Here is a 142,990-nt window from a genome sequence, read left to right as displayed (position 1 = left end):
TTTACCTTAGGATGCTTGAAGATTGAAAATCTCCAAAAATGTAGACCAAATCCTATGATTTTCCTTTGAAGTTTAGTGAAGAAAATTGAGAAAAAAATGGGGTAGAGTGGCGTGAACAAGGGCTGGATATGGGTTAGGGTTTCTTCAAATAAAGCCTTATATCAATTAATATAAGCATGTGTTCCCATTTTGCCCTTGCACTTTCTCTAAAATTTCATATATGTCCCTTAGTCAATTACCATAATGCCCTCATTTAATTGCATTCTCCATGAAATTCTATCTCTTTTCACTCCCCAGAATTTCAACTAATTTTGAGTGAAAAGACCATTTTACCCTTTAATGCAAGTTTAAAGCATTTTCTTCACATTTTCTCAAAATAACTTTAGCAAAAATCAACTAAAGGTATAAAAGCATAAATTAAATTACATACCTCCATGTGGGCGTTACATAAATGCAATAACTTTAAGAAGTGGAATAGTCTTGGAAGAGGTTGAACAAAAAGGGAAGGATGAGAACCCACCAAAAGAAAAGGAAGAATCCGATGAAGAAATTGAGGAAGAAATCATTGTTGAGGAGAAGCCAACAAGTCCCAGAAAAGAAGAACCAAAGAGGGAAAAGATGCCAAAGCAAAAGAAGGAAAATTTTCCATTTCCTGAGATACCGCCGGAGTTGGCACATCATACTCCTTCTGTTCCTTTTCCTCAAAGGCTCAAAAAGCAAAATCAGGATAATCAATTCATGAAATTCCTTGATGTATTTAAAAAACTGCACATTAACATTCCTTTTGCAAATGCCTTGCAGAAAATGCCAAGCTACACTAGGTTCCTCAAGGAAATACTGTCAAACAAAAGAAAGTTGGAAGAGGAAGAAACAATGAAGCTTACAGAGGAGTACAGTGCCATTTTGCAGAAGAAGCTACCACCGAAACTCAAAGATCCGGGGAGTTTCACTATCTCTTGTGTCATAGGAGATATTACATTTGATAGAGTTTTATGTGATTTGGGTGCTAGTATTAACCTAATGCCTTTTTCTGTTTTCAGGAAACTAGGGATTTGTGAAGTGAAGCCTACAACCGTATCCTTGCAGCTTGCAGATCGATCCATCAAGCATCCAAGGGGCATTATTGAAGATTTACTGGTTAAAGTGGATAAATTCATATTTCCTACATATTTTGTTGTGTTGGATATGGAAGAAGACAAAGAGATACCTCTCATCTTAGGACGACCATTTCTTGCTACCAGAAGAGCCTTAATTGATGTACAAGAGGGGAAGTTGATCATGAGGGCACAAGATGAAGAAGTGACATTTAATGTCCTCGAGACTCTAAAATTTCCATCAAAGCAAGATTCATGTTTCAAAATTGAATTGGTGGATTAGTCGGCAATTAAAACTTCCAAGATTGGTGATCCTAAATTGCCATTTAAGGAATGCATGGTCAAGTCAAAGCAAATCGAAGATGAAGATCATAAACCAAAAGTTTGTACAATATACCTAGACGAGCCACAATCGAGCAAATTTCTTCACAAGGGACGAAGTTGTAAAGATTTAGGTATAAGATCATGCAAGTCGAAAGTAGGGCCGCAAAAGAATGTTAACCGGGAGATCACTTCAACACCTTCTCATTTCAAGAATGCTGATGGAAAGTTAAAATATCAAAAAGATGTCATGAGAATGCTCAAATCCTAAAAGGAATGACCAAGGGATGGAAATGGGTGGTTAAGCTTTCAACAAAGACCCTATGTGCCAAGAATCATCAACAATTGAAGCCTCATTCCAAGTAAAATGTTCGGGACATGATGTATGTGGATAGTCTAGATTGACAAAGGACTTGAGAAAGTCGAGCTTCCGACTATAAACAAGCACTTCTTGGGAGGCAACCCAAGTGTTTTTCATTTTGACTATTTTTGTGATGTTTTTATGTTGAATGTGTTTTTGTTGTTTCAAGTGAAAGTCTAAAGATTTGAAGAAGAAGAGTTTTCCCAGTTTTCGCCACGGCAAATTTTGGTTTCACCGCAGCATGAAATCTACTGGATGCTGGCGAGAAAAAAATTATTTTTTCATTGTTAGCCCTGGCAAAATAAATTTTCGCCACAGCATGAAATTCACTAAAATGTTGGAAAAAAAAATTGCAGATTTCGTTGCGACAAATTTTGGTTTCGCCGTGGCATCGAGAACTGAAGATTGAATGTCTTAATTGAAACCCAGTTTTCGCCTCAGCAAAAACTCTCTTAACCGCGGCGAATATGGAACTTATATATAAACGCAAAATTTTCTTCACTTCATCAAACCCTAGCCTCCTTAGCACATCCCTTTCTTCTAAATTCTTTTGCCCTTCCCAAGCATTTCCACTACAAATCACACATCTCTCAATCTCCTAAACACCTTTCACCACTAGTTTCGCAAGATTCATTAGGAGATTTTCAAATCTTTGGCAAAAACCCAAAGTTTCTCACAAAAATTTGGGGCTTTTATGATTTTGGGGCAACGTGGTGTGATTGAAAGCTAAAGCTTGGTTGATTTGGTAAGAAGTCTTTCCTTAAGCTTTTGATTTATTGATTTTGAATGTTAATCTATGGATTTGCAAAGTTGATTGAAAGTTGAATTTTGGGGGTTTTTGGAGTTGCGAATTCGTGGTATTGTTGTGTGATTTTTGGTGTTGAATTGTTTGTTGTGGAGAGTTTTTGATTGTTGATTTGTGTTGGGGTGATTTAGATAAGATTGGGTTTGTGAAATTTTGAGTTGATTGAGTGGAGAAGCATGAAATTTGAAGTTGTTTGTGGTAAATTTTGTGAAATATTTTGTAGATTGTGTTGTGGTAGAGTAATCTTGAAATTGTGGGTTGAAATTGTTATGGGATTTGCTGAATAAAAAGACAATGCCTTTGAAGAGAACGACGAAAGGAAAGCAAGTGGACAATCGGTTTGCAAATGATAGGGCCAGAGAACGGTATGAGGCCAAGGCCAAGAGGAAGGATGGAACAATCATTCCTGATAGGGGATTAAATGCTCTTTATGCTTTCGATTGGGCTAAAGAATTAGATTGGCTCACTTTCGTGAAGGAACCACTACAACTAGCCTTAGAACCACTTGTTAGAGAATTTTATGCAAACCTCCTGGAGAGTCAACATGGTTGTGTGTATGTTAGGGGTTTGCAAGTGCCGTTTAATGCACATATTATCAACGATTTTTATGGGCTGAGCCCCATTGAGCATGATGAGTACAAAATGTACAAGAACAATCTAGATTGGGATGAGATACTTAGGGTCATTGCCAAACCAGAAGCTTCCTGGAATGTTAGTCCAAAAGGAACAAAAAAATTAAATGGGAGCGATCTGACAGTTGTGGCACAGATTTGGCAATATTTCATCTGTGCAAGGTTAATGCCCGAGACACATTTTTGTTCATTAAATTCTGAGAAGGCAGTCCTACTCTACTACATCACTACAAAGAAGAAGATGAACGTAGGAGATATCATTTTCGATTACATCAAGCATGCAGCAAAGCTCAGTCGATCGAATTATGCCTTCCCAAACCTTATCACAGATATCTGTAAGAAGGAAGGGGTGCCATCCTATGCTAATGAGATAACCATTCATCCAACGCCAATTCTTGACATGGCATTCTACTATAAGCTAGCTGAAAGACAGAGTAGCGGGGCATCAAGTACAGGTACAAGTGTTCAAAGACTGAGAGCAGCTACAACCACATCAAAACCTACCGTGAATTATCAATTGCAGCAACTCCAAGCTAAGATGAAGACAATGAAGTTGCAACAAACATGGATGAGTGATCAAATGAAGAAGATGTTCAAGATGCAGCAACATGTCTACAACCTCCAAGGCTATGATGTGACACAATTCCAATGGCAGGATTGGAATGAATACAATGAACAACACCCTGAAGATGCCATGGAAGAAGATAAGGAGGAGGAAGAAGAAACAGAAGAAGATTGAAGCCTGAAACACTTTTCTTTTTAGTTTTTGTTTTTATTTCTTTATGTTTTGTAAATTGGAACTGATGTTGATTTCCTGTTTTTAGCTCTTTATTTGTTTTTGTTTCGGTTTTAGATTTAGTTCGATAAGGTTGAGATTAGGATGTAATTCGTTCATATTAATCGGTGACGATATCTAACACATTTGGCACCCTAGATTTTCATTTGTTTGACGGATGATGATGATGATGATGAGGAGGAGGAGGAAGCCAAGGAATGAATGTCAAGATTTTGCACAAGAATCGGCCTTTACGGATTAATCAGAGGAGTATCTCTTAACCTCCATTTTTGTTTTTCTACTCCTTGGATGTGCATGATGTGACATTGGGGACAATGTCATTTTAAGTTTGGGGGTAGGAAAATTTTGAAAAAAAATTGTGTTTAGCTTATTTGTGTGTTTTAGCTTGAAATTGTGTTTCTTTTGTTTTAAGTTATTTGATTGTTACTTTGTTTAGTGTGTTTTTGTATGTGTTGCGTTGTTCCCTGGATGAATTGCACAAGTCTATGATGAGATGTTGATTGTTGGGATACTATTATTGGAAAATGCGAAGCATTGTTTCAAGTTAGGTTGGTTGACTAGATTGATCTAGAAGTTTGTTGAGTGGTTCAACCATCATTTTCACTCTTTCGGCATGCTTAGATTCATTTTATGTGGTTAGGTGAAGTCTTGATAATATTGGTAGACTTTAGAACCTAGTTGAGAGGTGCTTGAGGCGAAATTCTAGGATTAGACATTGTTGAGGAAATGATTAAGACATTTTTCGGAACGTTTGAGCCTTTTTAGCCGACCCTTGAATTAATCTTTCCCTAGTCACCCATTTGAGCCTTTTAAGATTGCCTCATTTTTCTTGCAAACCAAAAATTGTCCAATCCCTATACCCTAAACACTTTATCATACCCTTTAGGAGAATTATGGACCTAATGTATGACACAAAAGAGCTTTGAGATGTGTGTCAATAAGTGATGGACCAAAATGTTAAGTTTGGGGGTTGCAAAAAGGGCAGGAAGAAGGGGCAATAGACCTTAATGGTGTTGAAAATCTTTATTAAGTTAAAAAAAAAAAAAAAATCAAAAATAAGAAATGCATAAGTTTGGGGGTTGTAAAATAGTTGACACTTTGATTGGTGGGTGAGAAAGAAAGCGGAGATTGATGTAGCTCTTAGTGTTTGCATGAGAAAAACTGAGTTCTCTTACTTTGCTTATCCTATCCTCTTCCTTAGAGCCCACTCACCCGAGCCTAACGTTACAAGCCAACAAAGACCTTTTGACCCTTAGTGATGTCTAGTCCACATTAGTGGAGAGTAGTTCGATACTTAGGCTTATGGGGTCTACCACCATTTGATAAACTTCACATTGCTGCATAAAATAATCCGAGAAGTCGGAAAGTGAATAGAAGTGTGGATTACTTACTTAAGGGACCGATAGAGAAAGATAGTCAATTCAATTATGACTTCTTAGAGTGTTAAGTATTTTCCCCTAATATTGTTTCAACAATTTTTAAGACTTGCATTTTCAATCAATTCCAGGTAACTTGTCTGTTTTTAATAGTTTTCCTCTTTTGTCATTTTGGTTTAAGTTATTTTTCCTTACGTTTGTTTTGTTGTTTTTGTTTTTGATGCTCGAGGACGAGCATATCTTAAGTTTAGGGGTATTTGATAATCTGTGGATTATACTGTTTTTCTTGTCTATTTGGTAGGATTTTCGGATACTTTCCTTTGAATTTAGGCCTCAATTTCCACTTAATTCATTCATTTCATATTTCAATTCTAAAACACATTTTCGAATAGAAACGAAGCAAAAACGAGGTCAATCAATTCAAACTCGAGAGTTTTCAAAGGCAGAGATGTTCGGAGGTTGATTGGAAGCACCCTTGAAGCTCAGATGAATGAAAAGGAAAGAGAAAATCGAAGATTCAAGTGTTGGAGCATGCAAAGGTAGTTTTGTAATTTCAAATTTTGAAGACAAGGTTTTGCCGCAGCGAACTTGATTTTCGCCGCGGCATGAAACTCACGGGTTCAATGTAGCTTTTTATGTTTCATCGCGATGCCGCGGTGAAAATCAAGTTCGGCGTAGCGAATTTTGGAATTCTTTGTTTTGTAAAAACAGTGCATTTTCCAGCTTTAGTCTTGAATCCTAGGGTTTTGGCCGACTATTTAAGAGAGGCTAGTAGCGTGCCGAATGCTCCAAATTAATAACCTTACTAACCTAAATACTAAATTGCATATAGGGTGAGCAAGGGTCGATCCCACAGGGAATAATTCGATTAAATCCTATATTCTAACCAATAACCACAACGAAAACAACAGAAAAATAAAATAATAAAATCCTAAACAGTAAACATGACAACAAAATAATGAAAGAGGTTGTAGACAATGCAATCTAAAGTGAAACGAATAAATCTCCAATGGTAGAAAATATCAGATTAAAAACAACCAGTTCTTGGTTCAAGATCCACCTAAACATGCATTGGACATGAACTAACCGTAGCATTATTCTATCGTTATTATGGAATTATTGACCCTCGGAAACAACAAGCTCTGTTACCCGAATTTTCTTTTAATTATCGCTACTGAAATAAGCTCTTCAATTAGATCCTAACCCTTGAACAACCTAGAATAAGCTCTCTAAGTTTAATTCAATGGCAGCCTTAAGAATTAGGAAAATAGATCAATCCAAGCAACAATCACGCAAGATCGGATAATTTAACTTAGGTTATGTTATTCAAGGTGACAGATTGAGAACTTGTCCATAATCATCTATCATCATGTGTTACTCATTGAATAGAAATAGGACAATTACGTATCACAATTCCTAATTCTAACAGATAAAATTCCGATTAAACAATTTAGCAGGCCATTACTAAATCACCCAAACAAAGATCATTAACAATTAAAACAGAATAACATAAACAATTCCAATAAGAACGAGATTAAAAACAATGTTACTGAAGTTAAGTTACACCAATGACATGAATTCAGGCTTCAAAATCCCCTTGAACTGAAGAAGAAAGACCAGCCACACATATTGACGTAGAAAGTAAAAAACTAAACAAAAACATCCACTGCCGTTCTCCTCTACTTGTTTAACCTAACAACTCTTAAATAAATAACGTGTTTTTCCTCAATTCTGCCCCAAGAAAAATGGAAATTACTTTCCTAGACCTTTCCTAAACGATAGACTTCCAAAACTGTCAATTCCTTATCAGATATGGAAAACAGAATTCGTAATCCAGCTTGCACCAGGATTCTCACAATGTAAAATAACTTTTCTGGGCTTTGTCACTTCATAAAAGTTGTAGTCCTGGATGTGTAGATGAATTTGGGATTTTGAATCACCTGCTTTCGATATCTGAAGCTCTAGTTAGGCCCATTCGAAGACTCAATACTCAGTCAGGAAATCCTTTCGCGAATAGGATTCTAGGTCCGGTTTTACAACAACTAATGAGGGCCCAAACAAACTCGGATTCTCGCCCATAATAACCTTCCTGGAAGGCTTGATTCGTCTACTTTACTTTTTCTGAAGTACACTTTTGCAATCGAGAAATATGACTCCATGAAAAACCTGAAAAACGCAGCACTGGTAAGAATAACAAAAAAATTTGGAATTTCCTAATCTTCTCAACTATTTCATAAAGTCTATCCAAATATGCCAGACTTACAAAATAAACTCTAATCAACTCAACTAGGCATAAAACATAACAAAAAACAGAATATGGAAGGAATAAAATTATATAAATTACACTCTTATCAGAGGCTTAGCTCATTGATAAAAGTGTAATTTATATATTTTTTTTATTCCTTCCATATTATGTTTTATGCCTAGTTGAGTTGATTAGAGTTTATTTTGTAAGTTTGGCATATTTGGATAGACTTTATGAAATAATTGAGAAAAAATTAGGAAATTCCAGATTTTTGTTATTCTGACCAGTGCTACGTTTTTCAGGTTTTTCATGGAGTCAGATTTCTCGATTGCAAAAGTGTTCTTCAGAAAAAGTAAAGCAAACGAATCAAGCCTTCCAAAAAGGTATTATGGGCGAGAATCCAAGTTCGTTTGGGCCCTCATTAGTTGTTGCAAAACCGGACCTGGAATCCTATTTGCGGAAGGATTTCCTAGCTGAGTATTGAATCTTCGAATGGGCTTAACTAGAGCTTCAGTTATTGAAAGCAGGTGATTCAAAATCCCAAATTCATCTACACATCCAGGACTACAACTTTTATGAAGTGACCAAGCCCAAAAAAGTTCTTTTACATTGTGAGAATCCTGGTGCAAGCTGGATTACGAATTCTATTTTCCATATCTGATACGATTTTGACAGTTTTGGAAGTCTATCGTTTAGGAAAGATCTAGGAAAGTAATTTTCGTGATTCCTGGGGCAGAATTGAGGAAAAACACGTTATTTATTTATGAGTTGTTAGGTTAAACAGGTAGAGGAGAACGGCAGTGGATGTTTTTGTTTAGTTTTTTACTTTCTACGTCAATATGTGCAGCTGATCTTTCTTCTTCAGTTCAAGGGGATTTTGAAGCCTGAATTCATGTCATTGGTGTAACTTAACTTTAGTAACATTGTTCTTAATCTCGTTCTTATTGGAATTGTTTATGTTATTCTGTTTTAATTGTTAATGATTTTTGTTTGGGTGATTTAGTAATGGCCTGCTAAATTGTTTAATTGGAATTTTATCTATTAGAATTAGGAATTGTGATACGTAATTGTCCTCTTTCTATTCAATGAGTAACACATGATGATAGATGATTACGAACAAGTTCTCAATCTGTCACTTTGAATAACATAACATAAGTTAAATAATCCAATCTTGCGTGATTGTTGCTTGGATTGATCTATTTTCCTAATTCTTAAGGCTGCCATTGAATTAAACTTAGAGAGCTTATTCCAGGTTTCTCAAGGGTTAGGATCCAATTGAAGAGCTTATTTCAGTATTGACTATTAAGGGAAAATTCGGGTAACAGAGCTTGTTGTTTCCTAGGGTCAGTAATTCCATAATAACGAGATAGAATAATGTTACGGTTAGTTCATGTCCAATGCATGTTTAGGTGGATCTTGAACCAAGAACTGGTTGTTTTAATCTGATATTTTCTACCATTGGAGATTTATTCATTTCACTTTAGATTGCATTGTCTACAACCCCTTTTCATTATTCTGTTGTCATGTTTACTGTTTAGGATTTTATTTTATTTAATTTTTTTGTTGTTTTCGTCGTGGTTATTAGATAGAATATAGGATTTAATCGAATCATTCCATGTGGGATCGACCCTTGCTCACTCTATATGCAATTTAGTAGTTAGGTTAGTAAGGTTATTAATTTGGAGCATTCGGCATGCTACCACTCATTTTGTTGGGAGGTCGACATTTTTGGGAAAGGAAAAGGGGAGATTGGAGATTTGAAGCAATTGGGTCTTCAATTAGGTAAGATTTCATTCCTTTTTCATTTTCCAGCATGTTGAACTCTTTATTTACACTTTATATTACGATTTTCTTTACTTTGAGTATGAACTAACTCAATTTTGGGTTAGGGTTTTGATGTAACTCGGATTACAATGGTTTAGTCTTTAAATTGATGTTGTTTTTAACTTCTATTGCTTGGATTATGTGTTTATTATTGTTCTTAATGCAATTGGATGTTGAGTTTTTGGTTCAATTGAATGCATGTTGAGCATGATGAGACTTAGAAGTGATTCATGTGTTAGCCTCTTAGAGTAAACACCATAGATTGAGTGAACGCTAGAGATAGTTTCGGAGATCTATGAAATCGATTTAGGATTCCACTTAGCTTAATGGACTTGGAACTGTTAATCTTTATTTTGTTGGGTGCGGAAGGTTAATGGGAATAAGTAGGAGAATATAGCCTGAAAAGGTATATTCTACAGATTAGGGTGTCCGATTTATAATCCTTGCATGAGAATTTGAAAGCAACAGAAACTCTAGATTAAATTAGAGTATCCCAGTGAAGTCGAAACTGTAACCTCTTTACCTTGAATTGATACTGTCTTAATTAGTTAGATTTTAATTAAGTTATTAAATTTTGTGTTTAATTCCTGCTTCATTTTTCTCCCGCACATCCAAGCAATCTTCGTGTTCTTCAATTAGTTACAAAGCTAGGAAAATTAGTACTTAACACGCAATCCTCGTGGGAACAATACTATATTCATCATTCTATTACTTTTTGCGATTGGTGTACTTGCTACACATGCATGTTTGTCAAATCACTCATTAGAACACTTAAGCTAACTCGTTCCATGTCATGATGCTACCAGATGGCAGAGACATCAACCAAGCTTTAGCTTTATCCCAAAGAGAGAATGGGAAAAGCATTAGCCTAATTGCGTCATCGGATACTCCATTATGCCTGAATGTGTCGCATAACTCCAAAACATTGGCGATATGCAAGTTGGGATCATCATTAGGCAACCCAGCGAATTGGACCGACTGCTGAATCATTTGAATAATTGATGGCTTGATCTCAAAATTATTTGCTTGAACTGGTGGTCTCCTGATGCTAGAATAGCACCTATCAACAGTAGGACTAGAATAGTCCTTTAATGCTCTTTGAACCACTACCGCTCCACCAATTGCATTGCCTCCTATGATATCCGCATTCTCATTCTCTTGATTTTCCACATTGGGATTTATAATTCCCGTGTTAGCCATTGATTTTTCTAAGTTAGCTTGCCTCTTTACTTTCCTCAACTGTTTAGTCGTTCTTTCGATCTCAGAATCTAAGGGATTAAGATCGCCACCACCTTTTGAACGTAAGCTCTCCAGGTTCTAACTAAAAGAAACAAACAAAACAAAACAAAATAAAAATTAATTTCTAAGCAAAAATAAAACAAATCAAATTAGCAACTAAATATTTCATATTGATATTGGTAACAAAAAAATTAGTTCCCCAACAACGGGGCCAAAAACTTGACAGACTATTCGCAAGTGTACGAAATCACACAAGTAGTAAAGTTCGAGTAAACGAGTGTCGAATCGCAAGAGAACTATCTACCAAGTACCAAACTTAGTCTATTTTATTGCTATTTGATGAAACAAAATTTGAAGAATGAATTTAATGAAAAATAAAACAAACTAAAAACTAAACAAAAGTATAATTGTATTAATACTCTGGTAAAAAGATCAATATGACTAAACCTAGGGCATAGATTTCATACCAATTTAATCCTATGACAATTATTGCTAATCTAATTAAACTTATTCTAAAGGCCAAACTCTCAAATATTCCACTAACTTTCTCTCGAACAATTAGCGAATTAACCCTTAAGCAACAACCCAAAATATCTCTAAGTTGGATTTAGGAGCTAAGAGATCATTAAGTTTTATAGATTTTACTAGAGCCTCACAGATTACGGTAACCTATCTCTAGCGTTCGCTCAATCTATGGTTTTATTACCTTAGATAATCAAGTTTCATCTCTCGATCTCAACCCAACCCATGATATCAACCAACTCTCGGATCCAAAAGAATTGAAAGCATTACACACAATAATAAAACTTAGAATTAATGCTCAATTAAAAATCAACAACAGTAACATCAACACATATTCATAAATTGGGCTACATCTTTAGCCCTAGAAAAGGGATTTATTTCATAATTGCAGTAATAAAAACAACCATTGTGTTAAAGAAACATGAGTGCAACAAAGAAAAATAGAAAAACTTCTCTAATTGGCGAACGAGAACTGCAGGATTTTTGATCTCCAAAATAGTAGCCGCTCTTTCTCCTTCTCTAATCTCCCTAAAAACTAATTAAAGATCCTTATTTATAGTGCTAGGGTTTGGAGGTTAATTAGGAAAGAATTAAATGTCTTAAACTATTCAGATTAGGACTAGAAGAATACAATAACCCGAACAAGCTCGTGATCCATCGTTGCGGCAATAAAAAATGATCGATGCGATTATTGTTCTTTCTATCCTACAAGTCTGTAATCTTTAGAATTTGACAAAGTTATCAACACAAACTTTGTATCTCAATGAATAATCTTTCCAACGCCACAAGAATTATCAAATTATGATTTCTACAACTTAAGTTATGATCGAAACATCGAAGCATGCTCATCTTGAAGGATTTTCAGGTTTTACGTCGTATCTTCAACGCGTCACAACTTTCTCATTTCAACTCCAATTCTGGCACCGTTTGTTCCTACTCGTCATGAATTCCATCGAAATCATTCTTCTTCATTCAAATATCATTTTTAACCTGAAAATACTCAAAATACACCCGTGATCCCATAAAAGGTATTTATGAAATAATTAACTCAAATTTCACATTAAAAGCACATTTTTCCACAAATAATCCAATTAAATCACTAACAAAATATGTATTTTCAAGCTCTTATCATCCTAGTAGAATTGAGTGATTATATTCGATAACTTCACTATACTAATTGAATGGATATTAATATCTTTCTCAATCATCCAAATGAACAAGTCGTCATATATGCTTTATTTAAAGAAGAAATCATTGCTACAATTAGACAATAATAGAAAGAAAATAATCATGAGTATGATAGTATGGAGATACAAAAAATTTCGTGCCAAGAAGCTCTAAACATACTTGAATGCTAAAAATATTTTGGCTTCAACAAGAAGATGTACATGCTAGTGAGTAATGTACCCGTAAGTTAAAAGATGTGGTATCAACTCTAAAGCATAAATCATTGTCCCAAATAACTTTAGATAAATATTTTATTTCATCTTAAACCTTTAATGTAACATAGCATTTTTTTTTTTTTTATAATATACAGATAGTTCTTACTATGTGGAGGCAACTTTCCTCAAGACATAAATTAAAAAAATTATAACTTATTACAATGTGGAGTTTATTCTTATTTATAATTATCCCAAAATGGGAATATAGTTTTTTATGACTATGTAGAGTTTATTTCTATATAGAGTATCACTGTAGAGAGGTTATACTGTATAATGAACGACTCAAAATAAGTATTTGGATATTAATTAAATATCATATATTTTATTTTAAATTTAAATTTATGGTAAATATCGCTTAGGTCCATAAGAATCATTAAAGTTATTACTAAACGAAACATTAGGGGTTTATTAGATATTCACCACAAGACATGTCGTTTAAAAGATGGCTGACATGTTGTTTCCTGCTACAAAACGACACATCATTTTCTTCACTAGATGTAAACGAAATGTCTTTTTTGTTTATTAAACGACACATCAATTGATCATAATACATGTAAACGACACATCTTTTTTATTTTTCAAATGACATCTCATTTAATAGGTCATTCGAAATAATTGGTTACATTAAGACAACATCAATACGTTTGATAACTTTAGAAGGAGGCACATTACAACCCATTAACGCAAGTGAATCAAACCAACACCACCAGCAAATAACATCTAATAAACACAAATACTTTGGAAAGTGCAAATAACTGCACCAACCAAATGGCAACCAAATAGCAAATAACAACACCAATAAGCAACACAAATTCCAAACAACAACACAAATTTCAAAACAGCCTTGCAAGTTTCTAATCCTACAAACATGGCCCCAAATAAAACTCTGCATGTTTGGAAACTTACAAACAGGCCCCTGTGATCTGAATTGATTTGAGAAAATCAACAAGATTGACAACGGATCTAAGGAGATCGGCAACAGAAGGTGACCGAAACTGGGGATCTAATCGCACAAGAGGAACCTCTGATACAAAGTTATTTTTTTTGTAAAAAGAGTTTACTTTATTATTTTTGAAATAGTACACATATATATTGTTCAGGAATGATAATCCCACTAATTTAATGATATGAGACACAAAAACAACTAGGAAACCCTAAACTATACAGCAGGTTTAAGCTCAAATATAATAGGGAGAACGACATTTTTCCCACCCAAGGTTTGGCGAAACAACACTATCCCACCCTTTCGTTGGGTTTTGTTATATTTTTTGTTAATATTTTATGAAAAAAACGAAAATACCCTTAAATATTTTACTTTATAAGTTTTTTATTATTTTTTAATTAGCCAAAAAGTCAAATATTAAAAAGTCACAAAAGAAAAAATAGTTAGCCCACCTAAAAAGTTAAGAGTAATGCTATGAAATTGTTTAAAATTAAATAAATTTAATATTTATTTATTTATAATGTCATCAATATCTCATCACTATTATTTAATAATCTATTAAATTTATAGTGTTTTTCATTTTTACTAATTAATATAGAAAATCAATATTCCTAATTAATTAAATAAACAAAGAAAAAAAGATATATTTACACTTGAACTAATAAATAATCGCGCGAGTAAAGATTTTGACTTAACTAAATTTTAATTTATAATAAACTATTTAAAAGTATTTTCGTCTTTTCAATCAAATATTAACAAAAAATATTAACAGAACCTGACGAAAGGTGAGAAAGTGTTATTTTGAAACTTGACGGATGGGAAAGTCGTACTCCCAAATATAATAATATAATTAATATGACTTTAAGCCCCAAATATAATAATACAATTAACAACTTGTAAATTGATATACAAATTAAAATTAATAAAAATTGAACTGGTAGCAAAACGATTTCAAGTTTTCAGCCTATGAGCAATGAGATTGATGGGCCAGATTTGGTATTAAATCTTCAGTAATGATCATTTGTAAATTGTACTGTCAAGATCGCCTTAACGGCGATGTTGTTACCACCATTTCACCCTTACCATCTATCTGCAGTTACATACTTGATTTTACGGCCAAAAGATGGTTAAAATTATATTGAACATAATTAAACAGAATGAAGTCTTTTAAGTGTTTGCAAATTTCGGGTTGGCTTTGTTGCTTTAATCTTGAATTGATGGGTAAGCAAATTAGATATATGAACCAATATAACATCAGTCAATTTCTTCTCATCAAACGTTGATAAACTTGTAATTCTACAGTTGATCATGGGCACTACAAAACTCACACCAAAGTTAAGAAGTAAAAACAAAGTAATTAAAGTCAGGGTTGATTGACGTCCTGGGTGTAGATATAGTCGGTGTGGTCAACCATGGACCTCCTCATCATACACTCTTCACTTCCTGGCCCTGTGCAGTCAACATCATCGATGCTTGATTCCTCCTACAAAAAAAAACCAATAAATAAATAGAACAAATGAGCATCGATCTGATTGCAAGACAATCAACAAAAACATTAAGAAAAACAATGTTAACTTCTTACAGATGATGATTTCCCAATAGTGGATGAAATAAGTCTGCCTTCACTACTTGTTAACAGAAGAAAAGCCAAGATGAAGAAAGTGAGACTGTGAGACATTTTTACCAATTCTCAACTCAAGATAGTGGCCTCGACTCTTGAGGTTATATTTATGGAGGAAGACAATAAGGGTAAGTAGCGTTGGTATCGATGAGAAATAATGGGGGCGCGGGGAGAGAGATTCCATGACTGAAGATTGAAATTATGGAAACTAAAAAGTCAAAAGATTGGCAAATGGCAATAATCACTTGGGTCAATTGCCTGATTTTTTTCCTAGGAAACATCATCAATTAGAGACAGCATCGAGAAGCGTTTTTTTCTTAGCCTCTTTTTAATGCAGTAAATGGTTCCATGATGACGACGATGGATGCATGGTTTCTGTAATTGTGTGATGAGGAGCTAGCTGTACGTGTCAAAGTTCCAAGTCTAACACATGCACATGCATGTTATGGACATCCGTTCATCATCTTCACAAACTCTCAGTTTTTGGATATTTATTTAAAATATTAAAATTAACATATACTCCAAAAACTCTCGCATTTAGCATTATGAATATAAATAAAACTAAGCAATTACCACCAGCTCTATTTTGTTATAAAAAAACTATTACGAACACCAATAATTTTGATGATAGTCTAATAAAATAAAGAGTAAATGACTTTTTCCCACCCAAGGTTTGCCTTAATGACACATTCTCATCTAAAAAGTTTCAAAATACATTTTTTTCACTCAAAGATAATATTCTGTTACTATCCAAAGCTAATTCTGATGGCGAAAATTCTCACCATCACCACCATTTAAACCTCCAGTCTCCTGTCTACAAAACCCTTTTTACTCCGACACTTGATTTATCACCGATTTTCAGCCACCATAAAGTTAGAGTTTCCTGTTCTTAAATGATTTTTGACTGATTCTAGTGGCGAACATTCAATCGGTCACCACCATTCAATCCATCGACCTTCACTCAACAAAAAACCTCCTACCTTGACTCCTGATAACTCTTGAACGCCGGTTAAGAAAGTGAAATGTATTTTGAGTATTAACAGAATATAAACGTTGGATGGGAAAATAGAATTTTAAAACTTTTTGGGTAGGAAAGTGTCGTTAAAGCAAACCTTGGGTGAGAAAAAGCGTTTACTCTAAAATAGAAGTACTAAAAATATGCTGAAATGCCAAAAATCATCATTCTACACATTATAAAACTGAAAAAAAAAAAAAAAAAAAACTCTCATTTTAGCATTAAAAGGAAAAAAGAAGGGGTATCAATGATAGTTTCTGAAACTATGGGATTGACTGTTAAATCAAAATCTTGGGGATGTACATGCATAAGTTTGGCATGAAATAAGATTTAAGGTCATGAGGCACCAAGAACCGACAGATATAAAAAGGTTAAATGTAAAAAAATAAGCCAAATGTCAACAACTCTTGGCATTGCGGAATGCTACAATAATTAAGAATTCAATGGCATTAAAAGATCATAAACATAAGAGCTTAAGAGGTAAACGCCGAAGCTTCTTTTAATTAATAAACAAAACATTGTTTAATGATCGTGCGTCACTTTGCTTGATTTATCGAGGCCTTTTGACTATGATGTTGGTGTTGACCACCTTACATAAATCAATTAAATTCTCCTTGGATTCTCTACAATATTATTGCTACTTGGAAATAATATAATATCTCTTTAATCAATGAAATCACTTAAGACTTCTATTCACATGCGACCCCCTCGCAATTGGGTTGGCTCCGCATTGTAAATTAAAGCCCATAAACGAATTAATTTAGAGATAATATTATACATATAATATTTTTATGTAATATTATATGATAAAATATGATCAATTAATTTTAAATTAAAATTAAACTTCCACCTAATCTTCGTTTGCTACTTATATGAAAAATGTTATATAAGAATATTTTGTGTAATATTATTCTTAACAAATTTGTTGAGTTAGTAAGTGATGGAAGGGTAAAATGGATACCATAACATATCACTTACAACAAGGGTGTTTTTAATACTTACAAAACAAAGTGGATGAGTGTGACATTAATTGATTTCATAGAGGATAAAAGAAGTAGACCAAACATAAGAAATTTATCAATTAAAGCCAATGAGGGGAGCTATCAGATAATTCTTCAAATGTGAAGGGAAGTTAGAGATCGTTTTTCACACCTTTAGGGTGTGAGGGACTTAAGATTAAACGTAAGGGGAGGTGTGGGATAGTAATCTTTTAAGATACATAGTTGAATCCTGGACAACCGTAAAACTTTGGGATCTTTTATGGAAATATTATTCAAGAAATTTGGCAATATACATAGCCGTAGGTCCCAGCACATCAAACAAAATTATATTACTCCCGAAATGAAATTTGAGATGAATTAATCCTTTGCGTGAGTTTTGGTTTCTCCTTGTATTTGTACCATGACGCCCAATAAAGGTAATTTGCTAATTGATTGCACTGACAATTGCGAGGAACCAGTAGAAAAGATTCAAATTATTGTCATTCAAGATATCCCCATGTAACCATCCTTTCTTGCTCGGAGTTATCTTCTCGGTGACAGAGTTTATAATGTCCACAAAGGCGCTGCTCAGAAGTAACCAAATAGTGATAGCCACGCAAGAAGTCGAGAGTGTTCATGCTCGATGGCGCTTCTTTGTAGAAGAATTCCATTAATCCACATTGTAAACGTGTCTGCGAGTCCTAAAATCGAATATTGGAATGAACAGAAGAGACTGATTGGCTTAAAAGGATTCTTGATTGACTGATCTCTTCTTTTTACTTCAACAAACCTGCTACTGTCATGGAAATAATAGAGAGAACAAGACCCCTGCCACACGTTGAAGCTGTGTGATCCCTGATGGATTGCCAGTAATCTTTCGAGCAATTGGGATGACCAGAAACTCGTAGACGGGTATCAAGACAGCCATAAAAACTAAGGAATCACCCGAATTGAAATTGAAGCTGAAGGGAACTTCTTTCCGAAAATACAAGGATCATGAAATATCCTTGGTGCACTGAGAATGTTTGCAATTGTGCCAAACATGTGTTCATTATAGTTGTACTAGCTAAAATGGGCATCATGTTGAGAGGATTTAGGATTTAATTGAATACTAGTAAATCCTAAATCCTTGAAAGCAAAAAATAATGTGAACAAAACGACACAAATAACCACTACACAAACACAAGATTTATAGTGGTTCACTCTCCGTATGAGAGCTACGTCTACCTTATTGCTGCGCGAATTTCATTATGAGAAAAAAAAAAATTACAAGAATCTCTCAAGCCCATAAATTGGCTTACTCACCAAACCCTATTGGGTGACTCTCACTCTGATTGTGGCTTAGCCTTCTATTCAATTTGTGTTTTCTAACTCTAGGACTTAACCCTTTTTTATAGGTAATACATGGGACACAATTCCTAATATGACTCAAATCTCATATCCTAATAGGAATTATATTTAATTCCTAATACAATTATAATCATATTTCCAATTGTATTCCTAAAAGAAATAATTCTACTTAACATAAATTAGAAAAACCCATGTCCTAATCCAACTCTAATTTGGATTGAATTTGGCTCCATAATCTCAACATCTCCCACTTGGAGACTAATTCAACATGTCTTCAATTCTTCACTTCCATCAATCGCGCATCAACTCTCTTTCTTCTTCAAGCGAGAAGTCCAACTGAAATTGTACCACACTTCAGTTTCTCAAGTGTAACTACCTTCGTAAACATATCAGTTGGATTTTTACTCCTTTGAATCTTCTCAAGAGCTATAACTCCTTCTTCCAAACTGATCGTATGAATGGTACGAAATTCTATGTTGTTTTGTCCTAGCATGGTAAACTGGGTTCTTGTGCCAAGTGAATTACACTTTGACTATCAACTACAAACTTCTCATAATTTTGACCCAATTCTTCTAGGAACCGTTTGTAACTATATTAGCTCTTTACTAGCTTCTGTCACATAACATACTCTGTCTCTGTAGTAGAAGAGCAACAATCTTCTATAACTTTGAAACCTTACTGACCGCTATAACCACTAATGTAAAGACATAACCTATGGACTCTTCAGGTTATCAATGTCACCAGTCTATCACACCATATAACCTTGTAGCTCTAAATCTGACTTCCTAAAGCATAATGCTGAATTTGTAGTATCTTTCAAATAACTGAGAATCCACTTCACTATCCCAATGTTGCTTTCTTGGATTGCTCATATCCTACTCACACTCACTCCTACTGCATGTGCTATGTCTAGCCTTGTACACACATGGCATACATAAGTCTGCCAATCACTGATGCATAAGGTACCTTGGCCATGTAGTCACGCTCATGTTCTGTTGTAGGTGACTGATCTTTGGATAGTTTAAAATGACAGCCAAAGGGGTACTTACTGGCTTTGCTCCACCCATGTTGAACCTATTAAGTACTTTCTTCACATACTCTCTTGTGACAACTTCAAGAAACCTTTGGCATTACTCTCTGGTATCCTCATATAAAGGACTTGTTTTGCACTCTCAACATCCTTCATAGCAAACTCCTTTGCCAATTGCTTTTTAGCTTTTCTATTTCTGTTTACAAGCCTCTACAATCAACATGTCATCTACATATAAAATACGTGATATAGGAGTTACCAAGTTTCTTGAAATAACAGCAATAGTCTGTTTGGCATCTGGAAACCGTTACTACACATAAACCCATCAAACTTCTTGTACCACTGTCTAAGCGCCTGTTTTAGCCCATATAGCTCTTTTGCACTTTGCAAACCATTCTCTCATTTCCTGTACTTAAAACCCTAGGTTGTTGCATATAAATTTCTTCATCTAGTTCTCCATGAAGAAACGTTGTCTTTACATCTAACTGCTCAAGACGAAGTGCTTCTTTTGCCACTAACCCAAGTATTGTTCTTATTATAGTCACTTGACAACTGGAGAGAAAATTTCAGTGTAGTCAGCTTTTTTTTCTACTGAAATCCTTTCAAGATCAATCTTGCTTTATATCGTTTACTGCCATCATGTTCATCTTTCACCCGATAAACCCACTTGTTTATCAATGCCTCTTCCCTTGTGGTAGCTCTATCAACTGCTAGGTTTGATTTGTTAATAATGAGTTCATCTCATCTTTCATAGCTAGCTCCATTTGATTGAGTCATCAATTGCATTGCTTCCTCGTAACACTCTAGTTCACCACCATTAGTTAGTAAATATAGTGCAAAGAAGGAGTACCTCTGTGGTGGTCTTATAGTCCTGGAGAGATCTTCTAGGTTCAAACATGGACGTTTGGGTTCAACTTCTTGAGCTATATTATCTTGATCTTCCTGGTCATTGTCCTGCATGCCATACATTGGGAAATCTTTCAAATGAACTACCTCTTGCTTCTTCACTTCAGTGTTTGGACTTTCTAACTTCATGTTGGTCTATCCTTGTATATCATTTCTCATTGAAAGACGCTATGCTCCTTATAATCTTTCGGTTTTAGTCATCCCAGAAACGTAACCAAACTCGGCATCACCATACAAATGAAAAAACATTTGTTAGATTTACATCAAGCTTACTTCTAAGAGTAGATTCAATGTGAACATATGCTAACACATCAACACTCTTAAGAAAGATAATTTACCTCTTTGCCGCTCCAAACTTCTCTAGGATCTTGCAATTTAGCAGTGTAGAGGATCCTCTATTAAGCAAGTAGTTGTAGTATTGATTGCTCAGCCCAATGTCTGTGGTAGTCCAGCATGCAATGTCATGCTTCTTGCATGCTCATTTAAGGTTATGTTCATCCTTTCGGTGACACCATTTTGTTGAGGAGTTGTAGAATGGTCTTCTCCATCTTGATCTCATTATGGCACAATATTCTTTGAACCCTTGATCAATACGTACTCTCCCCTATTATTGGATCGCAAGCACTCACCCTTTAGGTTTGTCTCATTTTCAACCATGGCTCTCCACTTTTTAAAAGATCAAAAACATCAGATTTATTTTTCAAAAAATAAACCCATACTTTCTCTGCTCGTGTCATCAATGAACGTCACATAAACTTTGAGCCTCCAAGAGATGATAGAGGAGCGGGTCCCCACACTTTGTATGAACCAACTCCAACTTCTTTACCTTTGGTTCCCTTGCTACTTTGGAAAACTTACTCTTCTTTGTTTGCCAAAGATGCAACCTTCACACAACTGTGATCAATCGACTTCAACTCTGGTAGTTTTCCCTTTGATTGAGATCCTTCATTCCTTTCACGCTCAATGCCAAGTCTACAATGCAACAACTTCAGGTAACACTAGCATTTACGACTATAACATAAATCTCTACAACTAGAAGTCATGTAGAGTTCGAGTTTTATTTCACGAGCAACCACCATGGCTTCTTTAGTAACTTTCCATACACCACCTAGAAAGGACCACCTATGCCTCTTCATCGTCAAGTTGCCCAACTGATATTAGATTGTGCATCAATTTTGGTACATGCCTTAATTTCTGGATTTTTCACACAGATCCGTTTGTCATCTTCAACCTGACATCCATATACCTAAATTTTCTAAAGGTTCTCCATCTGCTAGGTATATCTTTCCATGATTTCCAGCCACATAATTTTCTAGAATTTCACGGGGTGCAGTGTATGGAAGAAGCTCCTGAATCTAAAACCCAGAGTCAATAGAATTATCAACAAATAAAAGTAAAGCATCTTGTACCTCTTCATTTATGCATTGGTGGCGGCATCATTGTTTTCACCTCTTTCTTTGGTGCTTTGCAATTCCTTTGTATGTGGCCTTTATTGCCACAATTCCAGCACTCTTTTTTTTTCCCCAAACTTGGACTTGCTTCTTCCATTCCTGATTTTGATCTTCCTCTGCCTCGTTTGAATTCCCATCGTAGCCCCTGCCTCTTGTTTCAACATTCAAAGCATTCAACGTTATCTCACTCATAATCTTTCCTGCGAACCTCCTCAACGAGAATTTTATCTTTTACATCTGTGAGTTTTAATTTCGCACCACCTGTTGAATTACTAATTGCTGCTCTAGGCTCCCAATTATTTGGTAGGGAGGCCATAAGAATCAGGGCATAACTTCTTCATCAAAATCAATTTTTATAGACGACAATTAATTAATGATTGTTAAAATCATTCATATGCTCTGTCATAGAAGCACCTTCTGTCATCTTAAGAAAATTATAATTTTTTTCATAAAATGTACCTTGTTATTTGCAGAAGGCTTCTCATACAATCAGACAAGATCTTCATCAACCCTGTTGTGGTTTCTCCTTCGCCACATTACTTGCCACGTTCTTGGTCAATGTCAATCGAATGACTCCTAATACTATCTATCAAGGAGTGCCCAATCTTCATCTGACATCTTTTCGGGTTTTTCCTCCTAAGAGAGGTAGATGTAATTTTTGCCGCATATAGATGATCTTCAATTTGCATCTTCTAGAATGAGTAATCTGTTCCATCAAACTTGTTGATCCCAACTGCAGATCCTCCTTCTTCTCCAACCATCACTTTCTTCCTTAAACCTTGCTCTAATACCAGTTGTTGGGAGGATTTAATTGAATACTAGTAAATCCTAAATCCCTGAAAGTGAAAATAATGCAAACAAATGACACAAATAACCACACACACAAACACAAGATTTATAGTGTTTCACTCTCCGTATGAGAGCTACATCTACTTTGCCGCTGCGGAATTTCACTATGAAGAAAAGAAAATTACAAGAATATCTCAAGCCTCGCAAATGTTAAATGATGAATTGTTTTCAAATTCAAAACTAACTAGAGTTGGTTTTGTAACTGCAGTAGTTAGTCATAGTTTAAAGGAATCTGTATAAAAGGCAACATGCTTTCTGTTTTCATTAAGTGAAAGATTAATAATCTTCTCTTCACAACAAAGCTTTATTTCTTTATGTGTACAAAGCTATGGAAATTTTCCATCTCATTTTCCCGCAGATTCTTGGCACCCAATGTAACGCCCCACTTGAGGTACGTAGCTAAGTTATGGTGTATGCTTGATGTTTATTGTTTTGCTTTTATTTGGGTTGATATATTGTTAATATTGGTTGGTTGCCCTTAGTTGAATTTTTGTTAAAGTTATTTTGGAAAAATATGAAGAAAATCCCTTAAATTTCATTATGGGTAAAATGGTCTTTTCACTCAAAATTATTGAAATTGTGGGGAGTGGAAAGGATAGAATTCATAGAGAATGTAATAAAAAGGAGGGCATTATTGTAATTGACTAAGGGACATAGATAGAATTTCCAAGAAAGAGCAAGGGCAAAATGGGAAGACATATGTTAATTGTGAGTTATAAGGGTTTGGTCTAGAAACCCTTCATTCTTCTTCTCCACCGCCAACTTCTTCTCACCACTTCCTCTCAACTCTTTTTTTCAATATTTCAAGATATTTCAAGAATTTTAGAGAGCTTTTTGAGTAGTTTGGGATAGAAACTTAATCTAAAACACCTAAGGTAAGGATTTTTGCTTTAGATGTAAGTTTTGCTTATATATATATATATATATATTGAAGTCTTAGGGTTTTATTTTTTAAAGTGTAAAGAAGAGACAAGCTATCAAAGGAAAGGAAAAGTGTTACTGAAATCTCTCCATTACAAGGTAAGTAAATCCAACCAAGTTGAGTTTTGAAAAGCTTTGAGTAGAGATTTAGAGATTGAGTAGAGATTATGCATGTATAAATATGTATTATGCTTGTTGAGGAATTATTTGAGATGATTAGCGTAATTCTAACTTGGTGTTGTTGGATACACTTCATGTATGAGAAGTGTTTTAATGTGTATTGAGAAATGGAAATTGAGATGAAGTTTGAGAGATGTTGTGTAAACCTATTTGGAAGTGCTTTTCTTGACAGGGATTATGATTATATGAGGGAGTTTTCTCCCATTTTGGATGTCTAGAGAATGAAGTAGAGTAGTAATTATAGTAGAGTGTTTATATGCACATGAGTTGCTTGATAAAATGCCTAAGTGAAAACATGTTACTAAACTGCCCTGTCACAGCCATGAATTTCTGAGTGATTTTTTGGCATCTTACAGAATGAACTGGGATTAGACCAAAACATAAAAGTTATAGCCCTGTCTCTAAGCTTTAAAGCAAGATAAAACTCGTAGCAATCCGATGTGTATAACTCAAGTTATGCCTTCTTGAGTGTGACCTGCACAGAATGACTGTCTTTGATGCAACATTGCATTTGTGCTTTTCATGAATGCATTAATGAGCATGAATCATCCATATGCATTAATTATGCATTAGAGAAAGAGTAGAAAAAGAGTAGAGAACTTTGAGTGTGAGCTTTATTAAGAGAAAAGAGAGAAAAAGAGAATAGAGTAGGTTGTGCGATGGGGAACCCGTGAGTAATGGGTAGAGTATTCCCGCACGTACGCCGCATTGAGAGAGCGGCATGAGTATGAGAGAGAGAAGTGGTGTAGCCCGTGAGAGTGCATGCGGATGAGGGCTATACTCGAGAGTACCCGAGAGAGAGTTTATACGCTCACATGGCCAAGGGTTCCGAATCCATGCATAACCGAGTCCGATTGGATAGAATGAGTAGAAGTCACGGAGAACAGGAGCGAGTCCCGACCGTGCCTCTGGTAAGATGAGGCCGTGACTTACAAAAGAGAGTTAGTAAAAAGAGTTAAGAGAAAGAGTAAATAGAGAGAAGTATAAAAGAGAGAGTAAATGAGAATTGTAAGGAAAGAATTAGAGAGAGAGTTATGGGGATAGATGAGTAGAGGATTTACTTACTGAGCATTAGTTGTGCTCACCCCGTTGTTTCCTATGTTTTCGCAGGATCTAGGTGAGGATACAGTCAGATGGGCGTCGACAAGCGAAGGGAAATGGCTACACTGTCTACCTTGTTTTTGATGCTTTTGTACATGATACAACTTTTTGTATAAAGAATGTATATGTTTAATAAAAGAAAATTTTGGGCCCAACTTTTTATGCTATCTTACATGTATTTTTACTATGTATATTTTAAACGAATATGAGTATAATGGAGTTGTTACAACCAAATAATACTTTTGTTCCAGAAAACCTCACACACCTTCTAAGCACGAAGATGAGACCAATGCGCCTCCTCCTGAGTTCACCTCTGGTTCCACTTCCACTGTCGTTACTGCTGCAGCCACGTCTTTGTCTCCAACAACCTTACCACCGATTATGATCAAGCTTCATCAAAAGAACTATGTGTACTGGTGATCGCAAGTATTGTCTGTTGTTCGAGCGTTTGATTTGGAACATTTTCTGACCAGATCTAGATCTCTACCACCGGAAGTTATAACCTCTGGAACTGCGTTCAAGGCCTTCAGCTGTGTAAATCCTGCTTGTGCTGTCTGGTGTCATCTTGATCAGTTGATTGTTAATTGGCTTCTTGCTTCTATTTCTGAAAATATGATGCGGCATGTGGTGAAGTGTGTTAATGGATCTGAGATCTAGTCCAGCTTAGAGAAACTGAACTAGACTTAAGCCAAATCTCATATCATGCATCAGCGTCATTTGCTTCAGACTACTACAAAAGGCTTAATGTCTGTTCGTGACTATATCTAGAAAATGAAAGATGCTGCTGATATACTTTTTGCTTCAAGAACAGAGCCCTCTGATTCTGAACTTATTCTCTACATTCTCAATAGTCTGGGCCCTGAGTTTGATGTTGTTGTGGTAAATTTAACCTCTCTCACTTCTCGGTGTGAATCCTTTACCTTAGAAGAAGCTCAATTTGAACTTCAAGCCTATGAGAACAGGCTTGCTCGTCAAACTTCAGCCTACTCTATTGATCTTCAAAGCTCAAATGTGCCTTCGTCAGCTTTTTATGCAGCAACAAATCAGTCTTCTTCTAATGGTTTTTCGCAACAGTTTGCTCCTCAAAATCCTAGTCATCAAGCTGTAGCTAATAATGGTAAAGGTCAGGGCAAAAATGGCTCTGGTCGTGGCAAACCTATTTGCCAACTATGTGGTAAAACTGGCCATGTTGTAATGCAGTGTTATCATCGGTTCGACATAAGTTTCCAAGGTCCCCAACCTGTTCGAACTAATTTGCCACCACCGTCATTTCAATCATCTTTCTCTGCTGCTCCACGAAATGGTCCTCAGGCTTTTGTTCTCCCTCAATGGCTACTCCCTTTTTCTGTATCACCACCAGTTTATCCAACTTCTCAACTGTATCAACAACCTTATCAGCACAATTCTTTATAGTACTCTCACACTTATCAGCCAGCACCACAACCTTATCAACCACCCTCTTCATCATGTCACCAAGTGCCTAATCCCTCCATTGCTTTTCATGCTACACCAGCTACTGTTGCTGATAATTCCTGGTACTTAGACAGTGGTGCGTTTGATCATATTACTTCTGATATGCAACAACTTTCAACTCATGGCACTTACACAGGATCTGAAAAGTTGGCTGTAGGTAATGGTAATTTACTTGATATTGTTGGTATTGGTTCAGGTTCTTTATCTTGCACATACTCCGGTTCTGTCTTAGCCTTACGAAGAGTATTAATTGTTCCCAAGATTACTAAGAATCTCATCAGTATTTCTCGTCTTGTTCAAGATAATCCTATTATGGTTGAATTCTCATCTGGTTCTTGTCTTATTAAACACAAGAAAACTCAAGCAATTCTTTTTCAAGGATATCTTAAAGATGGATTGTATTTCCTGGATCATCCTGGAATCCTGTCTCATAAAGCTCTTCTCTCAGCTCCGTTGTTCACATCACAGACTTCATCTCCACCGTTGTTGACACAGGCTTCCACCTCGCTATTTCATCCTAAAATTCATCTTGTATATCAGCCTTATTCTTCTCATAATACATGGAGTTCGTCTGCTTCTAATCATGATGATACTATTGTTGCTGCTTGTGTATCTCTCTCGCATTTACATGGTAATAAGATTGGTGATTTGTGGCATCAAAGATTGGGCCATCCTCATTTGGCTGTTCTTCATAAAGTTGTATCTCAGTTTGATAAACCAGTTACTGTATCTACTTCATTTTGTGCCTCTTGTCGTTTTGGTAAACCGTGTCAAATTAATTTTCCTAGCTCAATTCGCAAGAGTATGCACCCTTTAGAACTTGTACATTCGGATGTTTGGGGACCAGCCCATTTTGCTTCTGTTGAAGGTTATAAATACTATGTTCATTTTGTGGATGATTACAGTAATTTTACTTGGATCTATCCTTTAAAGGCTAAGTCTAAGACAAAATTGGCTTTTATGGAATTCCATGTTATGGTTGAACGTCAATTTGGTACATCTTTGAAGTGTTTGCAAACAGATTCTAATGGCGAGTATCAAGCTCTTTTTTCTTACTTAAAACAACATGGTATTCTTTTTCGGTTGTCCTGTCCATATACACATCAATAGAACGGTAAGGCAGAGAGAAAGCATCGGCATTTAGTTGAAATTGGCTTAACATTACTGGCTCAAGCTTCTATGCCGCTCAAATACTGGTGGAATGCTTTTCAGACTTCAGTTTTTTTGATCAACCCTCTGCCTACTGTTACCTTACATCACATGTCTCCTTTTGAAGTTTTGTTTCACCAAAAACCAAACTATTCCTTTTTGAAAGTTTTTGGATGTGCTTGCTACCCCTATCTTCGTCCATACAATCGTCATAAGTTTGATTTTCATACTTCCTGCTGTGTTTTTATTGGCTACAGCCTCTTTCATAAGGGATATAAGTGTCTTCACTCCTTTGGCAGGGTCTGTATTGTCAAGAGTGTTTCCTTTAATGAACACTATTTTCCTTTTTCTGACTCTTTTCCTAATCTCAGTCTTACATTAAATACAGTTTCCTCTTCTGCTGAATCGTGTTTTGCACCTGTCTCTTTTTGGCCTATTGTCACTTCTTTTCCATATACAAAGGCCTCTACACCTACTATTTCTACTCCTTACCATACGTCAACTACAAAAAGTCTTGTGTCTTCACCTTTATCCATTACACCTACTCCCTCACATGCATCACTGAATGAGTCTCATTCTGTCTCATCTACTTTATCACCATCAAATAATCTGCCCCCACGTACTTCTCCTCCTTTAGAAGTTCATTTTTACATTGAATTAAATATTCCTCCTCTTGCTGTCCAAAGACTTCATGCCATGAAAACACGATCACAAACAGCTCGTTGTCCCTCCTCTACGGCAACTCTATTTGCTTCCACTTGTATAAATCCTCATGAGCCATCTTCAGTTGCTGAAGCTCTTGCTTCTCCTCACTGGTTTGCTGCTATGACAACTGAATTTGACGCACTTCAAAGTAATCAGACTTGGACTTTAGTTCCACGTTCTCCTGATATGCATATTGTTTCAAATAAATGGGTGTTCAAAGTTAAATACAACGCAAATGGTTCAGTTCAAAGGTGCAAGGCTCATCTTGTTGCAAAAGGATTTCAACAACAACTTGGTCTTGATTTTACTGAAACTTTCAGCCATATTGTGAAACCTGTTACTGTGCGTGTGATTCTCACATTGGCTGTAACTCATCAATAGGATATCAAGCAACTTGACATCAATAACGCCTTTCTTAATGGTGATTTGCAGGAAGTCGTTTATATGCATCAGCCAGATGGTTTTGTTGATCCACATCATCCTGGTTATGTTTGCAAATTATCCAAGGCCTTATATGGCTTGAAACAGGCCCCTCGTGCCTGGTTTGATAAACTCAAATTTGACTTACTCGAATAGGGTTTTCGGAAAGCAGTCTATGACAACAGTCTATTCTATTTCTCAAATTATGCTCATGTTATCTATTTGTTGATCTACGTGGATGATATCTTGGTCACTGGTGATGATCCTCAGCTTACTTCGCAGCTTATCTCATATTTGAATGGTAAGTTTTCCCTCAAAACTCTTGGTTCTTTGAGTTATTTTTTGGGTATTGAGGCTTACCATGATGAGTCAGGTCTTTACCTGACTCAAGCCAAATACATTAAGGATTTAGTTTGCAAAACTAACCTTTCTGAAGCTCATGATTGCCCTACGCCTATGGTTTCTCATTGTAAGATGGCTTTGAATGATAGTGAATTATTTAGTGAGCCTTCTTTGTATCATAGTACCATTGGTTCTCTTAAGTACCTCACCATTACTAGGCCTGATATTGCCTTCACTGTCAACAAGTTGAGCCAATATTTACGGGCCCCTATGGTTCAGCACTGGCAAGCTTGTAAACGTCTCCTTCGTTACCTTAAAGATTCTCTTCACTTTGACTTACATCTCCAGGTTACTATTCCTCTTATGATTGAAAGGTATTCTGATGCCGATTGAGCTAGTAACCTTGATGATGGTAGCTCCACTAGCAATTATTGTATTTACCTTGGTGGCAATCTCGTTCAATGGAACTCTAAAAAGCAACATGTTGTTGCTCGTTCCTCTGCTAAATCTGAATATCGCTCTCTTGCTCAAGCGGCCACTAAAGTTATTTGGCTGCAGCAGTTGTTTCAAGAGCTTGGTGTTACATTAATGCATTCCACACCAGTTCTCTGGTGTGATAATATGAGCGTTGCCTCACTTGCTTCTAATCCTGTTCAACATGCTCGCACCAAACATATTGAGATTGACCTTCACTTTATTCGCTAAAAGATTGCCTCAAAAGCCTTAGCTATTCAGTATATTTCTTCCGATCATCAACTTGCTGATATTTTTACTAAGTCGCTGCCTATTACTCAGTTTAATATTTTTCGAGCCAAACTCATCAAAGCTTCTCCTTTGTTTCGCTTGAGGGAGGATGCTGACTAGTTGAAGTTGTATTATTTTTTTTTTTCAATAATGTTGAGTAAATTCTGCCGCATTTTTCTGGACTGCTACTGTAGTATCCTTCTGGAAGATGTTTGCTGGTTTGCACTACTGCATGTTTCTGGGTGTTTGTTGTTTGCACTACTGCAATTTTTCTGGACTACTACTGCAATCTCCTTCTGGAAGATGTTTGCTGTGTTGCACTGCTGTTCTTTTTTCTGGACTGATACAGCTGTATTCTTCTGGAAGATGTGTGCAGTTTTGCGTTGTTGTTTGCTGTTGCACTTTCAGGATTTCTTTCTGCCGTTGCATCTGCTCTCTTGAAGCTGTGTTCTGTATGAAGCTGCTGCTCTACTGGGTTCTACTGCATCAGTTCTGTTTTACTCTATTAAGCAAGCTAAGACAAGGTTTTGCCTAGCTTGAGGGAGGATGTTAAATGATGAATTGTTTTCAAATTCAAAAACTAACTAGAGTTGGTTTTGTAACTGCAGTTAGTTAGTCATAGTTAAAGGAATCTGTATAAAAGGCAACATGCTTTCTGTTTTCATTAAGTGAAAAGATTAATAAAATCTTTCTCTTCACAACAAAGCTTTATTTCTTTAACAAATTGGTTCACTCACTAAACTCTATTTGATGGCTCTCACTCTGATTATGGTTTTGTCTTCTATTCAATTTGTGTTTTCTAACTCTAGGACTTAACCCATTTTTATAGATAATACATGGGACACAATTCCTAATAGGACTCAAATCTCATATCCTAATAGGAATTATATTTTAATTCCTAATACAATTATAATCCTATTTCCAATTGTATTCCTAAAAGAAAACAATTCTACTTAAACACAAATTAGGAAAACCCATGTCCTAATCCAACTCTAATTTAAATTGAATTTGGCTCTATAATCTCAACATATCATCCTTATTAGTATCTTAACTTCTTCAACTTGAGTAACTGTGCAAACTTTCCACGGCTGTGAACTAGTGCCTTGATGAAGAATAGCAGCTTTGTCCAGTCCCCTAGTAAGAATGAAAAATGATTAATTTGTCACATAACTAGTTTGTTCAATTGAGTATCACAAAATCTTACCTGGATCTCTATCTTTATCGCTGATCTCAAATAGCTCATCAGGATTTTCTGGTACTGTCAAGCTTCCGTTTCGGATTGCAACTACTATAACCTGTAACACCGACAAAAATGCTTAACATTACCAGAAATTTGTGCGCGGCGTTACTGAGACTGTGAGGGAGAGATGGAAAAGGACCTGTGCTATCTTCACAAGAGGGCTGTTTCCGAGCGGTTGGAAGCGATAGTAAGGCTTCCCGAGGACAACAGCGATGAACCCAATAATGGCAGTGATTGTGCCCATGAAAAAACCCCAATACCAAGCTTTATTCATGCTGACCCATACGATCACAGTGACACCAAACATGCCTCCAAATGTTGTACTTAGTAAATACCAGTTAAAAATAACTGGCAAGCATTCCATCTTTCTTCCCATACTTGTTATCAAATTGGTCAGCACCGAGTGCTGGAAGAGCTCCCTTAACTCCTCCTGCACCTATTGCTAATAGACAAAGTGAGCCGTAAAACATAAAAGATATTCCTCCTTTGACACAACTTGACTTGCCACAAGGATCAGGATGCAGATCTTTTGAATAAGCTTGGATTGTGCCAGCGATAGTCCCTAAGTGCATTTATAATCAAAGTAATTATAAGAGAGAAAAATATATAATTAATCTGTTATAAATAGATGAGGGGACAAATTGATTAACTTACGATTACTTCCAAGGACCCAAATAATAAAATTGTAAACAGTCGGTTAATGTATGTATCTGAAATGAAGCCTCCAAAGAGAGAGAGCAGGCATAATGAACCCATGAAGTTGGTAAGAGTATTTGAAGAGGTGGATATGTCAAATTGCATACAAACTTGAAATACAGAACCATGCTGACCATGTTAGCTACGAACCCCATATTCTCGAAGGCCCCCAAAGCTACAAATTAATTATATAATCAAGTTCAAATTTAGTTACATCTTTAATTACATATATAATTTGCAAACCTTGAGAATAATCTTACCAAAAACGAAACTGCAAGCTCTGTATCCACCCTTTTTCTTGCTCTTATAGTCGTATGAAATTTCAGAAATCTTGCCATCCTAATTGGAGAAGAAACAGATTAAAAGTCAGTATATATATGAAAATTAAGATTAATGATTTTCTATGGTATCAAAATATACATGCAGCTTAGGACTTACCATCTTTGTAGGAAGGTCCAAGGGTTAATATGCAATTAAGTATAAAATATTTCCTTGCTTATTAATTCATGATATGGCTATTTATAACTAATAACATGGTGAATGGCCTGGATGGGCACAATTAATGAAACTAGATTTTTTCTAACTTGTCTACTTCAGAAGAGATTGTAGGAAGCTTTTATTCCAGATTTTGGTATCCAAGCCGTCCTTGGAGCAGCCCCACCCCATCCCCACCACCGCCCCCCAAACAAAAATCAATTGTTACGTTACGGTTGTAAAAGAAAGTTTGTGAGATAATTCGTTTGTCGGTCTATCTTTATTATTAGAAGAGTGATCATAATCTTTTCCCGCCTTCTGACATTGCTTAGGGGCGTGGTGGGAGTGTCACATTAGATTTATGAAAGAAATGTTATGAGATTCGTTTGTCAGCGTAATATTGCTCCTCATCCAAATATTTTGTATATAATCATACAAAAGTTATGAAAATTAAATAGAAGGTTGGTTTGCCAAATATTACAAAAAAAAAAACAAAAAACCACAGACAAAAGACACTGCTCGGCCGGCTTTGATGCAAGGTTCTAAAACTCGGATCGGACCGAGCGGTCGAACCGCCACCTGCTTGTATTTCCGGTTTAAAGAGAGCAAATAACCGGAATTTACAGTCAAACAGTTTCAAACCGCGGTTGGACCGTTTCACTGTAGCAAACCGACGGTTCAACCGGTATTTAACAAATTTTCGGTCCACACCCCCATCCGGTTTAACACATGAAATGAGAAAAAAAAATTTTAAAAATTAAAAACTACAGTTGCTCAATGCTCAGTTGCTCACAGCCGCACACACAAACTCACAAAGTCAAAGTGTCAGGCTTTAACAAATTTAATTTTCATTTTTCAATTTGCTATTTTGCTTTTGAGTTTTGAGCTACAGATCAGATACAGAGTCATCTTGCACTCTTGCGGTCTTGCACCTTCTTTAGTTTTTCNTTCATAATGCAGTTGTTCTCTATGCATTTCCATCTCCGAAATTATAACTCCTAACCTTTTATCTTATCTCTACCTATTTCTTTTATGTTCATATATAGACACATCAAGGCAAATGTGGTATGAGATTTGAAGGAGCATGTGCATTTTTTCAGTATCTTAAGAGCATTATTTAGAATATTTTTATTAATTTATATGTATATCATTGTCAACAAGCTTTGGGTAGATTTATTTATATTATACATGTAGTTTATCAGATATTTAAGGAATATTGGTCCTTTTATTTGTTTTATATATCGAATTATCGATCAGGAATATTACTAAGTCCCATATTAGAAGCATTATGATTAAATGCACAAACCAACAAATCGAGCAAGCAACAAGGTACATCTTAGTAGCACTTACAAGATAATTTTGATTAATCAAAGCCAATTTTGCTTACTTTATTCGCTTAGAAAGCAAGAAGGAAAGAGATCTCACACAATGAGCTCAGTAAGAGAATTATATAGTGATTAGTGAATAGGAGGACGACCAAAGATGCTAATAAACAAATTCAGCTGCATTTTTCACGTATCTTGCAGGTTTGGGTAATAAAATGGATTATAACTGTAAACCTCGTACCAACACGGGAAATTTTAAAACGAGTTTAATTTAATTATGATCACTCTTCTAATAATAAAGATAGACCGACAAACGAATTATTTCACAAACTTTCTCTTACAACCGTAACGTAGTAATTGATTTTTGTTTTCTGCAGATTATTTTTCCCATCTTCTGACATTGTTTAGGGGCATGATGAGAGTGTCACATTAGATTTATGAAAGAAAGGTTATGAGATTCGTTTGTAAGCGTAATATTGCTCTTCATCCAAATATTTTGTATATAATCATACAAAAGTTATGAAAATTACTCATCCAAATATTTTGTATATAATCATACAAAAGTTATGAAAATTAAATAGAAGGTTGGTTTGCCAAATATTACAAAAAAAACAAAAAACCATAGACAAAAGGCACTGCTCGGCCGGCTTTGATGAATGGGGAATTACGCCGATGAACCTTTTCATCGGTCTTAACACAAAATAATCAATATTCAATACTTTTAATCTCTTTTTATATCAACTATGAAACATTTCTAATTACAACACTACCCCCTTTTGTCCATTTATAGCTTGGAACTCGTAGGCTTAGTTTTTTCATAGACTTAGAAAATTTCTAGAAAATTTGAGTCCTTGGAAAAAAAATTGTATCAATATTTGAAATTATCTGATATTGGAATTTTTTTAAATACTCAGAAAAAAAAAATTCCAGTATACTGAGAGTTTTTTTCTCAACACCGTAAAATAATTTCCCAAAGTAATTCGATTCCAACTAGAAATTAGAGTGCATTAATGCACCTGTTTTTTAGAAGGGAAGATACATTAACATGCTCTGTGAAAATCATTAAAATCTAAACAAGATATCATACTTTAAGTTTTGAAAACCTAATTTATGGTAGATACATATCCCTCATCTCTCCATTAAATTTGGCATATGCTTTCTAATGTTATTTTCATTCAAACTTCCTATGATAAACATATATAATTAAGAACCCATTTCGACGAACAATTGTACACAACAGCTTATCACTACTTTATTTAAATCCATAAACCACCTCAAAATTTACTGAAAATCGATCATAACTACTTACATATTTTCATTTAATTATTAAAGCAAATGAAATAAACAAACATGATCTATCTTACCATATTTTCGTAAACATAATACTACACATACAATTTTTTTCATATAATATAATGTAACAAAATATCATTGGCTGATTTTAAATTAAAAATAAATTTTCACCCAATCATCTTAATTTTATCACATTATATTGTGTGAGAAATGTTATATAAAAATATTGTATGTATAATATTACTCTTTTCCTAAACAAAATTATAAAATGATATAAGGACATGAGGAGAGGGAGAGAAAGAAATGAGTGAAAGCAAATAAAAGTGATCTTTCCATTTGACACTACACAAAGCATCGATCATTGAATTTTATAATGGTTTGCAGATCAGCTTGGCCCATACAATTGTCTTTCCTGTGGTGAAAAGAAGATGTTCTTCTGTAAAGCATATTTTGTCTTTCAAAACATCTCATCCCAAAGGGCATCTTTCCCATCTTTACATTTTTCAATTACATTAAAAAGCTTCATAAACAAAGATAACCTTATTGCTTCTTCCAATGACTCTTGGTATTCTCAAGCATCTTCGAACACACACTCTCAGAAGGTAAATATAAAAGTACACTTGAATATTACCAGAAATTTAATTTGGTAGACCAAAACACTGTCACTGACAAAGAACAATGTCTTCATGATTAGAATTTCAATCAATATTATATATCAACCTCTCCTTTAGTCATACTGTAAAACACAGACAGGTGCATGAGATGCAATGATGCTAAAAACCAAGATGCAAATCCTTTCTTTTTTCTTTTTTAAGTATTACAAATTCATTATTAGTTAAAAGTTTGGCCTAGATCCTTTGCATGTGATATTTCATGATTTCTCCAAATCCAGAATTATCCATTATTACATTTCCTCTATTCATAGTATCCTTTATTGAAATGTCTTTTACTGGGTTGAGTTGTATTATTACAAAATCCTCAGTGATTATGGTTAATGACTGTATAGATTTCAACTCTTGAAAGCAATAAACTTTGTATATGTTTAAACATGTATCCAATTTTGGTCTTATACATTTTTTTTTTTTTTTCTCTGTAATAGTAAAAAAATATAGTTGCTTTAACTTAAAATATTGTTCCTGAATGTTTGTTGCCCATATTCACATGTTATGCATTTAGATTTGTGCTAATATGAGACAAATCTATCTGTCTCTGTTGAAAAATAAAAAGCAAGTAGTGGGTCACATGGAGATTAAAGATAGAAATGGTGTTAATTAGATGGGTCATCTTTGGAATAGAATCTTCCTCATACAGTAAAGAATCTTTCTCATACAGTAAAACCTTTCTATAGTGATATTCTATATAGGAATAAACTTTACATAATCATAAAAAATTCTAGTCCCAATTTGGGATAGTTATAAATAAGAATAAACTCCATATTGTAATAAGTTATAATTTTTCTAATTCCCGTCTTAAGGAAAGTTGTCTCCACATAGTAATAATTATTTGTATATTGCAAAAAAAAATATGCTACTTTACATTAAAGGTTTAAAATGAAATAAAATATTTATTTAAAGTTATTTGGGACAGTGATTTATGTTTTAGAGTTGTTACGGCACTTTTTAACTTGCGGGTATGTAATAATTCGCTAGCATGGACATCTTCTTGTTGAAACCAAAATATTTCTAGCTTTTCAAGCATGTTTAGAGCTTCATAGCACATAACTTTTTTGTATTTTTATACTATCATCCTCAGGATTATTGTCTTTCTCTTCTTATCTAATTGCAGCAATGATTTCTTCTTCAGTTAAAGCATATACGACTTGTTGCTCATTTGGATGATCGAGGAAGACATTAATATGCATCCAATTAGTGTATTGAAGTTGTTGAATCTGATCACTCAATTCTGCAATGAGTCTTTTATTCTTCACATCCACTTCATTTGTAACTTGCAATTCATCGACACCGGAGATCCTAATTTTGCAGTGCTTAAAACAAATTGACAATTGTCTGTGTCTTAACATCAATTAACCATGCAGCAACTACATTTACAGTTTTATTAAGGATACTTTTCTTTTCTGATTCCAATACATAATCTTCTATCCGTTTCAAAAATAGGCGATTAAAACGTTGACTATAATAACGTTAGAAATTCTAATGATGTCTGCATCACACAGCTGGATTTTGAAAGTGCTAGCTGGTGGTAGGAACAGAACAGTTGTGTGATACTAATACTAATACCAATAGTACTAAAACAATTAATTGAAATCCTAATGCACACTATTAAAACATGAATTATAAAATAAGAAATCAAAATATTAATTTTTGTAACTATACCTCTATTAAGTTATAACGTCTTTATAGTAATAAATTAGTTTGATCACACTATTATAACTATAGAGAGATTTTACTATATATTATTCCATTAATTATTCCAAATTTGAACCTCTGGATTCTATGACGCTACTATTGCCATAGATTTAGTTCAATTTTATGGATGGAGAACATCTTATATTTATTATGTATAAGAATTAGCTCATTGGATCTAAACTTTTTAAATTATTAAGATTCAATGTAATTTAAATATATTTTTTAAACGTTTAAAATTAATTACAAAGGCTTCTTAAATTTTGTTGATGCTTGATTTTGACACCAACGACTCGCACATGCAAAGTGTTAAGCTGTTCTCAGAAATTACACGTGAATGATTCATGAGAAGTGTTTATGGTGGAAAGATTATATATGTTTGCAGAAACATAAATAATAGATTGACAAGATAGATTTTTATAGTGGTTTGAATGCTTAAAGCGAATCCTATATCCACTATTATTTTATTATTCTCTGACTATTTTTCTAATATTACCTATAAGGCATACAAAGAATGGAGAAATGCTTTGTTTACAGAGAAAAAATAATAAAGCTCAAATGTTTGTCTAGCTCTCATATGCCTAGTCAACCTATTTTTCACGAAGAGAGGTGTCCATTTATACATTTGAGGTCATTGTAATGAGTGTTTTTGCAAGTTGTCTTGACACGTGGGGATCACTCCTTAATCATTATCTTAAAATGGGATATGATTGATATAAAATATCTCTTGGAGGCAATTTGGGTTTTTGATAGCTAATACCACTTTATCTTTATGTTCTTGTTGAACTATGATTGGTGGTGCTGACACTAGTGTGCATTTTTGGCACAACAGAACCCCCCCAGTTTTTGTAGTGTGTAATTGCACTTCAAAAACTCATGTCTTAGATCTAAATGGTTGCCGCACTATAGGTTGCAGTCTCGAACTAAAGAGCTCGAACTATGCCTCGCGTAATTGGGTGTTGAGAGCTAGGACTGCAATCTGAGAGCTTAGAGCGATCCGAAGTTGAGCGTAATCTGATAACTGACATAAAATGTCTAATAGATGAATTTCTAAAGAGAGCTGACGTTAGAAGCCCAAACGCACGGCTTAGAGGCCTTAAACAGATAAGCCAACTTAAAACAGTCATAACTTTTTATCCGAGAGGAGTTTTAGAGCCCTAAGCTATCCATGGAATGCTCATTCCGAGATCTACGTCATGACAATTGGGGAACTTGATAAGTGCCATTTTTTGGGGCCAAAATCCACCGTTTTGACATGTTTCAGGGTTGTTTTGAGTTTTCTACTCATTTTTTCTAACATTGGCAGCTGCTTGTGACCTGAGATCTGAGAACTAATCATGATCTTATAGTTAAGAACATGACCTGAGGCTATTCGCAATCTCAGAGCTAAGAGCTGATCGCGATTTGAGAGCTAAGAGCGGATCATGATTTGAGAGCTAGGAGTTGATCACGATTAGAGAGCTAGGAGTTGATCGCAATTTGATAAGGGCTCAACCTAAGAGCTTGAGGTGTGCAATCTGAACGATCCACAACGTGCGATCTCAAGCAAATGAGCGAGCTTATTTGAAGTGCAAGGAGCTCGATATGAAGTGCAAGGAGCTTTGATTTGAGAACTCGAGAGCTCTTTACGATCTAAGAGCACAAGGAGTTCGATCAGAAAACATATAGCACAAAGAGTTTGATCAGAAAGTGCGAAGCTTGATCTGAGAACACAAGGAGTTAGATCAGAAAGCGTCGAAGCTTGATTTAAGAACTTGAGATCAGCGATCTAAGCGCTCGGAAGCGCAATCTAGGTGCTCGGAAGCATGATCTGGTCGCTCGGAAACGCTATCTAAATGATCTAAACGTGTGATCTCAACGATCTTGAACATGCAATCTGAGTGCTCGGAAGCACGATCAGAGAGCTCTGATGCGTGTGATATGCGATCTAAGAGCTCTGATGCGTGCGATCTACGATCTGACCATGCGATCTGAGAGCTCTGATGCGTATGAGCTGACCACGCAATTTGAGAGCTCTAATACGTGCGATCTGCAATCTGGCCACGCGATCTAAGAGCTCTGATGGGAAATAGGCTTCAGTATTTTTGATGATAACTTAAGCTGTAGACCTCGGATTTGGATGATTCTTAGACCATCGGAACGCTAACTCAAAGGGTTACAACTCTTGTGTTTATCACATTGCCAGATTCAGACTTTATCAGGCTCAAATTTTCACATGTGATAACATGAAGATTTTGAGGCTTGTTGGAAAAACATGGAGAGCTTATGTGAATCATGCCCTCCTTCTAGCGCCAAATTATTGATGCTTGATTTTGACACCAATGACTCGCACGTGCAAAGTGTTAAGCTGTTCTTACAAATTACACGTGAATGATTCATGAGAAGTGTTTATGGTGTAGAGATTATATATGTTTGCAAAGACATAAATAATAGATTGACAAGCGAGATTTTTATAATGGCTCAGATGCTTAAAGCGAATTTTACATCCACTGTTATTTTATTATTCTCTTGCTATTTTTCTGATATTGCCTGTAAGGTATACAAAGAATGGAGAAAATGCTTTGTTTATAGAGAAAAAATAATAAAGCTCAAATGTTTGTCTAGCTCTCATATGCTAAGCAAGCTTCTTTTTCATGAAGAGAGGTGTTAATTTATACCTTTGAAGTCAATGTAATGAGTGTTTTTGTAAATTGTCTTCACACGTAGAGATCACTCTTTAATCTTTATCTTAAAATAGGATATGATTGATATAAAATATCTCTTGAAAGCGGTTTGAGTTTTTGATAACTAATACCACATTATCTTTAAGTACATGTTAAACTCTGATTAATGGTACCGACACTAGTATGTATTTTTGGCACAACAAATTTGGTGGAGTTTTATTAAAATTCTTCATTAGAAAGAGGAGTTCTATCGTTGATCATGAGCACAAATTTCACATTGTTTGACCGAAATTTAGCCGTGGATTATGATATTATTTATTTTAGTCGGAAGTAGCTAGGAACATTCTTGTCCTTTTGTTGATTTATTGATTTGTAAATTCCAAGGCACACCCGTGACTTAAAACGTTATATATAAATAGTAGAAACTGATTACCGGAGTGGAACGAATAATTGATTACTTAATAATCATATTCTAATTCCAAAATTTTCTTCTATTCAACATCTTAGGAACAGGATGCATTCAATTTTTAAAATCTGCAGCTTAAGTTTAGGAGATAAATGTCAGAATCATGCACGCCCTTTCAGATCCCCTTCCATAAAAAAAACAAGAAACCATATGTTTTTATATGTCTCTGCATGTTTCTCTCTTTTTCTTTCAGTGACCAGGTCTCCAGTATTATATCAATTTATTGCATAATTTTATCCATTGACAATTATGCTTTACGTTACTCCTCTTGTGGATAAACAACATTGGAATGTGAAATGGGGATGTAATTGTGCTATTCGACTTAATTAATTAACTAAAAACATATTCTTATAGTAATGCTCTCCCAAGAAGGTCATTAATTATAGAAGAATAAGTTCATGCTCCAGTTAATAGAATGCATAAAATTAAAAACGAATGAAAAAGTTGTCATTCATCAATGTGATTTATTTAATTTTTTTATTTCTTAAGAACCTATTGTATGGTGACTCTAATGATCACTGCAGCTATATGTGTGGAGTTTTTTCAATTACCAAAGTTAATATTTTTTTTCTTGAGTTAGGGCTTTTCGTCATTTATGACTGTCAAAGTAAGCTTTGAATGAGCAAATTATGTTATCACAAGCTTCCGGCTTTCAGTTCTTTCTAGATTAGAAAATCTTGGAAACTATCACAACAATATATTTAGCAAAACCCCAAATTAAGATCTTAATTTGTTTAAAGGCTTGTTAGCCGCTTATAATTTTGGCACTCAAAACTCGAAAGCTTTTCCAAAATTTTGTTTTCTCTATGAACAGTAGAAGCATCAGCTGCTTCTCATTTGAGTACACTGAACTGAAAACTGGCACAACCCTTTAGCATAAAAGGACAGAACTGTGATCACCACAAAATACCAAAGGATTGGAGCACCCTGATCATCAAGGAAAAAGTTGATTAAATGTATGATTTTATCAATTAAGCTGCATCAACCCACTACTACTACTAGTAGTTGCCAAAGGAACAATCAACAGATAATTAATATCTCATTGGATCTTAATTATTAACATCATTAAAGTAATTCAACACATTATTCATTATTAATTTATTTACTGACATAGTCATATGCTTCTTAGGGTTAGAAAACAGTGAAAAGAAGAGCTTTTATTTAATTTAGTGACATGGTCATATGTTTCTGTTTCATAAAGTTAGAAAATTATAATGAGATAGTGAGAGGTGGAAAGAGAGAGAGAGAGAGAGAGAGAGAGAGAGAGAAGGTTTAATTCAACTATTTGGAGTTAAATATATTTTAGTTTCAGAATAAGTACTTGAAGAAGCATATATCGTTTCCTTCTTTAAATTATCAAATTAATAGTAATGGCTTTCACAGCTGAAAGTACTGGTAGGTGTGAAGAAATGGTGTTCTCAGTGGAGTCTCAGAAGACAGTTCCTGCTCCGTTTCTTACAAAAACATACCAACTTGTTGATGATCCTCTCACTGACCACATTGTGTCTTGGGGTGCAGATGAAACCACTTTTGTTGTTTGGAGACCTCCTGAATTTGCTAGAGATCTTCTTCCCAACTACTTCAAGCACAACAATTTCTCAAGCTTCGTTAGGCAGCTTAACACCTATGTAAGAATTATTAGTCTTTTATACATCTATCTTTATATATTCTCCACTATATCTCTACTTTTGCATTCATTCATTTGAAATTAACATGAGTTTCTTTTTTTCTTTTTTAAACTCAATATGGCAACTTCCATTCTTGCTATATTTTCTTAATTAATGGTTAATTACTATATATATTTTCAGGGTTTCAGAAAGATAGTTGCAGATAGATGGGAGTTTGCAAACGAATATTTCAGAAAAGGAGCGAAGCATTTGCTATCAGAGATTCACAGAAGAAAAACTTCCCAGAATCATAATTATCACCAACAAGTAAACTACCATGAAAATCCAACTCATTTTCTCCAATTACCCGATCAGGAAAATTTTTGTTGGGTAGACTCTCCATTGCCATCACCAAATTATAAACCTCCGACCGATATTCTGACAGCACTCACTGAAGATAATCAACGTTTGCGCAGAAGGAACTACGTGCTTTTATCTGAACTCACTCACATGAAGAAACTCTACAATGACATTATCTTCTTCATTCAGAATCATGTAAAACCAGTTGTTCCGTATGACTATGCTCATAGATCAACGGTTCACAATTATGCAGAACCTAGGCTCAGAGAACTGGTTACTGTAAATCAAGGAGTGGTTAAGTCATCTTCAGTGACTGTAACTGAGGAACCCAAGAGTACTTTGAAGCTCTTTGGGGTTGCTCTCAGTGGGAAGAAGAGATTACATCCAGGAAAAGTAGAAGAGGAAGAAGTTGAATAGTGATTATGAGGTTCCTTATTTGATTAGTTTTTTTGTTGCTAAAGTTAGTTGGTATTGTAGTTGTAATTTTGGCAAGCTTAATTTTGATAGAGAAGGTAGCAGTTTGTACATAAGGTTGAATTAATTTCTAAAGTAAAGCAGCAAATCTGGGATATTGTTGAACTTAAGAGGTAGAATTGAATGATTATGTTTCCAAAATTTATATTACAAATGATAACATCACACATGGATTCTATTTTCATTATCCTGCTATCATGAGTGAAGAATCACATATGAGATTCACAACTTTTGAGATTGGATTTTGATCAAAACACTTTTGTATCGTGAGGAAGATTTGATATACTTTTATTGCCTTTATTACACAAAATTAAAATGCGTTTATGTATATAGTTCAATTATGGGAATCATTTGTTGGGTTCTTCCTCTCAGTTAATTTTTGACAGTGCATTTGATAGTTTAAATAGCATATATTATCCTATAGTTACACAGTGTATTGAGTTTGAAGTGTTCATCAAAATCAAAATCTTTATTTTCTGCTCAGCTTATTTTTTTCCCCACAAAAAAAGAAGAAAAAGAAACACAGAAAAAGGGATAAAAATTAGACCATTATACATGCAATAAAGACAGCAAAAAGGAGATTTTGATTTTTGATAAAGATTGTTTGGGGATTGTGATATAATGCGCTTCTTTGTCATGCCTCGATTTTGTTTCCAATCTTCTCCTGCACTACACATTCTACACTTCTTTCTTATAATTTAGACTGCGTGTTTCATCAGTTACAGTAACGTTTCTTTCCACCACTTATTGTATAATAATATCTCTATATATAATAACTTTTTTCTTTTTGGAAATTAAATTGCATGCTTAAATGAGAGAGCAAACAGCTTTTTCCCACCCAAGCTTTGCCTTAATGAAACTTTTTCAAAAATACCACTTTTTCATCCAAAGTTTATATTTCGTTAATACCCAAAATACACTTCACTTCCTCTACTGACATTCGACGAGTTATCAGGAGCCAAGATAAGAGCGGTTTTATAAAGTGAAGGCGGGTTGATTGAATAGTGATAATTGATTGAATATTTTCCTTCGGAATTAGTCGAAAATCAATAAAAAAAACCCTAACTTTATGGTGGCTGACAATTGACGAGAAATCAGGTGTCCGAAAGAAGAGACCGGAGTTTCAAATGGTGGTGACGGAGAGAATATTCATCGTCGGTATCGGCCAGAATCGGCTTTGAGTAATAACGGAATATTAACTTTGGATGGGAAAATGGTATTTTGAAACTTTTTTGGTGTGAAAGTGTCATTAAGGCAAACCTTGAGTGGGAAAAAGTCGTTTACTCTAAAGGAAATTATAACTTTAGTATTTATTAATATGGTTTGAAAATGGATAAAAATGATAGAACTAAAAGTGAAAACATCATCAATTCTATAATAATTAAAGATTAATGCTTCAAAATGATTAACTTGAATTTTCATTAGCTTTTCCAGAATACCTTTAATCCCATGCTAAAAAACAAGTAAAGGAATTAAATTTGTGTTAATATAACTATTGTTAGTATATTATAAAAGATTCATGGTATTAAAGTTGAATTAGGGGTGTTCAAAAGTGGTTAACCGAACCGGTTAACCGCTTTTCTGAACCGAACCGGTTCTTCGGTTCGAGAATTTTCCCGAACCAGTTTTGAACCGGTTTTCCCTTTTTTTTATAAATTTTTTTTTTTAATTTTTTCCTAAATTAAATTGTAAATATAAACAATACATATCCAAATAAAAATTAAACATTTATACATATCCATTGACCACTACTAACAATACATTAAAAATTGATACAATTAAAAGTCCAAAATGTAATTAACTAATTATTTTTTATTTAATATATAATATATATTTTTATTTTTATTTAATATATGTGTGTGTGTGTGTGTGTGTTTGTAAAACCGGTTTCGGTTAACCATCTTTTATTTTTTCCCGAACCGAAAATCCGGTTTTTTGAATTTTTTGAACCGTAATCGAACCCTTTTTTGGGTTAACCGGTTTTTTGGTTCGGTTATTGGTTCAGTTATCGGTTCGGTTCGGTTCAGTTTTTACATTTTTTTGAACACCCCTAAGTTGAATAGCCTATAAATAAAAAACGTTGTGTTGGGTTGGGGTAAGTCATCTCATAAGGGCCAATCCTATTAACATAAATTTGTATTCTAATTAATCGTCATTAATTTATTAGTTGAAAGAAATTTCCAAGTTGACGCAAGATGTAATAACCTTCAACTTCCCTCTCCAGTTTCTTGATTGATATATTATACGGTTAATAATTAATGTCTGAATTTAAGTAAAAAAGTTGTTATAGATAATTTGTCTTAAAAAATGTAAGAAAACTCATCCAATAACTATCAAAGAATTTGGATAACCCAAAGGCAGATGTACAGATAGAGGCCCAAAACAGTCTACAAAGACTTGAAATACAGTTTACTGGCGGAATAGCGCCAAAACAACTTCCCAGATTTTTTTTTTTTTTTTTTAATTTTCCTGCTAAATATCTCTCTTTCTTTCTCTTATCCAAAACATATGAATATGAAATCAACTGTCTTTGAAACCAATCTCCAAAAAAACTAAGCAGATATTTCGTTGGAACAACCATGGCATGTTCATGTTCACCAACTCCAATTTCTGCAATATCTTTCACCAATACAACACTGCCCAAAGAGACTTCTTATTCTTCTTCTTCACCTTCCATTTTAACCCCAAGAGCCATGGCCAAAGAGGTTTACTTTAACCGTGATGGTTCTGCTACTAAGAAACTCCAGGTTACATTTCACATTTGACAATGCTTCTTTTTAATTTTTGTTGGGTTGTGTTGTGTTGTGTTAATGTGTTATTGATTGGTGCAGACAGGAGTGGACTTGGTGGCAGAGCTTGTAGGGGTGACTTTGGGTCCAAAGGGAAGGAATGTAGTGTTGCAGAACAAGTATGGACCTCCCAAGATTGTTAATGATGGAGAAACTGTTCTCAAACAGGTGTTGTAGTCTAATATTTCAGTACATTGCACTTTAATTTCTTTGGTTTCCGCCATTTTATGTTGTGTACTTGGTTATGCATCTTAATTGGAATTAGGATTTTGGTTACTAGGATGATGAATTCACACGCTCGAACTTCGAATAGAACTGAAAAATTAAAGTGTTTTTTTGCATCTTAGGAGCCTGCTATTAACGATGCCAAAAGCTATTCAAAGTTTCTAAAGAATTTGGATGAAAATTATTACTGACCATCAGCAAACAGTTCTCTGCTTATTTATCTACTTGGTCTATTTTTGTGCAAATATATGATAAACCCTAGTATCATCGAAGCAACCTATCACAGGGCATGTAAATTTCTTTGATTTGGCGGTGTCTTACTGCTTGTGTGGTCTTTTACAAATTTTTGCCTCCTTCAGTACAAAGTGATGCAAAATTCTTCCATGTCTTAATATGAATCAAAAACACCAATTTTTATTCAAGTTAGGCTAAATTTTATACCTAAAATTTGATTATAAGTTTCAACTTTCAAGAATTCTCCATGATATATCATGGTTGGCCATTGTGGAGCAAAGAGCACTCAAAACTACTCCTAAATTTATCCAAAACCACCCTTCCTCACTTTGTTTCCTTCTTTTTTGTTTTTTGTTTTTTACTTTTTCTTTATTAATTGTAACCTTTCTATTAGAACTTGTGTCAAAACAGGTAATAAGTTTTGGTTCTTCATCTTAAGAGCCATGGAAAAACTATTTCTTCTAGACGATTAAAAGATTATAACAATTTTCAACCTTATTTGAACGTTCAGGTTGGCATATAGATCTGCCTTGAAACAGTGGTAGGAATAAGGTGATTAATGAGGGGAAATTTCTCCTTTATGATTTTGACATTTTTAATTAATTACTTCTCATCTAACTTGTTAAATTTAGATTGAATTGGAAGACCCTTTGGAGAATGTTGGAGTTAAATTGGTTAGACAAGCTGGTGCCAGAACAAATGACCTTGCTGGTGATGGTTGCACTACATCTATAATTCTTTCTCAGGGTTTAATCACTGAAGGTGTAAAGGTATGAACTGTCTGCTGTAAGTCACAAGTAGACACTCACTTCGAACAAAATAAATCCTCATTTTGATGGTCAAAGACCAATATATCATATATGCTGTATACTGCTATTTGCCGTATACCGCTATTTGCCTGCTGTAAGTTTATCTCCAATTTTATTCAGGAAAAAGAAGTCTGTTGTTTACCTTCTTTAGGAGCTTCTAATTTGGGATTTAGTATCTTTTAGGATGATAATATTTTTTATTAGACTTTCTGTTTTCCTATTTGATAAGTGAGAAGTTCTTCGTGTCAATCTTTGCCAATTATTTTAATAAAATTTGTTGCTTTGCTTTAGGTGATTGCAGCTGGCATGAATCCTGTTCAAATTGCTCGTGGGATTGAGAAGACTTCAAAGGCCCTTGTTTCTGAACTCAAATTGATGTCAAGAGAGGTACATAAGTTGATTACTTCTCTCAATTGGCTTAGAAAATTTAAGGTCCAAAACAGATTGAAAAAATTTAGAAAGCATTGGGAACAAACAAGAAGTATATTCAACAAACTGCAAGGAGTAAGATAGCTGTAATTTTATTTTATTTTTTTGAAATCAACTGTTTGAGGAATCAAATTTTGGCAGGTTGAGGATCATGAGCTTGCAGATGTTGCTGCAGTTAGTGCAGGGAATGATTATACAGTAGGTAACATGATTTTTGATGCTCTTCAACAAGTGGGAAGAAAGGGTGTAGTCACAATTGAAAAAGGGAAGTGTGCTGAAAACAGTCTACAAATTGTAGAAGGAATGCACTTTGATCGTGGATATTTGTCACCTTATTTTGTAACAGATCGACAAAAGATGACAGTGGAGTTCCACAATTGCAAGGTATGAACTTGTAATTTTATATAGTGCAGCATTTTTTTCTTTAGGGTAATTAGAGGATGTGAAATTCATTGGTTGCAGTTACTTTTGGTTGACAAAAAAATCACAAATCCAAAGGACATGTTTAAGATACTGGACAGTGCAGTGAAAGAGAAGTATCCTGTTGTGATAGTTGCAGAGGGCATTGAGCAGCCAGCCCTGGCTCTATTAATTAGGAACAAACTCAAAGGTGTGCTGAAAGCAGCAGCTATCAAAGCTCCTGCCTTTGGTGAACGGAAGAGCCACTGCTTAGATGACATTGCTGTCTTGACTGGAGGTAGTAGATTAGATTCCCAAATTTAGATGTGTCTTTTTCATTGGCATTTTTAGATATATTGAATTATCGGTCACAACAGCAAGCAAATATGTATTACCATTTTATTGAAGGGAGTTTTAACTTTTCAGTCTCCCAAATTATGCACCTGACCTGCATACTTTGCATTTATTCAGACATCTAATGTCAAATGTATGAACCTCATTTTGATTTTGATAAAAAATGGAACAGTACCCAAAACTAAACGTAACTAAGACTTGTTATGTTACCTTGTGATGTTTTGATGATTAAATCATGGGAATTTGGTTATAAGAATGAATTTGGAGAATCATTTTTTAATTTATTTATATTCTTCAAACAGCAGTATTTTCTGATGGATTTCTTCAATCCCCTTACTGTTTTTGATTTATTATAGCACTACGCTCTTTTACATTTTTATTTATATTTTTTGCAGGAACTGTGATCAGGGATGAGATGGGGCTGACACTAGATAAAGCTAGGAAGGAGGTCCTGGGTACTGCTGTTAAGGTGGTGATTACCCAGGATTCTACATTAATAGTTACAGATGGGAGCACTCGAGCAGCTCTTGAGAACAGGGTATCTGAAATCCGAGGCCTAGTTGAGGTGCTTCTAATATCTTTAATCTATACTTTACTTGGCCAATTTGCTTTCAGAAGTTCTAATGCAGCATCAGTTGCAAACTTGCAATCTTCAACAGAAGCACACAAATGGAGTCATTCATTAACTTAAGCACAGTGGCATGCAATTTTGCTCTGTTAAAACCTGATTCAACTAAGCAAGTAAAGTTGTCATGTCTTCATTCCCTATTTCATTTTCCCAAACAATAATAATAATAGCTAGGAACCTACCTACGGTTCGCCATTTCTCCACATCCACCTGAAAAAATATCTCACTTCTGGAACAAGAAAACTTCCCTTCAAAAAACTTTGAATCATGTTGCTGGAAGGGAGGGGAGCACAATGTAACCATTATGCTTTAATCTTAAATGACAATTTCTTACCACCATAAACATATAAATTTTATGTATGACTTAAAGCTGTATGTGATCCATTTACTGGTTAGGAAGACAACACTGGAGGAATTAAATTGATTGTTGCTTTCTATCAGATACCAATATTACAATTTCTTTTTGCAGAATACTGAAGAAAATTTCCAGAAAAAGATACTGAAAGAAAGAATAGCAAGGTTATCAGGCGGGATTGCTATTCTTCAGGTGACTAGTATATATAACAGTTATCATCTTGATACGGTGGAAATCTTGAGACCATACTTCCTTTTAAGTTGATGTGTTTCACATCATTCCATTGAAACAATAGGTAGGAGCACAAACAGCAGTTGAGTTGAAGGATAAGCAACTCAGAATTGAAGATGCTCTAAATGCAACCAAGGTAGCTACTTACTAGGTTTTCTTGTTAAGTGTTTGATTTCCAAATTAGTAATAGCAACTAGTAAGCTTCTAAGTTCTAACTTCACATACTACAGGCGGCAATTGAGGAAGGTGTTGTAGTAGGTGGTGGCTGTAGCCTCTTGAGGCTATCGACAAAGGTGGAAAGTATAAAAGAACTTTTGGAAAATGAAGAACAAAAGGTAACACGCTTCCCAGTTTCTTTTACTCATTCTAAATCTAGATATTCCCGTCATTATTCTAAAATATACAAGTTAATTAGCTTTAGGCCTAAGAAAATTGTTGATTTATCATCTTTTGAGTTACTTAGAGTAACGAAAATTTTCAAAATCTGTGGTAATTAATTAATTCACTATTTTGTTTCAAAATTCTAAGTCTATTACTTGTATAATCTTGAATTGATTGATCTTTTAAAATTATTCTGATTACTTTCTTTGGATTCCATGCAGATTGGAGCTGAGATCTTCAAGAGAGCATTGTGCTATCCCACGAGATTAATAGCCAAAAATGCTGGTGTCAATGGCAATGTTGTTGTTGAGAAGGTCGGCACATCCATGCACCATATGACTTCATTTCTTTTGACCAATCAAATGAGATACGAAAATATTTCTGGTTTTTTTCCCCCTCCTTTCAGTGGAATCTGATAGCAACAAAATGCTCTGTTGTGTCTTGTTACATTATGCAGGTCCTATCTAATGATGATCCTAGGTACGGTTACAATGCTGCAAAAAACTGTTATGAAGACTTGATGGCAGCAGGAATTATTGATCCGTCTAAGGTAATCAGAAATGAGATTATTTATGCAAAAAATGCACAGATAGCTAGCCCTATGACATAGTAATACAAGGGTTGGACAAGTAATGTTAGGTCCCCTTATGGTTGCACCTTTAAAAGACTTTGAAGTGCTCTAACATCAAAATCTGTATACCTTCCAATATGTAGATTGTATGCGAGAATCGCAAATTATTGCAGCAGTGAATAGCTTAAGCTTTATGAAATTACATTAAGAATTCAATTGAGGCAAATAAAGCCTTCCCCAAGTATTATGCAAAGACTTTGGCTGCATGTTGAATGTACATATCTGCACTTTTTTTAATTTATAAATTAACTTGAATACTTATTTCATTTGATGTTGGAGCAGGTGGTTAGATGTTGTCTGGAGCATGCAGCATCTGTGGCGAAGACTTTTCTGACATCTGATGCTGTTGTAGTCGACATTAAGGAATCAGAGACCATTCAAAAGAGAAAACCCTTTCCAACCTCTGCTAACTCTCTCCTTTCCCAGCAAATGCTGCCCACAGTTGAACAAAGGAGAAAATCTATGCCAACCTCACCTAACCCAGCTCTTTTTGCCAAGCAAATGCTGTCCACTAATGAACAAATTCGTGGGAGGAAACCGATGCCCAACCTCATCTAATTCTCTCTCCGCCAAATAAATTATGCGTACTTACCAACAAAGGATGCACACTCAATCAACTCTTGATTCGGCCACAAAGTTACCACATCAACATCAAGAAAAGTTACAATGAATTTCGATTTTCACTCATTCAGTGTCAGACGATTGGATTTGCAGGCAGGATATAACAACTCTGTGTCATCCCTTCATAATGAGGAGGAATCATCAGATGATAAAAGGGTTATGCTGCTTTTCTTCATAAAAAAGAATGGTGTGGATGATCAATGCCAAACTAGCTTTAGGGCGTCTAGACTTCAGTTTCTTTGCTACAAGAGGACAGTTACCATTACATAAACTAACTAGTGGGAAGATTCCCTGTGAGAAAGGAAGTCTGGTCTGAGAAGGTAAATGCTCCAAGATCAGTTGGTTCTCTTCTTAACTCAGTTCTGAAAGTGTAATGTTTATGCATGTATAGATAATAAAAATAATTGCCTCATGATTTCCTTAACTATAATTCTCATCGTCAAACTGGTGCTGACATTGATATGATGCTAGCTATATGAGATGGGATGAACGTAACATGTCCTGAAAGCTGAGAGCAAAAGAAAGATAGATTGGGTAGGATAATTTATTTTGGTCTATACAGGGGACAGGGAAAGTCATCAACTTCAATTGCATCAATCTAAAATTTTGGCCGCTTATAGGGAGATCCAGGGAGTAAAACAGTGGGAAGATAAGTTACTGGAACTAGAAAATTGTGCAACCTTTCCCACTCTACAAAAACAAAAATCACAGCAAATTCATTCCTTCATCCTTTCAATTACTATCTGAGACGATGAGAACATCCAAGGCAGCTGGAAAATTTTGAGTACCTAAATATCTTAATATATGATGTAAAGACTGTCTTAAAACAAACTGCGAATATAAGGGAAAAAAACATTAATCCTAAATTCCTTTTCCAGGCAAATAAATCTCAGTTCACACTCACACATACATTTTTATCTGAAAGATGACCCACATTCAGCACAAACACATGATAAAGGAATATAGCCACACTAACTAAATTTTCTTTTTCTTAAAAATTAAATAAATAAATTCCCAAATAAGCTTTTCTTCAAATCCATAAATAGTGATATCAGTCACTCATAATGATAAACCTCAAACTCTCCCCCTTATCAGAACCTCGAATTTAGTTTCAGGATGACACCATGCAAATCTTAAAGAGCTGATAGGTATTAATCTTTGGAAAATTAGGAATAAAGTAAAATATTTGCAAAGATAAATGCAGGGAAAGTAAAAAGACAACCAACTCTGAATTTTCGGTTGGCCATGTAACATGGTTTTAGCCAATCTTTTAAGGTAATTCATATGCATTTAAACAGGGGCGGAGCCAGAAAATCTTTCTGGGACGCCGAAAGTAATGTTCAATGAATAAAAGGGTTACAGATAAAAAGTTACAATATAAGTTACATATATTGGGACCACAGTGTAATATTAAAAAACTGGGGTGGCCAAAGAAAAGCTGAGTTTATAGGGACAAAATTGATAATTGATTATATAAAAATATAAAATTTAGAAAAAAGCACAACGACATGCACTCACCCATAGTTTGCTATAAAGATAATGTGGTACCCAAGTTTGAAAACGTCAATTACCTACCTCCAAATCTGTTAGTAAAGTTAGTTTTAAAAAGGATAATATGATAATTTTATATCCAACAAAAAAATATAATATTCTGCCCAATTTCTCTCTTTAATATTAATTTTATAAAAATATTTCTTCTCAATTTTAATTATTTTATTTTTATAATTAATTTTAATTAAAATCTTGTCTTCATCTTCTTCATCTCTCGCCAGAACCACAGGACAACCAGCAGCAAAAACGACCAAAGCCCCAAAAAAACCTCACTCAAATCACCAAAAGATTCAATGCAAAAAATCCCAAACAATCACTCTCAAACACTCAAAAGAACCAAAACACGCAAGGCATAGAAGGTTTGGGGCAAAACCTCAAATAAGTGGTGTGCCAAAACTTGGAAAATCAATCATCAATGCCAAAACCGATCAGAAATCCCCAAAAATCAAACAAAAACACAAAAAAAAACACTCCCAATTAATCTCCAACCATCAATTTCTCATCAAAAAATCCAAAAAACACCAATCAATCTCAATTCAACAAACAACAAAAACCCTAGGAATTCAATGGGCGGTGAAATGTGAGCAAACAACGACGGGGAAAATGGGGGTTTTGGAGAGGGCACACCGAAAAGACGATTGGCGGGGAGAGGAAAGGTTTTCGGTGACGAGGCTTCCGAAAAATGGGTGGGGAAGTGCGACAGCTTTGCAAAAGACCCCTTTTTTTTGCCCTTTTATGAGAGAGATGAAGAAGATGAAGACGGGAAGAGAGAGAGGAGAGAGGCTTTCGATGAAGGGAGATAATAAGAGAAAGAGAAAGGGGAGAAGAAGACGAATGATAAGAGATTTGGGCGGATTTTTTTAATATTTTATTAATGCAATTTTTTTTAACTCTTTTTTTTATGCACAAACCTTAAAACACAAAAAGTCAAAATTACCCCCATAAAAATGATAGAATGTCGATAATACCATTTTAGTTAACAGATTTTCTAACTGATTTAGACAAAAAGTGAGTATTTATCATTTTAAAACCTTTTGGGTACCAATTTGTCTTTAAAGCAAACTCTGAGTAAGTGTAAGTCCTTCCCCTTTAGAAAAATTTGTGAAGCCTGGGCACAAAATTGAATTTTGCAAGCCCGCATGTAGCTCCGTCACTACATTTAAATGGTAGTTAGCATAACAAGCATCCATAATAATTTTATGAAAAACACAATATTGAATTTACCATTTACTAGAACCACTATATGACTTCATTTCTTTCAATCCATTAATTGAGATCTTGCTGAAGAAGTGTAAGACCCTTTGTAAAGTTTAACAAAAACTTAATTTTCAAGAATTAAATTAAGCAAAATGTTCACCACATTGCCTTCAAGAATAAAGAGAATTGTACGTTAATCTTAAAAAATGCATTACATAATTAACCAAGTGTTGAAGTCAGGCATCCTTGTGGAAATTGAGCATCAATAAAATACATGTAATATCTCTCTATGGATAATAAAATAAAATAATAAATAGAAATTTGAAAGTATATCTATCTAAAGCTTTTCGTTCTTTACAATATCCAGAATGTGGTCTTAACGAGGCCCAAGCCCACTACGAGGACAGTAACGGTAATTTTAATCGGTCTCCTTTGCCTTTCGCCTCTTGATCCTATTTCTCTCCACCGTCTCTATGTACCAGAGACTACTCCTCAATCCCTATCCCAACTTTCTACTCAACTAACCGCTTGCAACTGCAACACAATACTTGAGCTAAAAAACTCACTTCAAATTTTCCTTTCCTTTCTTTCTCTAAGTCTTTTAGTCACATTTTTCGGGACCATAAAAGAGAAAACATAATGCTATTCATGGGGTTAAGTGTGCAGTCTGTGTTGGATTTGGTAGTGGCAGGGATTTCTTTGATGATTGGTTTTGGCATTTTTGCTTTCATTGCTTCCATTCTATGCTCGATCGCTTTCTTGCACAACGCCAAGGCCATTTCTTGATCCATATGTGGAGGTATTGCTTCTTCTCTCTCCAAATTCACCTCCATCAACATGATATGAATGATCATTTGCTTTTTCTTTGTTAATAAGCAACTGGGTTGTTCAATAATGTTCTTATGATAGTGTTTTAGACTCTTAATTTTTTCGGTGCTGATTGTCGATTCGTTTAGGTCCATATTCTTCGCCAACGATTGTCACTTTATTTGTGGAAACAATGGTGGGTATTAATCCCAATTTTGTTACAGGACTAAAAAAATTGCTGTGATCATGTCTTGAACTCAATTGGTTGTCTCAATTAGAATTTTCTATGACCAATGTAATATGACTTATTGAATCTAGTACATGTATTCTCCGTTAGTTTTAGTGAAATCTTTTGTCATCTTTGCTCAAGCATGTAATCAATTTTTGCTTGGGTTCTCTGACATTACTGTTATGTTGATTTTTCATCTGTCCGATCTGAATTTGAATAAGAGGTAATCATGAATACAATGTTAGTTAAGACTATGTTTTGCAAATTTTTTGAGTCTATAAGCATTTTTCAGTTCTCAGTCTCACCCTCCTCCATACTTTTTTGTAGTGATCATGCATATTCACCACAGTACCCGTCTGTTTAAATTTCTCAATGAAGCTTATTATGGATTATCAGCCGTTTGATTTTCATATGCAGTGTATACTTTACATGCATTTCCTAACAACTATTTTTGTTTTCACAATATACAACATTGATTATTTAGAGAAACTAGTGACCTCAGTTTCTGATTAATGGTTTTGGGCAGGAGAACAGAAACATGGAACCGGGAGCACTTTCTTTTTTGGCAGTTTGCGATGAGTAATAGTTGGAGAATTAAAATCTCCTCAATGTGATCAGCAGTGGTTTGTATTAGAAGTTGTATCAGAATGTAGAATGTAGAAAACCCTCACAGTGTTCAATAATAAAAGTGTCTAAAGTTCAACTGTTTCAATCTGTCAATACAATTTTCTTTAGGCATGTTTTGGTATTTCTGGAATTTTAGCCCCTGCATCTGCTCCAGGAACCGAAAATCCTAGGCTAGAAAATGTGCAATAGTTTAGAAAGATAATCAATCAGTTGAAACATCTCCCTTCTGTCGTAATGTACTTTTACAGATTTCAATCACACTCATTCCCACTGGTTCGACTTTGGTGTAATTTGAGCTGATGCACCAATCAACCAGTTTGAGTCACTGTTATAAACATGACCACCAAACTAACACACTTCACAAAACAAAAAGAGGTCAATCATGAGCCTGTCTTATTTGATTAAGATTATTGAATCACCAAAAACCAATGTTTTGAAAAATAAAAAAGAGAGAGATCATGATTTCTTGTATATGTTTTTTCTAGAATAAACCATGCCTCGAATCCCATCAGGATCCGCTACAAATCCTAACGGCCTATAAAACCCCAACACTCTGGGCTCAGAATACAGCGCTATATTATATATCCCTTTGGCTAACAGCTCTTCTATCAATCTCTCCATCACGGCCTTCCCTAACCCAATCCCTTGAAACGACGGGTCCACCACCACGTCCCAAACTATTGCGTTGAACACATCGTCACCTGTCGCTCTAGCGAACGCCACCGGTTTCTGAGTCTTCTTGTACTCGATCCATAACAGAGAGCTCGTGTGTTCTAATGCCAGTCTTATTTTCTCTGGGTCCCGCCTGGGGAATCCAACGGCAACGAACACCGAGTTTAGGTGGTCGAGGTTGAGGTCGGAGATGGTGCGGCGCAGAATGAAGCCACGGGATTCGAGTTCTTGGTCGGAGATGGAGAATTTGTTGATGCTAGTGGTTTGAGCTGAGACGCAGACGTTTCGATTTGTTTTTTTGAGGTGGAGAGATGGGAGGGGAGTGGAGATGATGCCACGTAGGAGCATTGTTAGATTCTGTATGCTGTGTCGAGGTGAAATGAGAAAAGGGATGAATATTCCTGAAATATTAGGAGGAATACATAGAAATCTGTGGTGGTTATGGACAGTTATGAGATAAGATTAGTTGGTTGCTTAGTTTGGTGGGAGGGACAGTGCCAGTGCCTACGTGTACGTTTGCGATGGCCTTAGGGAAATCAGACGGCTACAAACTGCAATATAAAAGTGTTGCATTCAAAACGCTTCAACATATTGGTCATTTTACTAAGTCTTTGACAAATTAACAGTTGAAAAGGGAACCTAGAAAGTAAAAACAAAGTCGTAAGTCGTCTCAACTTTTCGGCGGCGTGAGAGTAAGCGGTAACTTTTTATATGATTGAAAACAACATTTCAGGAGAAGACTTCGTTTTCTATATTGTCTTTCATTTTGTTTTCTTGAAACTAAATTAGCCCTCAAATGGGCAATCCACTTCAATGTTCCTGGAAATTTTGGCTCTCAAACTTGTTCCTTGGATTTTGCCATCTCTCTAGTTTAGTTTCTAGCCAGCACTGCCTTGAGGACCAACGAATATTGGATCATTGTCTAGCTGCCGAAATCTGGAAGTACTAAAAGTCGGGAAAAATGTTCATTCCCATTTTGGCAGGAATACTCATCCTGCAATCCAACAACTTTGGTGGTTCGATCAAGTATTCACAAACTGGAAATGCCTTTTAAAGGAAATGTTGGCCTCTGTGGCTTTCAATTGCCCAAGGCTTGCCCTGATGATGCACCAACTTCCTGGGAGTAGAGCCAACTACTCCCAGGATAGGGGACTCACCATCAGGTTTGTTTATTGATTGAGATTTTTGCTGGATTGGTTTTGGCGGGGGAGGAATGGGTACATGTATCGTGAATATAATAGGACTCGCTATTAACATTTGTTACCGTATACAATTTAGGAATTTATATAATTTAGGACTTCTCTATTAATATTAACTGTATAGATATATTACCATGTATATAGGTTAAATAATTTGGATCAGTTAGGGGCTCTCCGGGTATAGCATTTGACTCATTTTTCCATGTACAGGACTTTTACGTTGATAAAAGAAAGGAGGTTGAAAGTCAGAGGACACTTTTTCCAAAACCTCTCTTCATATATTTATTCTCTCTAGTTTTTGACATGGTATCAAGAGCAGGTTTGATTACTTGCCTGTTTTGCAATTTTTTTTCTCTCTTAGGGTGTTTAGGTGTTGATTTCGACACTGTTTGTGGCTATTTTTTGGTTCTTGGGTTTCTGTCGGCATCAAAAGTGGGTGTTTTGGTTCGGTTTTTGCTGTTGGCACCATCAGTTGCATTTTCCAATTCTGGGCTCTTGTTTTCGGCGTCGTCTGTGGTGTTTTCTGGTATGTTCTCTTGTTTTCGGCGCCTCTAGTGTTGATTTCTTGTTAGTTGTGGCTTTCGGAGATCTCTGTTGTCGTCCATGGTTGTGCTTCTTTTCAGTGCAATAGATTTTCTGGTGCGTGTTTCTTTGTGGTTTTTTTTTTTTCACGGTGCAAGTTACAATTTTCTGGTGGGATATTCTCTCTGTCTCTTGGTTGCATCATGTCATCGGATAAGTTGGAATCGGTCCATATTAGGTTTTCTGGCAAAAATTATTCTACTTGGGAGTTTCAATTTAAATTATTTGTTAAAAGAAAAGAATTGTGTGGTCATATTGATGGGAGTGCTCTCGCACCTCAAGGTGTCGAGGCTTTGTCTAAATGGGAAATTAAGGATGCTTGGGTTATGACTTGGATCCTTAGCTCGGTTGAGCCTCATCTTGTTCTCAATTTGAAGCCTTATAAAACCACCACTGCTATATGGAATTATCTCAACACAGTTTATAATCAAGACAACTTCGCTAGGCGATTTCAATTGGAGTATGAGATGGCTAATTTCACACAAGGAAGTCTCTCAATTGAGGAATATTTTTCTGGTTTTCAAACTCTTTGGGCTGATTATTCCGATATTGTTTATGCTAATGTTCCCGTTGCAGCTCTCTCTGCTGTCCAAGCAGTGCATGCAACCAGCAAGCGCGATCAATTCTTGATGAAGCTACGACGTGACTTGGAAATTGCACGGTCTAATCTGATGAATTGTCATCCTGTACCATCTCTGGATGCCTGTTTGAGTGAACTTCTTTGTGAGGAGTAACATATTGTAACTCAGGCTGCCATGGAACATCGGGCTAATGTTAGTGCACCTATTTCTGTGGCTTATGCAGCACAGGGGAGGAATAAGGGTAGAGATATGTGTGTTGTCCAGTGCTTTAGTTGTAAAGCTTTTGGTCATATTGCTCGGGATTGTCCCAAGAAGTTCTGTAACTACTGCAAGAAATAGGTCATATCATCTCTACTTGTCCTATTCGACCTGAAGGAAGCAGGGTACTACTTATCATGCCTCAACTGGTGCCTCTAGTTCTACGGCATTGCCTGTTGCCTCGCCGATTGTTCTTATTCCTCCTTCTACAGCCTTAGCAAACCCGAACACCCTCACTCCTAAAATGGTGCAACAGATGATCATTTATGCTTTTTCTGTTTTTTCTGCTTTTGGGCTCTCAGGTAATCATAGAGTTTCTTTTAAGCCATGGTGTTTTGACTCTAGAGCCTCTAACCATATGACCAATATTGTTGTTCCTCTTTCCAATGTCAGAAATTATGATGGAAATCTAAAAATTAACACCGCTGATGGCAGTTCTCTGCTTATCAGTGCTGTTGGTGATCTTTCCTCTTCCTTAACTGATGTTTATGTGTCTCCTAACCTCTTCATAAATCTTATTTCTGTTGGCCAATTGGTTGATAATAATTGTAATGTCCATTTCTCCCGTTCTGGTTGTGTTGTTCAGGATCAAGTGTCAGGGAAGATGATCGCGAAGGGGCCTAAAGTGGGATGACTCTTTCCTCTTCATGTTTCTCCTTCCATTATTATTCCTAGTTTTCCTTTACTTTCATTTGCATGTAATGTTGTTGGTTCTGAAAATAAGATGTGGCATAGACGTCTAGGCCACCCAAACTCTAATGTACTTCGTACTTTGTTTAATTCTGGATTATTGGGAAATAAAGCATGTTCTTCTCTTGATCTTTCTTTTGATTGTACATCATGCAAACTTGGCAAAAGTAAAGTTCTACCATTTCCTCATCATGCATCTCATGCCTCATAATGTTTTAATATTATTCATAGTGATGTTTGGGGATTGCACCTATTGTTTCTCATGCGCATTATAAGTACTTTGTTACTTTCATTGATGACTTTAGTCGCTTTACTTGGGTTTACTTCCTCCAGGCTAAGGCCAAAGTTTTTTCAGTCTTTAAGCACTTTCTTGCACTTCTTGAGACTCAATTCTCTGCCAGCATCAAGGTTTTGCGCTCTGATTCTAGCGGCGAATACATGTCTAATGAGTTTTAGAACTTTCTTCAAAGCAAAGGGATATTCTCTTAACGTTTTTGTCCTTCGACACCAAAGCAAAATGGTGTTGCTGAGAGGAAAAATCGTCACATTCTTGATGTGGTAAGAACCCTTTTACTTGAATCATCCATTCCTTCTCGTTTTTGGTGTGAAGCATTTTCTACTGCCATTCATTTGATCAATCACTTACCCTCTCCTACATTAAATCATGTTTATCTTTTCTTTAAGTTGCTTGGTCATTCTCCTTTATATTATGATCTTCGTACATTTGGTTGTGTTTGTTTTGTGCATCTCCCTACTCATCAACGTCATAAACTTACTACTCGGTCTATTAAGTGTGTTTTTCTTGGTTATGCTATCCCTCAAAAGGGTTATGTTTGTTATGATCCTCATACTCGTCGTATACGGGTTTCTAGGAATGTGATTTTCTTGAAAAATCAATATTTCTTTCCATCTCATGTTGAGCTGCCTTCTACATCTTTATCTCTTTTGCCTAATTTTCTGATTCCCCAACCATTGTAGAAATGTTTAAACCTGGTTTTGTGTATGAAAGACGTAGTCGACATGAGTCTGGTTCCACTTCCTCTGTGACCCCTTCCAATCTTGACCCAACGCTTGATCCTACTCCTGCTTCCACCACTCTTCGTCGGTCTACTCGTCTTTCTCGACCCCCTAATTGGTACGTTTTCTTCTCTCTTGTCTCTCTTGTTGCTACTTTATCCACTATTTTCATTCCCTCTTGCTACAAACAGGCCAGGGAACATGCGCGTTGGCAAAATGCAATGCAAGCAAAACTTCAAGCACTTGAGGAGAATCACACTTGGGATATTGTTCCTTGTCCTCCTACAGTCAAACCTATTGGGAGTAAATGAGTTTGCTCTGTAAAACTTCATTCTGATGGCTTTTTGGACCGGTACAAAGCTCGCCTCGTAGCTTTAGGTAACAAATAGGAATATGGGGTTGATTATGAGGAGACATTTGGTCATGTTGCCAAAATGACCACAGTTTGAACCATCTTAGCTATTGCCGCTTCACAGTCGTGGCAACTGCATCCGATGGATGCGAAGAATGTCTTTCTTCATGGTGATCTCCAAGAAGAGATTTACATGAAGCTTCCCTCTAGTATGACTACTTCTTCTCCTCATGATGTCTGTAAGCTAAGGCGTTCTCTGTATGGGCTCAAGCAGGCACCCCGGGCTTGGTTTGAGAAGTTTCGCAGTACACTTATTTCCTCCAGTTTTACACAAAGTTAGTATGATTCTTTTCTCTTCTTCCACACGTCTGCATCGGGTATAGTCCTTCTCTTGGTTTATGTGGATGATATTATCATTACTGGCACTGACTGTAGTTTGATTACTAAGATTCAGCAGTTGTTACATGCAACTTTCCATGTGAAAGATCTTGGCCAACTCACATACTTCTTAGGATTAGAAGTTCATCATCGAGCCAATGGTATTTTCATGAACCAGCATAAGTATATCCAAAATCTTATCACTTTGGCTGGTTTGGAGGACACTTCTTCTGTTGATACTCCTATGGAGGTAAATGTCAAATACAGGAAAGATGAAAGGGACCTTCTGGATGATCCTACTCTCTATCGGCGCCTAGTTGAGAGTCTTATCTACTTGACCACTACGCGACCTGATATCTCCTATGTTGTTCATCAGGTCAGTCAGTTTATGTCTTCTCCTCGGCATCTCCATCTTGCTGCAGTTCGACGTATCATCCGCTATCTTCGAGGTTCACCTACTCGTGGGTTGTTCTTTCCTACCATCTCATCTCTTCAACTTGTTGCCTATAGTGATGCTGATTGGGTTGGGTGTCCGAATACACGTTGATCTACTACGGGTTGGTGTATGTTTTTAGGTGATACCTTAATTTCTTGGAGGTGTAAGAAACAAGATCATGTTTCTAAATCCTCTACTGAAGCCGAGTATCGTGTCATGTCTACTGCTTGTTCTGAAATTGTATGGCTACACGGTCTTCTTAAGGAGCTTGGGTTTCCTCAGACTACTTCTACCCCTTTTCATGCTGATAACACTAGTGCTATTCAAATTGCCACCAATCATGTTTTCCATGAACGCACCAAGCACATTGAGGTTGATTGTCATTCTATTCGAGACACCTTGGAAAGTCGGGTGATATCTCTTTCTCACATCTCTTCTGATCTCCAAGTGGTTGATGTCTTCACCAAAGCTATGACTTGACAGTAGCATCAATTTCTTGTTGGCAAATTGTTGCTGGTTGACTTACCAGCATCAATTTGAGGGGGGATGTTACTATATACAATTTAGGAATTTATATAATTTAGGACTTCTCTATTAATATTAGCTGTATAGATATATTACCATGTATATAGGCTAAATAATAGGGATCAGTTAGGGGCTCTCCGGGTATAGCATTTGACCCATTTAAAATTCATGTATAGGACTTTTAAGTTGATAAGAGAAGGGAGCTGAAAGTGAGAGGGCACTTTTTCCAAAACCTCTCTTCATATATTTCTTCTCTCTAGTTCCTGACAGCAGTGTCATCGTTAAGAAAATAAGAGTTCTTAAAAATAGCCTTCCATGGAGAAGAAATTAGTTCAGATATTTAGTAGTTATTGTGAGCTTCAGAAGGTGATATACTTGGCCTTGCTTATTTTATTTTGACTTGAAAACATTGAAGTTTTGAAATTCTCCTTAGATATTTTGAATTATTTGTTATCAAATAGTTACCTTAATTTGAAAAAATTCTATTAGCATACATGTTGAAAAATACTCTTGAGAACAATAGCAAAATAGACTTCCGATTGATACATTAAAATTCATATCAATGTATCTTTTCTTTTAGGACACATTTTGAAAGTATGTTAACAAGATAATAGGTTAAACTTTAAAGTTAGGGTAAACATATAATTTTTGGACTTACAGTTCTACAATCACTTTGAAATGAGGTTGTTTTTTTTTCTTGAGTACTATTGCACTTCAATGAGTTAATACTAACTAATGATAGCTTTCATCAACTTCAAATTACACTCACATATCAAAACTTTTTTTTTTTTTTTTTGTGATCGGGGTATCTGGACCAGTTTGCGCGTACCTCAACTAATCCAACAGGACCTTAAAGTTGACGACCAGGTAAATCCCTCAGTGGCCACTCCTATTAGGGCCTGTGGGGGCTCGAACTCAGAAGTTCATGAAACCTCATTTTGCTCTTTTACCATTGGTTACATATCAAAACTTTGCTGCAAGTCAAACAAAGAGCGTTAGAAATACAAACTCCTTTTATCTTTTTTTTTTTTTTAATAACCGGGGTGTTTGGACCAGTTTGTGTATACCTTAACTAATCTTTAAGGGTCTTAAGGTGATTCAAACCTAAGAAGTCAATGAAGTAAGTAAACATTCTTGACAGCCAAGATTCTTGGGTGCGTTTGGTTCATTATTTTGGATATGATTTTGGGAATAATATTGGGTAGTTGAATAGGAGAGTATTACGAGGTAAAATTTAAAAATTTATAAAAAAAAAAACCCCTAGGTTTGCTAATTTAATTAAACACCCTAATATATAAAATGACAAAAACACCCCCACTACTTGCAGTGCCAGATTTCGGCCACCACCATTGGAATCTGGCCGGAAAATTGCGTTATGACACAGACTGGTCGAATCTGTGTCATAACGCGTCGATATGGTCTTTTTTGGCCAGATCCACCACGGATCTGGCCAGAAAAAGCTAAATCTACAGCCGAATGTGGCCGTCGATGGCCGCAAAGGTCCATCCTTGGCCGTCAACGATAGCCAAAGATATGGCCATCGTTTTAGGTCAACAATGGCCAAGATTAGGCCGTCGTTGATGGATTTCTTTGGCTGTCGCTGTGGATCTGGCCGGAAAAGGCCAGATCGGTGAATAACCGGCCAGCTCCGGTTCTGGTGTAAGCATTGTGACAGATTTCGGCTGCCATCGACGGTGGTTGCCGGAATTTGACAAGTATGGGTGGGTAGGGGTGTTTTTGCTAATTTTTAAACTTTTTCTGGGGGTATTTAATGAAATTAATAAACTTAAAGGATCTAAAAGTAATTAAAAGAAATACACTAATATTTTTAGAATAATGTGCCAAACAATATTTAGGAAATAAGATTGGAATATGGGTAGAAATAATAAACCAAACGCACAAGAATTTTTTATTTTCAATTTCATTGAATCATAATTTGAAGTTTTTGGGAAACTACCGCATCCTTTTCTTAACAACCAACTCAACCACCAACTAATGGTGGTAGCTTGGTGCTTGAATATGTCTCACTTACCCTCCCACCTACTCTTAATGACAAATAATAATATTAAAATCTTATAATTATATTAATAAACTAACATTAGATCTTGTATTTGGGAGAGAATCTGCATATTCCTTCACACTATGACAGACATCTACTTTATTTTTCCTCAATTTGCAATCCTCGTCCTGTATTTTACATTATTATTTTTTGGACACATGTTTCTTATATCATCATCACATTCAGTTGATTATGAAATATGTTGACAAACTTAAATGGTAGTTGGTACCATTATAATTTTATTAAAATTCCTTATATTGTAATTTTTAGGTATATAATATATTTTACTACTTTTAAGCTTTTCTTTGTGTGTTATATATGTAATATGAATATGGCAAGGTGACTCTATAACATTCTATTTTCTAGAGGTATTACATGTTAAAATAACAAAGTTATAGAGACATGAAGAAAATAAACAAACTTATGATGGTAGAAAATTTAAATAAGTAAAGTAAAGGGGCAAAAAGTTAAACAAGTAGTTGATAGTTGTTTCATGCGTCATGATGTGCGTCCTATTAATTTCACCGTTTGGTCGCGTGTAACCAACAAGCAACTACCCACCCAAACACACATACGCACAGATAGCCAAACCAAACGCTAAAACTCGATTCGATCAAATTCTTTGCAATCTTTGGAAACACAGATCTTTAAACTTTCTGGTCCTATTTATTGTCAAGCACTTCACGTTTTTGCAATTTTTTCAGGTTGTTCTTCCATCTTTCAATTTGTTATCAATGTATCTTCTTAGTTAATTTTGCGTTACTCGTTCAAGCTTTCTGTAATTACTGATCTGGTTGGTTTATTTAACGGTTGCTGATGTGTTGCTTGCTATGTCATTTCATTGGATTTTGTTTGTTATGCTTTTGAACGATGAAAAGGTTATGATTTTGTCTTTTTTTTGAAAAACAATGAATCACTTGTTCTTATCAGTATTCTATCTTTGATAATAGTTCAATTAGATGTGTTGCTCTATTTGATTTTTATCTTGCATCGGGTTTTCTCTGAGCCGCTTATGCATTTGGGTGGTTGATTTACACTTGGGTTATAACCTCTCCCGGGACCTCAAAGTTGGTTTCTCTGTCTTTCATTATGGTGAGTTTTGTGTGAATTACAGTTTTATGCATTAGGAATCTAATGATGCTATATTTTTTTAAATATCTTAAGTGAAATAGAGTGTAATAATTCAAGTAAACTAAAGCAATTTAAGTAGAAAAAATATACAAGTGAGAGACGATAGATGTACTAGAGTAAGAGAGTATGAGAATGCTGACAATACGAAAATAAAGACTGGAAGAACAAAGCAAACGAGTAGTTCAGTGGTTAAGACAAGAAAACTTACAGTCACAGAATATTTCATATAGAAGTTAAACTAATTTTGTTTATGAAAAATGGTTCTTCCTACTTAGAACTTGGCGGATGAGCTGGGAGAAGTAAAAATTCAAGAAGAGGACAACACGAATTAAAAAAGGATATTAGCAATTTTTTTTTTTGTGGGTATTGCCTCTCGTTTTCCCATCTGACTCTGTCTATGACTATGGATCTCTGCAGCTTACAGCAACAAAATACTGTAATGAAATGCTCTCATGAATAGACTGTTCAAGTTTCTCCCCATAAATCTTGAGCTTAAACAGCTGTTTTCCCTTTTAGGGTATGCTGTTGTTGCTTTTAGCTCATTATTTTGCATTGGTTCTTAAGGAATTATATGTCGGAGTTAAATATTTTTCATGGGAATTGAGAACTGGATCTTTTCTTTTCTTCTTATTTATGTTTGTTAGAAGATTCAATTGTCTTTTTAAAGCATGATGGCACGGTGAATCTATTTTTCAATTTTATTATTGAAATATAATGTCTTTGTCACTAGATCTGGCAGATACAGTCAATATTTACGTGTTTTTTTACCTCTATAATTAGTTATTTCAAGGTCTAATTGTGTAGTAGGCTGCTTTCATTTGCGCTTGACTTTTGATGATGCTATTGTTTACAGTTAAGATTCTAGATGTTCTCTTAAAATTTCTTCGACTATTTTCTATTCTTCTTGAATATTTTGTTTGTTTGTTTGTTGTTTGTCTTGTCATGTTTTTAATTAAATTATATCTTAAAAAACTTATTCCATTAGAGGTGTTCTGTTGTCCAATCCTGTACAATGACACTCAAATTCCTCGTGCAGGAATTAGAAATGGTAGCACCAACAAGATTGGCCTTGCCGGCCTTGCTGTCATGGGCCAGAATCTTGCTCTCAACATTGCTGAGAAAGGATTCCCTATTTCTGTTTACAATAGGACTACATCAAAAGTTGATGAGACGGTTGAACGCCAACAAGAAGGGAACCTTCCCTTGTATGGCTTCCATGATCCTGATCCTTTTTTAATTCATCCAAAAACCTCGTGTTATCATTATGCTTGTTAAGGCTGGTGCTCCAGTTGATCAAACCATTAAAACCTATCATTTTACATGGAGAAAGGAGATTGTATCATTGAGGTGGGTAATGTGGTATGAGAACACTGAAAGGAGAGAGAAAGCCATGGCTGAATTGGTCTGCTTTATCTTGGAATGGTGTTCAGGTGGTGAAGAGGGTGCTCGGAACGGCCCTTCTTTGATGCCTGGAGGTTCCTTTGAGGCCTACAAGCACATAAGATATTCTTATTAAGGTGGCTGCTCAGTTCCTGATAGTGGTCCTTGTGGCTTATATTGGCAAAGGAGGGTCTGAAATTTTGTTAAGATGATACACAATGGTATTGAATACGGTGATATGCAGTTGATTGCAGAGGCTTATGATGTGCGAAGTCAGTTGGGAAGCTCTCAAATGAGGAGTTAGACAGGTTTTCTCAAATGGAACAAGGGGAGCTACTGAGCTTCTTGATTGAGATCACTGCGCTATTTTTGAATTAAGGATGACAGGAGAAGGTTATTTGGTAGACAAGGTCTTGGATAAAACTGGCTGAAGGGTACAGGGAAATGGACGGTTCAGCAAGCTGCTGTTGTCATTGCTGCTCCCACTATAGCATCATCCTTGGATTCAAGATTCCTCATGGTTTAAAGGAGGAAAGAGTCGAAGCTGCCAAAGTCTTCAAGTCTAGAGGCTTGGGCGACTTCGTAGTTGAGCAAGAAGTGGATAAGAAAAGTTATTGATGATGTAGGGCAACATTGTATGCATCCAAAATATGCAGCTAGCACAGGGAATGAATTTGATACGTGCAAAGAGCAATGAAGGGTGGAACTTGAAACTCGGGGACTGGCTAGATTTGGAAGGGGGGTTGCATTATTCTGCTGTATTCTTGGACAGAATCAAGAAGCCTATGACAAACCAAGATCTAGCTAATCTTCTTGTGGATCCAGAGTTTGCGAAGGAAATTATAGAGCGACAATCTGCTTGGCGAAGAGTTTGTCGCCTTGCTATCAACTCAGGTATAGCACCCTGGTATGTCTTCTAGCCTTGCTTATTTGACACATACAGGGGACAGGCTGCCTGCTAATTTAGTCCAACTCAAAGAGATTACTTTGGATCATACCTATGAAAGGACTGACATACCAGGATCCTTCCATCTGAATGGTTCAAGATAGCTAAACAATCGAAGATCTGATCTGAATTTTCCTGTTGGTGCTAGCCCGCTTTAATGAACCGTTGTTGTTAAACCGAATAATGTTACTTTTTGTGACTTGAAGTATATCATTTTGTTATCTTCTGGAGATATTCAGCATAATAATTTATTTTAATTTGGTTCTCTTTCCATCTTTAATTTAATCAAATGCATACGATATTTGTTCAATTAATTCGTCATATTTCTTGTTTCTTTAGCTTCTGAATTTTGTTGCAATTAATACACTTGTGATGTCGAGCATATTGGTTGAAACTTGACTGGTGCGTTTTAATCAGTGCATCTACCCTTCACTGGTGAATGAATGATGTGATTTTGATTAACATGTCACAAAATTGTTTGATTATTATGGGGAACTGTGGAACTAAGGATGGATGCCTGTGATGTTGATATGTAAATGTGAAGAAACCAATGAGATCTTTTGGTATATAGCTATACCTTAACATGGAGTGCAGGAGAAGATAAATATCACCTGGAGGCTTGAGATATTGTCGGGATTAGGCATGGAGTTTTGTATGATATTGCGGTCCGGTGCTTTATTCAAAGTTTCGATCAGTCAAAAAATTTCTGGGACTTAAATTTGGGTTTTTTAATATGTTTTTTTAAGCAAACCCCTAGATAACACGAGTATTTGATGTCTTATTAGAAGTTAATATAAAAAAAAAAAAAAGATAATGAAAGGTTAGTGTATCGAAGGTTTAAATGTAACACAAAGAATCATCCAGACCACGAAATCTGTATTGAGAAGAAGATCCAGGAATTCAGAGAGGCACTCTGGCCTGTCCAATTAAGGCTGGTGCTCGTTTCACACCATTTAAGTTTTTAAAAAAATGCAGCCCCAAGTGTATTAATAATCTTACCGTCCTCAATAAAATTTGCCATGAAACTTCCGAGGAGAAGTAAAATTTTTCATTTGACACATACAAATTAGTTACATAAAAAATATAAGCAGAAGTGGGTATTGCACTTGCTCTTGCAGAATTATTGAATGAAAATATGTCCATTCATTTATGTTCCATAGAATAGAATCAACACATACAATACATTAGTTCTTTTTGATATATGACACATCTTGATCAAGCAGGTTATGGACATTGTAAAAGTCCCACCAACACCCATATTCAACATTCGCAATCAAAATATTAGCATAAAGTTTTGGGAAACGTTCCAGGAGAAGTGAAAAACATTTGAGAAATCATTCTTTCTTTTTTGGCCCATTTTTAGTTTGTTTTCCTCACCTTGCCTCCACTTCGAGCTTGAGTAGAAGCAGCTTTTGCTTTAAGCACGGACTCATCTCTCTCAACTTTGATTCTACTTTCATCTTTTTTCACCTTCTCTTTATGATGAAGTTTTTCTTTTGCAGAAAGCTTTCCAGGTGCATGCTTGTCGAAAGGGCTTCTCTTGCTTCCCCATGAAAGCTCGTGATGACTTGGGCCAGAAGAGGCATCTGAAGCCATGGAATCATCGCTGTTATCATTGGCATCATCATTTTCATAGCAAAGTTTGTCTTTGTAGTTGTGTCCTTCATAGTAATAAGAGTGATCATGTTCATCATCATCATCCCGATCGGTTTCATGGACTGGAGAGCCAATATACATTGTCCACCCTGACACACTGCTGCTATGTTCTTCTTTACAGCCAACGATTTTGGAAGGCTCCATCAAAGTAAGTACCTATAGATTATCTGGATAGAAATGAAACTTGATGAATATTGTTTCCACTACAACCTGGAAAATGTGTAATTTTCATTACCTGGGGTTTGGAGTTGGACTTGTATCATTGTCTCTCTGAGTCTTGGCCCTTAATCAACCACATGCAGCATTCCACACACCGGACAAAGAACACATCTATCGCAAAACACTCGTACAACCCAGCCTCATTATTGTTTTGGCAGAGTAAAACTTAGCACCTCGAAATTATATCTCCTGCGTTTTTGTTTTTTGTTTTTAAGCACTAGAAGACAAGGTTTTGGAGATTAAAAAGGCAAACCCATGTCATAAATATGGATAAAATTTGAGTCTAAGAACTGAGGATGAAACTCATTTTGGTCGTTTTGACCTTTTACCTTTACTTGTTTGTTTCTCTTATAAATAAAGAGCAGCTTTTAAGGTGGAAAATCAGAAGAGCCCCACTCAACAAACAAGATGAAATACAACACCTACTTTCCTAGATGGGCTAGAAATGCCTCTTCACTATGCTCTTTAATTTTCATAGTCAATTCTGTGTATAGATATCAAGAAAAAGCAGCCTTTTCCAGTACAAGTTGATAGTAACCCAACTGGGATTTGGCATTTTGCACCAGGATTAATTTAATGGAAGGAGTTTGGTGAAAGGTCATTTTACTTCTGCTCTCACACTCCCTCTATAAAGCTGGCTTGTATTTTTTGTTTCAGTTGGGGAAGATCATATCTTTAACAATAACTTTCTCAGTTGGTATTATTAGTTGCAGAAAAATCAAACATTAACAGTTACATTTTTGGACATCTGTTATTATAAACTCACCTAATTCATGATTGGATGTGTGAGTCGAAGAGATCAAGAACATTTGGTAGGCATAGGCTCTCCTTGTGGTTGCCCACTTCTTTTTCTTCTGACTTATTATCTGTTTAGGTTAATCAAGTGATTTCCTTTTAGAGAGTGTATCTGGACTCACTTTGTCTTGGTTAAGGGCTCCATCTACATATATTTATATTATGAAAACTCTTTAACAAATGGACAGACTTTTTTTTCATCATTTTCTTGTTTTTTAATCACTTTTAAAGTTGTTTACCAACCCATATGAGACAACACTAAACTGCTCAGCGATGTTTCCTTCTGTTGTTATCTGATTATAGCATGTGCAAAATTTAAATATGAACAGCTTCTAATTGCCATAACATTTAGAACAAATTTGCTCTTATTTTTGGACCCCAGGAAACAGGCTGCAAAGACTTTCCCAATCAAAATTTGCGGATAATCCCTATTAAATCAAATTAATTATGTCATGTTTAAGATAATTAACTTGTCTTTTGACATAAAGTTAAGCAATTCTAAACATAATCACATGATATGTTTGGAGTTGAGATAAAATGACAAGTGGTGGCAGAAACGTTTGATAAAAATTTATTTCCTGATGTGATTCATCTTATATAAAAATTGCAAGTACTGGCCACGATATATCATTTCACTGGAAAATAATAAAAACCTTCAGCTTCTGTTTGATTGATAGATTTTGACATTGGCATTAATTATTTTGTTGGTTGCTTAAAATTGAAATGCACATGAAAACCAAAAAGGATGGCGTGGTGGGTCTGAAAGCATATATTTTATTATTTTCAAGAACTACGTGTATGGTGGTCATAGTTCCATCACTGTCACTTGAATTATATATCCAAAAATATCCTGGAAATTAATAATCTGCAACCTCTTTGATGTTGGCTATATTAAGAGGCCAACCCTGTTATAAACTAGTTTTTAATCTTTACTTTCTTTTACAGCTGAATACTATAATGGAATGTTAGAGAGTATTAAATTAAGTGTAATGCATCGTCACTTTCGGATGTGGCCTTTGTTGTATTTTATATGTCTTATAAGAATTGTTTCAGCAGCAAAAGAGGTGCTTTCAACTTGTACTATAACAGTATTTGTTTATTAATCTGGATAAGTTATGGTGTTGATACTTAGATTTTGATGCACTTGCAGCCACCAAAACCTCATATCTGCTCCTCTTTGCTTACAGTAGACCAAAATCCAAAAATCTTATTTCTTCTTCAGCTACATTGTTCAGGTTTTGGTGTTTTCCTAAACTTCAATTTACTCCGATTAACTTGTTAAACCAGTACTTACTGCAACACTATTTTATTATTATTTTGACCAAGAAACTGGATATGCATATAAGGATTGATTTGATGAATGGACCTTTTTTTCTCATATTTATGGATCTGCCCATGGTGTCAGCCCAGTTAAAGGTGTTGGTTTGCTGATAACCTTTAATGAACTTCCAAGTGATTCAACAGTCAAACATGTTTACTGGAATTTCAAGTAGATCAAATTCAGCTATATCCATATGATTAGGGAAACAATAAGATTCTTATAATGTACATAAACAAGAAGATTGCTAGTCTGCAACATGAACAAGACACCAATCAATTAAATCTCGTAACGCTTTAGGTACAAAGTGTGACATGTAAGAACCTGGAGGCCTGGTTGTGCTTTGGCCAAATTGCTGCTCCCACTACTGGGTGGTCAAATGGTAAAAGCAAGGCCGGCCCAAGGGATAGAGCTCCCAAATAAATAGGGTCAGAAATGGCCTAAATTTTTTATAAACTTTTTTAAATATATTACAAAATAAAGGTGGTGTAGACCGGCCCAATGGCCCCCCAAAAAAAAATAAATAAATAAAAAGCCTAAAATGCCCATATTTATTATAAATAAAAAAGCAATTTCTTTGGTAATATATGAGATTGAAAATTTTGAATTTCTATTGGGTATGATTATTTAGTATGAAATACTATTTGTTATTAATATGGTTAGTAAATATTTACAATCTAAAAATATTTACATTGTTATTGCAATATATTAGTTGAAAAGTTTTGTTTTATTTTTTGAAAAAGTTAGAGAAAATGGGTTTATATCTTCTATGATTTCTGCTAAAGAGATTGCAGAACAAATGAATATAAACTAAAATTTTGTAAAAAACGTATAATAAAGAGAAAAAAAACAATTTGATGAGAATGAAAACGAAGAGATGAAATTGTCAGCTGAAGAATCTTTTAGAATAAATTATTTCACATATTTAATTGATCATGTCATTTCCTCACTTCAAAGTAGGTTTGAATAATTTTAAATAGATAGTGATAATTTTGGTTTCCTTTATAATATAGAAAAGTTAAAATTGTTTGATGATGATAATTTAAAGAAAAATTGTTTAAATCTTGAAAATCTTTTAAAAACATGACATGTTCTCTGATATTGATGGTTTAAATTTTTATTCACAATTAAAAGCTTTAAAAGAAATTATAAACATGGAAATTAAAATACCACTTGAAATGCTAGATTTTATAATAATAATAATAATAATAATAATAAAAAAGTGAATTCTTTTCCAAATGCATGGATAGCTTATAGAATACTATTAACTATTCATGTTATTGTAGCTTCAGTAGAAAGAAGTTTTTCAAAAATAAAGTTAATAAGATCTTATTTGCGTTCAACAATGTTACAAGAAAGATTAGGTAATTTAACTATATCATCAATTGAAAAATAATTTAACTATATCATCAATTGAAAAAGATTTGGTTTCTAAACTTGAATACAAAAATTTAATTAGTAATTTTACATCTCAAAAGGCAAGAATAATAAATATGAGATAATTTTTTTAATATATGTTTATATTATTAGAATGTCGCGCCCCCCCCAAGTAATTATTCCCTAAAGTTACAAATGTTCTTGAGACGATGCTAGGTAAAAGAGCAAAAAGAAGTTTCATAAGATCTTGAGTTCGGGCCCTCATAGGCGCTAATAGAGGTGGCCATTGAGAGGTTTACCTCAGTGGCGGATCCAAAAAAAAATTTTAGGGTGGGTCAAAATAAAAAATAATTACATATTAATATTTTTGTTAGGGTAGGCCAAAATCCAAAACTTATATATATTAATATTTAAAAAATAATTGAGAGTGGGCCATGGCCCACCCAAAAATGAGCTGGATCCGCCCCTGGTTTACCTGATCATCAGTCGCAAGATTTCGAGATATTAGTTAAGATGCGTGCATGCTGACTTAGACACCCTCAATCAAAAAAAAAAAAAAAACTCAATTTGTTAAAGTGAGTGATGGGATGTTAATTATGATGTCTAGGCAAAATTTTACTTTTTTAAGATTGCAAGTATGAAGTATGTGCACAAATCTTGGCAAGGCTATTAAATTTTTTTTATTATTATTATTTTTAATCATTGAAGGTGATCGGGTCAACTTATATGCACCTCAATTAATCATTCAAAGTCCTAAAAGTCTGACTAGGTAATCCTTCAATGACCACCCCTATTAGGGCTTGAGTGACTGAAACTCAGGAACTTAAAGAACTTCTTTTTGTTCTTTTACCATCAACTACACGATGATGGTTCAAAGCTACTAAAATTAGGACAGAGAAAAGCCACCATCTACTACAACTCAAAAGAAAATGAGGTCCAGTTTCCTGAGTAAAAGTAACTCTTTTATTTGATGGCAACAAGCTCCATTTGTACCTTGTAATTAATTGATATCTATTTCACTTGAGTTTGTTTTACATTTACATTTATAATTCACAACAATTTCAATCCATATTTTGTATGAAACCAGGGATAGGAACTTACCATTTCACTTAGGAACATGTTTACTCTTTTTATAATAATAATCAAGCGCCTAGCCGGCCAGCTCATGGCCGGGGCAATCCTACATGCAAGCATGGGCTCAGCACAGTCTGGATTCACGTGGAACTTGAAATACTCAACTCACGAACTCACAAGAGGGGTAATTTCGTCAAATTGATAATAAAATAAACAAAACCTCACCAATCAAAAAGTACGGTTGGATGGACTCCATCATCTGATCCAAAAAAGCTCCCTTTTTTTGTTTTCTGAGAATCTAATGAAAGTCTAATTTCTTTCTTCATTACAAACTCACAGAGAGTCCACAATAAAGTCTCTTTGCCTGGACTTTTAGTACTCCTGATCTTCCTAATTTCTCTCTGTTTGTTTCTCCTGAAAATCCTGAAACAATATCTCTAATGGGTTTGATTGAATTTATCGAATCAATCAAATCCATTGATTGGGAGCAGGAATCGTACCCAGCTTATGAGGATTTTGCTCTTCTTCCTCTTTTCTTTATTTTCTTTCCCTCTGTTCGATTTCTTCTCGAAAGATTTGTATTTGAGGTACTGGTTTTCTTTTCTCTGATTCTTTTATTATAATGCTTGTGTATTTTTCATTAGTGTTTAACTTAAGCTTATTGGATAATTGGTGAAGTTGTTTATTGAGGTATTTGATTGACCCAGATAGGGATTTAAGTTTTATTTGATGGGTTTGTGTTTTCTCGAATACTTTTAGTAGGTTTTGTTTCGGTTTGATGTAGCATTACTTGATTTCAATCAGGAGTTTCTTCACTTGTATTTTCATCTCTTGCCTTGTTAACTGCTGTAAACACTAAGATCTAATGTTAGAAGTTAAATCATGAGACTTGTAATGTTTCAAATATTTGCTCTAATTAGTTCAAAGATGGTGACTTTAATTCACACTTGTACTGAAATTGACAATGTGATATAAATCTTTCTTATTATGCATCTTCCAATTGGAACATATCCACAATGTTTATATAGCTCTACATTGGTGCTTACACCTTCTTTGGTTTTCATTTAAAAAATTCAGATAATTTTTCTGGAAGTGACTTTTGTTGTTTCACCGAGTGTATTGTAATTGCTTAAGTTAGGGCTCGTAGATGATATAAAGGATCACAATTAAACTTGAGATAAAATTTCTAGCTAGCTTAGTTCTTTAGGGCAGCTTTGACTGAGCTTCGGTCATTGGATCTTGATTTAATTTTCTCTGTATTGAGTAGGAAGTGTTGAGTGGATGAACTTGAACATTTTTCTATAGTTGCTTGGTGGTTTGATATTTGACCAAAGAATTGAAAATTGAGTGCATATTATTTGACGGCCAGGAACTGGAATATTTTTGCTCGTTGTTGTCATGGTATGTGATAAAAGTTGCTTAAGCTTGATCCCAGGGTTGTTGCTTGAGCCTATGTTCCAAAAAAATTGAACTTTATGGGATTTCCTAATTTTCACCTTTTATGAATAATGATTTTAAGTGCTGAGATGCTTGAAAAACCAGGAATAGTAGTATGGGGTACGCATGTCAAAATCAATTAGATTATAGTGCAGGTTAAGTGTAAGTAGAGCTTTTTATTGCTATAAACTTGCAGCCAGAGGCATAACTTTGAGGTGTTAATAATATTCCCTAGTTAGTTTTACGCATGTTGAGGTATTAGTTCAAATGGAGGCTTTTCTATCTTACATACTTCCTAGGAAACTTATGTAGGATAACTACCAAGACCTAGATTAGAATATAGAATAATGATTGGCTTCTTGCAATTTATGAAACTGAATATAAGAGCAATTTTTCTAACACCAAGTAGAAGGATAGACCTTTGCTTACTTTACTCCTCCGCCCCCACTCCCATTCTATTGCTGTCCTATCTGACATGTTGACATGTGGTTTGGATATCTAAGATGAGGCTGAAGTTTTATGGCATATCTAATAATTGTAGGTTGTTTATTAGATTCGGGCATTTATGTACAAGTTTTAGATGATAATATGTCATAGTTAATTTTATATATCATTATCCATCCACATGATGTGTGGCATTTTTGTTGTTCTATCATCTCTTAGTTTGCTGCTGTATTTCAATATTGAGAAATAAAAGGCCAAAGTAGCATGTCAAGTCTCTTGAACTATATATGCAATTTGAGAAAACCATATCAAGTGTATACATGAGCAGCCACTGAATATGAATTATTTTAATTGCTTTCATTTTGAACTTTCTCTTTATTTTTTCTTCTCAGCAACCGGATGATGTATGCTGTTATAACTAAGAAAAGAAAGTTTGAATGTGACTTCTTCTTTCTTGTAGACTTTGTCCCTCTTTTATATGTTCAATTCCTTTCCTCTAACCGTTTTGCTTCTAAGAACTTATTATGTTTGCATGAAATTTATATACGTGTCACAGACAGTGGGGAGACGATTAATTTTTGGAAATGAGCGCCAGATGCTGGAGGTTGAGGTAAAAGAAAGAGGGAAAAGAATTAGAAAATTTAAAGAGTCAGCCTGGAAATGCGTGTATTTTCTTTCAGCAGAAGTTCTGGCTCTGTCTGTAACTTATGATGAACCTTGGTTTAAGAATACTAGATACTTTTGGGTGGGGCCAGGAGATCAAGTGTGGCCGGACCAAAAAACTAAGTAAGTTTTAAATTATGTATCTTAGCTCAGTTAATATATTGGCTTAAATCTATCCTTGTGGATTAACATTTTGAAGAAATTTTAAGATATCTGCATTATAACTCAATTTGGAATTGTTGTATCTTTTGCAGGTTGAAATTGAAGGGATTATATATGTATGCTGCTGGATTTTACTCATACTCAATATTTGCTCTGATGTTCTGGGAAACAAGGCGTTCTGATTTTGGGGTGTCCATGAGTCATCATGTTGCAACTGTCATTCTCATTGTGCTGTCATATATATTTAGGTCTGCTCTTTCAAATTCTGTAGCAGCCTTCTGTTGCTCCCTTTATTAGATTTCAGAGGAAGTATGGTTGGTACTAACATAATGTTTGGTGTAGAGCCTTATTTGAAAACCGAAGTGTGTTTGCCTATATTATGAAGCTTATTCAGAAAAAAAGGATCTCCTTTGCATTCAAGTATACACATCTGGCTATTATACTTACAGATCAATATATTAACATGTCTGTCTCTTGCAGATTTGCTCGCGTTGGTGCAATTGTTTTGGCGCTTCATGATGCCAGTGATGTGTTTTTGGAGATTGGGAAGATGTCGAAATACAGTGGCGCTGAAGGAGTTGCTAGTTTTGCATTTATTCTTTTTGTTTTGTCTTGGATCCTATTGCGGCTCATATATTACCCTTTCTGGATCCTTTGGAGTACAAGGTTTGCAAAGTTGTTGCTTAATTCATATTTGCCTTCATTATTTTGTTTGGTTTAACTTTGTGTTGGTCAAAGTATATCAAAATTACAATTTGATATTGCATTATGAGTTCTATTGCTTTACTAGAATAATCTAATTCAGATTGTACCCTTGAAAGAATTCTCTTGTTTTTATTTTTACTTTTTGGTACAAGCATACTAGTGGAAGCTTTTTTTGGCCATTGCTGTACAGATGAAGGAGATTTCATTAGAAGTTATTGTTTTGGAAATTTATTAATATATGCTGGGAAGACTGCAAATATCTGTGAGGATGATGAATTTATATCTTCATTTCCTTGCACCTAAAGAGAATAATAGTTTTGCTCCAGTGACTACTTGTTAAACTGAATTAAGTATGGAATTAAAGTAACATGATTAGATTTATTTTAACGTATTTTCTTTACTTATCCTTTCCTTTCCATTATCCACTATGACAGTTATGAAGTTATCCTGACCTTGGACAAGGAAAAGCACCCAGTGGATGGACCAATCTATTATTATGTGTTCAACACTCTTCTATTTTGCTTGCTTGTTCTTCACATTTATTGGTGGGTCTTGATATACCGGATGCTTGTCAAACAAATCCAAGCTAGAGGCCGAGTTAGTGAAGATGTTCGTTCAGGTGAAGAATACATGTTCATTTAAATGGTTTTGTTTGTTTGTGGTGAATGCATAGTGTAGCATAAAAATAAGTTTTCGAAACAAATTTAAGCAATATCAACTACCATCATCTATGTTGATAATGGATGAAGCATGGTAGGATTATCAATAATTTGTTCTGGCATCTAGTGATGTGCTGATATTTTCATGCATGACCCGTTATCTCCTTAATGAAGCCTCTACATCTCATTTCTGGTATTTAATTTTTTCCTTTTTCACCCCTTGTATATTTCTTCGTGCAGACTCAGAAAGTGAAGACGAGCATGAAGATTAATCAGGAAGCCAAATAATTACAGCCATTGCGTTACTCCTGTAAGGTAACTTATTATCTCATGTGATCATTTTGAATACTATATACTTCTATGTGATCATTTTGAATACTATATAAGACACCAAATAGTTCATTGTGTTTACATTTACTTATTGCACAATGAAAATTACGACCTGAATGCTGTGAATTCTTACACTAATTGGTAAAGAGCAAAATACAGCACAGTAACAAACATTTTGAAGAAGGAGTTAGATATATAGTTCCAAATTCCCAGTTTGTTCTGTTGTAATGCATTATTGCTCCTTGATGGAACTGAAAAGATACTATTCTGCCATGTGTCCTGCAGGTGTGGAGTAGTCATGAATTATACGTCTGATTTGTTCTTTAATGAAAATGAAACACATACGATCTCTGGAATTCCTTTGTAATGAAGGGATTGTATACTGATTTTTAAGATGAAGCGACAGACAATGGTAGCAATTGATGAGGTGTACAATTCTTTATTTGAGATTTTGGATGCGAAGCACCAGCTTAGATTTGTACTAACCCACCAAAGATTTGTTGTGAGAGAAATTTAAACTGTAATATAATTGATCTTTAATACTTGAGCCTGCTGCCTGTTGTGAGGGTTTGTTAATGCACTCAATTCTTTTTCTAACCTACCAAGGAACTTTGGTTTAGATCAAAGACTGTTTTACTTCAACTTCATCATCACTTCAAAAGTGTCCATGGGTGAACAGATATTGGTCAATGAAATTTTACTGAGTTCTGTTCTGTCCCGTCTTTTAAAGTATTTTCTTTTCTTAGTACTCTATTGCTTGTTAAAGGGGAAACATGGTTATTTGTTCTCGGGTTATCAGAAGAAAGGGGAACCCTTTGAATTGGATGTAAAGTTTATAATTTTGCTTACTGAGGGGTATGTATTAGCATTAAAGTCTGTTTGATCTGCACAAAAGTATGTATAACTAGAAAGCCTGTGAAAATTTTCACAGTTGTACATGTTTTTCACAAATGGAGGGATTTGTAATGACAAAAAGCAAATTGAAAGATTGCATAGAAGCTTGAATCTCCGATCCATGTAGATGTCATCAGTATTCTTCAGTTTGAGTTGGTTCCGAAAAAGTAATAATAAAAGATATTGACAACTAGTTTAATTTTGCTGCTATCCTGTGTTAAGTTAGGAAACTGTGATTGAACTCAATTGACAAGATATTCAGCTTTTTTTTTTTTTTTTTTTAACTTATGATAATATACATATACCTCTAAAATTATAATACAAATTACAAGTAGGGGTGCTCAAAAAAATGCAAAAACAGAACTGAAGCAATAGCCGAACCAGTTTTTTGGTAATCTAGAAAACTAGTTTGATTTTAGTTCAGTTATCGGTTTACGGGATTATGGGAACCAGTAAACCAAAAACAATTTTATAAACCGATTTATTATAAAAATAATAAAATATAAAATTAAAATAATAAAAATCAAAATCAAAATATATAAACCAAATTATTATAAAAATAATAAATAAAAACAATAAAATCGGTTTATTATAAAAGTAATAAAATATAAAACTGGTTTAAATTAGGGAAAAATCAAAATAAAAAATAAGTTAAAGGAAAACCAATTAACAAAAAAACCAGTTTTCCTCTTAACCGGCTCGGTTTCGGTTTAGAAAAATTCTTAAACCAAAAAACTAGTTCGGTTCAAAAAATTGGTTAAGCGATTATGAACACCCCTAATTACAAGCATAAAATTTGGATTCATAATGTTATTTAATAAAATTTGGGGTCAGAAAGTTTGGTTTACAGCCTCTAAACTACGTCGTTTTTTGTTCAAGTTATTTTTGAAACAAAAAGTTTCTTCCATGCACCTGTGTTCTTAATAAATCCCCATTTAACTTGTTGGCCAAGACGAAGAAGCCCAACCTTGGATCACATCGCAGAAACAACACTCAGTTTGTAAGTTCACTTTTCTTTTTTAATTTTATTAATTGAATTCATCCGTCTTTACTGATTGTTCTTCTTCATCAGGTATTCTTCTCTCGTTTCTTATAATTTCTACTCATTTTCTATGTTTAGTTAACTTCGCTTTCTTTAAATATATTTCGTCCTCCCAACTTATTGACCTTCTGTGAATATTTTTTTTTTTTTTTTTTTTTTTTTTAGGCTTTTTAACTGCCAACATTATATATTTATATGTGAAATTTTCTGTTTCTAATCACTGGAAAATTTGAACTGTGAAACCTTCTATCGTTTTTTAATTCGGGATGTTAAAAAAAATGCAAAAACCGAACCGAAGCAATAACTGAACCGGTTTTTTGATAATCTAGAAAACTAGTTCAATTTTGGTTCAAAGAAATATAAAAACCGATTTTTCGGTTCAGTTACCGGCTTACGGGATTATGGGAACCGGTTAACCAAAATCAGTTTATAAACCGGTTTATTATAAAAATAATAAAATATAAAATTAAAATAATCAAAATAAAAATATATAAACCAATTTATTATAAAAATAATAAATTATAAAATAAAAACAATAAAACCGGTTTATTATAAAAATAATAAAATATAAAACCGGTTTAAATTAGGGAAAAATCAAAATAAAAAATAAGTTAAAGGGAAAACCAATTAACCAAAAAACCGGTTTTCCCCTTAACCGGTTTGGTTTCGGTTCAAGAAAATTCTTGAACCGAAAAACCAGTTCGATTCAGAAAATCTGTTATGAACACCCCTAATTACAAGCCTAGTTAGTAAATACGTGTTTTATATGTGAATTATACGGCCAGCCATATAATTATTGGAATATCGGTATAATTAGCGAATTATTGCAAAAAAAAAAAGTGTTTGAAACGACGTCGTTTTAGTGGGGGAAGAAGAAATCAGTGGGTAAGGGAAGAGATTAGAAAAGGGGTTTTAAATTGAATTAATGATATTAAAATAATTTAAAATTTTCTAAAAAATCCCCTAGGTTTGCTAATTTAACTAAACACCCAAATATATAAAAACTTTATAAAATAACAAAAACACTCCCACCACCAGCAGTGCCAGATTCTAGCTATCATCGTCGGAATCTGACTGAAAAATTGCGTTACGACACAGACTAGTCGGATCTATGTCGTAACGCATCGATATGGCCTTTTCCGTCCAGATCCATAACGCGTTGATATGAAATTTTCGTCCAGATTCACCACGGATCTGGCTGAAAAAGGCCAGATGTGGCCGTCGACGGCCGCAAAAGTCCATCTTTGGCCGTTAGATACGGCCAAAGATGTGATCATCGTTGTCGATCGATAACGGCCAGATCGGTGAATTACCGGCCTTTTCTGGTCGTGGTGTAGGCTGTTGTAACAGATTCTGGCTACCACCGACGGTGGTTGCCGGAATCTGGCAAGTATGGGTTTGGGGGTGTTTTTGTTACTTTTTAAACTTTTTTCTGGGGGTATTTAATGAAATTAATAAACTTAAGGGGTCTAAAATTTATTAAAAAAATACAATAATATTTCTCAAATAATGTGCCAAAACAATATTTGGGGAATATGATTGGGAATATGGATAATAAATATGGAACCAAACGCACCCCTTATTTCTTACTGTTACAGTTAAAGGAAATATTTTCATGAAAATATGTTTTTATTAGATATTAATCTGAAATTAAAATTGAATATATATATATATATATAAGTAACCAAACATCATTTGTGATGCCTTGCTTGATATAACTTCATTTTTTAAAGTTATAATACATTAATGTATTAATTAATATGATTAATTATAATTGCATTATACTTAAATTTATTGGATTTTATGATTTCTTTATTTAACTTTCTTACACAACCTAGTAATCCAATAGTCTTAACTCTTATTAAATCAAAATAAATAAATAAATAATAAACAATTAAAGTCATATATTATAGGTATAAAATAATTGTTAGACTATTGTAACATTAATCTTTTATATAGATTTGTGAGACAAAATTTTAGTTCTTTATTTAATATAATTTAATGGATTAATGGAAAGTTAAAATTGGTTGCATTTAATATCAAACTTATCAAGTTTTAAATTAGTAAAGAATCATGACTAAATATTGTGTTTAAGTCTGGTGACTATAATTTAAATATCAGTTATATATTGTATATTTGTGTTATTGGTTAATTGAATACTTTGCATTTGAAATGCTATATTGATTTTAACCAAGTAATCTATAAAAGTATTAAAACTAATGTTGATATTGCCGTATTTTTCAAAATGTATTATTGACAATGCACCTTATTAAACCCGTATATACCCGTATCATATTTTTTCCGTATCCAAATTTTATGGCCGAATTTTTATAAACGAATTTTTCACCGTTTTTTGTATTATACCTATAAAATTCTTGTACCCTTTTTTACCCTACCCGTATTGACTAACTAGGATTACAAGTATAAAATTTGGATTCATAATGTTATTTCATAAAATTTGGGGTCAGAAAATTTGGTTTACAGCCTCTAAACTACGTCGTTTTTTGTTCTAGTTATTTTGTAGACAAAAAGTTTCTTCCATGTACCTCTGTTCTTAATAAATCCCCATTTAACTTGTTGGCCAAGACGAAGAAGCCCAACCTTGGATCACATCGCATAAACAACACTCAGTTTGTAAGTTCACTTTTCTTTTGTAATTTTATTAATTGAATTCATCCGTCTTTACTGATTGTTCTTCTTCATCAGGTATTCTTCTCTCGTTTCTTATAATTTCTACTCATTTTCTATGTTTAGTTAACTTCGCTTTCTTCAAATATATTTCGTCCTCCCAACTTATTGACTTTCTGTGAATATTTTTTTTTTTTTTTTTTTTTTTTTTAGGCTTTTTAACTGCCAACATTATATATTTATATGTGAAATTTTCTGTTTCTAATCACTGGAAAATTTGAACTGTGAAACCTGCTCTCTGTGAAGATTTAGAGGTTGATATTTTTTATTACCAATTAAAATTATGCTATCACCCACTCAATTATGTATTCATTTTCGCTTTCAAGAGGAGATGACCTCCTAAGTTGGAAGGCGTGAGCCAGTGGGTATTCCAGTTGTGAGTACCTTCAAGAACAAATCGGGTTGTTCTTTTGATATTTAATAGGAACTTAGTTCTTTTCCTCTCGCTCTTTTTTTTTTTTTTATATCATGTTATAAGTTTATGGTACGTGGCTGCATTGAACTATTTATCTTTCAAACTACATGCTTTCTCTTGGAAAATGATGATCGCTTATTGATTACTTTGTTGTTTTTGTAGTTTAAATATTCTGTGTAGCTTACTCTGTGAGCATTAAAGGTCAAAACTCAGAAATGAAGTATCAAAAAGAACTCATTGGTTACTGGTTATAGTCCCATAAACACATTCAATATAGTGAATTGAAACTAAGATAGCTTTTTTTTATTAACCAAATACTAGAGAACCTTTTTTTTTTATTTTTTCACTGAAGGTTCATGAGACTTAATGAGTTTTCAGATTATTTACTTGTATTTTTTTTTTTTTTTTTTTAAATTGTTGAATTGGAGATTGTTTCATCTTTTCTCTACTCAAATTTTCTCCTTGAGAGGTGTTGATGTGTATATTCAGACAACATTCCTTAAGCTTATCCTAGTCATGTACATCAGTGACTAAAGAGATGAAAAAATTAACTTACCCTTACATTGCACAGGAGTACGTGCTCTGTAATGAAGGGACAATTTTGCTACAGCTTATCTGAATTAGAGAGACTTTTAAAATATAAATACAGAAGAAATTGAAGAATGTAATTTGCCCATGTACCACACGGGCACATGACCAGTGTGTATTCCATATGGATGAAGAAACACTTCTACCGGCCATGAATGAATCTTCCATTTGTTGCTGTGTGGCTGTGTTTGCACAGAGAATTATGTAGGAAACAAAACAAGAGAACAATAGCTGAACAAATTGTTTGGTTTGAACCTGGTGCTAGTTTAGGAACCAAGTTGTAATCTGTCATTGATTTGAATAGTTGATTTAATAAGAATCTTGATGCTGTTTTTAAATTGACTTTGTGGAAACGGTTATCTATACTAATCACCATTGTCTTCAGGGGTCGAATTTTTTGAGATATTATACTGATAACATATATACATTTGTATATTGATAGGTTGCTTAATTGGATTAAAGGATAGAAAATGGAAGATGTGCTGACAGAGATTCCTCCACCTTCAAGGTTCTTTCAGGAAGATCTCTACAACTTTGCTCCTCCATCACCACCTCTTCCATCTCCCTTCATCCTGTTCTCTAATCCTAAGCCTAATATACCTCTTCGCCCCTCTCTCGTCATCATTGCCCTATCTTCTCCATCCCTCTTCCTCGTCAATCATATATCCTCTAAAACCCTTATCGGAAGTCTAATCCTCCCTGAGATTCCCTTCTCTGGAAACTCTATTGAACCGTCCCTTGGAGACAAATCATGCAATATTTATGCCATCAATGACACAGATGATAGTATTCTTTTTATACCTGTTCAGTGCCCAGTTGCTGCAGAGAGATCTCACATTGTTGCAAAGTTGTTGATTGGTGAACAAATTGTTCCTGAAAGGGTCCTGATTTTGGATTCAGTTCAGACCCGGAACTTTAGGGGTAAACTCTCACTGGATGAGACCTGTGCTTTCAAGCTGGAGACTTCATCAGAAAGAAAAGGAGGCTCTTCATTGCTAAAAGATGTAGACTATTTCCCATCAGGAAGTATGGTTGATGGTTTTGCCGCTGCTTTGTTGGGTAGATGTCAATTGAAGAAGATCAAGGGAACTCTGTGTGTCTCATGGCCTGAATATGGTGGTTCTGTGGTGTCACTGCTCAAATCTCTACTGCATAAGAATGTGCTGACTGGTGTGGACTTTAGCTTAACTGATGGTGAGGATAGCTATTCGAGGTTCAACCAGATTAAGAATCATCCTTTTGATTCTGAACTATATACCTGATGTACTAGGTTTAAGGTGCTTTTTGGATTATGCTAACTCTAATTTTCATTTTTTTTCCCCTTTTCTACTGTACTTTGACTTGTTTTTGTGCTGTTAAGAAAAATGTCTTCGTAAAAGAGAACATGCCCAAGAAGGATTTTATTTTTTGCTTGCTATAAATTATAATGCCGTGGTTTTGGTTCTTAATAGAAAAACTTGTTTTTGTATGGAAACTTCATGCTTGACATTAATTTTATCCTTCTATACCCGTTACATCAAGTACAGAGCAAACATGCATTCACACTCACATCATCAGCTTTGTTAGTACACTCAAAATAGTTAGCTGATGCTTATGAATTTGTAATAGAAAATGGGCCCTTCATTCAATTTTGCTATCTCATTGTGGTTTCCCCCATTGGTAAAATGTTGACTGTGTTCTGCTATTTTGCTGCTGTGCCTACCATTTGTATGATATCATTTTTCAGATATCTGATTCATCTGGATGTTGAACTGATGTGATTAAGTTTGTAGTAATGTTAAGTTCACAACTCAATTTTACAATCTTCTCTCACAACTTTCGATGTAGTAGCTCATAATCGGTCAGAAAAATGGAATTTATTTGTGAGCTGACCAATTACGAGCTGTCATATCGGATTATGAGATTAGACTATAGACTTAGCATTTTTCTTAAATTTGTGATCGAGCGAAGATTATGGCTGCCGTGTGTTATCTCGGACTGTTTCAGAGAATTAAATAGGACTTCAAGTGAAGATTATTGCTGCCGTGTGTTATCTCGGACTGTTTCAGAGAATTAAATAGGATTCGAGTCTCTTGGGCCATCCTTGGTATTAGGGCTGTGCCCAATTTCATTTAAATGTAGGCCCTGACATATATTACAATTTACAGGTGGTAACAGAATTGTCCTGTGTTCTAGCGCTTCCTCCTATACGACAAGTTAAATTGAATGAGAAACTTGCAGATATCAGAAAGTTACTAGTACTTTTATATAGTGAGCTACGTCTTATATCTTGCACTTCACGATCAAGATTCAATATTTCATTTTCTAGATTTTCTCTCATGAAGAAGAAAGTGAAAATGAAGATACAAGAAAGGTTAACTGTATTCTTGTTTGTAAAGAAAATTATAAAATATAAACGTCTGTAACGTGTTAATTGTGCTAAAAATCCTACCCTGATTCTCAATTTGTCAACTAATGCTAATAGACCGAAATCAATGGAGAAGAAAACGTTTGTAATGGTAATAGTGAACCGTGTTTGTTTAACCTAATCTGTCCAAATTAATTAGACCATCCAACTTATCAAGTCCATGCAATATAAATATAATAGCTCCATTTGATTAATGAATTATTAACACCTTATTCAAGATTGTGTTCAACTTGAGAGTTTTTTATGAAATGAAACTCTCAAGTTCAAAAGGTTGAAAGAGTAAAAGGAGGGGCGAGCAAACATTTAGCTGTTATCAGTTACAGGTTTGGTGGCTTGCCCCAATGTTTTTAAGTAATTAACAATGGCCTGTAACACGTCTTTAAGACTATCTCTTTCTCTATCATTTCGTTTTTTTTGGGTTTAGGAGATTTCACCAACCAGGCCAACATTAGTTGCATCTTCTATTGACTTTAATATATCTTTATACAAATTACTCAAGCAGCGGCCATGCAAATTTCTTCGTTCTTTTCACTTATATATCTCCCAGTCCCACCTATCTCTACCACCCTCTTGTGTCGATATTCAAAACTAAACAAAAAAAAAAAGCAAAGTGCGTGCAGCAATAATGGCACCTTTTTTTCATCGTCCAAACCTCTCGATTTTGCATTTGTTGATCTTAGTTTTCTCAGTTTTTGGCTTCAGGTTGCATGCAAGTGATCCTTATTTGACACTGGATTACTATGCGTCTAAATGCCCAACCGTGTTCGAGATTGTCAAGAAAGAAATGGAATGTGCTGTTCTTTCTGATCCACGTAACGCTGCCCTCATAGTTCGATTACATTTCCATGACTGCTTTGTACAGGTTCCTGTTTCATCATCATCATCTGGCTGAAGATTTCTTTTTCTTTAAACAAAATTAAGCCGATTATTAATGGTTAGCGTTTTGATGTAATGGTACAGGGATGCGACGGGTCAGTTTTGCTTGACGACACAATCGACCTGAAAGGAGAGAAAACAGCTTCTATCAATAAAAATGCCCTTAAAGGTTTTAGACTGATTGATAGGATCAAGAACAAGCTTGAATCTGAATGCCCTGGAATTGTGTCGTGTGCAGATATTCTTACTATTGCAGCAAGAGATGCTGTCATCCTGGTATATATATTAAAATAAATAAATGAATTCTTTGTCGTAATCACATATGAATTGACAAAATTTCGTTCAATATTTGATGCAATCTTCTGCAGGTTGGTGGACCTTATTGGGATGTTCCAGTGGGAAGAAAGGATTCGAGAACTGCAGGTTACGAACTCGTAAGCTCGAATATGCCCGCTGCGGATGAGGGTCTTCTCTCTATCATCTCCAAGTTTCTTTATCAAGGCCTCACAGTCACGGATATGGTGGCTCTTTCAGGTAAGCCACTGATACTTGGACAGAGACACTTCTCAAATTTGACTGGAGTCTGGAGTCTGTCATTTTGCGGATATCTGTAGGTCATCGTTAAGCCAAGCTATTAAAATTTTGCTATAAATATATTTATTTTAAAAATAATCAATTATATTCTAATTATTTCTTGATTGAAAAAAAAAATATTCATTTAAAAACGAAAAGGAAACTGCAAAAAGAATTAACCCAAATATACAGAAGCTGACCACTCGAGAATTTGTGTTGTCAAATAAACAATACTAAGCTTTTGCGATGAAGTAATTTATTCACATCCTCATTGTTAATAATGTGCAGGAGCTCACACAATTGGAATGGCACGGTGTGAGAATTTCAGAAAAAGGATCTACGGAGACTTTGAATTAACTTCAGAGAAAACTGTATTGTCTGAAACGTATCTCAGTAAATTGAAATCAACATGCCCTGCCGTTGGATCAGACAATAACGAATCAGCAATGGATTATATTACACCAAATCTCTTCGACAATTCTTTCTACCAAACACTTCTCAAAGGAGAGGGACTTCTCAACTCAGACCAGGAAATGTACTCAAGCGCACTTGGAATCCAAACAAAGGAGCTTGTGAAGAAGTATGCACATGAACCTCTTGCTTTCTTCCAGCAATTTTCTGATTCTATGGTCAAAATGGGAAATATTACCAATGCGGATAGCTTTGAGAATGGAGAAGTGAGGAAGAATTGCAGATTTGTGAACACATGAGCTATGTACGTGCGTGTAAAGTTCAGGAATGATATTTTAATTTTTATGTTGATGAAGAAGTGAAAACAACTCACACAGATTGTATGTAATACAGTTATTAAGAACTGGAGTTTGTTTTGTGATTCATTTTGATAATCTTATGAAGGTGAATTATTATTAATTATCTTGTATTTCGTTCTTCTTTGAAGAGAAACTTGCATGAATCTGTAAGGATGCGCTTTGGATTTCGGATTGTCAAGTGTAAACTTTCATGTTGAATGTAATTTGTAGTCTTAAAAGTACATTCATTTATGCATAACATCATGGATATAATCTATGTTAATCCAATCTTATACTTTCTTGTAAAGGAGAGGAAGATACCTCTACATGGTCGAGTGGTTTGATAAGGACTCTTGGGTATATTACTTGAGAAATCCTGAATTCAAGTCCCTTTTCGTGTGCTAATAGGGATAATCACTATAACTCTTACCTAACTGATAGTTTTAGGTCCTGAGAGATTGTTGAGAAAACTAATTCTGAAATGAAAATACTTCTTACTCAAGAATCAAAGATTACAAAATTGATTAATGAAAGTTACAATAGTTGGTTTCTTATATACAGCATGTTTGTTAGTAACCAACTCTAACTTAGATGAGCTAGATGAACTAACTTCTAACTGTTATTAACAAACTAAACAGACTAACTAATTACAGTAACAAACTTCTAACTAATTTAATTACAGACTAACTAATTTATAGTGACTAACATCATTTAATCTTCATTTGTTGATGCTTCAACTTCATTCGTTGATGCTTTAGCTTCAGTATGCTTCAATATCCCTCGCAAGCTGGAGAATGGATACTTAACATTCCCAGCTTGGACAAATTAGCTCGAAATGGTGCAAGAGAAAGAGCCTTAGTGAGTAAATCAGCTAACTGATAAGAGGAAGAACAGGGCATAAGATGAATGAGACCCGATTGAACCTTTTGTCTTATAACATGGCAATCTATTTCTATGTGCTTGGTACGCTCATGAAATGTGGGATTGGCAGCAATCTGAAGTGCAGATTTGTTGTCATAGAAAAGTAGGGCAGGATGTGAATGAAGAACATGAAAATCCTGAAGTAAGTAATGCAACCACTGAAGTTCACATGTCGTAGAAGCAAGAGCACGATACTCAGCTTCGGAAGATGATCTGGAAACTGTTGTTTGTTTGTTAGCACGCCAGCTTATTAGAGATGAGCTAAGAAATACACAAAAACTTGTAATAGATTTGCGAGTAGCAGAGCATCCAGCCCAATCACTATCACTAAAGGCTTTCAATGTAAGATCAGAGGATGCAGGAAAGAATAAGCCATAAGCTGGACAATTTTTAACATAACGAAGAACACAATTGGCAGCTTGAAGATGAGCTGAAGTAGGCTTGTCAAGAAACTGACTTAATTGTTGAACAACCTTTTAACATAACGAAGAACACGATTGGCAACTTGAAGATGAGCTGAAGTAGGCTTGTCAAGAAACTGACTTAATTGCTGAACAACAAAAGATAAGTCAGGTCTGGTAGAGGTCAAGTAGAGGAGACGCCCAACCAACCTTCTGTAATAAGTAGGATCCGAAAGAAAATCACCATCAGTGTTGGATAATTTCAGGAAAGACTCCATTGGTGTGGTTGCAGGTTTACAAGCTAGATAGCCAACATCTAATAAATTTCAAGGGCATACTTGTGTTGACATAAGGTAATGCCATGCTTGGAACGTGCTCCTTCCAATCCAAGAAAAAATTTGAGATCACCAAGGTCCTTTATTTTGAAGGCAACATCAACGTAAGCCTTCACATGATCAATTTCCTGAAGATTATTCCCTGCCAAGATAACATCATCGACATATATCAAGAGAGCAGTAAGGGAATCATTATGGTGTTTAACAAAAAGGGAATGATCAGAGGATGATTGAATCTAGCCGAAAGATAATAAAGCTAAAGTAAGCTTTGAGAACCACTGGCGACTGGCCTGTTTGAGTCCATAAAGGGACTTTTGAAAATGGCAAACCTGATTGGGATGAGAAGAACTGAAACCTGGAGGCAGGATCAGGTAAACTTCTTTAGATAAATCACCGTGCAGGAAAGCGTTATTTACGTCAAGCTGTTTCAGATGCCAATTTGAGGAAGCAGCCAATGCAAGAAGTAGTCTGACAGTGGTAAGCTTAGCCACAGGGGAGAATGTGTCAAAGTAGTTTATACCTTCAGTTTGGGTATAGCCTTTGGCAACTAAATGAGCTTTGTAATGCTCAATTGTGCCATTGGCCTTTCGTTTAATCCGATAAACCCATTTACATCCAATGGGAGTTTTTCTAAGAGGGAGATCAGTGAGGGTCCAAGTAGCATTCTGTTCTAAAGCATAAATTTCAGTTTGCATGGCTTCTTTCCAACAATCATGTTTGATGGCTTGATTATAAGTTTTTGGTTCAATAGTTGTGGAAATGGCAAGGATGTAATGTAAGTGTTTAGGTGACAAAGCAGAATATGATAGTACAGAAGACAAAGGATAAAGAGTACCTGACTGGGAATTGGTAGATTCAGCTGCTGTGGCCATGTTGCAATGATAATCATACAGGTAAGAAGGAGGCTTACGATGCCTTTGAGATGATCTGGTGACAGGGTGATTAGAAGAAGGAAGAAAATTGTTTGGTAAAGTGGTGGTTTGATCAGAAGTGATGTCAGAAGTTGTCAAATGGCCAGATTGTTTTGAAGATAAAATATGATCAAAATGTGGTAAAGTGGTGTCCCGAGGTAACGGAATAGAAGATTGATTACTATCAACAAATGGAAAAGTGGACTCATAGAATAAGACATTATGAGAGGCAAATATATCTCTAGAATTGAAGTCCAGGAGGATAAAACCTTTGGTGCCAGATGGAAAACCAAGGAAAAGGCACTTCGTAGCTCTGAAATCGAATTTGGTTCTATGAGCTAATAAAGTGGAAGCAAAGCAAAGGCAACTGAAAGTCTTCAAGGAGGTATAATCTGGGGTAGTATTATAGAGCAATTCAAATAGGGACCTGTTTTGCAACAATGGAGTAGGAAGCCTATTTATCAAATGAATGGCACAACGTACAGCATAATTCCAGTATAGTTTGGGTAAATTAGACTGAAATAACAGAGAACGTGCAACATTTAACAAGTGTTGGTGCTTTCTTTCCACCATACCATTTTGTTGTGGTGTCTCAACACAAGAAGTTTGATGATGAACTCCTTTAGAAGCATAGAAAATAGGCATGGCAAACTCAGAACCATTGTCTGAACGAATGGCTTTAATTTTGCTAAAAACTGAGTTTCAACAAAGAAGAAAAAAGATTGAATCAGATTTCTTACTTCTGATTTTTGTTTAAGTAAGAATATCCATGTGTATCTAGAGTAATCATCAACAATTGTTAAGAAAAATCTATGACCATGAATGGAACATGTAGAGAAAGGACCCCAAATGTTTGCATGAATCAGATCAAAACATTTAATGGTTTTAGTATTACTAACAGGAAAAGGTAACGTTTTCTGTTTTGCCAAATGACAAACAGTACAAGCTTCATTATTATGAAATTGAAGATTAGGAATATTAGGAGACATAAGTTTCATTCTAGAGTCTAAAATATGACCAAGGCGATGATGGCAAAGATAAAAAAATGTAGTGGTTGAAGCTAATGAAGCTGGAGAAGGTAATGTGATCTTAGCAAGTGGCATAACACTGGAACTGCAAGACTTAGACATTGCATACAGGCCATCAAGCACCTTAGCTGAACAAATCATCTTCCACATAGTCAGATCCTGAATTAAGCAACATGAGCTTTGAAAAATTAAGCAACATTTCAATGATGATGTGAGTTTGGTGACAGAGATAAGATTGAAAGAAAACTCAGGTAAATATAAAACATCTGTGAGAATGAGTTGTTTATTAAGACAAACTGTTCTAGCATATTATGCAGTGATTTTCGAGCCATTTGGTAAGGTGACCACGATTGGTTTAATTTGTTTATAAGTATCAAAACAAGATAAGGAATGTGTAATGTGATCAGTGGCTCTTGTATCCACTATCCATAATGGAGATTTAGAGGTACATGATAAAGCTAAATGAGTACCTAATGTGGAAGAAAAATGAGGAGTTAATGCTGGCTGATGGAGTTGTGACACAACTTGGTTGGTAATATGTAAAGGTTGAGCAAAATTTGCTGATTGTAGTAGAGCCAATATCTGCTGGTATTGTTCTAGAGTAAGAGAAGCATTAGAACCAGACTTTTCTTGGTTTGTAGTTGGCACATCAGAATTCAATTGTAGACCTTCAGCACTGATATTTTCTTCTATAACAACAACATTATGGGCAGTAGAATTCCTAGGCTTGTATCCTGAAGGGTAACCATGCTTTTTATAACATGTTTCTATTGTGTGTCTTGGCTTACCACAGTATGTGCAAAAACGATTATCTCCACCACCAGAAGATTGAGTATTGAACTTTCTGCTTTGTTGTGACTTTAAAGACTGAAAATTTTGCTGTTGAAATTGTTGCTGAGATTTTGAAGGGAAATGAAAATTTTCTCAATCGGATTTATTTACAAACACCTTGGCAACTCCCAAACTCAATTGTCTTTCCTATTGAACAACTAAAGAAAATACCTTGTTTATAGAGGGCAGGGGATCCATGAGCATGATTTGTGATCTTACAATAGAAAATGAATCATTCAAACCCTTAAGAAACCTTATCACATAATCAGTATTTCGATAGGTTTTAAAGGTATTCAAGATTCCGCAAGAACAAGGAGTAGAACATGTACATAACGGAAGAGGCCTAAAGATCATTAATTCATCCCAAAGAACCTTTAACTCAGTAAAATAATCAGTTACATTTTTATCTCCTTGTTTAAAACTGTAGATTTCTTCTTGCAAATATGATATTCTAAAGATATCCCCTTGTGAAAATCTTTCACGAAGGTCAGTCCATACATCATACGCTTTATCAATCCATAATATGCTATTAGTAATTGATGGAGAAAGTGAATGAGTGAGCCAGGATAATACCATTGTATTGCATCTCTCCCAGACTGAAAACAGAGAATTGGTACTGGAAGGTGCTTTGATTGTGCCATCCACAAACTTCAGCTTGTTCTTTGACAATAAAGTCATTTTCATAGCTCGCAACCAGGAATAGTAATTGGGGCCATTGAGAACCGGAGAAACTAATACAGCAGCAGGATTCTCGTTAGGGTGCAGATAGTAAGGACTAGAAAAGTTGATGGGATCTTCATTTGTTGGAATATTCATCATGAATGCAGAAGCGTAATGGATTCAGAAGTAAGAAATTTTGCTTCAGATTATGGAGGAAAGATAAAGCTCTAATACCATGAGAAAACTAATTCTGAAATGAAAATACTTCTTACTCAAGAATCAAAGATTACAGAATTGATTAATGAAAGTTACAATAGTTGGTTTCTTATATACAACATGTTTGTTAGTAACCAACTATAACTTAGCTAAGCTGGATTAACTAACTTGTAACTGTTATTAACAAACTAAACAAACTAACTAATTACAGTAACAAACTTCTAACTAATTTAATTTCAGACTAACTAATTACAGTAACAAACTTCTAACTAATTTAATTTCAGACTAACTAATTTACAGTGACTAACATCATTTAATCTTCATTCGTTGATGCTTCAGCTTCAGCATGCTTCAATAATTGCCTTACGGATTTTAATAACTCTTGGTTTTGGTGGTTACTGGTTACTGGCCATGTTATAGGAGTTAATGCATTATATCTAACCACTATAGTGGTGGGAAATAACTCCTTCATGTCATCGCCTTATAATGGGAGATAACTTGTTCTGATAACTTTTTTATGATTGAAAGTTTATATATCATAGGTCTTGTAGTGGAGGATAATTTCCTCATTATTTAGACATTATTTTTGGGTCCTTTGACCATGTTGTTAATTTTATCTTCAACTGATATTACAAATTTATCTAGCTTTTTCCTCATATAGGAGATTAAGTTGTTTGAAATCAAATAAGGATTACACTTATATTGATATACGGTGATTTATCAACATAGTTGAAGGAAACAAACTTTGGTAAGCCTAACTTCCTAACTCTTTAACTTAAATTTTCATTTAACTATATTTTATAACAAAGTAACGTCTACTATTTTCATAACTAGGATTTATGTTGTTATACTATCGTCAACATGATGACATCATCAATTTGACCCACTAGTTAGATCGATTCAATCGTTCGACTCAAGACTTGATACCCTGATCGGGTCATTGCCCGAATCGGTTTCAGAACATTGGTTATAACTTTAGCTTAAGAGTGGGCTTACGATTTTTCCTTGGAGCCAATCTTCAACTTTCCGTTGTTATTTCTAGTGATCATGCGAAAACCATCTTGATCTACCATTTTGCCCTTGGCTTTATCATGTTGAGCATTATTATCTTCATGTCTTATGGCACGTGGAGAAATTTTATGGGATTCTTAGTTGATTTTTCTTCTCTTTCTTTTATTTAAAGTTACTAATATACCCTTTGCATAGTTAAATTTAACCTTAATTAAATATAATTAATCCTTTTCTTGAAAGATTTTAAATTTTAAATTTTTGTTTTTTGTAATTTTTTCTTTAAAAAATTGTCCTCTGAATGATATTATTCGTGATATTACTTAATAATTAGTTTATTTATATAGAAATTGTAAATAGTTGTTATTTATTTTATTAAAGTAATGCTACACAAACCCTATTACCAGTCATTGACTATAAATCAATCATCTTTTTTATGACAATTTTGCATTCATTGACGGTAGAGTTGGGCAGAGAGGGGTTGAGCCCAATAGGGATTTTGATATGGAAAGAGCCCAATAGGGATTTTGATATGGAAAGAGCCCAATATCCCATCCACAATCAAACTTTGTAATCTATAAAATAAAGTCGTGTTAATTGGTATAGCTACTGAGAAAAACAGTTTGTACCATATTTTGATGGGAGAACGACTTTTTCCACCCAAGGTTTGGCGAAACATACTTCCTCACTGGTCAAGTTTCAAAATGACACTTTCTCACCCATCGTTAAGATCTATTAACGAAATTTGTTATCTGACAAAGATAAAATTACAAAAAAACTATAATATCCTTATTATTTGAGTTTATAATTTTATAAAATTTGCTAGAATTAAAAAAAATTATAAATCTTTTTTCTTTTAAAAACTCAATCACTATCATCTTTATGCAAAAACATCTCTCACCCACCGCCTAATCGACGCCACCACTCTTTCTTGTTCATGGCAAGCCAACAACAGCGCCAATAACGGTATCATATTTGTTTCTTCTTTAGCTAATTGGCAAGTCTCAACCACGTTTTGGTGTTCCTTACCTCTCTGTTGGCTCTCCTTTTTCGGAACCTCCTCCAGCTTGTTTATATTTACCTCCTACTCAGAAAGTCTATGCTTCTTCCAACTAACTTCTCCTTTTTGGTTCTCTCTAGATTTAATTCAGAGCTAGGAACCTGCTAGACTATTGTAGATGCAAAAATCAACCTTTATGGAAAGAGGGATTGATCCCGTGAGGTCGAGGCCACTAGCGATCTATGCACACGCAAGAAAACAAGCGTGAAGCGGACGGAAAACACCGGGGTGGTGTTTGCCGTAGGCACTCTAACGCTAAAGTAAGCAAGGCTGGATGAGGCTAGTTTACTGAGGGTTAGGGAAAGGAAGGGCTACCGGAAGTCTAGTCAAAGATTATGATTGGGGCTGTAGTGCGAAGTTCTCAAGAGTGGGAACTCTAGGGGTTGAAGGTGTAATGTCTCTATCCCTTGTGAGAGAGCTGACATTTGTTTAAATAGTGACTGCAGGGTCTTCGAATCCTGGTGGAACTAGGAGTCCTTGCAACGATGGTTTTGTGAAAGAGTGGAGCCTTTGGCTCCTTTATCTCAATAGGAAAGGGAGTCCCAACATGCCTAGGATACGGAACTTAGATGAATCAAGATAGTGATTGACTTCTTTAATAGTAGTACTATAGTTCGTATGCGACTCTGGGCTCCGAGTTCATCATAAGTCCTGAAGGTGTTTTAGGATCAGACAGCCTGGGTCCAGATAAGCTGGCAGTGAGGCCTCAACGGATCAGGCCTTTGCTGATTGGGTCCAAATGGTGAGCAACTAGGAAAGCATATCGAACGAGCCTCATCTATAGAACTCTGTTGTGGGCCCAATCGAAATTGGGCTCTAGCTTCTAGCCTTTTTGAAGGTGTCTTCGTCTTTGAGTCTATTTGGGCCGAGGACATTTTTTGGCCCTAACAACCATACTTTCTATTTCTTGCCCAAAATTTTTTTCTTTGTCAAATCAAATGGCCTTAGGTGGCAACCTCCCTCTCTCCTCCAAAAAGTCCATCACAATTACTCAAAACCCCAGCCACCAATGTTGGCAACGTTGCTCTAGAATTTATGTCACACAGCAAATGTCAAAAGGATTTATTTTTGTATTTATTTTCATGGATTTTATGGGTTTGATTTTGAATTTCTTTTTCTTTTGTTTTGTTTATTATGAATTTATGTTCATGGAGTTGAGGTGGAGGAATTTTTGATGGAATTAGAAGTGAAAATTTATGTAACGCAAATTTTGGGTTGTTTGGAAAATGTATGTGAACCAAATTTTGGGTTGAAAATTTGTGACCCATCATTTACAACCTTCCTAGAGGCAACTCACCCACCACCTATTTGACAAAATTCCTCACCCAAACTAAATTATGGTGTTTAGAGCAGTTATGTTAAGCAAAATATGGATTGTATATAAGGTTTATGTGAAGTAATTTCTTGGTTATATTGAAGAATTATGAAAAGAAAATTTGATCTAACAGAAGAATTATGTATAATCTTTTTATATGGAAGATTTTGATATAGGGAAGAATTATATAAAATGTTATTGTACAAAAGATTTAAGTTTAATTTTTTATTCATAATATCATATGATATTAATTTATTTATTATATTTGTAGATTTATTAATTAACAGATGTGTCACTGGCAAAAATACCCTTTTTACTGTTAAAATTAACATTTGAATTTAACAATGGGTAGAAAAGTGTTGTTTTGAAACTTGGCGGGTGGGCAAATGTCGTTTCGCTAAATCCTCCCATTATTTCTAAGGATATATCTTCTGTGCTCTGTTTCTTTTTAGTGGGATCATTTTTGTCAGATTGCAAAACCCCCTTCTCCTATTTAATGGGCTTCTTATTTGGGTTTTATTTGAGAAACCCCCTAACTTTACCTAATTTGGCCCAATTAACAATAGACCCAGCTTCCTTATTAAATTCTCTTATAACCATATCGAACTATGGGAATTCGATTCTTTTTTATTTATAAAAAAAGAAAAATATATATTATTACGAACCATTGGATTTAAATTCCAGGACCAGCAATAACATTGCTGATACTTACTAGTCAATATTTCCATAAGAATAATACTACACATACATCATTTTCATATAACATTATGTGACAATATATGATTGGGTGAAAGTTTAATTTAAACTTTAAATTAGTCCATCATATATTGCCACATAATGTTGTATGAAAATGATGTATATATAGTATTATTCTTTCATAAAGTAAATATCAAAGCATTTTTTTAAGTTTATTTTCCCCCTACAGTATCACGAAATAACAAACTCCCCCTCAAGTATTTGAAATAATAATTTACCTTTTATAGTCACCTTTTCATTAGTGTTTTAAGTCTGATACATTTTATACTTAATTGGTAAAATACAATCATTAAACAGTAAAACCCTACTAGAATACTCACGACAATGTTTAAGCTGTTAGTTATGATACTTTAGGGGTGATTTTGAAACTTTTTTTTTTTGGGGTTATATGTGATTTGTGAAGCCGCGTAATGCAGTTTGAAAAGTTCAAGCAAAACATTTGGACTGAAGTGATTTTTAAGAAGACAAACATTCTTGGCTCCGTTTGGTTCTCAATTTTGTGTTTTTGGGAAAAGTTTTTTAAAAAAAGTTAAAAAAAAAGTTGAATTGGGCGGGTATTACGATGTAGGATTTATAAATTATAAAATACCCCCTATTTTTTTTTTACAAAATACCCCCTATAATAAAACATTAAAAGTTAACAAAAACACCCTCAACCCACCCTCAAATACGGACAGCCGGCCACCACCGCCGGAGGGTGGCCGGAGTCGCCGTATCGAAGCATTACCGGCTGGATCTTGCCAGTTGTGCGTCGATATGACCTTTTTCGATCAGATCCATTGTGGAATTGGTCGGCAAAGGCTAGATCGGGCTAGATCTGGCCATATTTTCTATTCAACGACAGCCAACAAACGGTCGTCGTTGATGGTCAACGACGACAGTTTGTTAGTCGTCGTTACCGATTGGTTACGGCCAAAGATCTGGCCGTCAACGGCCAGATCTTTGGCCTTAGATCTTGTCTTTTCAGGCTAGATCCACCGTGGATCTGGCTGGAAAATGCTAGATCGCTGCACTACCAGTCAGATTCAGCCGGTAGTGCACCATCTTACTAGATTCCGGCCATTTTCCGACAATGGTGGCCGGAATCTGGTAAATGTGGATTGTTGGGGTGTTTTTGCAATTTTTTAAAAAATATTTAGGGATATTTAATTAAATTAACAAATTTAGGGAGTTTAAAAAAAATTGAATAATATTGTGAGTTTTTGGGTATTTTACTATTTAACTTTTTTGAAAATACTAAAAATAGTATTCCCAAAATGCAACCAAAGGAAGCCCTTATTTTTTTCGTGTCGGTTTAACTCTGGTTAGGCTTTTGGTTATTAAATTATTCAGAAGCTGGGTTTGAGAGCATCAACATCAAGATTTTTCAACGACAAGTCACATTTTACACAGCCATTGATCTGTAAAGTTTCCCCATTATTAGTTTGAGATAATTAATTAAACATGGACAGCTTGCATTAAATTAATAAATTGATTTCATAAATATTGGAGTCAAATTTATCAATATGGGTGCAGGATTTAGAAGTAAATTAAGAAGCATAAAATATAAGATTGATTGGGGGAATAAAATATTTTCTTATTAGCTAGATTAGTTATTCTCAAGTGAAAACGTCTATGTATTTTATTTTCTTCTTGTGAGATCCATTAATGATAAATTTAACCGTGATTTTCAAAAAAATATCAATTATTTCTCTTGCCTTTTTGATACTTCTATAAAGTTTTATTTATTTATTTATTTATTTATTTTTTATTTTTTATTAAGAACAATGTAAGGGTTTTCAATAATTCAGGTATATAGTAACTTTTAATAATCATAGGTATTTTTAATACTAGTCGGGTAAAGAAGTTAATTCGAATCTTAAAGATATACAAGTAGTTCATGGTAAACCTTTATATTTTAAATATCAAGATTGGCCATAGGTTTACTTTTGCTTCATTTGTACTTCAAGTCCGTATTATAGATTCGTACCTGAAAATTTTCGTTGGTCTAGTAAGTTCTAGTTTTAAACCTAGTAATATAGTCCAAATCTAAGAATCGATTGATAACATTATCTGATTGGTACATCAAATTTCAACTAGATTGAATGACAAAAGAAAAACACATGATCACTTTTATCAATCTTCTATTTATAACAATTACATCGATCGAACCAATAAAGTTATTGTGCCCCATGAGAAAATATGTGTGTTATAGATCTCAAGAGCCTGATAGGGTGCAATAATTGGTGGTCCAGATCATGTGTTTGATGCAAAATTGTCCGGATTTGGTGATTTCGTGAATGAAAACAAGACAATTCAGAGATCAAAATAAACATTGAAGTGAGGAGCTTTTGTGTTGTTATGTGTAAGTGTAACCCGTGAACATTAGCTATGGCAGCTTCCAAACTGCCAAAACAAGGCCTTTATCAACACCCTATATACTACTTGCCAAACAACTCCTTCCATTCAACCAACCATACGATATATACGAACATAATTTATGTAATTTATCATAGTATTCATAATATTATTAGATCAATCAATTAATAATATAAGATTTATATCAAGTTATATGTTATTATATGGTTATGCGAAAATCATAAAATGCGGGCGTCCATATTGTTTTAAAAACAGGTTTTTTGTTTACCAACATTAGTAAATATAATTAATGTTACTCATGAAAGGTTAAACAAGTCTATATATGTTTAACTGTCACAAGGTTTCGGATTCGAGGTTCATGTCTCCTCATGTGTACCTACATAGCTAGAAGCTATTATTCTTTGTTCTCCAAAGATTGTAACTTGAAGGGTTCGGTGAACACGCTCACAAACTCGTGTTCACAAAACAATACAGGGGATTTTTGCATTATTTATATATATAGTATAGGGGATTTCTACGTTATAAAAAAGAAAATATTGTGAACAAATAAGAATTAATAACTTTATGTATATACAGTATATAGCAATGAATTTTATAAAGAGTTGTAAGGTTTAGCCAGGCTCACAAACTCGGGATCACAGAACAATAAATATATATTGAAGATTTTTGCATTACATAGAAAGAAACAAAAAAACATTAGTAAATGAATAAGAATAACTTTATATATATAGCACTGAATTTATAAACAATTGTCTTAATTTGTACTTTAAGAGTACACATGTACACGTTAAGACTATTATAAAGAAAAAAATTTGCTTATTTTGATATATATTACATTAACATATTAATTTTTTTCATATTTTTATGATACTAGGGTGATAACCCTTTTATAAAAAAGATTTATAATGATCAAATTTCCTACCAATCTTCGAAACCAATAATATTTTTTTAAGAAAAATCAAAGTTTAATTAACACCATAAAAACCACTACATCTTAAAATAAAAAATAAACCTACGCTTTTTCTTAGCTTCACCTAATCAGAAGAAACTCATTCACATTTACTCAACTTCTCTCTCTCTTCTTCAACAACTGAACCAACACATTTATATAAATATCAATCACCAAAACAACTTGTGTTCTTCACTCTCTCTCCAATGGCTTCCACCATTCTCATCTTCCTCCTCTCCCTCCTCATATCTGCCTCCGCAGACTCAAACTTCATCCAAAAAACCTGCAAACTTACCAAGCACTACGACCTTTGCCTCTCCTCTCTCAAATCCAACTCAACCAGCGCCAGTGTGGACGCCAAGGGCCTGGCACTCATCATGATAGGTGTCGGAACCGCCAACGCCACCGCGACGTCTACATACTTGTCGTCGCAGTCGCTCAGCAGCGCGTCCAACGACACCGTCCTGAAGAGGGTTCTCAAAGAATGCGCAGACAAATACTCGTTTGCCGCCGATGCTTTGCAGGATTCGGCTCAATACTTGGCATCGGAGAATTATGATTACGTCGCAGTGGACGTCACCGCGGCGGCGGATTATCCGAACGCGTGTCACAATGCGTTTAAGAGGTTTCCGGGGCTGGTTTACCCGCCGAAGATTGCTCGGAGAGAGCGGGGTTTGAAGGAGATTTGTGATGTGATTCTGGGAATTCTTGAACATATTGCCTGGTGAAGAAATGAAAATGTATGTTTTCTGAATTTTTTTGTTTTTNTTATTCTCAAATTCTTACTATATTGACCTAGTGTTTCTAATGCCTAAGCTGAGCACAATTTTGTGACAGGACCATTGAAGTCCCAAGCTCCCGTATTGTTATTATTGAGGGCATCTATGCTTTGAGTGAAAGGTTGCGACCTTTACTGGATCTTCGTGTATCTGTTACTGGGGGGGTTCATTTTGACCTTGTCAAACGAGTTTTACGGGACATACAACGTGCTGGCCAAGAACCAGAAGAAATAATCCATCAAATATCTGAAACGGTTTTTTTTTTTTTTTTAATTTAATTATTATACATCTTTATAATGCAATGTTGAATAGTATTGTCTTGTAGATATACTCAGTTCCTTCTTCTCTACAGGTGTATCCAATGTACAAGGCCTACATTGAGCCAGATCTCCAAACAGCTCATATAAAAATAGTAAACAAGTTCAATCCTTTCACTGGATTCCAGAGTCCCACTTATATTTTAAAGGTTATTCTCCCCTAATGGCTGTTCTACTTTTTGTATTTTTATTGATGTTGAAGCACCATTGATTCAAAAAGCTTTAGCTGATACGAAGGGGCCCACTGATAATTACTTGAACTTTAACACGCCTAGTCACATGCACATATGGTTGAACTAAATTAATGGACTTGTCCCTTGGATCCCAGTATGCACTAAATACTCATGGATTCTGATAATAAGTCCAACTTGCTCCATGTTATAATTTTATTTTTGGAGGGAAATTTTAAAATAAGACCTTTTGGTTTACTTGACTTTGATACCATATTCAACACATAATTCCAAAACTTTAAGCTAACAAGAAAGGTTTAACAATAGCTTATGTACTATTCTATAGCTCTTTGGATAGCTTTTTTGATGTCTAAATTGATATATGGGGGCTTCTTTTATTGTAGTCAGCGAAGAATTTGTCAGTGGATCACATTAAGTCTGTTGTTTCTGAAGAACATACAGAAACAGAAGAGCAGACATATGACATATATCTACTACCTCCTGGTGAAGATCCAGAATCTTGCCAATCATATTTGAGGATGCGGAACAAAGATGGAAAATACAGTCTCATGTTTGAGGTTTGCCTCTTTCTTTATCATTGCAATCATATGTTCTGCATATGATTATAGCATACAGTGTTTCTTAGAGTAATATTTTGTCATCAAATTGTATGTGTTTCCTTTATGCCTGACATGGTGCTAAAGACATTTGTCTGAGTTATTGGCAGTGGAAATATATATTTATAAGGGCATCTGATTTGACAGTTTGTAATTTTTGTAGGAATGGGTGACAGATATCCCATTCGTCATATCGCCACGGATTACTTTTGAAGTCAGTGTGCGTCTTCTTGGTGGGCTTATGGCCTTGGGATACACGATAGCAACCATCCTTAAAAGAAGCAGCCATGTGTTCTCTGATAATAGGGGAGTGTGTGTGAAAATTGATTGGCTAGAGCAACTTAGTCGCCAATATATTCAGGTACTGTTAAGTAACTTCCATGTCTTGATCTACTTTTTGGGGGTTCTTAAACGGTAGTTTGATTTCTATTGAAAATTCTTCATGGTTGAAAACCCTGGTGCTTAAGTGATAATGTCAATTTGTTCATTTAGATTGTATTGTAACTGAATTCTTTAACTTGACAGTTATTTAAGATATGTTTGCAGTTTTTTCATGTCTTGTTTCTTTTTTAAAGTTTTTTATTTCATATTGATATTGCTTTTGGATGAACGGCATAATGTGATAGCAGTGTGATTATATACAAAGAAATAAGAAATAGGATCTTGAATTAAAATTGTGCAAAATCAGAACTTTTTCTTTTTTTAATTGTGGCTGAGTTATGGACGTTGAAAATTTTTAGTATGGTTTCACTTTTGATTCCCACCTTGCCCCATGAGACTCCAAATGTGAGTTTTGACACTGATTTATTACCTAATGTTCCCTTTTAAATTTTTGAGGCATACTCAAGAGGAGGGACTAAATATCCATTTAGAAAATACATGGTTTAATGTCTTCTGCTGATTTAAATGCTACTAGTTTATCTTTTATATATATATGTATATAAATGCTACTAGTTTATCTTATATATATATATATATATATATATAGAGTAGTTCCCAAGTCAGGTTTTATTAGGACGATGCTCTTATATACCGTTGAATTTATCTCAATGGATTAAAATGATATTTTACAACTCAGAGCTAATAGTATATAAGCATGGTCCTGAGAAAATTATATCAAGACTTCCTGACTAGAAAATTATCGTGTATATATGCCTAAGTGGTGAACGTTTATGAAAACTGTACTAACAGTAGCCTTCTTGTAATTTGTAAAATAGGTGCAAGGGAAAGATCGGTTAATTGTAAAATATGTTGCAGAGCAGCTGGGTTTAGAAGGCTCATACATTCCTCGCACCTATATAGAACAAATTCAACTGGAAAAGCTTGTAAATGAAGTTATGGTATGACAAATTCCAAAAGCTTATTATCTTGCTCCTATTTTAGTAGTCCTAATCTGATCATTTGACAGGCCTTGCCAGAAGATTTAAAGTCGAAGCTCAGCCTAGATGAGGATCTTGTTTCAACCCCCAAAGAAGCTCTTTCACGGGCCTCTGCTGATAGGGTTGCCATGAGAAATAAGAATCTCCAAAGGTACACAGTTCTTCTACTAGTGTGTTTTGTTGTTACTGTTTACAGTGATGAAGCTTCCTGTAACAGTTGGCCACCTTAAATAATAGTGCACTGTGCTAACATTTTGCAGTGGTATGTCACGGTCGTATTCAACACAAAGGGATAAGGCTCTGTCGAAGCTTATGAGCTTATCTATAAATAAACAGAGGTTTGATGATAGAAGTGGGGAGTCACAGACAACGCTAGCGAATCAGGTAAGGATGTCCTTCCATTTCTAGGTTGTTTTTACATTGTTCTGCTGATCCAGTGCTAAGCTTACGTGTTTTACCAATCAATCAGTTGTCTTTTCCTTTATTTTTTTTCTGCATCTGTAGGGAGTCATCACTCAGCTTTCAGAACAGATCTCCTCACTAAATGACAGAATGGATGAGTTTACAACTCGTATTGAGGAGTTGAATGCCAATTTAACAATCAAGACAAATTCTACCAGCCAACAAAATATGGCTCTCCAGACTGAAGTGTGCAATGGCTCTGCTCCCACAAATTACTTCATTTCAGGTTTAGGAAACGGTTCCTTGACTGGTTCTAGAATGCCTAATTCCTCATCATCCTCCCAGTTGGCTAAGGAGTCGCCTTTAATGGAAGAGGTATCATGGCTGGTCTTTCATATCCTTTCTGTCAAAATATTGTCACTGTTCTCTTTGCATCTTTTTGGGTTAAGATGTGAAAGATAAATTGCTGAGGTCGGAGATGAATTTGAATGTTAGACTGCGGGCTGCTGCTGCCAAATACATCAAAGCCACCATATTGTTAGGGTTTTAGTATGGTAGTGCCAGTTTAATGAAGTTACGTATATAGAGGTTATTTAACAAATGAATAAAAAGAATAAAGAAAAATGATGCTGGTAGACAGAAGGTTGCATTACATTGATGCGTATATAAATTTTTACATGTTAGGGAATTGACAAGAATTGTTTTCTCCACCGTTGTTGAAATATGATGATGAAACCTGCTCCTCATCACTTAACCCATTTGTGTGATAGATAGAGATAAGGAGAGGGGGGAAAGCAATCTTAAGAAAGACAATTTGCAGAAATTTAGGAAGTAAGGAAACAGTTTATATCATATTGCACCTGTTGCAGATACAAAATAGGTTATGTCCCACTATTTTGGTTGGTAGTCAGGATGCATTTTTCCTTATTGTTGTCGTGGTACATCAAGCTATAGGATGTTGAGATATCTTAGGTCAAATTACTTCCAGCTGTCCCGAGCAATATAGGATTTCTAAAATTGTGAAGCCAATTTCTTCTTTTAGCAAGCTGTTGCCAATAGACAGTGCCTCTGTGTAATGAATTGGTATAAAAATGATCATTTGGTCAAATATCAATCAAGAGCTGTACTTTGGATGTTTTATTATGGTTTAGCTTTTGAGCTACAATATTTGTTGGCTGTCTTATTAATTTTTCAATCTGCTCCTTGTCTGTTTGCAATCAGATATCAGGTATTGCACGGGCACAACGTCAAGTCATGCATCAGTTGGATAGTCTCAGCAATCTTCTTCGCGAGAGCATGGGGGAGAGATCTCGCCAAGTAAAGAAAACTGAAAGAAGTATAACTGCTGATGTTGAACCCATCAAAGTTCGTCTTATTTTAAGTTTGGCAATTGGTGGTTTAGGAATCTTGTTGTTTAAGGGCTATCTAACCCGAAATTGATTGAGTTGTGAATATTAGTTCACCTTTTTAAGCAAAAAGTGTTTTGAATGCCACCCTTCAGCACGGGAAGACAGTCAAAACTGATTGACCATTTGTTTTTAGGGTAGAGAGTATTTGAAGCAGCAAAGAGTAGTTTTCAAGGTCTCTTTGAGTTCTTCAAAGAAGGGATGCTTAAGCAAATTTTGTAACTCATTTGGCAATGTTTTATTTGTTACTTACAACCTTCTAGAGATAAATTTAATACCAAAAAAAAAAAAAAAAAAGAGCAAGTTACAAATTTTCAGATGAGTTGTTTTGCTACTCCCATCTTTTATTTCATCAAACTGAGGATTAAAATATTTAGGATTTATGTCTTTGAAGTGATTAGTATTTATTGAAGTGGAAAATGGTTTGATAATGGTGATTGGACTTATGGCATGTTTACTTACAGTTACAGGACATTCCCTTGTTTACTGTCAAAACAAAATAGGGGAATGAGCATTCCTTTGAATGCCATTCCCCAAAATAGGGAGTCCGATTTCATATTTGAGAGGAAGAAGTATTCCACAGGCAAGGAATGGGCAAATTCAATCCTTGCCCCTGTTTTAAATAAATATATCTATGTTATTCTTTTTGTAATTTATTTACGTATGAATTATTTAATAGTCTAAAAATAACAAAATAATAATTTGTATTTAAAAATTAGTAAAATAATTCTATTTAAAAGTATAAAATACTTTGTTTTAATTAAAAATAGAAAAAATTTAAAAATGAAAATTATTTTCATAGTTAACGGATTCTATTAACAGACGGTGGAGAGGAGATGTTTTAGAGAATTTTAGTCTTTTGAGGGGAGGTGAGGGATACCATTTTAAACTTGTGAAGTTTATTAGAAAAACGAAAACCTCAAGGAAGGTGAGGGGGACGTTTTATTAAAAGTTAAATCAAGTTCAAATTTAATTAAAAAGTCATGTAGTTTGAAAGTGTTAAGTAAATAGCTTTATTATTGATTAAGGTTAATTAAACATGATTAGTGGTTAATTAAGATTAATGAGGTATTGTGTAATTTTTAAAAAATTACAATATATCCCCAAAGAGCCGAAATTCTTGCAAACAAACCCAAACACCTTCTTCTTCTTCCTCTTGCCATTAACGCATCCCTCCCTTAGTTGTTGTTTCTTCTAAGCTTCGTCTACATCTTTTTCTTCCTCCTTCTTGTACATCTTCTTCTTCCCGCCATTAACACTATCTTCTTCCTCCGCCATTAACATTTTATCTGCCATAGATCCTCCTCTTCCTCCTCTTGACATTTCGTCTAGGTATGTGTATCTCCCCTTTCCATTTTATATTTCGATTTACAAAGTTTTAATGATGGATTGGGTTTGGGTTATGATTCTGATTTAGTTGTTTAGGTTGTTAGGTTGTGTTTGATGTAATACAAGTTGAAAGGAGTGAAATTTGTCGAATATTTTCTTGCATTGTGGGTAGTTGGGGGTGGTAGCACCGATTGTAGGTGGAGATGACTGAAAATGTGTTCTGGATATGATGGATCGCTTAAGTGATCTAGTATGTCTGGTATAATGCAACAGATCATAGATCGCTTAAGCGATCATGTATATGACAGAAGATCGCTTAAGCGATCTACTAAAAGTTTGGTATATGACAGCAGATCACTTAAACAATCAGGTAAATGGCAGAAGATCGCTTAAGCGATCTGCTATAAGTCTGGTGTATGGCACTAGATCGCTTAAGCGATCAAGTAAATAGCATAAGATTGCTTAAACAATCAGACTTACTTATACCAGATCGCTTAAGCGATCCAGTAAACGATATACCAGATCGCTTAAGTGATACACTAGATCGCTCAAGCGACTCTGCAGATGTTTTTTAAAATCTTTCAACCTTTGATACATCAGTTAATAATATTATTTTTTCTTGCATTATAGGTACTTAGCTATTATTAGACATGAGACAAGTTGTTTTTGGTGTTGAATATTTTGGTGAATGGGTGGAGAAAGAAAGTTGCTGGAAGTGGATTGGGAAGAGCAAAGAAGTTATACCAATTGTTGTGAGCACAGAGGTTAGTTTTGATGAGTTGATTGATGAAATAATTAGAAGAGGTGATTTGAGTTGCTCACATAGTGATATAGTTGTGAAGTATGTTTTAAGTAAAGTTTCTGAACATTATAAGGTACCTCCTGCTATATTAAAGTTGGATGAAAGTGTAAGGTTATATATGATTGATGTGGCCGATAAAGGTTTGAGGCTGATAAAGGTTCGAGGCCGATTTTAAGGGTTTCTTTTGTAGATAAACCATTGGAAGTTGGTTCAAAGGAAGGGGATAACGAGGAATTTGGTGGAGAGAATGCTGGTTTTAATTTGAACTACAAGGATATTGATTTCTTAGTTGAAAAATCAAGAATAGGCGGTGATTTGGGTGGTGAGAAGGACACTATAGAAGAGGTTGGTCATGTGCGGCAGAATGAAAATGTTGAGGAGGAGGACCCTGTACATGTTCCCGCAGATGTAGAGATTACTTTAAATACAGATTATGTAGAAGGTGTAGTTTGTGAGGAAGAGAACACTATGGTCCTTTATGGAGGTTCAGAGGGGGCAATTGCAAGTAGTAGTGAATCAGCTCATGTTTTTACGGATGGATCGGAGTTGCGCATAGGGTATTTATTTGACAACAAAGAGGAAGTGGTGAGGAAGTTAAAACTTGTTGCCGTGAGAGGTAATTTTGAGTTCGTCATCAAAAGGTCTAATTCATCGATTGTGACGGTTGCCCTAGTTAGTAAATACAGGTACGGCAAAAAAATGGTACGGGAATTTTATGGGTATAATACGGCAAATGGTAAAAAATATATTTATAAAAATTCGGCTATAAAATTCGGATATGGGAAAAATATGGTACGGGTATACACGGGTTTAATACGGTGCATTGTCAATAATACGTTTTGAAAAATACGGCAATATCAATCTTAGTTTTAACACTTTTATGGACTACCTGGTTAAAATCAATATAACATTTCAAAAGCAAAGTATTCAATTAATCAATAACACAAATACACAATATATAATTGATATTCAAATTATAATCTCTAGACTCAAACACAATATTTAGCCAAGATTCAACTATAGTGTCAAATCAAACACATAAGTTATAACAAAACCAAAATTCAAAGTCGAATAAGAGCTCCAAACAAATAAAATACACAAATAATACAACCAAGATTCAAATGATAGTTTATAACGAAAACTCACAAAGTACATAAACAACAATAAGTCAATAACAACTCAAAAAAGAGCATCGTCCAACCAAGCAATGTCATCATTATCCATTAAGTCATCCATGTAACCCTCAACTGTTGGTGTAAAATTAGCATCTTCGTCCATATGAATTTCTTCATATTCATAGTCTGGAAGCTCCCCCAATTTCTCAAGATCTATAGGTTCCAAGTCATGACTTATCGTGGAAGTGAATTTATCCATCATCATTGTGTTTATCCTCACATACACAAGTGTGTCTAGCATTTCATGTGACAACCTATTTTTTTTTTTTTTGTTTGACCAGCTTCAAAGGCACTCAAATTTCTCTCACATGATGAACCGCTACAAGGTTGACTCAGACTTTGAATGACATACTTCTTGAGCACAGGAAGATCATCCCCATTGTAATCTCACCATATTCCTGCAAATAACATAAAAAACTTTCTTGAAAATAAAGAGAGAAGCAATGTACAGAAAAGATATTGAAATTTTTTAAAACACTTACGAGGATGACTTGTTTGTAACATCGTTTTTGCCATTGCAGTAAATAAGGTAGCTGGCCTACTATGATACAACTGAACCTCTCTCATAAATGGATGCTTTTCTTCTATTAGAAGCAGGTTTTCATGAATGAAATTGATGCCATCTTTCATCTCCCTATCCTCTCTAAAATTTTGTGAGAAAAAGTAAGCTAGATTGAGAAAGGCAACTGCAGCATGTATAGGATGACTAATGTTGTTGACCCGATGATTCTCAAACAATTCCCAAATTCTCCCATACTTGCTTTGCCTCACTATTACATTTTTCTTTGATTGCAACTTTTACCCTCATCATTGCTTCATATAAGTAACCAGCAGTAGATCCATCACCATCAACCAAACGAAGAACTCGAACCAATGGCTCAATAGTTTTTATAACCTCCCTTCCTCTAGCCCAAAAATCACTCTGAACAATTTTAGTGACCCTTCTACCTGATTCGGTCTTACAATAATCAAAACCCCTCCATTCAGTTGAAGCAACAAAGAGTCGAAGTTCATTCTCCAAATCCAACACAAATTGAAGCATTAAAAAATTTGAAGCAAATCTTGTGGCACAAGGTTGTCTCAATTGTCTATCTTTGGTGAACTTTTTCATTGCTACATGAAGAACTGTGTACCGGGTCATGAACATAACTATTATTCTTGCTTCATCTGTGGCAACTTTTACCCAATTAACTTCTTCATATATCTCTTTCAAAAGAAGCTAAATTCCATGAGCAGCACACCTCATCTTATACATTCGAGGATACAATCCAATGAGCATGTCACCAGCAGATGTGAAATTGCTACCATTATCAGTTACGAATTGCACAACATGTTCTTGTCCAATTGATTCAATCACAGAAACAACAATTTATTTCAGATAAATCCCAGTTTTTCTTTCTCAAGAAACATCCAATGATTTTATAAACATTGCATCGCTAGGTGAATATGTCACAAGATTAATGAAAGATCGGTGCCTTATATTAATCCATATATCAGACATTATAGTGCAACCAGATCCAGATGTATCCCAAGAACACTTCACCATAGCAACATAGGCATCAATACCTTTTCTAGATTCTGGAATTAATTTAGTTCGAAGAGTTGAATAAGATGGAAGCTTGTATGCTACACCATATTCAGCCACTGCCTTAACAAATTCTCCAAAAGCACCAGTTTGAACAACATTAAAAGCGATATTGTTCACCACAAAACACTTAGCAATCATTTTATCAACAAACTCCTTGTCTTTTTTCTTATTCATTTCTAGTAAAGATGCTTGACTTTGACGTCTTTGGCTACCTTTAGAAAGTGGTGAAAATGGTGAATCTGTTTCCTCCTCATGATCATTAAAGCAGTAGAAGAACTGGCTGAACTTTTTAATTTTTTGTTACTTCCACTTCCAGACATAGCTAAGAATGCACATGCTTGTGTCTCATGATTGACTTTACTACAAATCTCAACATCATGGCCAATAATTCCCGACAAGTGTGCTTTAATTCTGTAAGCCCCACCACTAAATACTTTTTAACAAAATTTACATTTCCATTTATTCCCTTGGAGCTCCTCAACATGCTCCCAAATTTTGTCTTTTTTTCGTACCATATTGGTTTGAGTCTGTATTTACAAGAACATAAAAGAGAACATCATCAAATACAAAATGAAAAAAGATTGATAAAAATTAATATTAAGTAGTAGCTTCTTTTCACATTTAATTTCTTCTTTTTAATCATCACTTTTTCTTACATTCATTTAAAAGCAAAACTAGGCAATCAAATACAAATACAATCAAATACAAATATGTTATGTCAAATAACGGAAATGAGAATGACTTTATCCTTTTCACATTTTTTTTCTTACATTAAGATATTTGATGACTAGCTTAGACTTTAGAGTTTGAGCCGTGACTCTTAGTTTAACTACCAACTCAAGTCTTCCCAATAGGATCACTAGAGTGAATCAATTGTTAAATATTAGAGCCAAACTCTACCCTGAAAGCCTCTAGTGGGAACCCAAACTAGAATAATGCAATAACATGATTAGAGAATCAAACTAGAATAATGCAATAAATCAACTTTGTATCATCTCACAATTGTAACTTTTTCCTTTTACTCTAAAACCGTATCCAATTGAAAAGCCAAAAAGTTACGGAAATTAATGCATTTCATCATGCTAATTGTACATCTAAGCTTTCCATCCGTGTAAGATTTAAAAAAAAAAAAAAAAAAAAGACTAATTCTTTGAACAAGAAAAGTATTAAATTGGAAAGTTAAAGAGAGCTCAAACTTTTTGCACTTTTCTATTGTTTCTTTACTAAGGACGAGATCCAAAACAAAGCACCCTATGCACTTCAATCTAGTTATGCAATCAAAAGCAAAATGATAATCCATATATGTCTAAAACTGTACAGTACTTAAAGTAAAAGGGAACTTGAGATTTGGAACAACAAAAGAATCAGTGCATCAGGTCCCCTATGACACCAAACTCCTAAAAATGTACTACTCATCATAGGTTACTTCAAACTTACAAGCATCCCCTCAAGCCATTCATGCAACCAGACGACCAATCAAGCCTAGAGTCCACCAATCTCCATGATCATCAAAAGCCATTTTATGATTAATGTTTAAATACTTAATTATATATGCTCAACTTAGCCCAGATTATAAACAACAAACCTCTATTCCAGATAGTCTACCAATCTCCATGATCATCAAAGCCATTTTCAGACAGATATGCCATCCAAAATAACTAGCAAATTTCCAGCATAAACCAACTTAATGCACCAACATTTCCTTCCATCTTTTACAAACAAGCGTTATATTCTCTAAGACCACAGTAACAAAAACAAATATAACTCTCACAAGCATTTCATCAAACATGTTTCAAACAAATCCATCAATCCACCAACATAACAAATCCATCTATCCACCAGCCCCTCCTCCTCCTACTACTCACAAGTCACACCAACACAAACACAAGCAATCAACCAATGAGATTCAAAGAGAAGAGAAGTAGAGAACAAGTGTCAAGTGTGTACCTTGAACTTGAAGTCCCGAACTTAAAGTTGAAGCCTGGAAGAAGAGAACAAGAGATGAAAAAAACGTGAAGAATTGTGGAAGAAAAGCTGAAGAAGAATTGAGGAAGAAGAAGAACCGAAGAACTGAAGAAGAACCGAAGAAGAACTGAAAAAGAACTAAAGAAGAGAAAGCTATGTTTTAATTTTTAGTCAAAAACCCACTAAAACGACGTCGTTTTGGGGTTGAGCTTTTTTTTTTTTTTTCAATAATTCGTGAATAGTCGCGAATTATATGGGTATCCTTATTATACGCGTATAATTCGACAGATTTTACAAAATATGTAAACGTGCGTTTCATATGCGAATTATACGGTTATCCATACAATTCACGTATAAAATGCGTTTTTACTAACTAGGACGGTTATACCCGTGAGCACACATGTGGTTTAGGACATATTTCAGGTGAGCATCAAAAAGTCTTCGTTGATGTTATTGGACAATTTGTCAAAAGTCAATTCGTTGAAGGGAAAAGTCCATCTCCTAAAGACATTCAGAGACTTGTGTGCACAGAGTTGGGATGTGCTGTTAGTTACTGGAAATGCTGGAAAGGGAGACAACATACACAAAATTTTGTGAGGGGCACGCCAGAGCACGGGTACGCAATATTAGAATCGTACTGTTATATGCTTGAGTTGACAAACCAAGGTAGCAAAATGGCTTTGAAGTGGGACAAGAATATGAGATTTAAATATTTTTTTGTTGCTTACGGTTCTGCTATAAGAGGTTTTGTAAACATGAGAAAAGTGTTGACTATTGATGGTTACTTTTTGACGGAAAAGTATGAAGGTACATTGTTGGTGGCCACTGCACAGGACAACGAGAATCACACATGTCCCGTTGCATGATGTGTGGTTGACTCTGAGAATGACAAATCGTGGACTTGGTTTTTTCAGCAATTAAATACGATACTACCCGACAGTGACGAGTTGTGCATAATATCTGATAGGCACAACTCTATAAAGAAGGGGATTGCCACTATTTACCCTCAAGCACATCACAGATTCTGTATGAGGCACCTTGGTGAGAACATAAAACAAAAGTTTAAGTGTGTTGGCCTTTTTCAGACATACTACATGACAGCAAAAGCTTATCGAGTTGATGAGTTCGAGGAGCACTTCCAACAAATCTGAATAAAGGATGATAGAATTGCTAAGTATCTTGAGCATGATGTTGGTTTCGAGCGATGAAGTAGACCTTAATTTTCTGGAAGAAGGTTTGATGTCATGACCACGAACATAGCCGAGTCCATAAATTTGAAGTTGTTAATAGAAAGAGAGTTTCCAATAGTTACTATTTTTTATGCAATCTAGAGGACATTTTCACGGTGGTTCCATGAGCGTCATACGGAGTCAGATAATTTTACCACAACCCTTGTTCCGTCAGTTGGAAAATTATTGCGAGAATGTATGGAACAATCAAATGCACTATTTGCCTATCCTCTTAATGCTCAAGAGTTCATCGTGCACGGCTATGGTCTGGATGCCCTAGTTAACCTTCTTAGTAAAACTTGCAGCTGTAAAATGCTTGACATTCAACGTTTACCTTGTCCTCATGCACTAGCAGCACTGAAAAACTAATGGAAGCCGGATTTTGGCTCAAGAATTTACATGGAACTTTACTCCCTTCTTTATATGGAAAATCACTACATGTTGGCTTATTCAGAAACTATATATCCAGTTCCTCCAGAAGAGCAGTGGGTGGTGTCGCCAAAGTTGGTTCACATTATCATCCATCCACCATTCAAGAAGACAAAAAAGGGGAGAAAAAAAAGTTAAGCGTATTCCATTAGCCTCTGAGGTTCCCTAAAAGATGAATAAGTGCTTAATTTGCAAGCAAGCTAGCCACAAGAGAAGCAGTTGTCAGAATCGATCACATGCAGATCCAAAAAATTAGATTCGAAGAATGATGAAATTGAGAGAGTTGCCAAGGCCAACCGTTGAAGAGTTGTTGTTTTCAATTTTTTATGTTTTAAATTTTATCGTTACCTTGAATAAATCATCATTTATAACGTATTAAATCAAATTAATTATTTTTCATTTTCATCAATTTTAAAAAGGATTTAAGTTAGTAAAATTTCGAATATTACCTCTGAACAGCACTAATAGCTGCCCAAAGAAGCAAGACAAGCAAAATAAATATTATCAACATCATTGTCGTCTCAAGACAATCAATCAACCAATCAATTTACTGAATTAGTCATGAGTGTGGCACGTTATTAGAAACGTACCTCATTTCACAAATATGAATGGTTATGATTGAATATAAAGCTCAACCACAATATGGAATATAATTTCTCACTCAAACGTGCACAATATCAAAAGATCGGCGAGATAAGAAAAAAAATGGCCTTGGTCGCTCAAGTGATCACGAATCGCTTAAGCGAGCAAGGGTAAAAGCGAAGAATCGCTTAAGCTATCGTGCATCTGGGCAAATCTTGATTTTGCCCCGGACTTGATCACTTAAGCGATCCAAAATTGCTTAAGCGACCAAGGGTAAAAGCGAATAATCGCTTAAGAGAGACCATAAATTGCTTAAGCGGTCGTGCATTTGGGCAACTCTTGATTCTGCCGCGGACTTCATCACTTAAGCGACCAAGGGTAAAAGCAAAAATCGCTTAAGTGAGACCATAAATCGTATCAACCTAATTGACAATCTAATTGCATCAACACATCAATATCATATAACAAGAATACTAAATAAACTCAAACTCAAAAGAGGGAGAGAAATACTAAATTGCTTTTGTATTAATCTGAAATGTGTCAATTATATTCAATGACAACATTATTTACAACAAATAAATCTCCTATATACACAAAAAACAAAAGCAAGGCCGATAGCCTCCATCCCTCTTCTTCATCATTCTCTTCAGTCACTTCCCTATCCTCCAAAATTATCCGGCACACCTTCAGCATCAACACCACAACCCAAGTATCAACAACCTGACACCTAACAACACCAGCTGATCCAATTTAAGACAATCCAATTATCCAAGACAACCCAATAAGACATCATCACATAAACTACAAAATTATAAGTCCAACTTTCATACCTATTGATGACAGCATCAACAATGACTTGGATTAGGTTCTAGTAAATTAAAAGGGATTCATATGCACATGGAAGCACTCAACAGCCCAGTGCTCCTGAGAGTTGCTCATTGTTTCATCATTCAAGCCGTCCATCTGGGTGTTGGTAATGTCGAACTCAATATATTTCAGTGCATATGCCCCACAATCAACACTACAATAGAAGGAAGACATTAGCATTAGAATCAGCTTATAGAACAATTGTATTATGTAAGTTTTATACAAAATTTACCTTGAGTCATTTGTCGGGATGGGAAGGCGCTTGGGTGGCCACTTTCCCGTCAATACTTCATCACCGAAGTGCTGAAACATCTCGCTGTCGCGGAACAATCGTGGGAACAATGCCCACAATGGCTCCAACTCCGTCTTCAATTGCCTCTGTCGACAAATACTTGGGTTGCAGTCAAGGATCTTTAGCAAGCCCTCCTCTAGAAGCACGACGACGGTTATCCAATTCATATCCTTGATGTTGATGATGTAGTATACTCTTTTAACCTTTGCCCATCTGTGGCCATGTTTGAGCTTTTCCCCCTGTACATACTGCATGATTCTGTCATCAAACTGAAAATCATCAAGGACGTCATTGAAGTCATCTGTGGCAAATCTTTTTCGCTTGCCTCCTCTTGTTGCACCTTTACCAATGACCTTTTTTATTAAAGTGTCATATGTCGTTACTAGCGTTTGGCCAAAGGCCATATTGGTGATGACACAATCGGGATACAATATATCACCATTACTGCTCTGTCGTAGCCTTATGAGTGTTAATACCTCATTGATGTGCTGCACCAAATAAAAACAACATGATAAGTATACAATACCTTATGGAAAACATAAGAAAAAATAAGGAAAAATAACTCACCAAGTCATCAAGCCACCTGCCCATCGTCAACATCTTTTCAAACTACTCCCGAGGATAATCCCCGGTCTTGCATTTCACATGGGCATCACTTCCAGATTCATTGTAATAAACATAGAAGAGTTTTTTCTTTTCCCCCTCTATTGGCCTATACAAATCGACCTTTAGCTCCTCCGTTTTCGCTTGCCCACTTCCTCCCCCTTCCTCAATTTGCACATCCCTACTTCCTTCGTGTCCCGTCTCACCCTCCTCTATTATCACTTCCCCACTTCCTTTAGCAACCTCCTTAACCTCCTCCATTTTTGCTTCTCCACTTTCGTGGACTTCCTCAATTTTTTTTCTTCATTTTCCTCTTCTTTCCATACGTTACTACGGTGTAAGGAGATTTGACAAACTTACTCTTTCTACTCTCTCTTTTCAGCTTAGGTTGCATTTCAATCGCTTTTAATACTCCACCAACTTCCTCCTCCATCCTACCAACTTTCTCTGCCACCTTATCAACTTTCTCCTCCACCATTTTCATTTGCTCTTCCATTTTCTCAAACCTCTCATAAACGGCTATTGTAAAACTCTCAAACAAACCGTTTATGAGGTCAACCACCTCATTCTCTTGACCTCGACGCCTCTGCAAAGCGATACTTGTTGTACCGGTTTGCCAATTGGGTGGAGGTGTACGAACCTCTTCATCCTCCTCCTCCTCCCTCCTGCCGATTGGAGCTTCATCATCCTTGACGTCAACAATATTCTCAAGCAGTGACCCTACAACTGCACTCACATGGTGACCACTTCTAAGTCCCGCATTAGGTGGTTTATCCCTTCATCTACTTCATCCTCCAGTGCTTTAAACGATGCAACATACGCCTCTTCCGTTTCACCCCCAGTAGCGGTGAGGAAGGGACGGACGACTCCCTGCAATAAGAAAAAAATCAATCAAATTTAAGCCACATTTAAAAGCAAGTGCATATTCAAAAGCTTAATCCTTTAATCATGCCCGAGCCACTTGAATTTTCATGTCTATTTTGTCATAATCCTAATGGATACACTTCTCGATGTGCCACCGCAACATCCTAGGAAATTGCGGTCGCTCATCCAAAGTCTTCATCCTCCCCCCGCCTTAGCCAGGACAAGGACGACCTCATACATCCAAGCCTACATTTTAAAAAAAAAACAATCCATATCATAATTAAAACACATATAATACAAAAAATATAACAAAAAACTATTAATATTTACCTGCATTGCCCATAGGAAGCCAAACAAATTATACGTGCTCGGTCTATTCTTCTCGACAGATTGGTGCTGCTTTAACGCCATGTATTTTCCTTACAGAGAGTCCATGGTTAGCTGAAATGATACCTGTCCCCACGGATAAGCATTAAAAAAGTCCATGTTGCTTGCAAACTTCACCCAATCTATATTAACGGCTTTTGTTAAGTCAGAAGTCATTAGGATCGAATGCACGAACCATACCAGGCACATCTTGAATCTCTTTGAAGAGGTATACCCACGTTTTTTTAACCTTTCCTCTAAATCGCATCCTGTAATAGACGTCTTCCCCCCCAAAACCTTCTTAGCCAAGTTATCGGTTGCCCTACTTTTCTTTATTCTCTCTTACTCTTCCACATCTGGAAATTCCCCACATCTTAAGCCTATCATCAAGACATATTCCATTGTCCCAAAATGTAGTGGCTTTCCATCCACCATGAACCATTTTTTTTTTTTTTTTTTTTGACTTTTAACTAAGTGCAGCAACATATAATGCACTCTTTGCCCCCAGAACGCCTTTTTTCCAATTTTCTCCGATGTTTTTAAAATGACTTAAACAACTCTCTTTGAATCGGTCTAAACCCTTCATCTGTTCCCGTAAAATATCTATTATTCTCATAAAAACTTGCCAACTCCACCTAACTGTCACCCTTAAGGGGAAGTACGATACCTTATTGCTTACAACCTCCAACCCATAGTCTTTATAATTTATGCTTTGGAAAATCTGCACAATCGATATAAGCTAAATAACCAAAAAAAAAGGGACTAATAGGTTGCCAATTTAGGGGATATAGGCTTCGAGGGCATCGGGGAGTGAGTGTTTTTTGTCTCGAGAGGATCGGGGAAGCAAATGCAAGCCCTATAGAGGCTGTTGTGGTAGGCTCCATGAGATTGGAGGGCTGAGGATGGCAGAAGGTGGCAGAATATGAGGGTTGGAGGGTTGCCTTGCATATTGCAGGGCGCTATACGTGGCCAGCCTTGCCAATATGCAGGGCAGCCCTCCAGCCCCCTTATTCTGTCACCTCCTGCCATCCCCAACCGACCAACCTCCCACAAACAACCTCCCTACGACCTCCCTTGCCTTCCCCTATCCTTTGGAACCCAAACAAAGTCATTCCACCAATGCCCGCCAACTGCTCGACAAAACGCCACAACCACTATAACAATAAAACCAACTACATCTCCCTCAAATTCTCACAAATCAATCAATTTTCTCATCCAATAAAAAAAGAAGAAGTAAAAAACGTACCCTTTCTTCATCGGCGTCCTCCTCCTCGCTTGAATTCTCGTCGGCATCCTCCTCTTTAGAACCATTTTCCAATTCTTTTCTCTGTGCTTGTGCCGCCGTCGTTTCCTCTGCCTCTGGACCACCTTCATTTATCAGATGATCCACCAGAGCGTCTTTTTCAACAACCTTTGAACTGTTGGCGTCGTCGGAGTCTAGGATTCGGAGTGGGGTTGAGTTTTCCCTCTCTTTGTGAATGTCAGCCATAGTTTTGTGTAAGGAAGCTTTAGGATAGAATATTTACCAGAATTAAGGCACTGTAGTCATCAGAAATCACAGAGAAATGAAATGTGTTAGTCAGTCGTTTTTTGGGTATATAGCTCAATTAAGCGATTTTGAAGGGTGGGGGCTCGTTTTCAAATTTCAAAATTTAAACAAACTTCCATTAATTATGATTTTACCTACATATGTTTAACTCTTTTTAGTTTTATATGTTTAATAAATCTTAAGTATGTTACGTCAGTTTTTCTAAATAAAAAAAATTCAAAAATATTTTTAGGGTCAATTTTTTTAAATGCAAACTTAAGATCTGGGGAGAGTTAAATTACGTCGAGGTGAGGTTACTAACTCCTATTTTTCAAAATTTTAATATAATATTTTATTGTTCGGGATTCTGGTACAGTCTACCGAAAATAAATTACACGTGATCGAGAGCAGCCATAGAGCAACCGAGTGGAGATCCATGAAGTACCGGATCTCCAGTTAACCTTTTTTGCCCTTTTGGTCAGACACTGGATCTCTACGTTGGTGAAGAACAAACAGAAGCAAAAACAACTCTAAACAACTCTGAGTAAGTCGACATCTCTTCCACCATTACTAATTTTTTATTCATCACTTATTATTAAATATATGTATGGTTTTTGGGTCCCAAGAAAACTGATAATCTTTTTTTGTTTTTTCGCTTTTCTGAAATTTTGATTACTTTCCCATGTTTCTCAGTAACCAAACAATGGAAAAGAAATATAAATGCGGGGTTTGGTTTAACTTTCGGATATTATTTTTTCAATTATGGGATTAGATATAATTAGCAAACAAATGGATTTTTGGGATAATCATCAAGGGTTTTGTTCATTTTTTTTTTTTAATTTTGAGTTATTAGTGTGGAGAGAATGTCTGAAATTGCATGTGATTTTATGCTTGTACAGTTGGTTTAAGTGTCTTTTTGTTTTGATTTGTTGGTGTAATTGAAACATAGATGGGTGATCTTGAGCTGCCGGATTTCATAAGTGATTTACCTCAAAGCATCATAGAAAGCATTCTCACTCGACTGCCGATAAGGGATGCTGTGAGAACTAGCATTTTATCAAGTAAATGGAGGTATAGATGGGCTACAATCACTCATCTTGTATTTGATGAAAACTGCGTTGCCTTGTTTAATGAGCGACCGCTAGCTGAAAATAGCCTGGTAAAATTTATTACTCGGGCTCTCTTCCTTCACCAAGGACCAATTCATAAGTTCCAGCTTAGTACAACACGGTTGCAGTGCAGCCCCGAAATAGATCAGTGGATACTTTTCCTTTCAAGAAATGACATTAGAGAATTGGTTCTGGAAGTAGGGGAAGAGGAATGGTTTAGAGTACCTTCATGTCTTTTTAACTGTAGAAAGTTAACTCGTTTGGAGCTTTTCCGTTGTGAATTTGATCCTCCTCTGGCTTTTAAAGGATTTTCATGTTTGAAGAGCCTTAATCTTCATCAAGTTTTGGTTGCCGGGGAGGCTATTGAAAGTCTTATTTCTAGTTGCCCACTCCTAGAGAGTCTGTCATTGTCATACTTTGACAGTTTAGACCTTAATATATGGGCTCCAAATCTCAAGTACTTGTGTTTAGAAGGTGAGTTCAAAGACATCTGTCTTGAAAATACCCCACTTTTAGTTTCATTGTCAGTTGCTATGTATATTACCGATGACATCGCTGAACACTTTGAGCAAAGTTCAAGTTGCAATTTTATCAAGTTTCTTGGTGGGGTACCTCTTCTTGAGAAGCTTGTTGGATATATCTACTTCACAAAGGTAACATTATGCTGCTAGTGTCTTTTGTTGCTTTGATGAAATTGCTATGATCATATATAATTGTAAAGTTTTTTAGCATAATGAGACATACAGCTGAACCCATTTTCTTTCTTTTTTTTATCCCCAAAGTATTTGAGTATAGGTAATGGCCCAGGGAGACTTCCCATTACATATAGCCGTCTACATACAATTGAATTGTGTCAAGTGAGTTTTGAAGATATGAAAGAGATACTGGTTGTTATTCGTTTGATTACAAACTCGCCTAACTTGAAAGAACTTCAAATTTCAGTAAGTTTTGATGAACAGGCAAATTTTAATTTTATGAGCTATGGGAAGATTGTTCATTAAAATCTTATGTTAACGTATTTATAATAGCGCAAAACTGTGTTGTCATTGTTTTTTTAAGGGTTCCTCAAATACATTAGCTGCTATAGAAGCTCGTGATTTGGACTTCTGGGAGAAAGAATGCCCTTCAGATTGCACTTTTAAACAACTTAAGCTTGTGAAGATGACTGATGTATCTGGTGTGCCGCATGAGATGGAACTAATCAAATTTTTGCTGAAGAGTTCTCCGGTGCTTGAGATAATGAGCATCAACCCTTGTGCAATTGTTGCAGATAGGAAATTGAACATGTTGATTGAGTTGCTGAGATTTCGAAGGGCTTCTGCTCAAGCAGAAATTGTATTTGATCAAGGTTAAGCATTGTGCCTCATGTTAAGTTATTCTCATCTGTCCCTACGTCTCATTTGTTGGTGGAAATTTGGAATTAGATGGATAACAACCTTGTGTGCTCAAAACATTATCATAATTTATAGAAATGAAAGTTTCAATGATTTCCAACAAGTCGTTGACCACCAATTCTCATGAAGAGAAATTTGATGTTAGTAGCTTATGTGTGGGTTAATTTCCTTTTAGATATTGGAATTGCAGAACTTGTTATATCACAGGCTCAAAAGGATACTTGATATAACATGCTAAAATCTCATTGGCAACGTTTTGAGTAATCAAGTAAAAATATTAGAGAGAACCTGCCCCTCATTGTTACTCTGTTTTTGAATTATGCCTGAACCACAATCCTTATTTTTGACATCAAATCCTAAGTGTCACTGTCATCTGGTCACGAACAACCGGAAAATGTGAGGAAGACAAGTATTTTAATTCTCATATCGATCATTGAGCTGTATTAGAGAAGTAATTTTCCCTTTTTCGGGCTGTGATTGACTGACTGCTGAAAGATGAATGCCTTCAAATTGTACTTGTAATTGCTTGTATAGAAAGAATTTTTGTAACAACCTTGCAGTGGGAAACAAAGCCCCTTAAAGTGTGTTGGTTTTTGAACTAACTCACACACAGCAAAATTAGAATTTGCAAAGAAACAAATACTTTTGTATTGGAAATATCACTATACAGAATACACACTTACATACTTAATACAATTCTAATCCTCTTTTATAAACATGTAAAGAAATAACTTTGAACAACTTACATAAGATAACTAATTAAAATAACTTACTAAGATAAAACCACAAAACTAAACGTCCGGTTGTTTCTGATCGCCTAACACCCAGTGCAGGTCGCACAAAAAACAGATCATAGATTACATCGCACAACGCACGCGAGAGCGGCAACCTCCAGTTGCCGTGGCAGACTTTTTCTTTGCCACGGCGGTCGGTCTTCACCTTCACGTTTTCGGAGCAGCATTAGGCATCTCAACAACAAAGTGCACATCAACAAACATTCTGACCTATATGGATAATTACTCTCTTCTTGTGCAATAATATTTACAGATTTATTTCAAGCGTAGTATTATTACAACGGTTACTATAAAACATTTAACGAAAAATTCGTCACTAGAAACAGAAAATATTACACTCAAATGTCAGTTTTTTTAATTCGAATCTGTACAATCAGATATTTGACACAGCTTTGGATCCCGGTATATTGCTACCATACAACAAACTCATTTTTGATACATTCTTGTTCTCAGATTCTGTCACCCTTATTTTTTTTTTTTTTTTAATATTATTATTTATCTCCTTTTATGGATCGTCATGTCACCTTGGTCCAGAGAGCTCCATTGCTTTAACCAGCAATGAAGAGTCGTCAGTAAGATCAGAGTATCTCTCTGAAGAAGAAAACTCATTGGGTCTAGACCTTGTTGTTTCAGCTCTTTGAGAAGCTGCCCATTTCTCTGCAAGTCCATCTCCTTCAAGCATTCGAACCACTTCAGACATTTTTGGTCTGTAAATTGGAAGGTATTGTGTACTTAAGAGAGCTACTTGAACCATCTCTTCAAGCTCGATTCGATCGTAGTTATTTTTCAGGTCCTTGTCAACTAGCATCTCTAGCTTGTTTTCCTGGTGAATTTTCTTCACCTGCAGTTAAAATCATAAATGAATTGAATCAGAATAATTGACTTGAAAAAAATAACCCAACACTATTTCAAACAAGTGAAACATGTTTGTTCAGCTCACCCAATCAAGCATAGCTCCTTTCTGATTCGCCGACTTCCCAAATTCTAAAGCTCTTAGGCCAGATATCAATTCAAGTAGAAGAATTCCAAACCCAAAAACATCAGTTTTTTCAGAGGATTGGCCAGTTGATAGATACTCTGGGGCTATGTGTCCCACAGTTCCTCTCACAGCAGTAGTCACATGTGATTCTTGGTGATCCAACAGTTTTGCTAACCCAAAGTCTCCAACTACAGCCTCACAGTAATCATCAAGCAATATATTTGCAGCCTTCACATCCCTGTGAATAATCTTGGGATCACATTGTTCATGCAAGTATAGTAAACCCCTTGCAGCTCCCAAAGCAATTCTTTTTCTGGTACTCCAGTCCAAGGCTGGCTTGCCTGCAAGAAGAAATTTACAAAAGAGGTACAAATGTTATGTTTCATGTACTAAAACATAATACAATGGGAAAATTGATGAGAGCTTTACCTTTGAGACGTGAAGCAACGCTCCCATTTGACATGTAGGGATAAACCAAAAGCCGTTCTGTTGCTGTCATACAAAATCCAATGAGTCGAAGGAGGTTTCGATGAACTGCCAAGCTGATCATCTCCACTTCAGTCTGAAATTGGATTTCGCCTCCTATGGCATTTCCATCTTTGAGCCTTTTTACAGCCACAACAGTTCCATCTTGGAGATACCCTTTATAGACATTTCCAAAGCCACCTTTTCCAACCAAGTTCTTGCTGCTGAAATTGTTTGTAGCAACCTGAAGTTCTTTGAAGTGAAATCTCTTCAAGTTTCCTAGGCAAACTTCTTCATGATGTTGTTCTGAAACATTAAAAAGAGCGTTTTTATGAGAATAAGTAAAGTTGTTTCTCTCAACTATTTGATGCTTCGAAACCAATTTATGCTTCACTAACCGTTAACATCAAAAAATATTTGCTGGTTATGCTTTTGCCTCCACCAGAGAAGGAATCCAAATCCAAGAATCAGTAGGCAGATGCAGCCCAAGCTTGAACCAAAAGCCAGAGCAATTTTATGGCTCTTTGGCGCCTTAGAAGGTTGTGAGTCTAAAAAAAATCGAAAATTCATGTCAGAATAGTTTGAGCTTCAGACAGAATAAAAAAAGTGATGGCATATAATCAAAAAACGGTTCAACTTCATTGTGAGCTGTGAATTAAAGTCAAAATTCAAATGGAGATAATTGTAAGTAAAAAACAAGCAACACAACTTTTTGTATAACAAAAACTTTAAATTTTGAAGTAATAAAGAAACTTGCAAGCAGCCGGGAAGTATATTTACTTTGCGTATTATTCAAGGCAATAGACATGGGTATTGGTGCAGTTCCAAAGCAGTCTTGCTCAGTTCCAGTGGCACATATCTGAGAGTTTCCTACAATGCTGTATCAATCAATAAAAGGTGTAAATCAGTGAATAATGAACACAAATTATTAGTAGAATTAAAACAAAATCCAGGAGGAACTTACTTGAATGTTTTCGCATGGAAGTGGGGTACAGGACCACTTAAATTATTAAAAGACAGATCCCTATTACATTAAAAAAAATATATATATACACATCATTAACCTTGTTCAAACATAAATATCAAAATGGAAAGAGAAATATAATTATAATGACGGGATAAAGTATGAAGAGAATTACAGAAAGGCGAGCTGGGACATGTTTGTCAAAGAGGGAGGAATTGTTCCAGAAAGACTGTTATTATTCATTCTCCTGATTCAAATTTAAAAATCCCATTAGCAAAGTGAGGCATGAAAAACAATTTCAAAAAATGACCTTTAATAAATATTTTTACTGGCATAGCAATATTTGAAGTTCACTTACAGGTATTGTAGGCTTTTCAAATTGGATACAGTACTGGGAATTGAACCAATGAAGTTGTTGCTGGAAAGATCAAGTGTTTTAAGGTTTGAGAGCCGCCCAATCTCAGAAGGAATATGTCCTGCTATGTTGTTATTCTGTAGGAGCCTGCAACAAGTCCTCATCTAACTCAATATTACGAAACGTTTAAACCATTTCATATTTTAACTTTAGCTACAATTTCATACTTACAGAAGCTGGAGATTTGTCAAGTTCCCTATACTTGGCGCAAGAGTGCCAGAAAAGTTCTGGCTTGGAGCTCCTCTGCACCCAAAAAAAAAAAAAAACCATTTTAACGTTTTCATCTTATTAAGGTATAAGAAGCTTAAGTTTTATGGTATCCCTCTGTTGTTTTTCAGCAGTACTTACAGGCTAGTAACCAAACCATCATAACAAGTAACCAAAGCCCAGCTGCATGGATCAACAGAGTTTTCATCCCAGTTGCTTAGAACGTCATGAGGATCAATCAGTAGACTTTTAATGCCCATCAAAGCTTGGACTGAAACAAAATCAAGGAAACTAAAAATATTATTCTAAGTTCTTATTATTAAAGAAATAAATAAATAAATCATAGTTTTTAAATTTCAAATACCTTCATAGTTAACTCCTTTAGGTGATAGCAATCCGCATGCAGAAGTCCATAAGCTTAAAAGAGCTAGAAAACACAAAGTAGCATCTTTTCTTCTCATTGTTTCCATTGAATTGAGTATCAAAACAAAGGAAACAAGAAACTAAAATTAGCTTCCTTTGACGTAGAAAGCACTTGAGAAGCAGGTGGGAGTGACCGAGTGTTATGAAAGATTCAACAGAACAAAGTTTTTAACTGTGTTTTTGTTTATATTGTTTAAAGTAATGTTTACATCACAAGGCAAGCAGTAGAATTTCTCATGCCTACCTTGAAATGAATTCACTTTCTCACAACTTTGTGTCAGACCCAAGAGTCAAGAAACCAGAGGGTTTTGGTAGTAAAAGCTAAAGAGAACTAAAACATGCCTGCCACTGGTTGAACAAAGTAAGGAAAAAGAATATATAAAAGCCAAGCCACATTACCAAATCTAGATAATATCAAAAGATGATTGGAAAAGAAAATTCCTTCAATCATGCATTATTTTATAAATTAAAAAAAAAAAAAAAAAGTATTTGAGAATTTTCTATTCTATACTATTCCAAAGTTTTCAAATGAAAAAGCAAGTGAAGTCTTAACTGTTAAGCACCTTGATATTTTAAAAATGGTAAAACTTGATCAAAATGACCATGTGGGTCTGGTAGTTAATAGTTTTGATGTCAGTTTTTAAGAGGAAGATCAGAGAATGCATTGGATTTGGCTAAGGTTTTCTATGCATTTAACAGTAGACTCTTGAGAATCCAACATTCCTTAAGGTTGGCCATTCATTTACTTAAAGTAAAGCCTTAAAATTCCATCTTCATTTTTTGGTCTAAATAATTATTACAGAAAGGTGAGGATCTCGAGGGATAGACTTGAGATTGGTGATGTAATTGCTAGCTCCCAGTAAGATCTTTCTTGTGAGAATGAATTATTTCACATATTTGGTTTCCTTTTACTCAGTTGGCTTCTGCTTTATTGATCCTATAATACACTCACATTGTCTCCACAGTCAAAAGACAGTTCCATTAAACAATCCAAAAGCACCCAACTCCATAAAGTAAAAGCTGCCTCCCTCACTCTCTTCCTCTCTATCCATCATTCTATCTATACATATTTTATATTTCTATTCATATTTTCCCAAAATTTGAATTCAACTTTGGCAATCTTTTACCTCTAAAAAAATTCTTTTCAGATTCTAATACTATAAAAATACAAGATTAAATCTACATACAGCCTTCTGAAGATGGTTTACTTGTAAATTAAGGGAGCTAGAGTGAGTGTAGTAGCTTCAAACGGGAAGCTCGGAACTGGGGTGGAATTCTTACAGGAAGTAATAATAGCAGTGTTGTCTTGTACCTAGGTGCACGTGAAAAGTGGACCCTTCAGATTTGCCGTTGACTTGGCGTTCAAAATGTTTTTCTTCCGACCGATTGCCTAATGTGCCTTACTCTTTCATGATGAAAATAAAAGTAAAGTTTGATCAGATGGTTATTATTATAATTAATATTAGTATCAATGATCAAATGTAAATAATAACGGTATCTTAGATAGGATTAGCAGTTGATAGAGACATAATTTGAGCCGCGGGCACGGAGGGATCCTAACGTTTATGGGCCCTCTTGAAAACAATAGATTAAAGAAAGAAAAAAAATGGTATGTGGAACCCTTATCTTAACTAATCCCTCTAAACCTAACACAATCTCATTTCTTTTGAAGGATATCTTAATCTTATGCATATGCACATTCAGATGAGGAAGTTTGGGTCCCATTTTAGCTACCTAACAAAACCACTTATTTCCCGTTTGATTGAACATGCATGAGAGAAAAGGATTGTGAGTTTGCATTTTAGTGTCAATAGCTGCTTCTATTCACACCGCCCCTTTTATTGCTGTCTTGTCATCTCTGTCTGTTCTTCCCTTTGGCTCCATTTCTTGCTCTAATTACTCCTCCTTTAACTCTTTCTATTTCCCACCTTGATTTTGATTAACGAAATTTATCTGCTATTGCCAAGCAACAGGTAGATTCAAAAAGGAGTCAAAGAAAGAAAGATATCGATCATAATTAAAGAAGAGTTGACCAATAATCTTGATGAAGAAATGCGCCAAGGGGATAACCCAAATGAGTAGGAAATAATTGTTCTTTCTTACCACTTCTTGGTGTGTTTGAACGTAGGAGCCGAGTCATTACTCTTTTGAACCATTTTGTACAGACCTACTTTATCTTAAGCTCTGCTAATGTCCTCAAAGAGAAGAATAAGACATTACAAAGCCTCCAAAATAGTTGACAACCCCTAACCCCACCATGTCTTCTGGCTTATCCCCATATAAAACTATTTTATTTGTGCTACTTAATTCATATAAATTAAACCTTTTTTTTTTTTTTTTTGGTTTTTAACCAAGGGGTTCATGTCAATTTTCGCGCATCTTAATTAATCTTTTACAACCTAGAATTTACTAACGATAAGAACTCCATGGCTATCCCAATTACTATTCGATGAATGATTTAAACTCAGGACCTTTTGAGTAACACATTCAAAAGTCTTTATCGAGTATCGACCACGTGGCCGACTTCATTGTCCTAGGAATCTTTACAATTAGGTACAAATTCACAGCGTCCTCATTCACGTCAAAGTCAGTCAAACTATTATACATCCGAAGCTCTACCAGGAAACTAATTTTAGATTGATTCTTAAACAACTTCAACCTCAAACTAAGCATAGAATCAGCCTACTTGTCTCCACAAGAGCCTTAACATATACTGTGATAAGATAACAGCTGTGTGTATAATCTTAAAAAGTGCACTAAATAGTTGTTTTAACTTCAATTCTAATAGGCTCCATAAAAAGGCCGAAGAATCATTCCTTTTTAAAAGGCACTCTTTTCTCTCTTAAAGCTTAGGGTACCTCACACAGCAAGCCACACTTTTCCTTTCCTTTTGCAGTGGCTACAAACACTTTAACATTCCCAAATACCCACCCAAAATATATATATTATAATATATTAAAAAAAAAAAAAAAAAAAGAGATATGAAGCAATGTCACCGATCTTGCACTCTCTCTCTCTCACTGGGGATATTTGGAATGTTATAAATGCCAAAACCAGCTAACAGAAAATGTGAGGATAATACAGTGCAAACAAACACCTCCTGTACAGCTGAATTCTGAGCGTACTATATTATAGTAAGTTTGTACATGCATTGAGCAAGAAGAAGAATTAAAAGACATGAGACCCCACTGACTCTCCCTTTCTAAATAATGTTTGATATTGATAGCAGACCCACCAGGCAGTGCACCAACACTCACTCTCCTCACTTGAATCTAAATGTGTGTTCCCTCTCTCTGTCTTGCTCTACTTTTGTCATTAAGTTACAACTTTTTTGCTGGGTCACTTAAGTCTAGTGACTTAACTTTAATAAAGAAATTGTATAGTGACATTTGTTTATCGTTATTCAGGATCTTTTTTGGACATCAAATTAAGTCTTTGCTCTTAAAATAAGATCACACAGCTAGATAGGTGATTTTGTGACATAACCCTTCTACTTAAACCCATTCAATTATTTGATTTAAATCTTATTTGAAAAAGTAAGTGGAAACCACCACTAACTAGACAAAGATTGATCATCTGCTAATAAGTGAAAATAGTAACTAACCCAAACAAAAACTTAGATTTGCCACTAAACCTATCCCACAAAGTTCACGGTTTTAGAACAGAAAAATTTAGGGATATAATTTATTCACTAATTGAAGCCAATAAGAGATGCTGACACTTGAATGAACTAATTAAGCTTGCTCACATTACTCTGACAACATGTATTATGTACTGAAACTGTGAACAGTGGAAAAATAAACCAAGACCAGAGGTCAGCAGGGGGATGACTCGGGGTGTAACTATGAGACAGTCGAACCCGACGACATAAAAAGGATAGTTATTGGAAGCTACCTAGCAACTTCAAACCCCAGGCGCTATCCCCCGAATACAAAAAAAAGGAAAAAAAAAAGCATCACAATACAACTGAACAAGGAAAGGCCAAGTTTACCATAAATAGCGGTTCATATCCTTGTATCACAAGTGTTGCAGATCAGATTCAAACTGAGCGCAAAAAAAGGTTCTTTTCTTTTTTCTTCCCTTTTTTCGATCAATCACTGGTCAATATCAAAAAGAGCAATTTTATTAAGCCACACCACAAGCGGTCCAGTTAATATAAATCATTGCTTTGAAAGGAACAATGAAACCAGACCCTAACTCAGTGCTTATATAGCTGATTTGGATATCCTTGTCTTTTAGTCACCCCAGTTGTTCAAATGAATGAATAATCAATGCCAGGACTTTGACTAGAAATCATTTTACTAGTTGAAAATTCAATCAGAAGTCCCTAGGGGTCAAATACAGTGATGCATCAAGACTTTGAGTCGCCATGCAGTTAACTTTAGGACATATAGTGATAGTTACAGATTTAATTTCACAGTTTGGCAGTGGGGGTCAAAGCTTATGAAGAATTCAACCACTCAAAAGCCAGAAACTCAGCCGAGCTATTACTAAGCAAACGTTTCCCCCGTCTCCCCACTTCAGATTGAGCCGACAGGCACAATACGAATACACCATTTCATTAATTTCTGCAGAAACAGACCCCATTAAATGTCTATGCTTGTTATATTTTAATTGAGAGAGAGCACTAACAAGATCTTCAGAAAAACCAATATTATAAATTGACGGCAAACTGACCCGCTCAGCAAAGTTTAAAACAGTAGCTAAGACATTCTTCCACTTTGCCATGCATCTTTAATGGTTCAAATGTTGTGAGATAAATTATTTTTAGTGAAAAGAATACTAAGAGAATGAAGGAATGGTATATAATGCAATAAAATATGTAGAAAAACGAAGCAAAAATTAGTGGCCATGTACCAGGCTGCTGTATAAGGTCTATTCTGAAACATTCATGCAAGATTGTTCTTAATGCCGAAAGAGAAAAGGTTAATTGATTCCCTAAGCAATAAGTGAAATATGATAGGTGATTAAAGTTGTAAGATATTAAGCGTCCACACGGGTATTTTATGTGTCAATTAACCTTTAATCATAGCAGAAAATATTGAATTGTTAGATAAAGAAAACACTTTCAAAATACAAAGCAGAAAGGGAACAACTAGTAACACTTTAATCATTTATCATCAATGATTTTTTTTTTTTTTTTTTTTTTTTTTATGACCAAGGGTATTTGGATCAGCTTACGAGCATCTCAACTAATCCCCAAGACCTTGGAACTACCCTATAAGTAGGAGCTCCAATAGCTACCTTATAGCCCCGAAAATGGCCTCGAACTCAGGACCTCTTGAGTAATACACCCAAAAATCTCTATCGAGTCAAACCCACTTGATCACCCAGAAATAGTTTCGTGAAAATGATCTGCAATATTGTGTATTCACCTAACTTAGAAATCCATTGAAACCAATAGTGGATTTTAATTTTGGTACACAACAACTAATATTCTGAACTAAGTTTTTTCCTTGGAAGACTGCAAATTCTCTTACGATATATTATAACTACTGACCTGTGAATGAAAAAAATACCAAGTATGGAGAGAGTTGAAGGATTAGCATAATATTAGGGACTTTTTCAGTTGAAAAGAAGACCTGGCTGGGGTCAGTACCATATTTCAACTTGTGAGAACAGTGGCTAAAAGAAGGCAAGTCGAATTCTAGATGCTAGAAAGGAGTAATCATAATGGGCTTCGCAATCCAAGATTCAACATGTCATTCAAGATATTCCTGAAAAGTTACCAAGATTTTAATTCGGACAAATATTGGAGGCCAGCTGAACATAATGCTTTTACAGTTTTCTTTGTTAATTGGCTATCAGGGAATCAACTTGGTCCTAACCATTCATCTGGCTTGAATCCTATCAACCTAATGTCCTCAAATTTAACCAAAGTACTTGGCAAGTTAGCAGTACAATACACTCTTATAGAAACTACTATCATTACAAAATTCACTCGTTACTACAATTTTCACTGTGAGGTGCGTGTTCTACGTTCCTTTCAAGATTGTAAGTGATCTAAATCTAACATGGCTACTCCTGACGACTTTCATAAACTTAATAAGATGCTCAAGTGATCTTGCAGTCCTCCACCTGAACTAACATAAAACAAATTCAGGCTTGAAATGGATAACTATACTTCCAAGAATTGGTAATATTTCTCAAGCGAACAAAACATAATAAGAGTTTCTGAATTATGAACACTAGATTGGAGCATAAAATATCCAAAAAGGTCAAGTGCACGAGTGTGATTAATATCCAATAACGCTTTTTTTAAATCCACACATGCTGATAAACTCCTGAATGAACTCAGATCAATCCAACACTGCCAATACATCTGAATGAAACAGAGTCCATAATATAAGACTCGCACAACAAATCTGAATATATCGCCCGCTTATACAGACACTAGACAACTCAACATTTGACCCATCCAAATCAATTATTTTATTATCAAAAGCCCAGAAATTTAAAAGTAAACATAACAATTATTTAGATTCTTCATCTTCTTCCTCTTTCCAGCAGCATCTCAGAGTTGATCTAGGAGAGCATTGCCCCAGTCCTAACATATTTCTGGAAGACAACTGAACCGCCCATTCCAAGCTCTTCAAGGCCACTCTCTTCGCAACAGTATCCCTTCACATCCAACAACAGTCCTGCTCAAGAAACTTCCTCGCGACCTCACACGTTGCACAGACAATGGAGAAATCATTTGGTTGGAAACAACCAACACCTCTCCACCAGCTCACTCAAATCTCTTCTTTCAGATCATAACCCACCGTTCAAAGCTTGCTACTGAAACCCGTCCCTGGGGTAAAATGGATAGTAGGATAGCAGTCCCTTCAATTGAATTCATTGAATAACCGCAGGTCAACCTCAAAATCACATATCTTGGATTCTGGAAGAACTGTCTCTGATACCAGAATTAATGGTCATTGTACCACGACCGAACCTGATTGGGTCTTGTAAAAAACAGAGGCCATTTCCCTGTCCAGTCTGTCATGCACATCTCTAAGTGTTAAACGGGTCACAAGAGATACACTGATTCTGCAGACGCAAGTGTATCGACTGCCATTTTTGGGACTGCAACACCCACCAATTACATAAGCATTGCTGCCTGAACCGAGCTTCCCAAAGTAGCTATCAAGAACACAATTTCTCTTGAGAAAATTACGATGAGAGCCGTCTGGGTGACGTCACTGATTGATTCAGCGAAAGGGTCTCAGCCAACTTCAGGATTGGTGGGATTGAAAAAAGTAACTTTGTTGTCCCACAGGTTTTGATGATGATCTTGTATGAGAGACAAAGAGGCTTGACTCCGACAGACATAAGTCAAACTTGATCATTTGACAGTGACGAACTATAGTCACTCAGCTGGTGCCAGAATCTCATCTAACTGGGCCTTCGAGAGGTACCGAAGACCCTTTCCTCAGGATCGCAAAGATGCCTGGCTCAAAAATGACATTCAAGCCTCTTTCGTAACCTTCAAACCAATTGCAGAATTGCCATGGCAGTCTAACAAAACTATCACTGTTGAAAAGTACTTCGCAATCACATGTGGTGCCAAAGTCGCAGGTAGATCGAGCCAGATAGAATGCAGTTTGCAAAGAGAAGAAAGAGGAAGTCGTTGATGAAGAAAAACAGTTACACTAATCACTAGTAAAGCAAGATAACATTCACCAATCACTTTAATGATGAGATCACAATTTGAGGAGTATCAGGATGGCTTGCGAGCACACTCATAAGAAAATAATAAAACTGTTACATAGTTTGTTCATGAAATGGATGAATTGGTAATTTAAAATCATGACATAGAAATTTTATTGTCATTCGGTGTGATTATAGCTTGCGAAGAAAACTATTATATAAACTCACGTTGGAGTAAGCAGCAGATCTGAACTTCTTAATTCGCCGTTTGGTCGAAGGTCTTCAATGCTGTAACCAAGAGGAGCTTCGTAGAATAAAGACTTACTATGCTAGACTTCTTCTCCCACCTGGGACTCCATTATCATACAATCCCTCCTAACCAAAGCCATCAAACATTAGTAATTAAATTATCAACAAACAAAACAAAAAAAAAAAAAAAAAAAACTCGAATGATTAAAAAAATTATTTAAGTCCAATAGGAAAATAGTGGTGGCATACCAACCACCAGCAACAATGTGAGAAAACTTAGGGGATACAAATATAGCAGCAGAATAAATTCACGTCATCGAATAAAGGGAGTCAAACATAATTCAAATGCCATATATGTAAAAGTTCCTGAAGACGTTAAGAATAAAAATATAAAGAACTTTTTGTTTTGTTGAGAAGGAAATTCAAATTCCTAATTAAGATCCTGAGTGGTTGCAGAACACATGAAAACAAGTCATACAATTGTGACTGAAAGTTTACAGAGAAGAAAGAGGTTTTGTGCTTTCCCCAACCGGTGTCTTAAAAGAATTATCTTTTACAAATTTGGATTATGTTTAGTTTAAAAGGAATTTCATGTTTCACGATAGAGATATGATAATTTGATAATGTGTTTTAGAAACCATAACTAATAGGATTTAATCGTATTTAATCATATTATTAACAACTCAAGCTCATTGCATTCATTGCTTTTAGTGAGGTGTTGATTTAAAAATTACAATTACACAATTTTATGAAACAATGGCCGTATCCACCATTCTTCCAAACAATTAAAATAAAAAATCAGTATTTAATAATATATTACACTATCATTCAGCATCCAAATCCCAATCTATCCTTGGCTCAAACCAAAAATTCATTAACCAAAAACTAATGAACTTCTAACATCAAATTCTTACAAAAAAAACCGCTAATAGTCATAAACATGCACGCAAATAAAACCCTAAGCTGAAATTCTTAAAATTATTTCACGAAAGAAAATATAATTTTCCAATCCCTACTTACAGATTACAAGTCCCATCGAAGCTTTATTCAGCTATATCACCAACACGTTAAACTCGTCAGAATTCCTTAAAAACAGACGACGACAACAATCAGAAACGAAAATATAAGATAAAAAACATTTCAAAAGATGCAAACCTAGAAAAGAAAATACTACTAGAATATGGTATATGAGATGAAAATTGAGAGGATTTGAATGATTCTAGTGTTGTTGGTAGGAGTTGTGCGGCTATGTATTTCTTGTGTTTTATGAAAATGAAATAATTGTGACTTGTGAATGGATCCGAGGACTGAGGGGAAGGCTGACGTTTTATACATGACGTGGCGAGCGTTATTTGTGTGTTGACATTCGCTACTTGTTTAGATTAAATCACGATATTGCCCTTTCTTTTAATTTCCAATTAAGTTTCGAATATTCGTTCTCCTTTATATAGGATGTTAAACCACTTTTAACCTAAAAGTTGACTTCTTTCGTGCTTTTATTTATTTATTTATTTTTCTTAAGAGATAAGGATGAATAAAGAAGGATAGGAAAGTCAAAGCCGGAAAAAAATCCGATTAGGAATATATATTAAGCTCCTTTTAATTAGTTAAAATATGCTAAATTTATACAACCTAACAATTAATTAATCTTATAATTGTAGTGAAATTATCATAATAAATAGGAATGGTTTAAAGTTAAAGTTGATATTAAATAAAAGTTTAACAATTGTATTGAAAAAATGGTAAAAAATAAAGTAAAGAAGAAGAATGGAATAGGAAGAGAGAAAAAGATTGATTGTATCGAGAAAGGTAAGAGATAGGATTCTTGAGTTGGGCCGATGAGTCTTGTTTCTCAGCATTTTTTTTTTTTTTTTTTTTTTTTGGTAACTAGCCAGTGTCACAACTAATCTTTAGGAATTCCGAAGTTTATGATAGAGTAATCCTTCAGTGATCACTATTATTAACAATTGAAAAGAATTGAATTTTAGACCTTTTGAGTCCACCCTTATTAACAACCGAGGGACATCGAACTACAGACATTTTGAGTCCATCCTTTTTACTAGGGGTGTTCAAAAGAATCGGTTGGAATCGGAACCAGCGGGTACCCTGGGTTTAGTTCCGGTTCCTACCTAGAACCAATTGTCAACGGGTAGGTTCCGGTTCCAAATTTTTGGAACCGTTACTGTGCGGTTCTGGTTCTGGTTCTTATAGTTAGGAACCAGAACCAGGAACCGAAGCTAATATAAAATAAAATTAAAGATTATGGGGGTTAATAAAAACTTTTATAAAAAAATTAATGTGAATACATTTATATTTATATTTCATAACATTTAAAGTAAGTTGGTTTGAGTTTTGAGAATCTACCTTTACAAAGTAATGGAGTTTGTAATTTTAAATTTATAATTTGTAATTTTATTTTTGTTAACAAGTGCCAGGTGGGGGGGTATTTGTAAGTTTTTAAGGGTTTTTTTACCATTTTTAAAACTTTTGGGTGATCATATAATTTTACAGGGTACCCAGAACTGGAACCAGAACCGTCGGTTCCGGTTCTGGTTCCAAATTTCAAGGAACCGTCGGTTCCGGTTCCTTCAAAATATGTAGGGTACCCAGAACCGAACACCCCTACTTATTACTAATCGAGGAAAATCAAACTTATTAAGAATTGAGGAGAATCGAATTTAAGACTTTTTAAATAATATACCCAAAAATCTTAGTTGACGATGGAAGGGTTTAGGGTTTCTTTTCTTCTAGTCCTAGGGCCTTCCTCATATAATTTTAATTTAATAATTAGTTATTATAAATATCGAAATTTGTCATACAACCATTTTTATTATATTTGGATTTGTGAGAAGTGAATACAAGCCCAAGCCCAAGAAAAAGAAGAGGCCAATAAGAGGGGGTATGGAGATTGTCATTTTTAACGTAAACTAATGCCAGTCTATCATAAACTCATGATAATGAATTTGTTTAACAAATAACTAATACCACTCTATTATTTTAGATATTTTTAACATAAAGAAAACAAAACTCTGAGGATCCTCATTAATTAAACTGCTCTAAATTAATATGGTGGGTAATTACTGTTGGCAGATGGGACAAAGTTGTTTTAATTGAGACTAAAAGTCAAACTTTCATAATTCCAATGTTAAAAAGACACCTCATGTGCTGCATGTCCTTATCTCATCTCATCAACATTTCAGAATTATTAATGACTTCATTTATGCTTTTGCAATTTTCAATTCGGAAATACCAAATGCAGAAGTTGAAGAATACTTAGAATAGTGAAGTCCAGCAAGGATGAGTTTGTGAATGTGGTTGCCAATCAGCAGTCTCATCAATGTACAAACATTCGCAACCATCTATGTTTTTTTTTTCTTTTTCTTTTTTTTTCAGTTTTTTTATTTTAATCTGGAACTCTGTGTGTAGCATATTGAATCTAAGAATACTTTAGGGCGTGTTTGTTTAATTATTTTCACATTATCATATCTCTATCCTATCTAAAATTTATATATTTGTTTTCTTATTATGAAAATCCTATTATATTTAATTCAATTATTTTTAAACCCTCTAAGGTTTGTTAATTTAACTAAACACCTCCATTTTTTTTTTAATTTGACAAAAATACCCTCACTCACCCACATATACCAAATTCCGGCCACCACCACTGGAAGGTGGTTAGAATCTGGTATAATGATACAAAACTGGATGGATCTAGCTGGTAGTACGCCGATCTAGCATTTTTCGACCAAATAAGCTGTGGATTTGGTCGAAAAATGCTAGATCTACGACTAAAGACGGTCAAATCTTTGGTCGTAGTTGGTTGTCAACGATAGCCATATATTTGGTAGTCGCTAACAACCAAACGTAACCAGATCTGGCCGTTGAGATTTGGCCTTTTTCGACCAAATCTATGGTGGATCTGGCCGGAAAAGGCCATATCGGCACACGACCGGCCAAATCTAATCGGTCGTGCACTGATACGGCGACTCCAACCACCCTTCGGCGATGGTGGCTGCTGGCATTTAATGGGTGGGTGGGGTTTTTTTTGTTAATTTTCAATGTTTTATTGCAGAGGTGTTTAACTAAATTAACAAACTTATGGGATTTTTTTGTTAATTTTTAAATCCTAACCATCCAACTTTTACTTTTTCAAAAATCTTATCCAAAATAATAAAACTACCTCATATATGCACATGTTTGACGATTGGCATTTGATTTTTTTTTAATAAAAAAGTTAAATATAGCATATCAATTCTTTCTTTCATCACAACTAAATTATAATTTCAAACAAAGGTACTCAATTGAAAGATTATCTCACAATTTTGATTGAAATATAAAGTTTTTTAATCTTTTGTTTTGTAATAATACACATAGAATACAATTTTTTTTTTTATATCATTTTCTTATTATTATCACGTTAATTTATTCAACACTTTACATTTCATTAACAACTATTTATTTACTTAAATATAGTTAGATATATATATTATCAAAATAAGGCAAGAGAGGTAAGAGAAGACTAAGCAGAGATTGTATGTGTATGCCACAGAGAAAGAGTGGAGAAGAATCGTTTTACATTCAATTGTGTGTTTTCTACAAGTATACATTACCTATTTATAGCTAAAGCGTAAAGGAATAAAAAGGCAATACAATATTTGTCATAATGTCATAATCACACAGGAAAAGGTAACAAAATACTGATATTAAACATAATACCAATCAATTGATTTACTCCAACATATCAATCATTCCTTGATTCACTCCAACACTTCCCCTCAAACTTGCAGTTTGTATATGTCGTAAACTCCAAGTTTGCATAGTAGATGTGAATATAATCTACCATATAATGGTTTTGTAAAAATATCTGCTGGTTGTTCCATGGTTTGAATGTGCATAGGTTGGATACCTTCTTGAACTTTTTCTCTAATGAAATGGCAATCAATCTCTATATGCTTTGTTATTTCATGGAATACTAGATTCGTTGTGATGTCATTTGCAACTGTGTTGTCACAGTATAGAGTGATATACCCCTTTACTTGTACTTTCAAATCCTTCAAAAGCCCAAGTATCCAGACAATCTCGCACATGGTCTTGGCCATGGCTCTACTATTCAGCTTTTATTGACAAAAGTGAGACCGTTGACTGCTTCTTTATCTTTCATGAAATGAGTGATCCTCCAAGTTTAACAAAGAAAACAGTAAGGGATTTCCTCGTCGTTGGACATGTACCCCAATCTAAGTCGCAATATGCTGTAATACTCAAGTTTCCATCTCGAGGTAAGAGAAGTCCCAGGCCAAGACATCCTTTCAAATATCTAAGAATCTTCATCGCTATGTCCATATGGGATTGTTTTGGTGCATGCATGAATTGACTAAGGATGTTAACTGCACAGTTGATATATGGTCGTGTCATTGTAAGGTAATTGTCTCATAAGTCTTTGATAGTGTGAGGGATCTTTTAGAGGTGGATCAGCTTTTGACGACGATATCCCATTGTCATATTCTTGAGTGGTGAGTTTGATATTTTGTTCAATAGTCACAATATTCGACTCACAAGTTGATAATCCACAATTTGATATGAGTTACATGACATATTTGCACTGACTAAGGGATATACTAGATGGAGATCTAGCAATTTCAATTCCTAGGAAATATTTTGACTCTTCCAGATCTTTGATACGAAATTACTTGTTGAGGTACTCTTTCAGTGCTTTAATGGCGGTCTCATTGTTTCTAGTGATAAGGATATCATCGACATAAATTATGAGAGCGTTGAAAAAATTACCTTGCTACCAAGAGAAAAGAGCATAATCATGTTTAGATTGTTTGAATCCTACGCTTGTGAATGCCTTAGTAAATTTCTCATTCCATTGCCAAGATGCCTATTTTAAGCCATATAACGATTTTTGCAAACAACAAACTATATTCTTCCCCGATGGAAGTTCTATGTAAATCTCCTTATGAAGATCCCCATGAAGAGAGCATTATGAACATCTATTTGGTGCAGTGGCCAATCTCGAACAGAGGCAACAAAGAGAAAGGCTTGCATAGTGACCTGCTTGGCAACGGATGAAAAAGTCTCCTAGTAATCAAAACATTCTCGTTGAGTCTTGGCAACAAGATGGGCTTTGTGTCTTTTAATGGTACCATCAGCATAACATTTGATTTTTGTAAACCCATTTACAGCCAATAGGAGTCCGATGAGAAGGACGAGGAACTAAATCCCATGTACAACTATCAGCCAGGGCTTTAAGTTCAACAACCATAGCTTGAAGCCAATGATAGTGTTGAACGACATCAGAGTAACATGAGGGCTTTTGATTAGCAGAAATATAAGTAGCACAAATCCTGGTGCAAGAGACAATCGGTCAAAACTGACATAATTAGAGATTAGATAAGTAGTACCTGATGACTCTGGAATGGTAGGACATACATAATCTTCTGTCTAAATAGGAGGTCGAATGCAGCAGGAGGATCGTCATGAGGGAACTGTTTCTTCAGGAGGCAATGTTGAAGGATTGTCATCAGAAGAGGTGTATGTTGGTACATCAATAATGACTGGAAGAGAGTCAGTATAGATAACTAGAGATCCTAAATTTGGTGGAATTGGTGGGCTAGGAACAGGTACTATCGTAAGACAAGGTCCTAGTAGAGATGGTGAGAAGTCATCATCCATGAATGTAGACAAATGCTTAGGAGTTGATTGGCCAGCATTCATGTCTTTAAAAAGAAACACATATTCATGATAGGTGACATCTCGAGAAATGAAGAATCTGCTGGTATTTGGATCATATAACCGATAACCCTTCTGGAGCATGGGATACCCATAAATATACAGCGAGTAGCCCAAGGGCCAAATTTGTCATGAGAACTGATAATAGCACAGTAACAAAGGCAACCTAAGACATGAAGATGGCTAGTGTTAGAAGACTTGCCAAAGAGAACTTCATGAAGTGTCTTTCCTCCAAGCACTCGGGTGGGCATGTAATTGACTAGGTAGGCAACAATGACCACATATTCTCCTAAAAAATATATGAGAATTTGGGCTTGGTGTTTGAGGGCTCACGCCACTTCTAACAAGTGATGATGTTTCCATTCTACTATCTCGTTTTGTTGTGGGGTATAAGTGCAAGAACTCTCATGAATAATTCTAAGGGACAGGAATAAAAAGGAGCATTGAGTATTAAAAAAGTCACGGGCATTATTAGTTATGATACGTTGCACTGTTGTGTGAAACTATGTTTGTAGTATGGATAGGAAATTATGGATGTTGGTAAGGGTTTGAGTTTTGGACAACATAAGGAATACTCATATCCCTCGAGAAAAATCATCAACTATTATGAGAAAGAATCTAGATCTATCATGATTTGGAGTATGATACGGTCCCCAAATGTCAAGATGAAGTAAGGCAAAAGGATGAGTAGTGGAGGTCGTACTTGTAGGAAAAGTGGTACGTGATTGTTTTGCAAGGGGATAGATCAAACGTTTAGGCTGAGGAATGGACACACTTGATGGAAAATAAATGATTTTTTATTGATATTTGTATATTACAATTAGAATTTTTATTTTGTGTAATACAATTATTAGACTGTGGAAAATTTTTGGAATATTCACCAGGTATCCAGTAGTACATACCATGATAGGCCCCACCCAAGCCCATCATTTTCCTAGTAAAAAGGTCTTGAAATGAACATGTAGTAGGAAGGAAATTTAAAAGACATATACTATCAATTTTTTGACATGGAGATAAGATTAAAATGAAAGGCATGGACAAAAAGGACATTTTTATGGATTAAATATTCAGAGAGACGGACATTCCCGATATCAAAGGCTGGAGCACTATTCTCGTTTGGCATGCATATGGATGTAGATGGTTTGGTGGGTTTAGTGGTTGTAGGGAAAAAATTCGGGTCACAAACAATGTGGTCACTTGCCCCTGAGTCAATTATCCAAATATTATTTCAAAAAGAATTCAGACAAAAAGATGTACTTATGTAGGATGTAGAGGTATTTGCTTACGGAATGTGATTTAATATCTAAATCAGTTGATTGTATTGTTTTATGCTAATTAGTGGTGTTGAAATTTGATTTCCTAAAGGCATATTTGTGGCTACATGATAAACTAAAGGATTTCCAATTTTACTTGTTGGACATATTGGGTTGCCCATGTAATTTCCAGTAGGTGTCTCGGGCATGGTTTCTTCGTTTGCAGTAGTCACAAAAAAATTTCCCTTTAGTATTCTGTGACCTTGGCCCATTAGACCGATTACCATTGGATCCACTTGCATTAGGCCCAGTTGACTCGTTTGACTGGCGGTGTGACTTGGCGTCGTAGGAGCTATTGGATAAT

At 35.2% G+C, this 142,990-nt stretch overlaps 14 protein-coding genes and 3 pseudogenes across 17 annotated transcripts; 11 read left to right on the top strand and 6 right to left on the bottom strand.

The window, feature by feature from the left end:
• The first annotated feature begins 618 nt into the window (after positions 1-618).
• On the top strand, positions 619-1,377 carry LOC116136500. The gene has a single exon (XM_031422191.1). The coding sequence runs from the start codon at positions 619-621 to the stop codon at positions 1,375-1,377; it is 759 nt and encodes a 252-aa protein (XP_031278051.1).
• A 16,189-nt stretch (positions 1,378-17,566) lies between these two features.
• LOC116136499 lies at positions 17,567-32,214 on the bottom strand (annotated as a pseudogene).
• A 9,513-nt stretch (positions 32,215-41,727) lies between these two features.
• On the top strand, positions 41,728-42,741 carry LOC116136508 (heat stress transcription factor B-4b-like). The gene is made up of 2 exons (XM_031422203.1): positions 41,728-41,985; positions 42,166-42,741. The coding sequence occupies exons 1-2, from the start codon at positions 41,728-41,730 to the stop codon at positions 42,739-42,741; spliced, it is 834 nt and encodes a 277-aa protein (XP_031278063.1).
• A 2,576-nt stretch (positions 42,742-45,317) lies between these two features.
• Positions 45,318-51,031, top strand: LOC116136509 (chaperonin 60 subunit beta 4, chloroplastic-like). The gene is made up of 13 exons (XM_031422205.1): positions 45,318-45,545; positions 45,630-45,755; positions 46,679-46,816; positions 47,147-47,242; positions 47,426-47,668; positions 47,747-47,981; positions 48,433-48,602; positions 49,135-49,212; positions 49,316-49,387; positions 49,482-49,586; positions 49,854-49,946; positions 50,090-50,182; positions 50,546-51,031. Exons 1-13 carry the CDS (start codon positions 45,378-45,380, stop codon positions 50,819-50,821), a joined length of 1,893 nt encoding a protein of 630 aa, XP_031278065.1. The 5' UTR covers positions 45,318-45,377; the 3' UTR covers positions 50,822-51,031.
• A 4,701-nt stretch (positions 51,032-55,732) lies between these two features.
• Positions 55,733-56,395, bottom strand: LOC116136492 (serotonin N-acetyltransferase 2, chloroplastic-like). Its single transcript, XM_031422187.1, has one exon. The coding sequence runs from the start codon at positions 56,313-56,315 to the stop codon at positions 55,752-55,754; it is 564 nt and encodes a 187-aa protein (XP_031278047.1). The 5' UTR covers positions 56,316-56,395; the 3' UTR covers positions 55,733-55,751.
• Positions 56,396-57,469: 1,074 nt separating this feature from the next.
• LOC116136498 lies at positions 57,470-58,482 on the top strand. Its single transcript, XM_031422190.1, has 3 exons — positions 57,470-57,485; positions 57,528-57,692; positions 57,989-58,482. Exons 1-3 carry the CDS (start codon positions 57,470-57,472, stop codon positions 58,480-58,482), a joined length of 675 nt encoding a protein of 224 aa, XP_031278050.1.
• Positions 58,483-66,117: 7,635 nt separating this feature from the next.
• Positions 66,118-67,736, top strand: LOC116136496 (annotated as a pseudogene).
• Positions 67,737-68,621: 885 nt separating this feature from the next.
• Positions 68,622-69,683, bottom strand: LOC116136505. The gene is made up of 2 exons (XM_031422200.1): positions 69,393-69,683; positions 68,622-69,324 (listed from the first exon to the last, which is right to left on the bottom strand). The coding sequence occupies exon 2, from the start codon at positions 69,299-69,301 to the stop codon at positions 68,861-68,863; it is 441 nt and encodes a 146-aa protein (XP_031278060.1). The 5' UTR covers positions 69,302-69,324; positions 69,393-69,683; the 3' UTR covers positions 68,622-68,860.
• Positions 69,684-74,180: 4,497 nt separating this feature from the next.
• On the top strand, positions 74,181-79,328 carry LOC116136504 (LAG1 longevity assurance homolog 3-like). 2 transcript variants are annotated; one of them, XM_031422199.1, is made up of 7 exons: positions 74,181-74,527; positions 76,378-76,607; positions 76,739-76,894; positions 77,127-77,312; positions 77,786-77,970; positions 78,251-78,320; positions 78,626-79,328. In XM_031422199.1, exons 1-6 carry the CDS (start codon positions 74,381-74,383, stop codon positions 78,280-78,282), a joined length of 936 nt encoding a protein of 311 aa, XP_031278059.1. In that variant the 5' UTR covers positions 74,181-74,380; the 3' UTR covers positions 78,283-78,320; positions 78,626-79,328. The 2 variants fall into 2 exon arrangements, with proteins under 2 accessions (XP_031278059.1, XP_031278058.1); XM_031422198.1 differs by having other exon boundaries at positions 78,251-78,325; positions 78,626-79,326.
• An 853-nt stretch (positions 79,329-80,181) lies between these two features.
• LOC116136503 lies at positions 80,182-85,433 on the top strand. Of its 3 annotated transcripts, none has more exons than XM_031422196.1 (2): positions 80,182-80,234; positions 84,410-85,433. In XM_031422196.1, the coding sequence occupies exon 2, from the start codon at positions 84,438-84,440 to the stop codon at positions 85,227-85,229; it is 792 nt and encodes a 263-aa protein (XP_031278056.1). In that variant the 5' UTR covers positions 80,182-80,234; positions 84,410-84,437; the 3' UTR covers positions 85,230-85,433. The 3 variants fall into 3 exon arrangements, with proteins under 3 accessions (XP_031278056.1, XP_031278055.1, XP_031278057.1); XM_031422195.1 differs by lacking the exon at positions 80,182-80,234 and adding an exon at positions 82,821-82,910 and having other exon boundaries at positions 84,410-85,432; XM_031422197.1 differs by lacking the exon at positions 80,182-80,234 and adding an exon at positions 82,887-82,982.
• A 1,498-nt stretch (positions 85,434-86,931) lies between these two features.
• Positions 86,932-88,693, top strand: LOC116136507 (peroxidase 11). The gene is made up of 4 exons (XM_031422202.1): positions 86,932-87,236; positions 87,335-87,526; positions 87,619-87,784; positions 88,112-88,693. The coding sequence occupies exons 1-4, from the start codon at positions 87,000-87,002 to the stop codon at positions 88,531-88,533; spliced, it is 1,017 nt and encodes a 338-aa protein (XP_031278062.1). The 5' UTR covers positions 86,932-86,999; the 3' UTR covers positions 88,534-88,693.
• A 12,810-nt stretch (positions 88,694-101,503) lies between these two features.
• LOC116136506 (cell wall / vacuolar inhibitor of fructosidase 2-like) lies at positions 101,504-102,049 on the top strand. Its single transcript, XM_031422201.1, has one exon. The coding sequence runs from the start codon at positions 101,528-101,530 to the stop codon at positions 102,047-102,049; it is 522 nt and encodes a 173-aa protein (XP_031278061.1). The 5' UTR covers positions 101,504-101,527.
• Positions 102,050-102,053: 4 nt separating this feature from the next.
• On the top strand, positions 102,054-106,665 carry LOC116136495 (inorganic pyrophosphatase TTM2-like). The gene is made up of 10 exons (XM_031422189.1): positions 102,054-102,061; positions 102,159-102,354; positions 102,453-102,566; positions 102,992-103,165; positions 103,368-103,565; positions 104,422-104,544; positions 104,613-104,734; positions 104,844-104,967; positions 105,088-105,360; positions 106,207-106,665. The coding sequence occupies exons 1-10, from the start codon at positions 102,054-102,056 to the stop codon at positions 106,423-106,425; spliced, it is 1,551 nt and encodes a 516-aa protein (XP_031278049.1). The 3' UTR covers positions 106,426-106,665.
• A 3,036-nt stretch (positions 106,666-109,701) lies between these two features.
• Positions 109,702-111,459, bottom strand: LOC116136494. The gene is made up of 4 exons (XM_031422188.1): positions 111,106-111,459; positions 110,455-110,916; positions 110,050-110,095; positions 109,702-109,850 (listed from the first exon to the last, which is right to left on the bottom strand). The coding sequence occupies exons 1-4, from the start codon at positions 111,457-111,459 to the stop codon at positions 109,702-109,704; spliced, it is 1,011 nt and encodes a 336-aa protein (XP_031278048.1).
• An 8,896-nt stretch (positions 111,460-120,355) lies between these two features.
• LOC116136501 (F-box/FBD/LRR-repeat protein At1g13570-like) lies at positions 120,356-122,606 on the top strand. Its single transcript, XM_031422193.1, has 4 exons — positions 120,356-120,554; positions 120,960-121,772; positions 121,902-122,060; positions 122,179-122,606. The coding sequence occupies exons 2-4, from the start codon at positions 120,960-120,962 to the stop codon at positions 122,470-122,472; spliced, it is 1,266 nt and encodes a 421-aa protein (XP_031278053.1). The 5' UTR covers positions 120,356-120,554; the 3' UTR covers positions 122,473-122,606.
• A 1,155-nt stretch (positions 122,607-123,761) lies between these two features.
• Positions 123,762-127,986, bottom strand: LOC116136502 (protein NSP-INTERACTING KINASE 2). Its single transcript, XM_031422194.1, has 12 exons — positions 127,969-127,986; positions 126,702-127,108; positions 126,479-126,608; positions 126,302-126,373; positions 126,074-126,217; positions 125,891-125,962; positions 125,716-125,775; positions 125,532-125,629; positions 125,150-125,299; positions 124,716-125,057; positions 124,248-124,627; positions 123,762-124,148 (listed from the first exon to the last, which is right to left on the bottom strand). The coding sequence occupies exons 2-12, from the start codon at positions 126,805-126,807 to the stop codon at positions 123,828-123,830; spliced, it is 1,875 nt and encodes a 624-aa protein (XP_031278054.1). The 5' UTR covers positions 126,808-127,108; positions 127,969-127,986; the 3' UTR covers positions 123,762-123,827.
• Positions 127,987-133,233: 5,247 nt separating this feature from the next.
• Positions 133,234-139,740, bottom strand: LOC116136493 (annotated as a pseudogene).
• Between the last annotated feature and the right edge of the window lie 3,250 nt (positions 139,741-142,990).

The sequence above is a fragment of the Pistacia vera genome, unplaced genomic scaffold, assembly GCF_008641045.1.
Source record: "Pistacia vera cultivar Batoury unplaced genomic scaffold, PisVer_v2 Contig316, whole genome shotgun sequence".
In the NCBI taxonomy this organism is placed as follows: domain Eukaryota; kingdom Viridiplantae; phylum Streptophyta; class Magnoliopsida; order Sapindales; family Anacardiaceae; genus Pistacia; species Pistacia vera.
This window is presented reverse-complemented; position numbering and strand designations above follow the sequence as displayed.

What these genes read in the sequence shown, in the direction of transcription:
- LOC116136500 (XM_031422191.1), top strand. Translation starts at nt 619, where the DNA reads ATGCCAAAGCAAAAGAAGGAAAATTTTCCATTTCCTGAGATACCGCCG.
- LOC116136508 (XM_031422203.1), top strand. Translation starts at nt 41,728, where the DNA reads ATGGCTTTCACAGCTGAAAGTACTGGTAGGTGTGAAGAAATGGTGTTC. An exon ending in TTAGGCAGCTTAACACCTAT is followed by an intron (nt 41,986 to 42,165) that starts GTAAGAATTATT and finishes ATATATTTTCAG; the next exon opens with GGTTTCAGAAAGATAGTTGC.
- LOC116136509 (XM_031422205.1), top strand. Translation starts at nt 45,378, where the DNA reads ATGGCATGTTCATGTTCACCAACTCCAATTTCTGCAATATCTTTCACC. An exon ending in TCAAATTGATGTCAAGAGAG is followed by an intron (nt 47,243 to 47,425) that starts GTACATAAGTTG and finishes AAATTTTGGCAG; the next exon opens with GTTGAGGATCATGAGCTTGC. An exon ending in GCGGGATTGCTATTCTTCAG is followed by an intron (nt 49,213 to 49,315) that starts GTGACTAGTATA and finishes TTGAAACAATAG; the next exon opens with GTAGGAGCACAAACAGCAGT.
- LOC116136492 (XM_031422187.1), bottom strand. Translation starts at nt 56,315, where the DNA reads ATGCTCCTACGTGGCATCATCTCCACTCCCCTCCCATCTCTCCACCTC.
- LOC116136498 (XM_031422190.1), top strand. An exon ending in GTCGTCTGTGGTGTTTTCTG is followed by an intron (nt 57,693 to 57,988) that starts GTATGTTCTCTT and finishes TTAAAAGAAAAG; the next exon opens with AATTGTGTGGTCATATTGAT.
- LOC116136505 (XM_031422200.1), bottom strand. Translation starts at nt 69,301, where the DNA reads ATGGAGCCTTCCAAAATCGTTGGCTGTAAAGAAGAACATAGCAGCAGT.
- LOC116136504 (XM_031422199.1), top strand. Translation starts at nt 74,381, where the DNA reads ATGGGTTTGATTGAATTTATCGAATCAATCAAATCCATTGATTGGGAG. An exon ending in TCGAAAGATTTGTATTTGAG is followed by an intron (nt 74,528 to 76,377) that starts GTACTGGTTTTC and finishes TACGTGTCACAG; the next exon opens with ACAGTGGGGAGACGATTAAT. An exon ending in TGGATCCTTTGGAGTACAAG is followed by an intron (nt 77,313 to 77,785) that starts GTTTGCAAAGTT and finishes CCACTATGACAG; the next exon opens with TTATGAAGTTATCCTGACCT.
- LOC116136503 (XM_031422196.1), top strand. Translation starts at nt 84,438, where the DNA reads ATGGAAGATGTGCTGACAGAGATTCCTCCACCTTCAAGGTTCTTTCAG.
- LOC116136507 (XM_031422202.1), top strand. Translation starts at nt 87,000, where the DNA reads ATGGCACCTTTTTTTCATCGTCCAAACCTCTCGATTTTGCATTTGTTG. An exon ending in TCCATGACTGCTTTGTACAG is followed by an intron (nt 87,237 to 87,334) that starts GTTCCTGTTTCA and finishes GTAATGGTACAG; the next exon opens with GGATGCGACGGGTCAGTTTT. An exon ending in CAAGAGATGCTGTCATCCTG is followed by an intron (nt 87,527 to 87,618) that starts GTATATATATTA and finishes AATCTTCTGCAG; the next exon opens with GTTGGTGGACCTTATTGGGA.
- LOC116136506 (XM_031422201.1), top strand. Translation starts at nt 101,528, where the DNA reads ATGGCTTCCACCATTCTCATCTTCCTCCTCTCCCTCCTCATATCTGCC.
- LOC116136495 (XM_031422189.1), top strand. An exon ending in AGACAACGCTAGCGAATCAG is followed by an intron (nt 104,968 to 105,087) that starts GTAAGGATGTCC and finishes CTGCATCTGTAG; the next exon opens with GGAGTCATCACTCAGCTTTC. An exon ending in AGTCGCCTTTAATGGAAGAG is followed by an intron (nt 105,361 to 106,206) that starts GTATCATGGCTG and finishes GTTTGCAATCAG; the next exon opens with ATATCAGGTATTGCACGGGC.
- LOC116136494 (XM_031422188.1), bottom strand. Translation starts at nt 111,459, where the DNA reads ATGAATAAGAAAAAAGACAAGGAGTTTGTTGATAAAATGATTGCTAAG. An exon ending in GTAATAGTGAGGCAAAGCAA is followed by an intron (nt 110,096 to 110,454) that starts GTATGGGAGAAT and finishes TGTTATTTGCAG; the next exon opens with GAATATGGTGAGATTACAAT. An exon ending in GATCTTCCTGTGCTCAAGAA is followed by an intron (nt 109,851 to 110,049) that starts GTATGTCATTCA and finishes TGGAACCTATAG; the next exon opens with ATCTTGAGAAATTGGGGGAG.
- LOC116136501 (XM_031422193.1), top strand. Translation starts at nt 120,960, where the DNA reads ATGGGTGATCTTGAGCTGCCGGATTTCATAAGTGATTTACCTCAAAGC. An exon ending in GATATATCTACTTCACAAAG is followed by an intron (nt 121,773 to 121,901) that starts GTAACATTATGC and finishes TTATCCCCAAAG; the next exon opens with TATTTGAGTATAGGTAATGG. An exon ending in TGAAAGAACTTCAAATTTCA is followed by an intron (nt 122,061 to 122,178) that starts GTAAGTTTTGAT and finishes TGTTTTTTTAAG; the next exon opens with GGTTCCTCAAATACATTAGC.
- LOC116136502 (XM_031422194.1), bottom strand. Translation starts at nt 126,807, where the DNA reads ATGGAAACAATGAGAAGAAAAGATGCTACTTTGTGTTTTCTAGCTCTT. An exon ending in TTGAAAAGCCTACAATACCT is followed by an intron (nt 125,963 to 126,073) that starts GTAAGTGAACTT and finishes AATTTGAATCAG; the next exon opens with GAGAATGAATAATAACAGTC. An exon ending in CGTTGCTTCACGTCTCAAAG is followed by an intron (nt 124,628 to 124,715) that starts GTAAAGCTCTCA and finishes TTCTTCTTGCAG; the next exon opens with GCAAGCCAGCCTTGGACTGG.